Raw genomic sequence first — 144,179 nt, forward strand, 5'->3', positions numbered from 1 at the left:
ATAAATTAGTTGTTGTTGTTGTTGTTGTTGTTTTTACCATTTTTTTCTCTTTTGGTTTTAACTGTGCTTTAACCCGTGTTGCTCGATTTTTACTGAGAAGACTAATGGAAATAAACTTAAAAATGTGTTTTTACACATGACAATTTCATTGTAGGTCAAACCTATAGGTCTTTACACTGTATTATAATAATGACAGTGTAGTTTTGCATAAATAATAATGATATTGCAGCAAAAAAATATAGTGCAGGAGAATTAATGCCTTAGGAAGGATTATTATCACATTTCCTCTACAATGTCAGTCTTTAGTCCTCCTGTACACCTGAACACCTCTCTGTAAGCTCACCTGGCCTGCCCTGAAAAGGGAGAGGTTCGAACAAATTGTACTGTCTATCCCGGGCAAACACAAAGTGTGCGCAGCAACCTCATCCATGTTTACTGTAACTGGGAGCTTTGTTGCCTCTGTTGACTCAGTCTTTCACATCTTTCACACTTAACCACACATAAACCTGATGCAAACCTGTTCATTGTCCTGAGAAGACCTGCCTATAGAAAGACATTATTTCCTGTTTTCTATTCAACCTTACGCTTTTTTTTCTCTCCCCCTTTTTTTTATTTTTTTTATTTAATCTCTCACAAATAAATCGCGGGGAACCAGGAAAGGAACCAGAGTCAAAAACTACATTTTCAGTCCATTGATTTTGATCAAGTTTTTGTTACACAAATCTCCTCCAATCAGATTCCACGCTAAAATGATGTCACTGTGGCAGCGCTTCTAGGATTATTCACCTTCCCATATGACAAGTGAAGATAAATGGCAGTGTAACCTTGCCAACAAGTCCAACACCTGGCTGTCAGATTGAAGACCTGATATAGACAGATATGTAAGTACACCACACTGCTCATATTCTTAACCTTCCCACATTTGGCAATTTCATTGAATTGCAGACAGAATTATTAAACCCTGTCATGAGTTTGTCATTAGAAATCTATTGAGTCATAGTAACATGGCACATCATGAATTCTGATTTGCATACTCACGTTACTACGCAGTGGTGGAAGCTTGCCAGGCCACATTGAGTAGCTGTCAGGGAGATGAAGGAGCACCCAGATGGTACTTTCAAAAAACCGCCCGACAAGCCCCGAGGTTATAGGTGGGGCTGCGTTCGCTAGCTCGTGCAGTTGTACTGGTATGTCACCTGAACTTTTTTCCACGACCTCTCCCTCACCATATGCACATGTTTTCGTCTCAGCGTTCTCATTCTCTTTCAGACGAGTCATACACTGGCACCGTGACAAGCCTCTGATTAGTTCACCTGTTGAAATCAAACAGGCCATATAGGTGAATCAGGCTGCGATTGGCCTGTACTGTACTCTGGCTAGGCTAAATGCTAACAGGGAGCGAGTGTGCCAACGCGCTCATGCAGACATTTCTAGAAAAATGAGGGACCATAGTGACTGAGATTGTGATGAAACCAGTCAAGAAGACTTCTAAAGCAGCTCATATCTGAAATGTCACCATGTGAATGATCACTGAATGGCATTTATTTAATGTTATCAGGAGAAAGACATTGTTTATTCATCAAACCAGTCAACTTTGGTCAATTAGCAACTTTAACATTTTGAGAATGCACATATGACAATGACAACAAAAGGTTTATGGTCTGTACGAAATAAATAGCAACATTGCTCATTTACAGCTTGGCTGAAGAAGAACGAACAAAAAAAAAACAAAAGAAACAAAAAAAGAACAACAACAAAAAAACAAAGGGTTAATCTTCATATTAAAAGGCATACAGATGAGTTGTGATACTCATGAACTCACTAATTGCTCAACAAAAAAATGCTCTCCTTTTTAAATAAAGCTTTTTCAGTTTTAATATGTACCTTCAAGAGCCTGTTATAGTTAAATAAATAGAATGCTTTCCATTTTTAACATGCACATCCAATTTGCCTGGGGAAAGTATTTACACTTCACTGATCCTACTTGTCCACCAAAATGCTCCACTTTTTTTTCTCCTCTAAACAATTCTTTCTCACCACAAACTCTCATACATACACAAATGTACAGCCACTCTTGCAGACATGCTGCACCTATTTACTATTAACACAATATCTAAACCTATTGAAAGTGATCAAAATGCTAACGGTGAACATGGAAATCCATGTAGTGTAAAGAAGAAACAGTCCAAACACCACATCTTAACCAGGGGGGAAACTTACAAAAAGTTTTAGTTTACAATTGATCATGCACTGTATAAATTCACTGTTATTTGGTTTTGAGGGTGTGTAATCAGTGGCTTCAATATCTACTTGTTTTTCTTTAAGTGAACAAAGAAAATAGGAATATCTCCTGTGACAGATAAGCAATCAGACCAAATAATCTCTAACAATTTTAAAGTCTTTTTTCCCCCCCAGGAATCTTCACACTGTCCTACAACAAGTGGTTTTTACTATGTTTCATAAGCTTCCGCACATAACCAGGAGCTACGGCAAAGGGAGGGTGTGTTTCTTCTGTCACGTCCGTGTTAGTGTGGAAACTCCTGGCCATCACGTTTCAGGTTGAGATGGGCAGTTTATTCTGTGCTGATGTTCCTGGCTCCTCTCTTTCATGACGCAAAGTAAGAGTTCTGCATGGAGTAGAGGCGGTCGATGGGGTTCCCCACGCGGGCCTGCATGGAGTTGACTTCTGACGACGCCATGAAGCAGTCACTGAGGCTGGTTAAAGACGTGTCACTGTCTATGTCATGGAATGCAGAATCATTACCTGCGGAGAGACAATCGTGGAGATAGCCGTCAAGATCGGGTGGCGGAGGCGTCATTTAAAAAAACATAACAACAACACAGCGCTCGACTCTGACTATGAAATCAGTGCAATCTCGTATTTGAGATTTATAGCAGCGCTGGGAAATTATAATTACTAATAGTCACTTTGAGAAATTGCTGTTGTGTGTCATCACAATTGTGAGAACTGTTTTGTTAGATATCATCAAAGCTCACTTTTTGCTGCCCTCGCTGGGACAATTGTGGTCTGTGAGGAAGCATGTAAACAAGGGGCATCCTCTGAAAAGATCTGGTTAATAGCAACTGTTTACGCCTTTCATAAAACCTCAACATGTTATTTCTCTAGAGGGAATAGTTAACTTTATTACACTCTGGATCTTAATGATAGTGTTGCACAAAATGGGGACAGTGTTTTGAGACATATCTTTTAATGCCTTGCCAATATTGTTCTTTTCCCCAAACCAAAGGAGAATGATGAGACTGGGGATTTGGGTTCTTACTAGCGAGAAGAGCTAAATGGAGGCAAATTATAAGGAAGTTATGAACTTCAGGAAATGGTCCCTCTGGGGCTTGTTGAGGACATCACTCTGAAATGTGTTATTCCAGTTACATCCTGTGGACTAACACTTGATTGACTGATTTTTTCTCCCCCTGCGTGTTTGCATTTTAATTCTTCCCTGTATCACACAGAAATCTGAGACTTGTTATTTTCACATTCTGATTCATTAGCTCACACAACCCTCAATCATTGTTGGGATTGCACTTTATCTCAAGCTGTCCACATCAACCACATGTTTTAACCAACACTGGAAAAACATCATTAGTAACGGGGCAGGTCTGAAAACTGGAGGCGGAGAGTTAAAACCATATTAAACAGATCTGAAAATGAACTTCAGAACCCAATAGCTTATGAGAATGCTTGTGTTATCTCATGTGGGAGGAGAAGCTGCTCGTACGTCTCTGTGAGCGGCTTAAATCAGGAGGGCTGTGGCCCCAACACATGTCCCACACTGGGGAGCTATGAGGTTGATCAAGGGACAGGGCATGTGTGTGTTTCCAGAGCAGGAGTGGGTGTATTTTAGGGGGGAGGGGCTGGTGGTGGTGGCTGGAGGGGGGTATGAGCTACTGGATGCTCACCATATGGGTTCATGTGGTCCCCGGGCATCTGTGGGGGGGTGAGCCCCTGTTGGAAGGGGTCTGTGCTGTAGCCATTCTGATCCATGGCGACCAGCTGCTGCTGCGGCGGAGCCAGCGGTGTGAAGGAGTTCATCATCCCCTCCATCCGATTGGACATCACCTCTGCAAAACCAAGAGAACCAAACGGGGAAAAAACCATTAGAGAAAAAAGTAATAAAGCAAAAAACCTCAGGATGAATCTGCAGAATGTAACTGCAGCCACACGCAGCGGGTACACACACAGAGAGGTGGGGAGGGGGCGGGGGGCTGAAACCACTGACGACCAGAGTGTGTTTTCTCCCTTTAACACCCGGGGATTTCACAAGCTCACCTGAATCTGAGTTACAGTTTTGCAGAACCAAAAGAAATGTGATAGTGATAAAAATAAATGCAGTCTGGTGCTTGTGAGATAGCTACAATAACCAGGATTGCTCGCCTGGTAGTATTTCCATGGAAACCCACAGTAGTCTTTCCCTGTGGCTTGTCCCACAATTCCCTGCACAAACACAGCTCTTGGCTAACCGACTGGGTGAGATGGACACAAAGCTCTTGTGGCTTCATCGTTGGAGCCACAAAATCAATGATGTCTGCCATTCATTTTGTTTGGCTGCCAAAGAGAATTCCCACCTTTCCTTTGATGTGAAATATTACTGTTCATACAATGACCCGTTTGTAATCTCTACACACAGGAGAGGAGGCTCATACTTTCTGATTCAGTGTTTACCATGGTATTGCAATCATGTTTACCAGACACCTCATGGACGCTTCCAACCAATTTGGTGTCAACATTTAAAACAATATAATGATATGAAGAAAAAAATTAAAGGGCCCCTGCACACATTAAAAACACATTTGAAAGTTCTCTGCTTTAACAAAAATATGTATCTGTTGTGTGTTTTAGTTGCAAAAAATATCTGATTCGCTTGGTAAATCTTTTTAAAACGACATCTACTCATTCTGCGCCATTGATAACTCCAGAATCTATTAATATGCCTTCATATCACAATTCTAAAGGCTGCACATTGACAATGATTGGCTGATTTGTAGCTGTGATACCAGTATATCCTGCTTGTACGTACATGAGCTCAGCTGAGCTTTTAGGCGAACACAGAACCAATTTGGTGTCAACATTTAAAACGATATCATACAATGATATGAAGAAAAATTTAAAGGGCCCCTGCACACATTAAAAACACAGTTGAAAGTTCTCTGTTTTAACAAAAATATGTATCTGTTGTATGTTTTCGTTGCAAAAAATATCTGATTTGCTTGGTAAATTTTTTTAAAACGGCATCTACTCATTCTACGTCATCGATAACTCCACAATCAATTAATATGCCTTCATATCACAATTCTAAAGGTTGCACATTTGACAATGATTGGCTGATTTGTAGCTGTGATACAAGTATATCCTGCCCGTATGTACATGTCTTCAGCTGAGCTTTTAGTGGAACACAGAGACCCCCCCACCCCCACCCCCCCTTCAGCAGATGAATGTGAAAACAGCCTCCTGGTGTCAAAGTCTACTCATACATCATTCTGTACAGTGAAACTTAAGACATCCAGGTGAGGGAGGAATAATCAAAACACATTTTTGAGAGGAAGTGGGGGGGAGGGGGCTTTAAAAATTCAGGATAATGTAAATGAGAAATTTGCCAAACGCAGTAAATACGCAGCTAAACACCTCCCAGAGAAAGAGCTGTGAGACAATGAGCCTCCATTGTGTCTGCAGGGTATGTACGACATCGTACCTTGGCCAAGTCTCTGAGAGTTCTGTTGTTCTTGTTGTTGCTGCTGTCTTCTTGCCAACTTCTTCATCTGAAACGAAGGAGTCAAAGTTGTGAGGAACTCCCAAAACTAACATGCACTCTTTAATTTAAAAAGGATGCTCCTCGCTGTTCACCCTCGAATGAACTGTGTAAAATCTGTATCGGAGTGCACTTCGTTGTCAAGTATCAAAGGTTTTCAGGAGATAATGATCAGAAAAGGGGAGGGCACAGACATTTAATGCAAGACTGAGCTAGAGTTGCAACTCCTCGCTGTTTTTTTTTTTTTTTTCTCTTTTGCATTTGTGAAAGGAATGTAGTGATAAATTTAACACACATAGTTGTGGTGATTTATTAGCTGGACTCTTCAGATGGAATACGGCTGTTGTGCGTGGACACGAAATCTAACGTATCCCGCGTTTCGCTGCTCTCACCTTAGCTCTCTGGTTCTGAAACCACACCTGAACCACCCGCACACTCAGTCCCGTCTCGGCGGCCAGCGTCTCCCTCACCTGAACACACACACACACACAAAAAAATCCAGCATTACACAACCAAACAAAATAAAAACGCCCCTCACCACCCCCAAACTGCTTTGTTCTCTCCTTATGAACTTATCTGCCACATTTCCCAACAGGCACATTGCCTCTTTGATTTTCAGTGAATGTTGAATGAATGCAGCGGTCTTTTTGGACGTCTTGGTTATTGCCTCTTCAAAGCTTTGGACCGTGTGCAGCGGCTGTTTTTAGGGCCAGGGCTATGGAGGCAGTCCTCCTATCTCAGTATGACATTTGGTGCAGGCGGACTGCGTTACAACAGCCTGCCTCGGTTAACACAGAACAGAATGCTCCTCGCCACTTCAAAGCTCCGCTCTGAGGTGGGGGAGATTTTTTTAATTTGAGAATTTTATTTGTGAAACTACTGTAGGGCTCGTGGTCGGCATCTAAAAAACCTCCATGTGTTCCTTACTCCAAATGCAGACCAGAGAATGTTGACCAAAGAATTTGCTACATTTTCTTCACTTTGTCACACATGGTTATTGGAGCTTTGACTTACCTTTCTGCAGGGTTTGGAGGAGACCTCAAAGGAGGCCTTGAAGGCGCGTCTCTGCTGAGTGGTCAGGATGGTTCGTGGCCTTTTGGGCCTCCTGGGATCCTTCCCATCATCCCCCTTCCCCTGGCCTCCGATGCCTTTCTCTGGCTTGATGTCCAACTCCTCATCGTCACTTTTCTCTGCAGAGAGAGAGAGAGAGAGTCATTTCTCTGTATCATCGGCACGAGCTTGAACTGACTACACCCTTTTAGTCAGTGACAGTCTTCTGATAAATATATTTTCGCTCTTCCCCATTCCAGGAGATTCACACACCACAAGTGCATAATCAAAGGAGACACATGTGTTTTTGATACTTTGTTATCAATTTATTACAAAAGGAAAGGGCCACATGTACGATTAGACTTACAGAAGTCTACGGCTCTTGCTTGGAGAGCACAATGAAATATGCACATTTGTCACTGAACTGGACACTGCGTCAATTGTAATTTATTGCTCTCAGCTTTGTCTGATTTACACTAAATCAATCTCTGATAAGAATACTCCATCAAGTACAACACGGAAAAGCCAACATCAGTAGGATGAGAAATGCATCTCCCATGACACAGCAAGAAGACGAAATTTTTGCTCACTTTTAGACCTTAAAATAATAACAAAATATATATGGATTGCTAGATTTTTACTAGCAGCAGCGGCAGCAGCAGCAGCAGCAGCAGGATATTACAGTTTTGGGTAGTAATATTGGTGCAATGTTTATGCTTCTAGCCTACAATGTGGCATTAAAACAAAATATTAACTTGGTTTTATTAGATTTCTGAGATATGTTTGTAGGTTTATTTCTTAGATTAAAATCAGCTAGCTGTTTGTGGTTATCACAAACAATAACTACACTCAATACTCTCAGAGCTATTCATTTCATTTAGAGGAATTCTCAGATTTTTTGTTCATATATGATCAATGATAAATAAGCTGAAATATTTTTGTATTGAAAAACACATGAAAACAATGTGTAATAGCAGTGAAATACAAACAAATTAATGGTAGATAAGTGAATTATAATTTGCCATTCCTTTATAGTTTTAATTGTTGTCCCTAAAGACACTGGCTAGAAAAAAGTGTCAGATGAAATATAGTGAACTATGTCACTTAATTCAATAAGAACAGTGGTTAAATTCATGCGTTTCACAATAGCTTGCCACAACAGCCTCAAAGCTGTTAGCATAACATAAACAATAAATGAATGAATGAAAAAACATCATTTATCACTTGATGTGAGGATGTCAAGTGTTTTCCAGATCAGAAGCAGCAGTGCTGTTAACGAACACTAATGATTTAGGGGTCTGGTGGCTGCAGGCAGAGACACACACACACACACACACATGATGACTCAGTGTCTTGTGTCATCTGGTTCTGATATGTATCTACATTTCTCCGGCGAAAAACCTACATTTCAGCTGCCACATGCCGAGGTTAACCTCTGTTCATGTCGACATTTTCTCCATCTTGAAATTTTGGAGAGCCGCACAAAAAGACATGCCTCGCGCGATACACTGGGACACACAACTGAATGAGGGAGACGCAGAGCAAATATTCCCACAAGTTGACAAAAGTTGACACAGGCACAGATGTATTTGACAAATTCCCCGCTTTTGTGCATGTCTAAATGTGAGCCAGATGGTAGTGAACAGTGAGGCTTGGCGAGATGCCTCATTGTGTGAGGAGGCTATAGGCGAGGAACACTAGAGCTGATAAGAGTGGAGGCGCAGGCTTTCTGTAGAAAGGCCCCAAATCCCTCTGTCACTCACCATGATACAGTGATTTAATTCTTTCCAGAACCAGATCCTGCCCACGCATGGAGAGCCATTAATACAGGGTGGCTTGGCTTCGTCCTGTTTCCACTTCCTACTGTATCATAAACCTCCGCTCACTGCTTGAATTAGAATGCTGCAAACTCAGCCATTGAAAAAGCTGCAGATGGAGCCGAGTTTGAACATTTTACTGCCTGAGCTGCATTGCAGGATCTCTGAATAAATCTCTAGCAACTCTTCTAAGGACACATTATTGCTGCTTGTTTCTTTTAATATTGATAACATAGTGCTACAACCAGCGAGAGTCACTTTAGATCCATCGTGGCGGATGTCTATATTGGCTGCTACCGTGATGGAGCGCAGCCTACAGAATACAACACCCCGGTGCCATACGATGATAGAACCACCGTGCTGTTCGCGCTCCGGTGTGAGAGGGTGCGAGAGGGGCTCACCTGAGTCTGAGTCATCGGGGCTGACCGAGCTGAGTAAGTCCTTCTCCCTCTCGTAGTCGATCTTGCACAGCAGCTGACCCTCCTTCAGGACAAACTCGTCGCCCTTCCTCAGCTGGCGGTCGCACACGCAGCAGCAGAAGCAGTTTAGGTGGTAGACGCACTCCAGGGCGCGCATCACGAACTCTGTGGGGGCGATTTTCTCCATGCAGCCGCTGCACTTGGTTGCAAACAACCTGCAAAATGAAGAAAGGTGGGAACAGTTAGTTTAAAGGAACACTGTGCAACACATCATTCATTTTAACCCTCATGTTGTCCCCCTGGGTCAAGGAAGGAAGGAAAGAAAAAAGGAAGGAAAGATAGAAGGAGGGAGGGAACAGATTGGGTCAATTGGTTCAAATTAATAGGGTCATAAAGGAAGGAAGGAAGGCAGGGGAAAAGGATTGTGGAAAGATGAAATGGAAAAAGGAAGGAAAGAAAGATGGAGGGAAGGAACAGATTCGTTCAAGGAAGGAAGGGAAAGAAGGGAGGAAAGAAGGAAGGGAAAGGGGAAGGAAAGAAAGATGGAGGGATAGGGAACAGATCAGGTCAATTGGATCAAAAGAGGAAGGAAGGAGAAGTAAGGAAGAAGGAAGGAAAGAAGGAAGGATGGATGAAGGGAACACATTGGGTCAATTTGACCCAAAAGGAGGGTTAAAACAGAAAATGTGTGCAGGGTTTTTAGTGATGAGGTCTTACTTGGTCTGGTTTGACCAGAAGCTTGTGGTTGCCAACGCTAATAAAAATATGTTTTAGCATTTTTATTACTCTAATTGCCACTTGTGGTGACAGTTGTCCGGCAAAAAGCTACATATCATATTTCTAAAATGAGACTATAAAAACTTTTTTTCTCCAGAGTTTCAGAGTTTTTTCTTACAGGGCTAAGTTAAACAGTGTCACTTTCAAGTGCTTTTCTCTTGGCGAGGTGTGTGGCTTCGTTTTGCCACGTCGCCTCACTTCAGCTGACCATCAGGGGTTTTTTGACTGAGAGTCAAGTTGGCGGGCTGATCCTGTGGGCAGCCAAGAGGTGACTCCTTTGGCAGCAGCTCATCTGTTAAAATGTCTAGGGTGGGCCCCCGTCCCATGTCATTCCCAGTGAGCTCAGTCATGGGCACCGAAACCCTCTCACAAATGTGAAAAAAAAGAGAGGGCCGGATCACGTGGTGGTGTGGTGACCACTGAACTCCGCTGATCTCAATCAAGCACCTTTCTGGCAATTTGCACATTTCTTTCATATCCACGGCTGTTCTATATGCATCAGATATCATATCTCAGACCATGATTCATTGGCTGTTCATATCTCATCTTACTGTCTAATATCATGCCTCCAGTGTGCAACACTGCCTCTATCACCATTTCCTAGACAACACCTCCATCTTCCTTTATATCCTTTCAGGAAGATGTTTGCATTGTTTTATTGGTGACTGAGAGGCATTTAATTCATCCACTGTTGTTCAGAAGGAGCCACATTAAATAGAGCAAGAAGGCGAAGTGAGTGTGGTTGTTCTTGTCCAGCCGTAAAGCTGGATTTATTAGTGGCCTCTTTGTTTGCCCTGGTCTGGAAGACAGCTGGCAGCCGCCTATCTATTTGTGGTGAACATCTATTTCATTGTGCGAGGCGGGGAGGCAGCGTGAGGAGCAGTTGACATCATCTGCTGGTTCGGGACAGGGATGAGCGATAGTGATGAATATAATGTGTAAATATGAGAGGAGGGAAACCAAAGGATGGTTTTGTTATGGTAATGTTGTTATAGGTGCTGATTGAGTAGTGATAGGGCTCGTGTCTCTCTCTCTCTGTGTTTGCGCGCATGAGTCTGTTTCACGCATGTAAGTGGATGCGTGTGAGCAGCTGTATGCGTGCTGGAAACAAGATAGTGTGGTTTTTTTTTGTTGCAGCGCAGCTTTCTAAAATAATTACTGTGATATTGCTCATCGGAGCAGCATCAAAGAAGGCTAAATTTTATGCTATCTTAATTACCTCACTGACAATTAATAGGTTATTTTACTAATTTCATTCATTATAATCAAAATCAGGACCTGTATCTGGATCTGAACACGGCAGCTCCAGCATCTTATTTCCAGTTTAACCATCATGAAGCAGCAAAACAACAGAGCTATCAGAACTAGCACTCTGAGGGTTCATAAAATCCTTTAATCTTTCATTTATTACAATAAGTTAAGAAGATTATTATTCAACTATGGAAAAACCTCCAGGATAATCCCTTCTAAAAGAAATTTTGGCATGTATCTCAAACAAGCAGGGCTCTCCTTTAAGTGACCTGCCAACCTGGATCTATCTTCTAAACAAACCTCCAAGTTTGGTCACTGAAAAATAAAAGACAAGAGCAACACTTTAAATTAAAGAAAAAAAAATGAAAGAAGGAAATCTCACACTGATTCAAGTCTGCAGAGATAAACTGAATATTCAGGGACTTGTTTCTAGTTTTTAGAGGGATTAGCATGTTACATGCTGGGATCAGGGAAAGGAGGTGATGAATCTGTCAAGACAAGTTCCCAGCTCTAACTCTAATGTTTAGCTAATGATTGCCGGCTTAAGCTAAGAAAGAGAGCAAAAGAAATTGAGGAAATTACTTGTTAGCACGGTTTTGATACGTCCAGGACTCTGCATTCACCTACGACCGCTCTCTCAAATCTTCTCATCTAGATGAAAACATTCTCATTCAGCCCTCTTTCCTTTCTTCTTTCTCCTGGCCGAGTCTAATCTTGTAAGCCATTATTTTTCTATTTCCCCTCTCTGTCACTTTGCATTATTTTTGCTGCTGTAATTCCTATTCGTCCCTTCTGGAATCTTCCTGTCCTGCTTTGTCCTCAGGTCTAATCCGGACTTTCTGCCTGTTTTCAGTCCCCGGTCCCCATTCTCAGCGGGGTTCAGATGGAATAGCCATGCATGACGCCCCTTCTATGGCAACCACACCTCCACAGGAAGGCAACGGCGACTTTTCGGATGGGCAGAGAAGGCCTTTGAGAAGCTGGCAGCAGAAGTAAATCCCTCTCTAAGGAACAAGGAGAATTAGCAGGGAGCAGTGGACTAGGGATTTAACCCTACCCCTCTCCTTTGAAAGGCACAGTCAGTCCCACTCCTGCGGCTAGCCACAATCAAACAGAGGAGGAGTGGGGAGGTGGCAGTGGGGAGAGGAGAACACAAACTCCCTGAATGACACAAGCAGTGGATTGTGGAGGAGCCTAATCCCACTTTAATACCTTTCCAAGTTCAGCTGCTAAAGAATGCTCTTTAAAACAACACCACTGTGTGAGCAGTGAAGGTTGACCAGGGGGAGGCACGCCATTCAACCTCCCCAACATTACCTGATTAGTGGTTTGAGGACCGGGCCAGTGGGCCAGCATGCCAACGGGAGACAGAGGAGAGGATGTAAATGATGATTTGATTTTATATATAGAAAAAACACGGCCAGACTGGGGGTTCTGCTGATAACATTAGCCGGAAAGGAGATTTCACAGCTTTCTGTCAAGCTCTGCTGGGATATTAAAGATATAAAAGAAGTTGTAGGTGCAACTGGAATCAGACTTAAAGTGATTTAGGTGATCATTTACCACTTTCAGCCTCTACTTGATCCCAGTGACCCATCACACAAAGACCTGTATCCACCTTTAAAATCCACTTTCTGGGCGTTCAAGCTGCTTGGGTAACATGACTCCCAGTGTCGCGGAGGCAGCACCTTTGAGCCGGTCTGTTTAGAAAAGACACCACAAAGAGGACCACCAGCAAGACCAGCCCCAGAGCGTCCCATAGCCCTCGCTCTCCCTCCTCCCACACCTGAGCGCACAGATCAAGCGATGAGACCCCTCCTGTGTGGATCAATGGCCGCATCCTAAACAAGAGAGAACTGTCAATATTTACCCAGGCCTCCCTAGAACTGGACTCATAAATGAAAAAAAAAGAGTCCATCTCAGCACATACACCTCCCTCCCACAGGATTCATTACGTCCCTCTTTTTAATCCTGTGTCCACATACCTGTAATCCCTCGTCTGTCCTTTCTTGTGTTATCTATGGTCGTCTCTGCCTCCCCGAGACAGATTATCACACTGTTGAGGCTTGTAACACTACGAGCTGTGTTTTTAGCAAATGCAAGACAAAAAAAAAAAGAGCACCACGAAGAGGACAAAAGCCAACAGGGACCGACAGTTATTTGTCTGATGAACACTTCAGCCGGGCCAAGTGCAGCTGAGAGACTTCGCCCTCTTTGCTGCTCTTCTTCTCCCCCCCCCCCCCCCCCCCTCCACAGCCTCTTCCCAGGCACTTTGCAGAACTGCACTCTCCCTTTGAACAGATTATAGCCAACTTAAAGTGTGACAACATCTTAAGCTCTCACCACATGTTGCCAATGATTTCCCTTCTACAGACATTACATTTAATGCTTCTGCAGCAGTGATAAGCATCAGGAGGACTGGGTGGGATAAAAGAAGCCCGAAGAATAAGAGAGAGAGAGAAGGGGTGGGGAGGGGGCTGGGGGCGAAGGGGCACGGAGCTGCTTATGGCTCTTGATAATCATGCTACATTTAGCAACACGTGCAACAGTCTCACCTACTCTCCTTTTGCTATTGAACAACGCTTGGAGAAATACCATAACAATTTAGGGAAGAATAGCCGGGGCTATTATGTCACCGCATCCCTTCAAAGACAAGAAGGGATGAGGATTATCCAGGCAGCAGCTGTAAGCTATTACTTTGAAGATAGGCCCTCGTGTTTGGGCAGGAAACGTGTGGCCATGCCAATCATAGCTGAGGTGAGAGATGAGGCCTGGGAGGCAGGTCAGAGGAGGGCCTCCGCTCCGCTCCGGACAGGATGAAGGCCATGTGGAGCCATCGATCAGCTGCGCACGCTCTGAGTTTCCTTTTTTTTTTTCACTGGCTCCATCTCGGATACGGCTACATCTGGGATCAAACAGGAATTTGGAAGGTTTCTTTGTGATCGGATGCAGGAGTTAAACAAACTGTTTGACATTCTGGCAAATAAACCGTCTCGCTGAGAGTTATATGAGAAGATCAATACCACTTCCACATATGTCAGCTAATGCTGCTTATCTTAGGAACCACATCTCTCTCATTTGTCTCTGGTAAATATTAATATTTTAAACAGGCGCTTGACACTTTTTTTTCTATCCTTGTTTTTAATTTGTTACCTTATGTGCAATAATGTTATCTGGTGATGAATGGTTATATGTTATTTTTGAGTTCCAACATAATTTTGTTGTAGCAATACAATGACAAATAGCTAAACATCCTATGTCCTATAGCTGGTTATCTTAGGTTATCAAGATTTAAAAAAAAAAAAAATGAAAACAGGTATGTTAAAAACTTCTATCCAATAGCTCCACTTTTTTCACATTTGTGTAGTAAACGCAAGAGCAGCTGGTTAGCTTAGCTTCACATAAAGACTGATGATGTGTAGACAGCTAGCCTGGCTCTGTCCTAGCAGCAGCAGCATTAAAACTACCTGCTAAACCAGAAATAGTCTGGCACAATAGTCTGGCTCAATTTGAAACCACAAGTTGTCATTTTTATAGCTTGATTTTTGTACACATAAAAACAAACATGCTGTAACATGTACGTTTTACAGAAGCTGACTGGCTGCTGAATGAGGTTTATCTTTGCCTAATATAATTTTATCATCTAACTCATGGTATAAAATCACAGTTCCTTAAGCGACAAAAAATCTTTCTTTTAAGTCCACATAGCTCAAAGAGCCATTTTCAACAAAAAGCCTGCATGCATTTAATGAACGGCTCATTTCTTGTCCAAATTTTCAGGTGGAATCTTGTTCTGTTTGTTGTCTGGAATGACAACAAACAGATCTGTCTCACACCAGAGGCACCAGAGGTCTCCTAACTGTTGGGCGCTCTCATGAGACACGCCTCAGTATGTGAAAATTGGTTCTTACCAACAGTATCAAGAGATTCAGTCAAAGAGGAAAACATTTGATGCCCAGATGTTTTGGATGAACGACGGCAAACCTTTTCAACTTTGTCTCAACATCAGGAAAATTACTTTGCTATGCACGGTCCTGTTGTCCTCTTCATGCAGCAGACACTACATGTTGACCACAATGGCCTAAAAATAGCAATCTGGATTCAGCCAGTGTGAGTGTTTGATTGCTTGCAGAGGGGCTGATGAGGAAAGTAGACCCCAAAAGAAAGTTGTGCTTTTAACAGGGGATATTTGCATATTTAAATAACTCCAGCTAAGGCACATCCTCGTCTATCATTCCTCTGTGAGGTTAAAACAAACTTTCAAGCCTGCCTGAATAGTAAAGTGCACAAAAAAGTAGTAGTGATAATACTGTCTTCATAAATGATCTCAGTAGCTGACCTTGTTTCATAGTATCAGCATTTCTCTTTGGAGCATAGATTCATGGAGAGTAATGAAGCCAAATAAAAAGTGCCATCCTTCCGCTCCCAAGGGCCAGCTCCAGTCAGCTCTAAAAGCTGCTTAATCACCATCTCGTGCTTACTACATTAGCATAATAATGGCCTTTAAATTGAGGCTCTTTGTTTTTTAATTAAACTCCCAGCAGGTAAAAGTAAAACACATTAACGGGAGATGTGTACACCGCTAATGGCCCAAAGGTGCCTTCTTCATCACACAGCTCTGGCCACAGGGTTCTGCGCGTTCCCCGCACTTGAGTGCAGCACCGGCTGCCTGCGAGCTCACAGGGGAGGAAGGAGACGAGCTGATTGCACTTGGCACGGTGAAGATAATAGCCAAGACGTTTTCGTATACGCGTTTAGTGTATATGCATGTGCACCTGCATCTCAGAGGGAGCACACTTAGTAATAGCTGCTGAACAGAGCTATAGTGAATCTATAAAAAGATGCTGGTTACAGTTAGTCTGCGGCCGAGTGTCTCCGGGATCATCTATCCCACACGTCCGCTATTGTGAAAATAAATACGGCCACTTCATTTCTACGGCAGCATGAGCTCCTATGTGCTGGAATGTGCAGCTCCTCTGACCAGTCCCCGGCCAGACACACATCCCAGTCATTTTTGTACATAACACTGTACTGCACAGCTGCACAAAGAAATCCAAACCCCTAAGTCGTTATTCAAATGATCTCATTCCAGGGGTTGTGTGTTTCACAGATTACTTGACACTGGAAATACAGTTCAGAAGGAATGCGGTGTTTATGTGTATTCTGAGTCTAAAACATGCAAATATATATACACACACACAAATATATATATATATATACACCGTAAAGCAAATGTTTCTGATGGTCAGCACTGTACTAATATGAGAAAAAACACATAATGCTAAATACAATCAATACTGCATCATCATACAAAGCTCTAAAAAAACAACAGCAGTATGCTGAGAATTATCTTGCAGCATCAAGCGCCCCAATGCTTCTCCTTTGCATGTATCTGCTAATGAGTCACTGGGGAAACAGCATGGAAATAATCCCCCCCGCCCTCCCTCAGCCACACAGGTAGAACAAAGCTCATGGAGTGAAAAGGACAGTGTATTGGGCAGCAGAGGAGGCTAAGTACACATCTAAATACAAGAGTAAGCAGGCAGGCACACATGATGCTGTTTGGACAGCTGGTGTTCCTGAGTATGTAAAATGAGTGCAACATCACATTTAGACTCAGTTTTTAGAGCTCAGAACAAATAGTGGTTGCATTCACTGTGCAATAACACCAGTGAGGAAATTATGATTGTAAAGATGTGCGTTTTTTTTATTATTTTTTTAATTTTGGCTGTTTTCCTGCATTTTTTTTTTTACCTGTTCTTAAAGCCGAGTTGATCCTTGAACAAATAAATTAGGAGGTTGTGAATTACAAGGCTGCTATAAAGTGCTTAGCTCGGCCTTTCGTTTCTCCAGTAAGCTGTTTGCGAGGCCCATCACCGCTGGAGATGTGACATGTTTACAACACGCTCCCTGTAAAAGCAAAGAACCAAAGCCTGGGATAGCTCCCATTAAAAATCTCATGCACCCATTTAATATATTTTAATAATAATTCTATGGGTGTCTGTTTGTCCAACCCTTCCAAGTTAATCTGTGTGAGGTGGAGCAGAGCCCACTATTAAGGGGCTTGGCCCGCTCGACGAGCCACCACAAGTGATTGCCGCTTCTGAAAGAGCTGGGAGAGCAAAAAGAGTGATGGCTACAATAAGTGTAATGGCTATCACATGTTATACAGCCATGGCTGGCTATAACTGCCCACAGATACACAGGTTTATTCTGTGTTTTTATTTTCAGTTTTTTTTTCAAAGGGTTGACTCAAGAGTTCACTACAAATCAGCGCGCATGTGTCACTTCTGGAGAAATAAAAACAGCAACGATCTCACGTCACAATCGAATCACAATGAGTGGGATTAAAATAAAAAGACTAGATTAAATCGTGACGTGGAAAAATGCGCAAAGCTTTGACCGGAGCTCAGATACTTTACTTTCTTTATTGTAAGAAAATAAATGGACTCATCTTACAGATCCAGCGCTGGAATGGTTAAAAAACAACATTTGGATTGGAGGGCTTTATAATTACTATTGACCCAGAGGTTCTGGGTCTAAGAAATAAAACAAACAGTAATATGAGGTGTTCTAAAGCACAAGTCTGCAAATATGCAAAGACAGGGTCTGGTGGAGAGCATCACGCTTTGGCTTCTTTTCTCCGTTCCTAATCTGTGGGCCTACACAATATTAAGACGGCTTTGGAGCCACTTGTGACCCAGCTGTGCACTAATGAAAAATTCCACAGCTCTGTGCAGAGGCCAATGGAGCTTGACCCCTTTCCACCCTGAACCAAGCAATGTCCATCTTGAGGAGTTTACCAGGCCTGAAAGATACTGGATTAATAGGCAGAAAAAGAGAAAGAGAGACAATCTGGGAAAGACGGAAAAAAAAAGGCACTTGTGTGTTTCCCCCCCTTTCTGCCCGTCCTCCAATCTTCAGTATATTGGTGAGAAGTAAAGTGTTTGCCCAGGTTTTAATGGACAGAGATGATCTGGAGGATCATTGTGATGGAGACAGGTTGCATGAGGGGTGAGGTGGGGTGGGTTGGGGAGGGGGGATCTGTTTACTTACCAGAGATTCAGTCTAAGCCCAAAATTAGTTTGGAGGGAGAGAATGTGAGGCAACCAGGAATTAGACGTTGTTCACATGATCCGGATTCATGTGTTTGTGATCCTGCTGCCATTGATTCTCTCTGCGCGTCTTCACCAAGACTAAAGTCAGCAGCTATAGAAGCTGCTATCAAAGGAGGAGGACGGTGAAGAGTCCACTCACTGGATGAGGATATACAGTTTGCAATTATAGAGTAATGTACACAGTGTTCACTGCCCTGATATGTCAATAAGCAAGGGTAGTTTTTATTAGGATGTATATGTTTAGGTCTGGCCTGTCTTTCATTATCATTATATACTTTTTTTTTGGCATTTATTTATCCAAACCTCCCAGATCAGCCACCCACTTATCTCCTGTAGTTCAGCCACACGGATATACATAGCCACGCAGATAACATCCAGGAAAATAGACAAGGAGTGGAATGAAAATGGGGCAGAGAAAAGTTTTTAAAAATGACTGTATGTATGTATGTATGTATGAATGAATGTATGCTCTATTTCCGTTTTCATCACAAATAAACTCACAATATTCTTCCTGATTTTTTCAACCATTATTTTTACAGAAAATACCAAAACATTGAAAATATAGTACGGCCGAAAATCTGAGGATAGTAGCATCTGAGAGACTGCAGCAGGAGGATACGTCATATACATTTCACCCTGCAACCTTAACTATCAACTTAAATCCTTTATCAGAACAAAACGATAATATATTGCATCCCTCTAGGATGGCAACATATCTAAATCATCGATGCTCTCAATTTGCCAGACACTTTAAAGATGGCTCCACCTATATTATCCTTGAGGGAATAGATTACGGATCTAAATAAGGGCGGAAGGGGAAGGGGGTTAGAGAAAATGTAGAAAGGAAAGCAAATGAAAAATAAACATTGTTATTGAAAGACAGGATGCTTTAAGACCCGGGGGCCAGGGATTAACATTCAGATTAGCATTCAAATAATATATTTGAATTTCTGATCAGCAATCCTCTTCAAAGAGCTAAATCCCAAGATTAGCAGGTGTTATGCTAAAAAGCTGTGTTTTTTTGTCGGGAACGTAGCTACACTAGCCAAACAAATATGTCTTTGAGTGTGAAGGGCTGGCATGGATGTATGGCTGTAACCATGGCGACTGGCTGGTAGTTAGGAGCCTTGGAGAGGGGTGCAGTGTTGGAATGTGTCAAACAGACAGAGGGGCGCACATACACCGCAGAGCAAACCAAAAACCTGCTGTTTCACTAAAGACCATCAGCTACATTATTGAGACCACCTACAAATTCCAGGGGGCTGAGGGTCGACAGGGAGAGGAAAGTCATTTTGAATCGTCATTATTATTATTTTTTAATACACTCTCTCCCAATTGGTTTGATTTAAGAGTGTCTGGCTGAGAGAGTCAAACATAAAAGTGATGAATTTATATTAGAAGAATAAAAAAGTGATCTGCAGCCCCACTGAAGATTCACACTGTGTTCACCAAAATGCCAAATGCTCCATTTTACCCGCCACAGGTCTCCCTTTAGTTACCTTGGACACAATGAAATAAGATTGAAATATTTGTAATATACAACTCTGCCAGGACACGGAGCAGTGATAGAAGAAGTCATCCAGTCATGCACACACTTCTCTGCAGTCATATCTATTTCTATTTTACATTCAATCTTGGCACTTGGAGTTTTTTGTTCAGTTCCTGCATAAAAGCACTTTCCGTTTTTATATTCGCACATATTCACAGACGCAGGACCAATAATTGTTTTGTTTGACGTACATTGTAAAACCGCATATTAACCCTTAATACTGTCTACAAACAGGGAGTGGTGGAACTACATTTATTTGTTGAAGTCATTTCCATTTGACGACACTTTTGCACCTGTTTTATCCCACTACAACTTTAGTTCATCTTTATTTGATCAGATTTGAAACATTTTTTTCATTATCTGAACTACTCAACAGCATATTATTTAAGTAATTAAACATTTGATATTTTAGTTAAAATATGTATACATTTTCAAATGGCATTTTCTTTGCAGGAGATTTTTTTTACCACTCACTTCGGTAATGGTTGTAAATATTTACAGTTTATAAAAGTTCAAATTTGAAATCATAGATAACAATGATAACAATGTTATATATATATATATAGTATATGGTTCTGTCGGTTGGTCCTATATCTAAAATATGTAAAATAAAATTGTTGTTTCACTTTTTAGTTTTTAAAAAACACCTGCGGCTCCAAACAGTTCTGTGGATGATTTCATCATTGTTATCTATGATGTACATTCCACACCAGGTACAAATAACTCAAAAAGAACAATAAATGAATTGTCTGGACTTGCTGCAACCTGTGTTGTGTACGTGCATGTTTGTGTCTTTAATCTTGAAAGGGAAATTCTCTCTCCATTGTAGCAGCTAAAGTTACTGTGAAACTATTTTGTTCATGTCTAAGTCTAAGTATTCAAGCATGCATTTTGCCCCAGGAGGTCTGGCAGAGGAGTTTGTCTGATGCCTTCTCTGCTCCTTTTCTCTACTTTTCTCTGCGTTTCCCACACACACACACATACACAAACACACACTGAGCATTTCTCTGTCATGTGTTTGGCGGAGTGTAAAATCTCATCTCTCCAGCTGGAAGAGAACAGGTTCGACAAAATTCCCTTTTCTCCACGTGGAGCCTTAAAGGCAGAATGGAATGGTGAAGCATGGCACGGCACGTCTGGTCTCTCCACACACACACACACACCAACCGACAGTGTATCTGCATGGCCCCGCGGCGCCTACCTGGAGACAGCTCGCTGGTGGTGCCGCAGCGCTTCAGTGACTGCATTATGACCCTTAGAAGAGCACTGACATGGTTTGTTTTCCCTTTGCTTTAGCTCAGGACTCAATAAATTGACACTGCATTGTAATGGAGTGCAGGGAGATACAGGTGCCTCCACTCCGACCACTCCGACATGCGAGGCCTGCTCAGACCGCCTCATATGTATTCTCCAGGGAGCGTGATGCGGCAGCAGCTGTAGTTATGCATATTTGGCTGTGAACAAGGCCGATGGCACCGGTGCCCCTGCCACTCATTGTACACATGACTGGGCCGATATGGATCCTTATTTGTCTTCAGCTGCAATGACAATGTCTGCCGCCACGGTGACACCCGTGGTCAGCCCTCTCAGCGAGCAAAAAGGTTTGTATTCACCCACCAATTTTACACTCTCTTTAGGGCCAGGAGTGTCTTTGTGTGGCGGGGAGCAGCCCCATTCTCTCTGGATGTCTGAAAAAAGCAGCTGTTTCTATAATGCTGTGGCAGCACTTTATGCTGCAGAATGATAAATGAAGGGGAAGAGGCAGAGCTGAGGTGCAGCTGAAACACAGCACACACGCAGAAACAATGGCAGAGGAGGGTCCATGCACTACATGGATATGCTCTCTACGCCTCTCTCTTTCAGCTCTGCTGCCCTACAACGGAAGAAAGGGGGAACTCCTCAGACTGCAGTTCTGAGAAAAATGAGTATTTTTGTTGTCCGGTCAACTGTATTGAAAATGTATTCTGAAAACTGTTCAAATCCTTGCTTTTGCAAGTAGTAGTCCAGCTGTGTCAAAATATTTAACACAATCTTAACATTGTGCCCTTATTTCAGAGTTACCTCTGTCTGTGCATTGAGGCAAAAAATAACAATGCACAACGCAAGAAGGGGGAAACTCCCATTGGTTCTAAAATGGTGGTAGCCTGTTGTACAGTAGTGTTGAGCATTCTAGACACAGATAGAAAAGGGTAACTCATGTTACGGTGTTCTCGCGTTGTTGAGTAGTTCTATCCACCTTTTTCCGAAAGTCAAAAACGTAAGCTGGTTTTGCTCTTCCGGTGGAATTTTATGTTTATGTTTCCATGGTTTCAGTAGTCACGGTAAATGCATGGATTTTAATTTTTTTTTTTCAATGAAAATCTGTAAAACACATGGATCATCACACCAGCTTTTAACAATGGATATCACACAAATTGACATCCGTGTTAAAAGCCAGCGTTAATAGATCCATGCGTTTACCGCAACTATGACAGCGACTGAAAACCATGGAAACGTAAACGTACAATTCCACCGGAAATGCAAAACCATCTTCTGAGTTTTGACCATAGATAACGTTCAGAAACTTGCGGATACACAGACAGAATAAGGTAACTCATGTTACTGTGTTCTCTTGTTGTTTCACCGCCGTTTTTGGGAGTTACTGTGAAAACCACCCACAAATATAAATAAATAAACCAAATAAGATAATGTTGGTCATGATCAAGATATTTATCCACATGATGTAGCAGACCTAAAAATGACAAAATCTCATTTTTGACAAAAAAATGAGTTACCCCCTTCTTGCATTGTAGGGCAGTCTGCCTCCCTGTTGCTTACATACACACACACACACACACACACACACACACACATACACTCTCTCTGTGCAGGTTAGCCTCCTGCAGCTCAGCCATAGCCAGAGGTGATGTGAGCGTGTTGCAGCAGGAGGGGCTAACAGACCGACACGTCCCACCAGTCCCGCTGCAGACCCAGGGGGACTGAGAGGCTGCTGTGTCCCCGTCCCACCGGGACCTGTCGCTCCTCTGTCCTCGGGGCAGTCATCTTCCTTTCCACCACCGACCTAATGACAGAGCCCCGAGGCCTCATCACTCCACCCCCCACCAACCTCCAACCCCCCCCTCCTCTCCTCCTCCTCCCAGCTCCACGCTTTCTCTCTCCCTGTTGTCCTACCCAGGTGCCTGTCAGAGGGGTGTCAGCTCCGCGACTGGTGTAGCTGTCCACATAAAGGCCTCCCCCCCTCGCCTCCCCCCTCCCCATGGCCCCGGGCTCAGTCTTTCATTTTGAAGTGGCGCAGGCCAGCTCTGCACCAGCCTGGGCCCTCGGCCTGCAGCCTGCTCCATTGTTGTGCCTCAGAGAAAGACTATTATTTCAACTCAATTTACTGTGAGTAAACACTGAGTGATAAGGCCCCCTGTCCTATTCCTCACACACACACACACACACACACACACACACACACGCTCCTCTGATCTCTCCCTCCCTGACCGTGGGCTGTAATATACACTGCCAACAAATCACTGCTCTCAGCCCATTGCTATCACTGGCTTTAGAATGGAGCTTACTAATTCACTTTCCAACACAGATCAGAGGACAGGCCTCATGTGTTTCAGAATATGGCTCCAACACCGAGTGGCATTTAAGGGGCTTGTGGCCCTACGGTGGACTGTTATAAATTTAAAGCAACAGCACTGGAACATCTTTACCACGCTATACGCATGCTAAAACTGCAAATGATCAGATATACATATGCAAAGATCTAAACTGTGAAACACTGCTGCGACACTTTATTAAAACAGAGCATTTTAATCAGTTTCGGCATCAGTAATATCAAAGACGAGTCATATGATGAATGTGCTCGTCGCCTCGGATAGATCAGCTGGAGCTGGGAATAATCAGGACGGTAGCTTTTTGTGTTTCCCAGACAATGGGCGCTGCTGCAGAGTGACTCACGGTGTCAGGAAGCAGAGCCAGCGTGGCCAAGTGTATAGTTAGAGTACATGACCGAGGTGGAACTTTTCACAGACAAATGTGATGCGTTTCAGCCTGCAGAGCCTCACAAACAAAAGCCGTTCGCTTCTGTTTTTCATTGTTTCACCGCAGAAAAACCCCTCCATCCCTCTTCCGCGTGAGGAACTGTACTATGTCTTAATTACGCAGAATTATCAGCCGGCTTTAAATAGCAGTCGTTTGCACTGTCTCCGCCTTATGTGGCTAATATAATTATTCGGGAGCCTACTTTATCTTAGGCAGAAAGAGGCTGACACAGTAGCACAAACTAATGTGATAAAAGCTTAGCATATCACGGCTTGATTCGAGGATTTTAAAGGTAAGTGTTTATGACAAGGTAATAATGCCTCATGCAAACGGCTGGCCTGTAAATTGGTTAGTTAGGGCATGATGGATGAGGGGGAGCCTAACCTTATTTCCAATAGAGCCTCTTGATTTCTAGAGCTGAGGATAATGAATTTGATTTAATTAGACCATCCCTCATCTAATTAAGAGTGGGAGAAATCTGACCCTGTGTGTAGTCTTAAAACAGACAGCACTTTGAACCATATGGACATATCTAAACAATCACTGCAAATGAAGTGTTTTGGAAGAGAAGAGGGGAAAAAAAAGTTGTCACATTGGCCACAATTGCTCATTATCTGACCCATCCTTCATGAAATAAGTAACAAAAATGGTAATCAATTTAAAAAAAATGATTATTGTGTGGAATAAAAACAAACTATCAGCCCATTATGAATGGAGTTGAGAAAATGGGACTAGGGATTAGGTAACAGCCGTAAAGGTCCAATTAAAGTAGTGATTCATCATCAGATTATTAATGAAGCTTGTGAGGGTCCTCTGTAGTATTGGTAATGGGCTGCTTGGTCTACCCCCCCCCCCCCCAAACCCTCTGGGTAGACCTTCTCCTTACACTGCCAAGGTAATCTCTTTAAAGGCCAAGGAGACCCGGCCCTCCAGCTCCCCAAAGGCATCCTTTACGTTGCTCCCACCACCACCTGCTATACTCGCGCTTCACCTCACAGGCTTGACAACTCTCATTATGACTCCAACTTTTCTAGGCTTCACCTTAGAGAGAGAGAGAGAGAGAAAAAAAAACAACTCCCTCAACTTGATCATTCTGACAGCCCAGGGTGTTGTATTTGTCATCCTGCGACTAACTGGACGTGCTTGCGAGGTGCCGGGGATCTGAGGAGAAATGATGTAAAGTTGGTCTTGTCCAGAGACGGATCTTTGAAGCTGCTTTTGATGAGGACGAGGAGCGTGGGTGTGGGTCAGATCGGCCATTATAACTGCATATGCTAGAAAGCCCTCACAATACTTATCATTGACAGTCCATCTCCTAATGCCCCTGGTATAAGCTCACAATACACATCCCCATAGATGCTTAGGTAGCCAACACACCGCAGATCCAATTACCTGTAATACACACTTCAGTTTATCTCACTCCCAGTCATTATCTAAATTGCCGACATATTATTAGGATACCTGCTTGAGAAGTGTGTGTGTTTCTCTTTGTCTCCTAATAGGGCCCGAAGGGAGTGTTGTTTTGTATGTAACCCTCTGTAGGCTGTAAAGGAATGGGCTTTAGAACCATTTTCCAAAACAGAGGCATGCGGGGAAGCACAGAACACTTCACCATTATGCACCAAACACAAACGCATCTGTCATGACACGGTGAGTGGTAGAATCAGGAGATTAATTATGTGATTGTAGAGAGAGAGAGGAGCCCGGGCCCTCAGTCAGATCGCTCCCTCATTACATTACCCCCCCCCCCGGCCTCCAGAGGAAGCCAATTGACTTCAGAGGCTCATGGCTCCTCCACAGAAGATCTAGTCTGATTGAGAAGTGTGACAACTATTAACAGTTGAATCCTCTCGGCCCCAGTGGTGGAGTTACTCTTGTGTGACTCAGGCAGGTCACAATTAAACCGCCAAGCTTAACGGTTTCATGGTGATTTGGGAGTCACTTTCACACTCCTGCATCCCGGCGAATGAAGAAGATGTGTATGTAAATGTTGGCTTTTAATTGACACTTGTCTCCTGAATCCTCTTTCGTGGTAGCCGCTCGGCAGTTATACGGCTCCCTCCCTCCACTCGGAAATCTGGTTCCCCAGTGAAATCTGGAGTCAGGAGTGAACTCAGAGAAAGCAAATTCCTGAAAAACCATGGATAATCATGGAGCATTTTATTTGAAATGAAACTGCTTTTAAAAGCACTTGAGTACATTGCTTTTGACCGCCAAAATTCCTCTTAAGATCATAGATATTAGGAAAAAAAATAATACTTTAAGAGGGAAAGCTGAATGTCTTGCCATTGCATCTACAGTTTGTGGAAGGGCTCTCCTTCTATCTTTGCTTCAACAGTCACTATGTTTTGTTTGATGTTGGCACTTATTTAATGAGCAGACTGTCACACAAGCCCCACAAAGGGAGAACTGGAGGCCAATCACACCTCAGATCATTCAAATCATGTCCATGCAAGTGAGATGTATACTCTTGACACTGGCCGCTCCTCCGAGGGCCGTATACTATGCAATTGCTGAATAGCCGCGGCTGAAAATGTCTCATCCATAGGGACGCTCACAAGCAATAACACGCCATATGAGAGACAGACAGCTAGATTGAATAGAGAGACAGCTAGACAGGCAGAGATCAAGTCCAATCCCGCTCCCATCATCTGGCTGTACATTCGCAGGTCAGGCTTAGCTAATCTAATTCCTTGGGCTTTCCCACAAAAAGCCAAGTGCCACTCAGGAGAAGTGCCAGAAAGAGAGAGGAGAGAGGGGTTAGGGAGTGGGGTGGATGTGGAGAGGGCTGCTGGTGCTGCTGCTGCTGGTGGAGGAGGAGGAGGAGGTGGTGGTGGTGGGCTTGAATAATTATGAATCAGGGAGCTTAACCTTCTGGGGAGTTAATTTGAAGAGCACTGGGGACAGGGGAGTGGGACTCTTTATTTCCCTGGGGTGCCCCTAATGCCATTGTGAGGGAATGGAGAGATCAGGACACGCAGCAATATCGTGTCTGTTAGCCACCATATGACGAGCTGACCCCGGAGCCGCCGCACAATCACACCTGCCGTCATCAGGGCTAATTTGTTAAACATATCAATAGCGCTCTGCTGGTCCTTTCTCTGCCACACCGGACCATTGATTCAGCCGCCGCCGCGCTGACTGACAACACCCGACCCCCTTGACTTTGCACCCCCCATCCCCTCACTCTGCCGACAGACACATCAAATCACTTACAATTTACGAGCTGTACGTGTTTTTTTTGTTTTCAAAGAAATGTACAAGAAAGAAACTGATATGATGATGATTAAAGAGCAAATAAATCAATCAGTTTAATAACCGTTGGCAGCAATTATCTGTCAATCTGCACTTTTATTACACCTACTAAAAAGACTGTTTACACACATGCCAGCCCACATGCACACACACACACACACACACACACACACATAAAGGACGAGGGAAGACAAAGAGGGGATAGAGACACAAACCGAGGGTTAGATAAATCACAGCATGCAAAGAAATGATACTTTGCAGCCCTTGGCTCTGCGAGGGCCGCAAGCTGGAATTCTTTTATTTGGAGCGAGCGGGGCCCCTGTCCCAGGCTCTCACTATAGGAGACTCTCCTGTCATGTTTGCAACCATGGAGGTTTGAGAGACTGGCTGGCTAGCTGCTGGCTGGCTGGCTGGCAGAAAGAGCCTGTTGTGTGGCTGTGGCAGCGGCGGCGGCGGCGGCAGCAGCAGCAGCAGCAGCCTATGGCAGCGCAGACCTCCACATCTGGATCCAGTTTGCTGGGAGCACATTCAGACAGGCCCCGACTCTGCCAAGGGGAATCTCAGCCCTTTGATTCCTTCTCCCATGGTCTGCTCTAATTGTCATCCCTCATTACTTTAGTCAAAGGTGGAGGGATGAATCATAAACTATTACGGAGAAATGACATTTCCTGCTCCGAGAGAAATCCTCCTCAGCTCTCGCTCCCCCACTCATCTCCGCTGATAAGGACAATGAATTTTATACACGGCCGGACTGCAAACATCTCTCATCTCCGCTCATGTAATCAAGGTTTAACTGAGAGGGTCTGTGTTCTCCTGAAACCACAGATGATGCAATAGACGAAAGGGGGCGAGAGCTGCAGCTGATTTGATGACAGTCCTCACTTAGAGCGGGGATCTCTGCTGTCAGGAACGTCTTTGCAAAACAATAAGTCCATGCTGAAACCCGGCTTTACCAGTAGCAATTGAAGGAATTACCGCAAATAGGAGCAACATGTTTTTTTTTTGTTGTATAACTAGAGAAAAAGGAGTTATACAGGGAGTTTCCTAAAGAGCTTTTTCTGTGTGACTCATCAGATACAGTTCAAGTCTGAAATAAGAGTCTCATAATTAATTGCTTATTGAGAGAGAATTATAGTGGGGTTTAATGAGCACGCAGCATCTTCAGAGGCTTTTTAAACACTTTCTCGTTGTAAATAAATCTGATTTGCATAATGAGACAGCAACGCGTTGCATCTCCAGACCTTAAACTGGACAAACAGTTGTTGTGTCTAACCCTGTCAATCAAAACCGCCACAACCCATTAATCATCGCACCTCATGCGCCAATTATAAAAATTCCTACAGTTTTATTTGGACAAACATCAAAAGCACATCAAAAGATTGCGTCAACCGACTGAAGAGTAGTCAAGACAAGATTAGTAATGTCATTTAATTATCGTAAAAAAAAAAACTCTTTTAAAATATCTCTCTTAAAGATAGCAGTTAGATACCAGCTGAACAAAGCAGCATTAATGTGTCATAACAAATATATAATAGAGTAATTTGTGGTTTCTCTCCTCACAACAACAGTCGGGTCTAGTTGATAATCAGGCCAGTAATGACAGCTATGTGTCTGTGCACAGCGCGTGGCCCCGAGTGAGAACAGGTTTCGTTCCTCTTAAGTAGAACGTAGAGGCGGGGCCACCTTACCTACACTGCCTTTGATATATTCCTTGTTTGTTTTGGAAACTCAGTGATGTGAGAATATGTCCCGTCCCGTTTTAGTGCGTCTGAGTTGTGCGATGTGCCCTGTTCATTACCCCTGAAAGTGGAATGTAGCCTCCGCTGTGCTCTCTGACACATGACAGCGTCTGTCTGTCATTCAGTCATTGGACGGTCGGGAGGTGAGGTGTCGACAGATCGCTCAATCCTTTTTTAAAGGGGATACTTTTATTCCTATCTGAAACAGAGAGGAAGTAGTGTTGCGGAATAAAGCGCTTCCCTCAGTCAAAGCTTTTCTCATCCAGGATCAAGTTTCAGCATCGTGTACTACTCACTGTACATTTGCAGGAATACTGAATGGTTCAGAGAGATGTGTATCAGCCCCTTCTCTCTTACGCTGCTTTGTATCTTCTTTTTTATAGCGGTCATCATTCACTCACCACCAGCTAGATGAGCCATTTTTCCAACTGAATGCTAAAGCCTACCATCAGATTATGCAGTCTCTGATTACAGCACTAATTGTGCACGTCCACTTAAGAAGCTGACAGCATGGCGAATGAGGAGGCTTGCAGGCCTCTGCGGCACGACACTCATCCATCACGGCCTAACCGATTGCATCCCTCTGAAGGCTCAACACGCTAACACCATTAGCTCTACTGCTGGGCATCTAACTAGCACATCACTCACACGGCTACATGCTAACAGCATTACGGCTAATGCTGCCCCTCTAACTAACACATCCGTCATAGGGCTGGAAATCCTACGGCTCTCTCCGGGAACACAGGGAACCGCACTGTCTCTTGCAGACAATCACCCGCATTATTTTGCCTCTGTTACTTTGGTTGCTCTGCTGCTAATACCCTCATTTGTCTCCGAAGATGCCGAATGCCACTGAAAGAAAGTTGTTTTGATTCCGTTTGGCTCTGCCCACCACAACAGATCTGGGTGTATGGTTGAATATGCATGCCTCTGTGAAGGGAGCCATTCAAATCGGATTATGATTTCATATTTCACAAAGACAGTACACCACTAGGATGATTTTTAATTAGAACCAGAATCAGTAAAAAGAATGGGGCATAGAGACAATAAAATGAGGAATGCATTCATCCATGGGATGATTCTCTAGCTTTATTTAAGATCTGTGCCAATGTGCTAACAGCATTAATGAAGTTATAAAGAATTATGAGGGGAAATCAAATTTGCCTCGCCACTTGAGCGCCACTAAAATGCCAAACAATAAACTACCAGATTGCAAATTAGATCAGTAAAAATATCAAACACATTGCGGTGCAGGAAAATCCATAATTGCATTTAGTGCCTGGCCTCTCCTGGGGGAAGAGACACTAAAGATCATCAGCAGGCTACACGGGAGCCGCTATTGACAGAGCGGTAAAAATCGACAGGCTAACTAAATAAACACTCCAGGCTCCATTAAATATTCAACGACTGAGATTTGACAGTCTAGCGTGCCTGCCTCTCCCCATCCCCTCCATTGGCTTCTCTCTGCAGCACATCTTCTCCCTGTCTTCCCTCCTCCTGTACCCTCCTCCTCCTCCTCTCCCCTGTGACTCCTGACAGCAATAAATGATGCAGTGCCTGAGGGCGCTGCTCCAGTGGGAGACCTGGGAGGATAGAGCAGGAGAGCAAAAGAAATAAAGGGAGAGACAGCCTATGACCAATGGCCATTAACCAAGGACTGAGACAGGGCCCTATGACATCCACTGACACCCCACCCCCTCAACACACTCTCATTCTCTCAGGCAGACTCACACGTGCACAAACACTGTTACAAACCTGAAACGCCACAGCCTCCGCTCACAATTTTCTTGTTTATGTTCTAATACCACAAAGACAGCTGAGCCCAAAAAGCTCTGTGTATATATACGAGTGTAGAAAGCTGGTTTTCCGCTCTCATCCTGCCAACTTAATCACAATCAAACAGTTTATCCAGTGTGTTTGGAATAAAAGCGGTACTACCTAGAAGGAGGTGAAAAACCCCTCCACTCCATTCACACGCCATGTAAAGCTCCTGCAGCCCCCTGACAAGATCATATGCATTCATCTGCCGTGGCGAGCCGAGCAAGGTTATGCAAATGAGAGATGACAGTGTTATTGTGTGAGGAATATCAATGGAGTAATTACTGTTCCATGTCGGGCTATTGGCCCTCCGCTGCTGCGCCCAGCCAGCGCGCTTCATTTCTCAGCAGCCGTCTCAGGGGAGAGATGAGCGGCGTGCTCTGGAGAGCAGAGCTAATAATGGCAGCTCGGATACAGGCAAGGCTTAGACGAGCCCCGGGGTCCTGAGCTGCAGACTGCTAAACGTTGCAGGGGTCTCAGGAGAGCCCCCCAGCAAAGATGAAATGATTAAAAAACCACCCAACCTGACTGACAAGCTGACCAGCCACCTATAACTCTTCGTGCGGTGGGTCAAAATCACCGGCGCTCGCTTCAATCATAACAGCAGGCGACCTTTTCGGACATTAGCCGTCTGCCTGACAATGATTCTTATAGTCGAGATTGAGCAAAAGACGCAGAAAAAAGGGCAATATTGGGAGATGAGACGACACATACCGAGACAAACCACCCACAAGTTTAAAATGAATCTCACGAACTGACAGGATTTGTTAAGTTATCAAAAAATACAAAAGCAAAGATAGAAATAGATAAATACAAAATGATCCTGTAAGTACTTTGCTGCTCTGACACAGTTTGCAATCAAAATGATCTGCTCTGAATTCTTTTTTAGTGTCTTGGCAGGCGTCCAATGAGCAAACTCCTTTGGCATGTAAACTGTCATCAAATTTAAAGCTCAAATTTGTTGGGGTGTTTAACAAAGCGTTCTCCTTAACGTACAAAAGTGGCAGCTGCATGTAATGTGTCAACTTTATCATCTTTTACACGTGAGGGATTGTCTAATAAATAAAAATGCTGAGCGGCCACAAGTTCACTCGGTGGAGAGAAGGCAGGGCAAAGAGAAACTTCAAAGAGTCAAAGGCTGGTACAGAGCCTGGAGCTGTGAATTAACATACCAAGCAGGGAGGAATGTTTCTCCCACACACCTTAGTGAGGCAGCAACCTAATCTGGAAAAAAAAAAGAGTCCAATTCTGCGATTATGTATTTGTCCATAACTCAGACAAATAAATCATAGCTACGATACATGACCACTGAATTTTATCTGCATTCGTGGCAGCTAAGATACTAAATGTTCAGATATCACATTCTATAAAGTAAACTGATACAATATTTAGGGACTGTGTGAAAATTATTAGGGAGACAGCGGGGTTGTGGTATGCATTATTTGACTTTTTGCTAAAGGGAGAATTTTCTGACTCTTTTTCGGTAGAGGAGCAGAGGGCTTTTTATTTTTTTCATCATCGCATATTTATATTTTATTTCAATGTTCCCTCGCAGATTAATTATAAGAAAAAGAATTAAACGACAATAATGAAAATTATTATCCCATTAACATACTAAGGTTATTACATGGAGAGTATTCCAGGTTTTTTTTTCTAAGCCAAGGGGAGGATCCAGATAAAATATTAATAACACCTACAAGAGTACTTTCTTAAAGAAGTGAAATGTTTGAAGGAAATGTTCAAAACCCCCCCCGCCCACACACACTCTACACCACTAATTTGATAAAATGTTCCTCAAAGCTTTATAGCAACAATGTACAAAGTACAGATCTTTTTTTTTCTTCTTTTTTTTTCCAAAACACATAGAAATCACACAACTTTAAATACAACTATCTGCGTCTTGTAATATCTGTGTCATGATCTGGGGCGTTGAGCTCACAAGACAGGGGCCGGATGAAAAAGGAGCTTCATGCGTTGCACTTGTACCTTCACACCATTCATTTCCAGGTCAGGTGCACCTCTTGCACCGTTCAGACACCTCATACATCTTGCAGGCAAGCACCAGCTTATCTCCATACTTATCTCCCAAGTAATAATTCCCACTTAAAGCTGTAGCCTCAAGCAAATGACCGGACAGGACGGGAATGGCAGGCCCGGGCGGTGTGGGAGTGGGAGTGGGAGTGGTGTGTACCGCCTAGATTTGAACGTGAACTCAGGAGAAAACACAACAAAACAAATAAATCATTTAACTTCCCTTAAGTCAAAAAACTGGAATTGATTTATACTTTCTGCCCATGGAGAAATCTGGCGCTGAACTGCGGGTTGGGGTGGAGGGAATTTATGGGCATTTGTGAACATACCCAGGTAAAGCAGTCAACTCAATCAGCCCATTCCCGGCCGACGAGCACCAGAGAGCCCAGGCTGAGCCGTATACACAAGACTCTTGACTATGACGCTAACATACTTTTCCTCGAAAGACAGACAGAGGGGCTGCTGTGCAACCCCCAAACAGAAATTCTCTGAGAATGAAAGCGTCAAACACGATTTTCATCCGATCCGCGTCTTATTTCAGCCCTGGATCAGAAAGAAAATAAAACACAAGCAATATAAAGTGCCAAAAAAAGAGACCTAGAGTATATTTTTGGTGTGGAATATGAAATGCTCCTCTCCCTTCCTCACTGCTGTTGTTCTTTTGACTTAACAGGCCTGTGTTTTGGGGCTTGGTGGCTGTTTCTCACAGCAACAAAGAACAGAGACCTCTCTACCTCTCCCTGACATGGTTTCTTCATGTCATAAATACAATTGTATGACTAACTGGCTGCTTTTGTTTATTATTCCTGTTTCTTTGCTTAATGCCCTTTCAACAGAGCTTTGATCCTGCTAACCTTATGGATCCTCACCATAAACACTTACCTTCTCAAGACGTTTTTATCACCCCGAGGCTCGATGCCAGGCATCTGCACGGAAGTGAAGCAACAGATAAAGTTGCCAGTTACCAGCGGGAGGACAACAGACTCACTGAGTGAAATGTTTTAAAGCTCCTGCATCAACCTCTGGTTCTGGTTCTGGTTCTGGTTCTGGTTCTGGTCTGCTGTGGGCTGTATAGATCTGGCATGAAGACATCATGCGTGTCTTTTTTAATCTATTCTGCTGTTTTAACATGTGACCGTCTTAGTTTAGTTAATAAAATAACCACAAACCCTCATGTTTTGGATTGCAACACACAACACTGATGTCATCACTTCACCACGTGAACATCACGTTATTCCAGTCCAGACTGGGTGAAGCAAAACTGATGCCGATATTTTACCAAATAAAATCAAAATTCATGCTACTTTTGGTAAAATACTGACTGACGACTCAAGATTTAAGATTAGCCTTTAAACACAAACCCTGCAAGCCTGTGTCTTCATACGAACACACAAACCACCCGCAAACACTCAGTTGCTGCCAGTGATGTCTCTGTGAGCAGGAGACCACAGGAATTGTTTATCACTGCAGATCAGAGTGACTAATCAGAAGCAGGCTGTTTCTTCTTGAACCTGAGGTCGAGATGTTTCCTCATCCACACCGAGACACGAACGTGCTGCAGCATGATCTACGCCTCTCCTCCTCCTCTTCCTCCTCCTCCTCCACCTCACCAATCCAGACCTCAGCTCCAAAACCAAAAAGGACAATCTGTGATGTTCTGCGATCGAGAGCGAGACGACAAAAAAAAATCCCTGCTGAGGGGTAGCAGAACGCGGGGAACCGTGTCTTACTCAAGACAAATGTTCCCTTTCGTTCTGGTTTATTTATCCCACCCTTAATCTTAATAATTAGCAGATAATGCATATTCTTTCCACTCTCCTCTGTCAGCCATGAGTTCATACTTAAGTGTATCAAAGTCACAAACAAATAATTATGGTAAGTAAAACTAAGGATAACCAGAAAGAAGGAACTTAATGTGATTGCTGGGCAAACTAAGAGTTTCCATTGGGATTTGCCAAAGTACCATTAAATGTTATGGGAACATCAAGGCCCAGAGAGCATGTTGGTCAGCACAGTGGGAGTATGACATCTTACACTGTGCAGGGCCTCATTCTGGACCATGCAGACAGCTTCAAAAGAACTTAATCGTCAGGAAAAACAGTCTGTAGGCCGAAAACCACACGGCAAAAGCACCACTCGCAACGAGATAAATGTTTAACTGACTCACCCTTGGAGAGAGCGTAACGCTTCAGGTATTACAGTTAGTTATGCAACATTTCTTTGATATAAACAACAACAGGCTGATCATAATATCCAGACAGACGAGGCAAAATGTTGTTAGCAGAGAGAAACAGGCGGACTCCTACAGAAATAATGATGCAGAGCCGAGGCACTGTGATAGAAGTGATGGAGCTCTGTTGCCCATGAGGGATGTTTCAAAGCCACTCGAATGCTTGTCAGTGCAGTTTATTACTTCCTTGAAATATCTGTAAAAGAGGAGCCATTGAGCAAAAGAAAACTGTTTAAGAGCTGAGGGTGTAAATCTCTTTTAATGCTGCTGATCCCTGTGTTAGTGCCGCTTCCAGAAACCGCTCGCTGTTTCTCCTTCCCTATGGTTCCCTCATTACGCATCGTCTAGGAGAAATGGCTACCTTTTCACTTCGCCTTCTCAAATATTGCAAACTATAAGCGGTTTTTCGAAGTTATAACTGCAGGGGCTGCGTCTGCCAAGAGTCTGTCGCTTGTACTTAGTTTTCCTCCCCCCTCCTTTATTCCTGTGGCTGTTGATTAAGAGAGACCAGGTCACAGAGCCAAGGCAGTGACATACGGAGGCATGCTGTCGGAGTGTAAACCTGACAGAGATATTTGTGATAAGGAATCTGGCAGTGGAATCAGATGGCTACTATATGATTGATGTTCCGGGTCAACATTGCCGATTGTTGCTCATGTTGGTGAAGAAATGAATGTTTTTCTTTTTCCTGTGTGTATTTTCTTCCAGAAAGGATAGATTCTGACAAGAGTCCTGAAGCCATCCGTCTCTCCCCCAGGTTAGGTTAGTTCCTGGTGGGATGTTTTTGTGCGAAGAGGCCACCGCTCTTTCTTATCTTCCTGTCATCTCTGTGGGACGGCAGGGCACGACTCCTTCTCTGGCTCCAGAACCACAGGCTTCCCCTGGACACCAAACCGCCGCTCCGCACTCGATGTGCTCTCTGAGAGGCTGCTTGTTTAGGGTGTGTCAGAGCTTATTAGTGCCAGAATGTGTGAAATAAAAAAAATAGAGCTGGGTGAAACTGTATTTGTGAAAAAATATGTTTTTTATGGTTTGCCTCAGTCGTCTGAAGTGCCAGCAGCGCTGGGTTTACCGCATGAGGCAGAGTAGGCTGACAGAAAATTAGGACGATTACAAGGAAATGCATGAAGGTTAATTTGCTTTCTTTGTGATCGACAGTTTATCTAACACTATCTGAATTTTCTTATTTGGTAAACCACATCCATTTGGAGGAGGAGAAAATGAATGACACTAAACTAAATCCAAACAACCATTCTTCTGCCATTATTTATGGGAGGAAGTTGGTACATAAATATCATATTTCTGCCTTGTAAATCAGGGGTTTCAAGCCTTTTTTGTCTGACACTCTCACACAGCTGTGGCAAATGTTCTCACGTACCCCACTGCCACTCACGTACTAAACGTGCTCATTTAGATTATTTGACACTGGATGTTATTTGACTGTAAAAAAAAGTTCATTCATCAGTCTTTTCTTGTGAAGTTTTTTTTTTCACACAGTTAAACTATTCCTGTTTTTGAGTCTGTGGCTGTAAAATCTGCAAAAAAGATAGATCGTTTTCATTATCTACCGTGATGATTTCAGTCCTTTATCCAATTTATCCGGTTTAAACTATATCCTTTACTTAGCTTTATGTTTCCGCTGCTTTTCTTTCAGTTTCTATCAGTGTGCTTTCAGTACAGTAGGCTCCTTTCAACTTTCTATCCAGATCCACAGGCTGGATACACAGCTACAGATATTCCAACTTCTCTGCTCCTAGTTTTCGGCCACTCTGAGTAGCAGACCTTTCCTGGTGTTGTAGCTGATCCAATAAGTGGGTACATTTTGTCAAATGAATTTCTATTTTTAAACAAATTACTTGATCTAACTAATCTCTTAGACAACATTAGAGAGTGGTTCTTGAACTAGTGCCCCCTAGAGGTGGCAGACATATGTCACAGATAAACTGTTAACAATCTCTGCTAAGAAAGACTTTAATCATGTAACACTTCATGTGAACAACATGATGATGTTGAGGGAGAGATCATGGATTGGGTTGTAATGAGTAGCAGGCATTGAGGTGAAAGGGCGTTTGTTGCCAAGGTGACAGTAATAAACATGTGGTTAAGCTAATAGAACAATTGATATCATGCATCTGTTGGAAATGAACACAGGTCCCCTGTGTTAAAGTCCAACATGATGTTGTCCCTCCTTCCAACTGCAACCTCGTCCCTGCACGGACATTTGTGTTTTAATAGCGCCTGCCAGTAGATGGCTTTAAAAAAAAAAAAATGTTGTGATATCTCACATGACCAGCAGTGGTCGCCTTGCAATAAAATGTAACGATTCCCCTCAAAGCTGCTTATGCAAAAACAAACAAACAGGGCTCTCTCATCTTTCCGTGTGCTGCCCTTGGCTGGGAATCACTGCCCTACAGCACCATGACACCACCCTTACTGTAACATTGTCTCAAACCAGTAATGACGATTCTTAGACAAAGGCCTGGTGATCATTAAGATGCATGCAAACACAAGTCAAACTAATTGATGTACGATTACGCCATTTGTAAAGGAGAAAAGCAGACAGCGAAAATTAGTCATGCCTATGTTAAAGTTGTGGTGAGGCTAAAACCTATAATAACATCATGAATGGCAGCGTGTGTTGATAGTCCCTCACATAGACATACTTGTGGGCAATAAGAAAAACATACACAGCACACTGAGGCGCTGAACCTGCATGCAGCTAGGAGAATGTTAATAAGGATTATGGTTAATGTACTTATAACATTCATTGCGGAGGCCAAGCGTGTTTTTGCCACCGTCTTTGAAGGGGCCGACGCTTCTGCCAAGCAACACTAACGTCCATGTTGACGTTGCGGAGGGAAAAAGTTCCTCTGTGTCAAATCGAACTAAAAGAAAAGTGCAGCTTAAATAAGTCGGAACTCTCCGGAGGAGCGCATAGAAATTCCTCCTCTGTCAGACAGAACAAGGCTGTAAGTGCTGTAATAATTTTTCTAACATGTAAGCCATAAAGAGATGCTATTGCCAGAGAGCATGCTGTGACCCGGGCGACCTTGCGCCTGCTGCCTGGCTTCTGGTTAGTGTAAGCAGCATCCAGCTGAAAGCTACCAGAGGCCTTCATGTGTATATGTGATGTTTCCAAGGAGAGATGGACCAATTAATCTGATTATAGTCGCAAATCCTCCAACATGTGTAGGCCTGTCCACGGACATGTGCACTGCAGATGTGTGTCCATGTGTAAGCATGTATGTACCTGTGTGTATCAGATAATGTGATCCATAGACAGAGTGAAGATACGGCTTGGTGAACATGCACAAAATCAGAATCTTGGCAGAAAATATATGACCCATAAGGTTTATAAAATATGTTGAGTGACATTTTGCGAACATTTATCAATGTGAAAAATGGGAATGGAGTTTTCCTGAAAAAAAAAAAAAAAAAAAAAGGTTGCAAGGGAGTTGAAACTGTATGCAAATACATGCTGTGAGTGAGTAGTCGTTCCTTTGGAAGTCAAAAAGCGACAGTTAAAAGTACCTGAAATGAAATACTGGGTGAAATAGTAAACCATCTGTCAAAGCTTTCGCGGTCTGTTTAAAAACACAACACCCGAGCACTTAAGGGTTTTAAACAGCCCCTTTTCATTGGCATGGCTATGAATATGGCTATTCGGATGGCGATCCTTTCATTTCCAAAGGCAGAGATCCGAGTCAGTCACAGTTTGTGTGTTTGTGCCACTGACTGCAGCCTCCTCCACCGAGGGGCGGGAGGAAGTGGAACGAGGAGCTGACAGACAGGGCCTGATACTGCACTTCCACCACAGGCCAATCCCCAGCTAACCCCTGTGCTGACAGCCAGGATGTAGCACTCATCCACAGGCCACAGCCCCGGCTCTGAGGCCCAGGGAAAGGAGAGTAAGGAGAGCAGGGAGCGGGCCGCTCGGCTGATGATAGAGAGGGGGGGGGTGGGTGGTGGTGGTGGGTGAGTTTGGGTGTGGGGGGGGGGGGTGGGCGGGGGTTGGTGGCTGGTGGTTTGGGTGGCACGCACCACTTTCTGCCTCCAGAGCAGCACGACCAAGAGGAGAATCCACAGACTGGTGTCGCCTGCCAACAGCATGTCCAATGCTTGGCCTAGTGACAGACCCACTACACGCACGCACGCACAAGTGGGCACGCTACACACACACACACACACACATACAGCTACACACATTCACAAAGGAATGTGAAAAAAACCTGAATAAATGCAAAGTAAAGCTGGAACCTATAAGATGCCATGAGATAAACACACTGTATTAAGAAACTGCAAAAACACAGACATGAAGACACGTTCACACCACAAACACTCAGAGTGGCATTTTTCCTTAGCCCAGATTTTATGGTTACTTTACAGATTAAAGTTGAAGAGTGGAACTCTCCAACATAGACATAACAGATGACGGCCTGGTTGTATTGTCTCTGGCAGAGTGATGTTCCTGACAGTACAGCTCATGTGAAACATTCATCCAGAAAATTGTGCAGACTATAGAACTAACATTTTGGGAAGTTTAACCTCTCAAGCCAGATGTAATTGATAACATGACCTCATCAAAACTTCACTTCTCCGATATTTGTTGTGAGACAGAGTCTTAGAAGAACCCCCAAAGTCTGTGCGGGTCAATAAATAACGCAGTCCTCGGCGTCGGTGCTGTGCAGAAGCAGAGGCGAGTGATGAGGGTTGAAGAGGCCAGCGGTGACCCCGGCAACACGCTGCGACGGGGCTCCGCTCAGAGCCAGAGCTGTCTCTCCAGCTGGGATCACAACACAGAGTTGGAAGCTCTGGTTTCAGCGCGCAACTCCGGCCCCGGGGCTGGGATGGCGCTCCCCCTGCGAGTGCTGGGCCTGCAGGGCTAACGTTAAGGCAGACACACACCCAGGGGGGTCAGTCAACCCACCCACTTCTCAGGAGGAGGCAGCGACATGCATAGAGGCCAAAAAACTGATTGAGGCTGCCTCAGACCACAGCTTTGCTTTTTTAACTGCTGAGTTTGGGTTTTGCATTAAGCCTCAGCCTACTACAGCTATTTCTGTTCAATGGGGTTTCCACTGAGCTGGCACCAGAGGCAGATTCTGTGCATAAATAATGTGCTATGAGGCCATGAGGTTGAATCAAACAATACTATAGGCTAGAGGGGGGAATTTAGATGAATAGCGCAAACAACTCAGCCTTCACCTGAAGCAACACATTTTTCTTATCAAGGCAACAAAATAGAAATCTCCACCCAGAGAGCACTATACCAAATCACATTTGCACAAAAAACACTTTGAAAAATCTTTATGTTTTATCCCCCTATCCATCCCTTTCATAGACACCAGATCATTTTGCAGCATTCAGGAGTCGCGGAATTTCCCAAGAAGACGTATTGTAGCAGCTTTCTGGGAAATATTAATATCCAGCCTGCAGAGGAAAGGTAAAGGGAGAGGAGAAGGGGATCAGAGAGGAGGGGGGTGGGGTGGGGGAGTGTACAGCAGGGGGGTGGGGTACAGACGATCAGTATCATGGCATGGTACCTGATGATAAAATGCCTCTTCTATTGCAACTCTTCCCAACCCCCTGTGCACAGTTTGCTCCGCTGTTTGCCACCTTTTAATGCCGAGCATAGCGTCGGTCTCCTAAGTGACACCGGCGGAGGTGGTGCTGGTGTTGGTGGGCGTCTGGAATTGGTTGTCGGTGGGTGGGGGTCAGGGGGGGGGGGTGGCTGAGAGTCCAGGATGGGCAGTCATCTTCTCTGCACACACTCCCCTGTCATCGCGGCTGCACTTCAGACTCTCCACATCTGCCTTGCCTTACACCGCTCAGCCCTGCTCTTACCAAGCCCCCATCCCCTCTCTGCCTCCCTCCCTCCCACGTCTCCACTCCCCCATCAGGATCATCCAAATATTTCCCCTCGCTGCTTTTTGAAGCTTCCATGGGTCACAGGACCTCATGCACAAATCATGCTGGCTTGCCGTGGGGGGGCCGGTCAGAGAGGACGGCGGTGAGTCAGACCTGTAGAAACCCAATCTGCACTGTTTTCATACGGGGGTTCTTTTCCCTGCCAAGACAGCCATCACCAATCAGCGGCCGGTTCTAAACAGCGAGTTTAGGGAGATGCCGGTCCTGGCAGCCCATCGCAGCCATATTCCCTCAGCCACACCAGGGGGAAGAGATGGAGAGTAAATTCAGAGAGCCTGACAGCCTGCAGTGGTTTAACATGGGGGTTAGCCCCAAATACATAGCTCTGGGTTTATGTTGATGGATGGATAACCAAATCCATCTCTTTGTTTGCAATAAAACATAGATGTTAGTTTTTACACGGTGACACCACACTTGCCGTTGGAGCTGAATTATGATCTACCGAGGAAGAGACCTGACAAATGCAAAAAAAAAAAAAACTGGAACTTGTATTCTTGAGATGCAAGGAGAGGAAAAAAAACACAAACTCAAATACACAGGGATAATAAAAGGATCAAGGCGGCTCTACAGTGTGTGGGCACAGGAGGTTTCAGTACCTAATGCAGAATTTTCATAACAGAGAATATTGGACAGGCCCCTCAGACCGGGCTGGTAAACAGGACAGACAGAGACAGAGAGGGATGAGTCGGTGTGTGGAGTGGAGTGGACCCTCCCCTCCCCACCTGCAGAGCACAACAGCTCAGGGTGAGAGGAGAAGCTGGGCAGGAATCTGCAAGTGCTGGTTAAAGTAATCACATTGGTCTCACTGCATCTGATCTGCAGTCTAACAGACTTCCAAACAGTTGAATGAGTAAATAAAGTGCCCCAGGGGACTCCCGCTGGAGATGGATTACCACGAGGGTGCACACACAAAAGGAGCTGAAACCCCACAACCCGATGTGAGCCGCAGACAAAAGGCCCTGGTGCTGGACCTCGACCAGGGAACCGGCAAACTTTATTAATCTCATCCTAGACTGAACCTCCCGCTATTGCAGTCCATGAACTCATAGATGGGGACGCATGCTCTGCTGTGACTGTCACACAGGTACACACACTGGAAAAATCACAGTGCATGCGTCTCTGTGTTTGTGTCTCCATCTCAACACTGCGTGCATTAGCAGACGATCGTATGCATGGCGCGTTTACGAATGCGCGGCATGCATTTGTGCAAACATCTGAGCAATACTGTACTGTAGAAGCACAAAATGTGTGTGAGTGTGTGTGTGTGCCTACGCCAGTGTGTGTCTATGCGCCCGCTGGAGTGCATAGACCACATAAGATGAGTCTCATGCTCACTTGGCTGTGGAGGCCGGGTCTGGAGGGGGACTAAGGGCCGTGGCATTCTGCAGCCCCATCCCACCCCGGCCCCATTCTTCCCTCTTTCTGGGCCTGACACAAATAAAAGGATTAGGAGCCCCCGTTTCCGTCAGACCCTCCATTCAAGACAAAGCTCTGACCAGCTTAGTGTCACACTTAATGATAAAAGTGCAAATCTCTGTCAGTCACTTTGGGCAGGAATACCGGTATTTGGGGGCTAATCTCATTTGATGAAGATTAAAAGGAGTTAAAAAAAAAAAAAAAAAAAAGACAAAGAAATGTGTTTTGCGGTATCTGTACAAAATATATACGGCTGATGGTCACGTTTTGACGAGCAGCAGCTATAGGAGGAGGAGCTGAAATGCATCTTTAACCCTCAGATCCTGTTAAAATGACTAACGTCCTCCTGTTAGGGACATTTTTTATACCCTGTTTTCAAACACGCACCATGATAAAGTAAAAGTAGGTATTACAATTATTATTTTTTTGTTGCTTAGGGTTAGGTGTCTTCTAATGAATGACGTGTAATTTAATCAATATTTTTTTTATAATTTAACCCTTTCATGGCCTGTTTTAGTGAGGGACCACTGATGTCCGTCATAAAAAATGTTGAAAAACTGCAATAAAATCAAAATTTTTTAAATAATTTTATTTCCTCCAGTCATTATGAGAACAGTCATATGTCTGCCTTTGAACAGGGCCAACATTGATTTGTTTGCTTAGTTTGCTGGAGCATTTTTTTCATTTTATATGGCCATGTACCGTACAGTTTTTTGTGACATGTCGGCTAAAAGGCATGGTCACGTGACTTTCTGTGTAAAAAACATGACATCATAATACACATATGGCTAGAGGAGAGTTAAAAGACCATCATACTTAAAAAAAAAAAAAAGAAAATTCTGGGACAAAATAACCCCCAGGTGAAAACGTGTGGTTTTTTGCGATTTTCAATGGATCTCTGTGGAACTCTACATTTTTTGTCCCTATCAGGAGATGAGGTTCCAAACAGAGAATTATAAGGTGCAGACAGGAGATCTTTTAGGAGCATGGTGTACCTTGCAAAAGCCACCTCTCTGCAACCTATGAACATTATAGCATGATCACAGCCAAAATGACAGCCAAATTAAAAATCAGATGGTCCATAAAATGTGCCAACAGGATCTGAGGGTTAAAACAAAGAGGGTGAATGTGAGGCTGTGGAAATAGTGTAGATTAGAGACAAAGAAAGAAAGGGGGAGAGAGAGAGAGGAAGCAAGTGTATATTATACACACACACACACACACATACACACACACACATGCGCCCACACCCTCACCAAAACCTTGGGTGTATTTAGACAAACACACTGCTCTACCCATTCCCATGTAGAGCTAGAATGTGTGACGTGAGTGTGAGAGTAAGCCTTGGGCACACAACAGTCTGAATGCAGCACTTGCCACTATGATGCCAGTCCTCTCTAGTGTATCTGTGAAAAAGCCTACGTGTTGGAAAAACATTCCAGAGTGGGATCACATATACACAGTTGGGGCCAGCAGCGATACTGCGAGCCAGCAGCAGAGGCCATGTCTCAATTTCTCATGCACGTTTGACCAGGCTGCCTGAAGAAACAAGTGTGGGCCATTTCCAAGCTACAGAGGCAGAAGGAGACAAAACACACTGACTCTGGGCGAGAATTAGAAATACTGCAAATGTGCAGAAATAAATGAGTGCATGTTACACTTTCAGCGACACGTTGTTAATGCTGTTTGAAATGAATCGTTTCAGAGCAACAGAGGAAAAGAAAAATCCAGGGACTGAAAATGTTCACTCCCCTGATTTAAACATGTAATCTCGCAAATTGAAGTTGAAAACATTTGCTGAGTGTTTGTATTCCTCTGCTGGCTACTTGAAGAAGCCGATTGCAGTATTTCATAGATTTAGCCAAAATCTAATTTGTAAATTGCATTTAATGGTTTGTGGTCGCCTTCCTTTTTGTTATGAAGAGTTGTCATGCTGTGAAAATAAACCTGAAGGCCCGAGGACTTGGAGCCAGTAATGAAAATCACTGCGTTACAGAGCCGTGGGCTTTCTCTCTACCGTCACTGATTAGCATTCCCGATTGACTGACATGTCCCACTGGCTGCCTAACAGCCGGCTTTAGGAGATGAGGTTAAATTGTGGCTACCAACAAATTGCATGCTTGAGTTCCTCTGCACCCCTCCGCTATCATCCAGTGTAATGTGAGCACACCAGGCAGATCCCTCTGCAGATCCTTCTCCTCCTCCTGCACTACAGCTCCCCCATACAAAGCCACAGAGACCTCTTTCCACATCCCCAGCCACCAGTCTGCCTTCTAAAGTGGTGATGGGCATTATGGTGGCTGAGCCTCTGTGGCTTCCCATAGTGTCCTGCAAAGTGCTTTGTGCTGCACACACACACACACACACACACACACACACACACACACACACACACACACACACACACACACATAGACATACACACACCCCAAACCTGACCCCTAACCCTTTTAATAAAACACAGAGCGGAAATGCCTTTACAAAAATAAACCTTCATGAAAATCACCTGATTTCATAATGTTACCACGTTCTCTTTAGATTTACTCACAGCGTCGCAGCAACACCGGTGTGAATACAAACAGCCGACTACTGAAGCTTTTATGGATGTAACGTTGTAAAATTTATAACTGCACTATTCACATATACAAGAGGACATGTAAAACGATATGTTTGAATCAAATATTTATCACTCGGTGAGCTATTTGTGGGAACCGGAGGAGGAGGAAAAAAAAAAAAAACAGACACCCAAGATGTTGCAGCTAGTGATGCAAACAAATAGCACTGCAACAGGTATTTCTAATGGGTCTAAATGTATTTGAGGAGGGGGGCAGGGGGCAGGGGGGGGGGGTTGAACAGTTAGCAAACCATGAGATGACAGATGATGCATCCTAGTATGCTGCTGGGACAGGCCAAGCCATGTTGACATAAAACCCAATACTTCCTTACTGAGGAACGGGGCCAGCTTCAGCTAGCGCCTTGCCGAGCACTAAAAATCCCAGCAAGCTGAAGCAACATTATCTGGCTTAGTGTTTCTAACATTAGATTTGTCTCTCTGTAGAGGTATTCTTTTATTTACCCAAAGAGCAGTGGCTAAAGACACATTTTTATCCTTTTTAGGGAGAATCAAAAAAACAAAAACAAATGAACGCACAAAAAAAAAGAAAGAAGAAAGTCGCTGAAAGTTAGAAAGTTTTCCACAAAGGAACAACGTATACACCCACACGTCAGCCTACAGAGCTGCTGCTGAAACGCCGAGCAGGACCGAGGACAGTGTTTAATTAACTGCAAAACTACGTGGCTGGGTTGACAACACCAAGTACATCCCAGTTTTTTTTTTTTTCCCTTTCCTTTTCTTCTCTTTGTTTTTGCGCGTATGAAGCGTTCACAAAGTGCCAGGCCATGCGGGAGTGTCCTAGAGTGAGTAAAACACACATACACACACAGACATACGCGCGTGTGCACACAACACACTCTGTGAGCTAACACAGAAACCCAGCCGTCAGCACCTATCCCACACACACACACACACACACACACACTGCTGCAGCGTCCCAAACACAGCTAATTAAAAAACAACAATTTCACAGGAGGGCACTCCAAACAGTTCTAAAAAGCAGCTCTCAGCACACCGGGGGATCGTCCAGCGTACATGAGGAGGTGAGACAGGTTCTGCTTTTTATGGCCCCCCCATCACTGCTCTGTTTTTCTACTGCTCACACCGCCGTGACCTGAATCTCATTTTGCTTATGGCACGTGAATTTGAAAATTTGGAAAAATCTGCATGCTGGTGTGTTTGGATAAGTTACAAATGAAACATTCTAAAATAACATTTTGCTGAACAGTAAAACTTTATAGGGCATGGAGAGAAAAAGAAAAAAATCCACTGTGGATGGAAGTTTTATTTTTATGCATCAGCAGGACCCAAAAGCAGGCAGCATGGTGTATAATATAGTTAGTTAATGTTATGTTTTGTAGATGGAGCCCATGGCAGTTTCTAACAAGGCAGTCCATTACAGGGGTGTTGTCCAACACTTGAGTAGAGTGATAGGCCTTATTACATGGCTGCTTTCAAAGCATCTGCTTGGTTAGAGGAAAGGTCCCTCTGGGGAAAAGATCTCCCACTTTCTAATGATGTATAATTGACCTCCAAACACCAGGGCACAACAAACTCTCTCGGGGTGGTGTAATTCCACTCTACCTTTTACATACCACCCGTCTCGTTCAAGCTTGTTCCTCCTCTACGGCTACGGCTCCCGTCCAACTGACAGCTCTGCCTGTTTGGCTTCAATTGTTATCAGACTTGCTCTGAAAATATTGTCAAAGAGAAAAAAAAGAAAAAAAAGAAGCTTCGCCACTTTCCTGTACTTCTCCTCTTCTAAAATATATTTTTATTTGATTCTTCGCTCTGACAAATGTATCATTTATGACATGTCTGAGATTTTTTTTTTAGCTGTCAAAAATATTCCTCCCTCACAAAAAAACATATTTCATATCAAAACGTATGATAAACACACGTCAGCTGCATGACATAAAAAAAAAGAGGCAAACGTGGGATAAAAACGAATACAATCCAATCTTGTTACTATATAATTGCACTATATGGACCAAGATGTGTTGAACCGTGTGGGAGTTTTAATAACACAGTACACAATTGTTTTCCCCTGTCTGCACTTAAACCTGTTCCAAAGGTGTGAAAAAAGACTGCTTGCCAATTCCTTGATTTATTATAGCTAGTGAGAGCTGATTACGGGGCATGAATCAGTTGCTGTAGGAATGTAATTAGGCACATAGACCTCTGTAAGGCTGAGGGCTCTCTTCACAGCCCTAAGCAGTTTGTGGGCTGACAAATGCATCTTAAATGGGTGTCATAAAAGTCAAAAAGGTGCCAATTACATCTTTAAGTATCCCATCAATGCAATTGGAATAAACAACAAAGAAAAGGTGAATACTTGTGTCTGTGTTGATGGAGGGAGTCTCCGGCTAGCTTTTAACCTGGGAGGTTTTCTTTAAAAAAAACACAGTGGCAGAAGGAGGGTGAAGAATTAAAAGATGTGATGGATAATAGTGTGTGAGAGCAGCAGGTTGTTGTGTTTGGCTGGAGTGAACGGACTTGCCACACAAGCTCACAGCATTCACCAATTTAGCAGAGAGGAGAGGGAAATGGTTGGATTCCAAATATGGCTCTTCAAAAGCAAGTGAGAAACAAAATGCCAGGAAAAGAGTATGATCTGGAAGGCAAAGCAGATCCTGTCTGTCTCTGTGTGTTTATCTCTGTCTGCTCGTCTCAAATTTATATAAAAAAAAAAAGAAAGAAAGAAAGAGAGAGAGAAAACTACAAATGGACAGTGCTAAGTGAGGCATGAGAAGGAGATCCCTTCTCTCCCTGCCGGACTGTCTCAGCTTCCAGCCACCTCTGAGCCGTGACGCCGTGACTCTGGTATCCCCTAGTTACTGCTATGAATTTTCCATTGTTATCAGCCGACTACGCTGCTGTCACAAAGCTGGATGAATGGCACGCATGGCAATAGATGTAACTCTTTGTGGCTTGCAAGGTATCTAGCAGAGAGCCATAATGTCCCGGTAATCGAAGTAGAATTGTTAAAAAGGCCGGACACAAAAAGCTGAAAATTTACTGACAAGCATGAAAAGCGCTCATGCGATGAGAAACACAGGGCACCCCAGGGTCCTGCAGGCCAAACAGCAACCTTCAGCATTCTAACACTTCAGCCTCAACATTAGCTTCACTATATCTGCCATCTCTGCTGCTTTTATGTGATAATTTACTAATTCAATTTACTAATTTTTCTCACCCCATGGAAAAATGGCTGCCATGCCAAAAAGATTTTCATGGGAAAACTGAACCACTGACACTGGATTTATTTATTTATAATTCTTGTCATATCCTGTCTTATTTAGAATATTTTAATTCACTATAATAAACAAACATTAGTGGACATAATTCACATTCATCTATAAATTATAAATGCATTAGTTCAGTGGTAGTCAAATTAATAGATGTGTTGTTTATTTATTTAGTGTGCTGTGAATTTAACAAAGCTATGATTCACAAAAAAAAAAAAAAAAAAAAATCATTATTTACAATCTGTTAATAATCCCATTAATCTGCTGTTGTCATCACTGCAACTTTTTGACTCAGAAAAAGGTAAAAAAAAAAAAAATTCAGGATGTTTGCAGTAAATTGTGAATGCATTTAAAACTCAAAGTGTGTGTTTTAATTTATTTATTCGTGTGTGTGTGTGTGTGTGTGTGTGTGTGTGTGTGTGTGTGTGTGTGTGTGTGTGTGTGTGTGTGTGTGTATGTGTAAATCACGCGCGCAAATTGCTGAACTTTAAATGATTTTTCCTTTCTAAATACATGTCAGCAGCGTTGAAGCCTGCAGGTAGACAGGAGTCCTATGGAGTGAAAAGCGCCGATTGTTTTCCATTAAAGCGTTAAATAGATGCCATGACTCATGTATTAAAACACATCATATCCAATAAAATAAAACGGCCTGAAAATAAAATGAATTAAAATATAATAAAACATTCCTTCAAATAATACATTTTCAAAAAGCCAAAAATACTATAAAACAGTGAGAATCAAATAAAGCAAACAAATAAAATGTGACGTTAAAGGTAAAAATGTAGGCGGGTGATTTACAGGATGTGTGAATATTTTCTGATCGGGAAAAATGAATTTAACTCCGCTGTGGGCTCAGAGTTGATGAGGAAAATGATGTTTTACATATTTTGGAATGAATGTGATGCTACAGCAGGGAGAGGGGTTGGAGTGGGGGGGCACATAGAGACACAGCCGGGACACAGAGGGACACAGGGCGGAATAAAAAGCGACAGTGCAGCCTGTACATTCTCGGGCCTGTGTGGGATCACATTTTTCTTTTGTTAGACCCGCTCTCTCTCCTTCCGCAGAGACAAAGGTGGAAATATCGAGGGCCACTGTGACAATAATAAAAGCCGAGCAGATGACACGAGCGTTATGAGCGCTGGAGCACGCGCCCTGCAGCCAGTGTGAGCGTCTTTGACATTCACTTATTCAAATTCACTGTTTTTTTTTTGTTTTTTTTTTAAACCCAACGAGAAAAATGACAGCTGATTCCTGTTCCTGTTGCTCTGTTCATTGATTTGAATAGATTTGCAGGAAACGTCAGGTCAGCAATAAACTATACGGCTCAATGAGCAACAACGTCAGGTTCGTTTATATCATATCTCCAAGCTGGTGTGAATTGTTGTTTTTTCTCGCTTGATTAAATTTTGTAAAAAATAAATAAATAAATAAAAAATAAGACATCACACTAGCTGAAAGGCTGTGAAGGAGCCAACACAAGGCCTTGAGGCCAGACACAGCCACCACACCATCACACCATCACATCACGTCTCAGTTTTTGTTTTGTTTTGTTTTGTATAAGGGGGTTGGGGTGAGGGGGGGGATCACCACACACCAACCAAAGCAATGCGAAGAAATGCAAAAAAAAGAAAAGAAAAAAAGGAGAAAGCAGGAGATTCCCTCCCAGAGAGATGAGCTTACTGTTGGTAGTCGTGTTTGCAGTAAAGTTTCCTTTCTCTGAAGTAACAGCTGGTGGTGAGAGGCTGTTGACACACGGTGCACTGCAAACACTCCTCGTGCCATGAGGAGTCGTTGACTCTCATCAAGAAGCGGTCGGAGATGGGTCGCTGGCATCCTTCACACACCGAGGGATGATGACATTCAGTCCCTGCAGAAGAAAAAAAAACGGAGGAAGGAGTTTGAGGCCCGTCAGGAAACTAAGAGAAGGCCTGAATCATGATCTGAACGGTGTGTGGTTTAAAAACATTACAAAGCTGCACAGCGCCATGACAGAAATCAATGAGGCGTTTAGTGTTTAATCACATTATTATTAATAATAATTAAAAAAAAAACAAGTTTGTAAATGCGTGGATTTGATATTTGCTCTCATCCTGCCTTTACATGTCTGGCCCGTGCAGGATGCGTCTGCTGCTGTGCCGTGAAAATAAAAAATGTCATCTATGCTCTTTTATTCCTTTACACGCATGATGTGACATTCTGTCAGTTTTGCATGGCAGGATTTAAAAAAAGAAACACAACAGGAAACCAAGCAAGCAGTGCCCATGCATGCAAAAATAATGGCATCCAGTGTAGTGTTTGACCTGTGTCCACACACACACACACAGCAGACTGATTTACACATGTCTGTGCAGTAAATAAGAGAAGGAGACTCACCGAGCATGACTCCCAGCGTGGCCTGTCCCGATCGAAGGGGGTGATCTTCTATTTTTATGCCGTCCAGCATGATGCAAGCCTCGGACTGTTCTCCCGCGGAGAGGCGCTCCAGTGACACCAGACCTGTTGCAATATCCATAAGAATACGGTCAGACTGGACAAGAAAAATCCTCGGCACACAAAGCGGTCTGAGGGCGACCTGTTGAAACCGTCTGAGAGCTCCGTGTCACACACACATACAAGGCTGCAGAAGAGCCTTACTCAACTATAAGCTGGAATGCAAAAAAAGAAAAAAAGAAGAAAAAAGTCGACTCTGATGCTCGCACTTGGGTAGTAGGTAAAGGGCAGTCTGCGCGGAGCCCCGGTGTGTCTGGACACAGAAAAAGCAAAGAATAAAAAGGTGGAGAGCTGTCTGGAGCAGTCAGTCACCTGTTAGGATCAGAGCAGCGAGGAACGCGTTATCTTCTTCGTCCTCGAGCCGGTGGCAGGCAGGGGGAAGCTGCAGGGAAACGTCTTCACGGAATAACACTCGGCTAAGAGGAAGGAAGGGAAGGAGGGGGTGGGGGGGGGGGCAAAAAAATGGAAAGAAAAAGTTGACAGCAAATCCAAAGATAGGGGTTTGTTATGTGTGTGTAGATGTCCCGGCAGTAACTCTTTGGAAGTAACAGAGACGGTTGGTTGGTTGTTGCTCCTGTCGCTGCAAAAAGTCTGAGATCGAGATTGAGGCGAGTGGATCCTCCCACTCCTGCTGCATGCATGGCTAGGCTTTTTTTCATTTCCCCATTCACCGCCATTGGGATGCTATTGGAGCAGAGTACAGTCCAATAACAACACACATGGAGTCAACCGAGAAGAGGAGACTACAAAAAGAAATATGATATTTAACAGAGGCCTGGCCTGACACATAATAATAACAACAACAATAATAATAATAATAATAATAATAATAACAATAACAACAAGTATAATAATAATAATAAAAAATAGGCGATTACATTTAGGCTTATGCCTTTTATATCATACGCTTTCTGGTAAAATACAAAACGCTTTCTGGTGCATTCTGTGGTGATTGTTTGGCTCTATATATTAAAGCTGAGGAAATAAATGAGTTTAAAAAACCTTGTATGGGCTATTCATCATGAAATGTTGTATGTCCCTCAGTAAGATGAAATTCAGATATCTGTGTGTGTCCTCTGGAGCATCACATGCTTTCCTCCCTGCTCTTTTGTGTATTGTTTCTGCTGGAAGCTGCTGATGCACCTGGCGATCAGTGGTGATAACAGCGCTCTGTCCAGCACCAAGGTGGCCACCATCACCAGCCCAGTCTGTCCAGCTCACAGATAAATAGCTCTGATAATAATAATAATAATAATAATAATAATAATAATAATAATAATAATAATAATAATATAGTAGTAGTAGTAGTAGAAGGAGGAGGATAATAGTCTTGGCCCGTGTTTATTTCACAGACAGCAGCTGTAGATTAGCTCTTATTATCGGCGGATCAGCAGCTGATCAGTTAATTCTTTGATCTGTGGAATGAGCCTTCGTGCAGGATAAAATAATTCCAGACTGACAACTTAAATAATAAAAAAAAAGCCTTACAAAGACACGTCATTTAAAAGCATAAACACACAGTCGACGGGCAAGTTAATAAAACTCAGGGATGATCGGATCCTGTCTTTGTCAAGATGTGATCAAGACGTTTGGAAAGGTGCGGAGGAATATTGTGCACTGAGGCCGGCCTGTGTGAAATAACAGGGCTGCTAATGGGATTGTGCGCTGCTTCCCGTGTCACGCTGCATGAGAGGCTGATTGTTATCAAAGTCTTTAAAAAAAAAAGAAAAAAAAAAGCTATAGGGCTCCAGCCCCAGACAAGACTAAATAAGACGACTGGACACATGCAGCACGACTGTTGGAAGGAAACGTGAGGCAGAGGTGTTTCATGTTGAGTTCAGCTCTAGCCAACCTTTATATGGAGCATGTGTGAATTTTAACCAAAACCAAAAAAATAATGCAACATGTAGCTAAATAAAGATAAAACACATGCCTATACCAGATCCAACACAGAGAGATGGCTGACTGCAAGCCAGGGTTTGATTTAATAATAATAGCCTATAATATTATTAATAATAATAACAAGATTAATAATAATAGTAATAATAAAAATTATGATTAGTAGCCTACCTACAATAATTAAAAAGGTAGAAAAAGAAAAAACAAACATTTCTCATAAATGCTATCGAAAAATAGTTTATGTAGGGCTTAAATTGTGAATAATGTAGCATGTGTGCTTGCAGCTACCTTCAGTCCTGAGCGGCCGCTGCGCTGCGTGTTGTTTTTGATGTCCTTTGTGAAGCATCAAGGCGATGACCTGTAGCCCAGTTTGGAAAACAGAGAGCAGATTGTTGGCGTTGCCCTCTGCCGGCCAGAGAGAGAACAGCAGCAGTTATCTGGAGGAGGATATTTCACTTACACTCACTTTTTCTTTTACATTCACATCACCATCAGACTTTTAAAAACTCTATGTGAATATTTTAATAATTGTGTCTTTCCTTGGACACTTGCTCTGTTGATATGAGTCCATACCTGTCAGTCATGAAGTCATCCAGCATCGACTTAGCTTTTTTTTTCTTTTTTCTTGTCTCTCCAGCGCCTCTATCAGCATGAGGTCAATTACCTCCGCCTCACACTAATATTGAATTATCTCAGCACTAAGCAGCATTATGAGCTGAGCACTATCAATACAATATGATCAATACATGGTCAAAAACATATAAAGCCTGTCCACCCCCCCCACCCCCACCCCCCTCCCTCCCCCACTCATTCAGCAGTTATTGGCCAGGTCACTTGTGTGAATGAGGACATCAAACATTCATTCAATAAATCAATCCGCCAACTTTTAGCCCGCGGTGTTTTTAATGAGCCTCCACATGACAAGCACCCCCCCCCCACCCTCCTCCCTCCTCCTCCTCGCCCTGCACGAGGCAGGAGAGACGTTGCAGCAGGTGTGCAGCACAGAAAGCAAAGCACCCACTCCTTGTAATGTTAAACAATTGACTTTAAAGTCAGCAGAACTGTTGCATCCATCGGAAAGGTAAGAGACTATAATGCGCCGTTATACAGCAGCAGCAACAGCAGCAGCAGCAGCAGCAGCAGCACACATTCCTGCAGGGCGGATCACTGTGAGTCTGCTGTGATTTCGATTAGAGTTTTCACAGTGAGTGTAGTGACTGACTATTTAAGAAAGAAAAGAAAAAATAATAATAATGATGTGAAATAGAAAAAGACGAAAAAATGTTTCATAAAAAGATCATTTTTAAACTTAACTGATGGGACAGAGGCAGAGGTGAAACAGCCACAATTTGTGCACAGTGTGGGGGAACAAAGTTCAGAGCCAAAATGCGTTAAGAAAATGAAGATTTCTGCTGCCAGTGATCCTTGTTTAATTATAGCAACGCGTCTATTTAAATAAATGCGTCATTTGGGAATAATGTCAAGCTCGAAAAATAATAATAGCTAAAAAAAAAAAAAGTTTCAGAGAAATAAACACAACTTGGGCCTGTTCTAAATGAATACAATAAATACATCAAATAGGTTAATGATTTCAATGAAGTCAAATCTCACTGAAACGAAGAAGCGTCTTCATCATCAAAACATATTGAACATTTGTGTTTTAATTACAGTTGCGTCACGCAGTGTATTAATCCACGCATGGGTCCATTCATTTTCCATCCCAGAGAAGAACTCTCAGATGAGGCCACAAGCAGCGCACCGCAAAATAAATAAATAAAAAGAACAGAAAACGTAAAATCACAGCGTATCAAATTGAACAACGTGGACAGTGATGATCACTGTGACAGAGGCTAATTGTTTTTTTTCTTGTAGATGTTTTTTTTCTTTTAAATATCGGCAGGAGCGTGTGAAATGTGAGCATTTTCAACTGTGCCTCAAACAGAGCGCAGCGATAAGCATTTTAAAAATAAAAAACCTTAGTGAAAATGAGGAGAACACTTCACATCCTCAAAGGAGAAGCTCAGCAAACCAAACACATAATGGCTCCCTAAATAACAGGGCCAGAGGACTTTGATAGTTAACTCACTTTGATCTTTTAATGAGTGTTTCTAAGCTCTCCATGATGCTTTTTTTTTTTGTTAAAAGCTCGAATGAACAAAAAAAAAAAAAAAAAAAACGCATCCAGGCCCTTCATTTGTTTGCTGGCAAGTTGCACTGGAGCATCTCACAAACAGAGAGCTGACTGGAGCAGAGAATCATTTCACTTTCAAAGAAATAGAGACAAATTTGTGGGTTGATATTGTTCTTTTTTTGTGTGTGTGTGTAGCCCGCACGCGGCTCTCTCCTCCGTGGATGTTTGTGTGAAGTGACGCGCGTGTCTGTGGAGGGGGTCTCCAGGTCTCCAGGTCTCCAGAGCTCCCGTGTCGCCGCTGACAGTCGCGGATCAGCAGTGAAGCTTATTGAAGGTTTGGACCTCGGACGTTTGCGATGAATCAACTGTAATTGAATCTGTCTTTGCCGACTCTTAATGTTTCCCACTATTTTCAGCCTAAGCTGCTTTACCTTAAAAAGAATGAATATTGTTAAGAGCGTGATTTCACACAGCAAGCGGACGGGAAGTGCACTGCTGTAGAAAACAAATCGGCTGTGAGATTGCCTATAGGGCCCCACAGGCCTCTGGGCCCCTGAATACTCGTTTAGACTTTTTATTTGTCACAAAAAGGGTCCATCTGATATTGTATTATTTTTTTCCCTTGAAAATTCTTCCAAGCATTATTTACATGGTATAATGTTATTTGAGTTTATTTAAATTCACAGATACGCACAAAATAAACAGTGGAGATATTTACGTCACATCCCCCCTCTTCCCACTCACTGGCATATTTCTGCTTTTATTCGGCCTGAACCACATGGTCCCTCTTACCTTACTGAGACAGCCAAAAAATATGATACTGCAGGATAATCCCAACTCCCCGAGGATTAAGCCCAAGTATAATACAGCACTGTCAACCCACGGCTAGATTTGTTTATGGTATGATTTATTGGATTCAGCTTTTTTTTTTTTTTTTCTTCACTGACAAATTTATTGAGTTCTTGACAGATGGCCTGACAGAGCTCTGTGTGACAGCGAGCTGACATACAAGTTTGAAATGTGAGTCTGAAAACTGTTTACCTACATTTGCAGGCTCAAGTTTGTTAACACATGGAGCTGTAATTTAATACACATAAGACCTAATAATATAGTCCTACTTCCAAGTGTGGTGATAATAAACCTCACTAATGCAAATACAATACAAATACAATTATACCTGTAGTGTCACTACTGAAATAATCAGTCATTTATGACAGAACAATAATTTAAAGTTGAAAACTATAATGAAGCAACTGTTCAAATGATAAATGGATAGACAGACAACCTAAAACAATCTTAAAATAATTTAATGATGCAAAAGTAGCCTAAATATTGATTGTTTCATTGCTGAAACAGGAAACTAAATAATGAACACATATTAATCTCAAAAGTTCTATGTCCTGTTAAACTGTTTACATCCATTTAAGATGATGTTTTAATTCGCATAAAATTCCTCCCAAAATTTGGGACTTTAATCATCTACAAGGATAAAATCCAACAAAGCCCATTCAATGAAAACTAAACTGACAAAAGTAAAACACATTTTTGTGAAATGTGTTCCAATTTCTGGCCATTTTGACAGAAATCGCCGACACAGATCTTCATTCTAAAGTTCATCATCCCTTCCTGTGAAGGACCAGCTCATCTAATGACAGTGATCCATGATGCAGTCAGATTTATGCATCTGCTCCCCTGACTCCAGCACACACTAACTCCACAGCTGTATACAGTCCATGATGCTGATATTACCCCAAGCCCGTAAAGCACTCCATCTGAATTACAACAGCGCCCCCTGCTGGACAAAACCAGGCAGTACAACGTAGTCTGCTCCACCACATCCAAACTTCTATTAGCTCTGTCTAAAGAACACATACTCAATACTGTAAAATCAGATTGATAAAATAGAATTATGTTCTGTACATTAACTAAATGTAATATATTCTTTTAGAGATCATATGCATACAACAATATTACTCCTGTCAGACTTTCATCAAAGTAAACTGGATTTGTTTTGAGTAGGCTACTTTGAATCAAATTCAAGTCGACTTCTTCAAATCTCTTAAACTTTCAGTTAATTAGCTTTTTTTAAATTTTATTTTGATAAACACATGTCGTATCAATTAGGGCCTATTGCACTAATTTAAATACTAGTAACACATTGATACACATGCTTTTGTCTGTTATAGTTAAATCATCCTGTTTAATTCTACTCTAACAGCTAATAGAACAATAGAATTTGTACTATTCATATGTAAACACTGTTTACTGTTTACAAATTTTAAAAATGTGTCACCCTCTAGGTTAAAAAAAACATTTGTTATTGGTTAAAATATATATATATACTGTATACCAGTATATATTTAAAGTATTTCTAAAGAAAAAAAAAAAGTCAACTCCTTTAGGAATAAAAGGAGTTTTTCCTCTAACCTAATTTTCTGACAGTGGGAGAAGCTGTTACTTATATAATATTAAATATTATATTACTTGAATGTGTGTTCATTGTAGCATTTTCATTTTGACTTGCATTCATCTCAATTCTCTCAATTTAATATGTTTTGTTATACTCTGTCCTGCATGTGTTGAACTTCCTTTTTTGTTCTTGAATAATGCTAATAAATAAGTAGAATACTAAAGTTTATTACAACCACAGCATGAGATGTATAGGAAAATGTGTTATTGTGTTGGTGTGTTCTTTTTCTTTTGAAAAATTTGTAGATGGAACGTTTATTTTTAATGCACCTTCAGCCTCACTTTGTACCCTAAGCAAAAGTAAATTAAATGTTTAAAATTGGTAAAGCAGCAATGACAATTGCTTCAGAGAATTACATGCTGTAAAATTGAAGTAAATTCAAATTATTATTGAATATAGAAATGCAAACCATATGTTTTTCATTCATTCTTGTACAAATTATAAAATATAACTTGAAAATATCATTGTTATTTTAATGTTGTATTATTGTACAGCCGGCTTGTTTAATATTTTTATTCTTTGTACATATGAGAAACATAACATGTGTTTCATCTTTTTTTAATAATGTACTATTGAATAAGATTATTTTTATGGTCAAATCAGAAAAACTAAAATGTGTATTGAACGAGGTCTCCACTGCATAGTGTCATACAGATGTAATGACAATAAAAAAAACAAAAATATATCAAATGATTTGTGAAAGCCAGATGATTAGGTTTCTTTCTCCAAAGAATTATCTTCAAAACATTTTAAAAAGCTGTTCAAAGTTGGATCAAAGATGGTAACACATGATATATTATGAAACCCAGCAATAATAAATGCTTTTATTCTGTGATGTGGGAATCTCCCGTTCCGTTCTGTTTTACTTCACACAGGCCGTGGACAAACAAGTCTTCAAGTGAGCCTAAGCTGTTCAGACACATGAGGAACAACTTACTGTGTGGTGATTTTAAACTAAATTAAACCATAGTCTCTAAAGGTCTCCACGAGACACACACCCACATGTATATGTGGCTTTGTCGAACTGATGACCGCCTTAAGAATCCTAAATCTTCCTCCAACAAGGACCATTCAATCTTCCGCACGGAGGTGCTGAGTGGAGAAGTTACACAAACAAAACAAGGCTTTGTCCTTTGAGAAGAGGCTTTCACAAACTTAGAAAAACCTTTGGCCCGTGTGCACAGAACTGATATTAGAGCGTCACGTCACAGTGGGATACAGGTCATTTGTTGTTACATGACCGTTTCCATCATTAGCAAAAGTGTCACAGCTCAGGCAGAGATTTGCAGCACCTTTCATCAGATGATCATGTTATTCAGTGGATTTGTCTCCGCAAAAATAATGTTTCCTCTGACGAAAAAAAAAAAAAAGTCAGAGCTGCGGGAGACCAGGAGCATGATTTTAGGATGTGTGCCATTAACAACAAGCGTAGGCCTTCGCTACCCGCTCCTCATGTGGAATGTATAAATTCTGTGTCTGCTGAATAAATTGCATGTGCTCGCAAGACTCTGTGGCTGAAGTATTGAAAGATAGTCTAAATACTTCTACATAGATACTGGCTGTGATACAGAGCTGGAATTGAATGGCTTTGTTTTCATGGCAAACAAACATCTGGACAATCGGTTGAACCTGGTACCGGGGGTAACAGTCGTTGCATGTGCTGCACAAACAATAACAGAGTTTTTAAAAGAAACAAAAATGAGAAATTAATCAGTGCAATAAAAATAAAAAATAAAAAAAGACAAAAATCTGGCTTCCGGGCCCGGCGGCAATAAAACAATCCTTCTAATCAACCATCTGCATATGTGTGATTTTTTTCTCTCTGCCTCAATCAAAGACGCTGAACGTGTTTCGTGTGCACTGACTGTGAGTGTATGTGCACATGTACGAGTGTGTCATTAATAGGCCGCACTTCAGAGAAAAAGGTAGAAATCCACCAGATGTTTTGCAGCTGGGTGGATCTGGTAGTGAAGATCTAGACAGCATCTGTCACAGGCGAACATTTCTAATCTGTCCTGAACATTAGGCAGAGAGCACTAAAAACCCATCACCGGCTGCATGTGCTGCTCAGTTCACAATGTGCTCACCGCAGGCTCTGCAGTTTGGCCCCGAGAAAGTTCAAAATTAAATGAGAACGAAAAACGAAAAGCAATATTCATCAAGCTGAGCAATACGGACGCAACTTTAACTACACTATTCCTCAATAGTGACTTCTAAACTCCTTTCCTTTGAGCAGAGCACGGCTGATAAACATTTAGGAAGCAAAACAAAGGCTAACCGGCTAACTGAAGTTATTAGGGCAGAGAGCCTGAGGCTAAAGACCAAGGCTTTGAACTAGAGGTCCAGCAGAGCTTAGTGAGGTCAAGATCTGTCAAGCAGCATGAAGGACTAACATCACAATGAACAACTTCAGTTGTGCATTTAGGAGAATGAAACGGCCCTGTGCATAAGATAAAGTATACACTGCAGTTTATACTTTAGCTTCATAAAATCAATCTTCAAGTATCAACCTGAAGTATAAAGACTCTTGTTCAAAGGATTTTTCTGAAAACAAACTGATGGATGAATCACTGAAACCTACTTTCTATATTTTCACAAAAGCTGCTGCTTCCAAAAGATACTTCCTGGAAATCTACAAAACTAACTTCCTACAGTGGCTACGCTGCTCCGTGCTGCAGTCAACTAGTCTGTTTACATTCTAAACAGCTTTAGCCGGGGTGTGTTTTATGTAACTGTGGGAATCACTCCAGGCTGACCTTGATGGTTTTGAGATATTTTCCTTTCCTGGGTTCATGTGCCTAGTTACCAGTTGGTCAACCTTGTGCCCTGTGAACTGACCCTGTCCTCCCTCTGAGGTTTGAAAGGAAAAGAAAACCAATCCTCCGGGGAGCGCTCCGACTAACAAGAAAACTGCTGGCCCGAATCTCTAAGAAGTGCTGTGTTTTCCCACTGGACCACTTTCAGCTTAATAAACATCTTAACTAGCCAGAGGTCCCCCGGGAGCTGCTGGGAAATCCTCTGGGCAGCCAGAGCTCAGGAGCTGGCCCTTTATTGCATCCAGGTGGCTGTTAAAAAATGCTGGCCGGCCATAAATGTCCAATAAAATGCAAGTGGCACCTTCAGGGGTGGACAGGGTCAGTGCACCTGTCTGTGGACGAAAGCTCCAGTCTCTCCCCTCTGTCCGTTCAGTTTGATGTGGCACTCCTATGTTGTGCTACCAACATGTCCATAAGGATTATTGAACAGGCCATCTGTGGGCACAGGCCCAGAGGCCCAGCACTCAGGCAGCCCCCGGCCAAGAAAAAAAAGAAAGACACATACCTCTGCCCTACAAAGGCAAAGTGCAGTATCTGCATTTTTTCAATTTAACCAATCAAAAGTGTAGCATATTCTCTTCAATCTGGTAGAATTTGATATTGGTACTGCTAAAATTTCCAGAGTTATTGGGCTTTTTATTTTGCTGTCCATCCAAAAAAGCACTGTGAAACCAAGGCAAAGTGCAGTATCTGTAAAGAGTACTGTACTCCCTACATTCTAGAATTTACTCTATAATTCCATTGGAGTAAAACCAAGGCAAAGTGTCGTATCTGCAGCTAATACCAAGCCAAGGTGCAGTATCTGCACCAAAACCAAGACAAAAGTGCAGTATCTGCCATACAACGGCCAAAATTGGTCAGAAAGACAAACTACAAAATACATGTAATTCAGTCCACCTTTATCTAATCAATTATAGACTTGGTAGTTATTCATAATTTGATGCTTAAACCTGACAATGAAAAACACAAAAAGCTGTTTTTCTCAGTTTGGCATTTTTACAGATACTGCACTTTGCCTTTGTAGGGCAGAACTGCAAAGAAACGTCTAACAAGATACACAAAGCTACCGCAGAGACTCAATATGACCGCAAAAGACCTACAAAGAGATGCAAACAAAAGACAAGAGAAAACAAGAGACAAAAAGTGACTAGTCTGTAGTCAGATTTAGTCATCAAGTCTTGCTCCCACAAAAGAGAGGTGGGTGTCCATATAACCACCGCCTAAAACACACAGAAAGATCAGAGTCCATGTTCTGTTTATCATGACATCCTCCACACACGGATCAAAACCCACCACCCTGCTGTAGCAAATGCACGACTACCTGGTAAATTAATGGGGGATGCTCGTTGAAATTCCACCCAATCACTTCCCGTTGTTTACGACTGCTTCACACGTATGTGAACAGTGGCAGCAGCCTCCCTTCATCTGTCCAGTCTGGTCGCTGTCCAAAGGGAGAGTTAATTGTCCTGCAGGTTGTGCAGAGACCAGGATGGTGTATTGGGCCTTTGATCTGACTTGAAAGGAGTTAATTGATTTCTGTGTTACAGGCAGTGTTGGAGGGAAGAAAAAAAAAAGAAAAGAAAGATGCTTGCCGGTCATTTCACAACATGTGCAGAAATATCTGAGAGGGGGGGAAGAGAAAGGGAGAGAGAGTGGGGGTGGGAGAGAGGGAGAGAGAGAGAGGGAAGGAGGGGATGAAGAGAGAGATCACCTCACACCCGACTCCATCCCTGCTCAATTACAATAATTTGACTCACATGGGCTGGCCGCTGTGGCTGAGAGAGGGGAGGAGAGCCGCTGTGTGGAGGAGGGAGGGGGCGATCCCTGCTCTGGGAGATCACTCATCCTACCTCTAGCTGAGGTACGGAAAGACAGATTTGATGTGCAGCTCCCCTCGGATTGCAGCCCGGGGGCTTGTTAAGGTGGCGGTACTGAGGAGACCACACGTCTAACCTCTTGCTTTAAGTCTCAGTGGGGCACTCCAACTTTTGATGACGTCAACATGGAATGAGGAGACGAGAGGCTGTTGGAGGTAAGCTGCAAATGGCAGAGAGAGTGTTTCACTGCCTACAATATGAGTCTTAGAAAAATAGCACTTACTTATTCATTCAATTTTTCTTACAACTTTTTTCCCCCTTTAAAACCCTCCTGTTGTCCTCCTGGGTCAAGGAAGGAAGGACGAAGGAAGGAAGGAAGGAAGGAAGGAAGGAAGGAAGGAAGGAAGGAAGGAAGGACAAAAGGAAAGATTGGAGGAAAGAAGGAAGGGAAAAAGGAAGGAAAGATAGAAGGAGGTGAACAGATTGGGCCAATTGGGTAAAAAAGGAAGGAAGAAAGAGGAAGGAAGGAAGGACAAAGGGAAAGATTGGAGGAAAGAAGGAAGGGAAAAGGAAGGAAAGAAAGATGGAGGGAAGGAACAGATTCATTCAAGGAAGGAAGAAGGGAAATAAGGAAGGGAAAAAGGAAGGAAAGAAAGATGGAGGGAGGGAACAGATCAGGTCAGTTGGATCAAAAGAGGAAGGAAGAAGAAGTAAGGACGAAGGAAGGAAGGAAAAAAGGATTGTGGAAAGAAGGAAGGATGGAGGAAGGGAATATATTGGGTCAATTTGACCCAGAAGAACAACAGGTCATGGAAGTATGAACCTATCCCAGCATGCACTAGCCTGGTGGAATCACAGCAGGAATCACCACAACAACATCTATACTATTTGTTATGAAATTACAAATCAAGTGGGTAGTAAATGTAGCTTTACGTGTTGTGTTCATGTGATTTGCTGCATCACCTGCCTGAGAGTCTGTTCACCATGGGTCCAGCTCTGGTCTGGAGCTGCTTTGACAGGCCTCCTGCCTTCACTCCTTCACCTCTCTGTGTCTCTGGTCACCCCAGCTCAGGGGGAAACAGGGCTGTCAGAGGGAGAGTGGCAGGCTAAGCCCGTCTTAACACAGCACCTCAAACCACCTCATAAATACAGGCTTCCTTTTCCAATTTCCAAGCGGCCCATCCACCTCTGTCTACATGCTTACACACTGCTCCATGTCATGGGCCGGGGTGTGAGTTTAAAAATGACCATGGGACATCTGGCAGACTCGCAGAGGGTGGGGCTTTGATGTGCTGCTCTGCAGTTCAGCTCAACTGCAGCAGAGCCAAATCCAAAATCCGAGAAACGCAGCGGCTGTGACCGAGGAGCCTATAACGTGGGCCTGGTCAGTTAGAGATAGGAGAGTTTAAGAGATGCCTCAAAACAGATTCCCCATATGTGAAAAGCTTAGAGACAACAGCCCGCAGCTACTCCACCCTCATTTAAACTACTGCAGATCAAAAAAAGTTGTATCCATTTTAATTTTAAAACGTGGTCTTTGGAAATCATCATTTTCCATATCATAAAGTGGAGTGAAAGGAAAACTGAAACCATGTGAGGCAGCTTTTTGATGGGTGATGCTGGGCAGGGCTCATGAGGGAGTTGTGGTTCTGAGAGAGAGATTGCTCTGTGCCCATCTGGAGAGTTTGGCTACGCTGCCGCTTCACTTGCCATCAACACAAAAGTCCACACTAATGATCGGTTTCACTCTAAACACTTACATCTGACCTGCAGACCTGAAGTCAGACTCAACCTGCTGTCCAGCTATGATAACAGCAATGCAATGAACACTGCTAACAGGGAACATGCAACCCTGTGTGGGTAAAGATTTGTACTAATTTGTAGGGATAAGACTGCTGATAGTGTGTATTTCTGCAATTGCAAACACATTGAAGGCCTAGACCAACAAAGTACCAAAAATAGTCCACATCTTAATACGTTTCAGCTCCCTAACTTCTCTGCAGCACTCAGACCCAATCACATTTGTGCCTAGCAAAGAAATATATGATTTAAAACCAGCCAGGAATAGACACTTATAATTTTCTAAAAAGAATGAATAAATTCTTGTTTTTTGCTAACATTACTCAAACATCAGTAAACAGTACATTTGCAGAGGACTATTTTCAGCCTTGGTGCTTTACGGAATATCCACAGCAGCAGGAGTTCTATGTGGGGCCAATTCAAAATAAACTATTTCATTGTAATGAAGGAGCATGTCACTCAGTTTAACAGCCCTTTTGCTTTTTAACAATCATTTCTGGAGTCTATATTTAACTTGAATTAAATGGTCAGTACTTGTTAGTAAGATCTCCACTGTTGGTTTGGTCTTTTCATTGAGAGGTAAAGGGTATCATCAAATATACCTGAAAGCATAATGAGGAAACTTGATCTAAAATAAAAAAAAACTTTATAAAATAAATAATAACACAAATACTAAGAAAAGATTGTTTCAAAGTTCTTACATAAGTCAAAAAAAGTAATGATGGAAAAAGGAAAATTATCAGAGCTGCACCTTTTGCTGCAACAAACTATATACGGTTCTGGATACATATGGCTGTGTATATGCACTTAAAGCACAAGAGGGAGGAGGGCTGTTGGAGCCTGTCACTGTGCTCTAGGGCATCACTGACATGAGTGTCACCTTCATGAAGGAGCATGAAAGCTGTTCCCTCTGCAGAGGATTCCTCAGACCGTCGCTCTGATTTCCGCAGCAGAACAGAGGAGTTAACGCAAATGCTGGTAGAGACTTGTCATCTGCTGTACGCTTCATTAAACACCTGTGAATACCAAAAGCTATTAGGAATTTTGGTCAGGAAAAAAAACAAACAAAGTACCTGCACTGCTAGAACAATGCATAAATTCACAAACTTAGCAGGAGAGTCTAATTAACAAGAGGGACATTAATCCATTAATGAGTTTCTAATACTAATTACACCTGTTAAAAGTGTGCAAATGGATTCTGACAATTTAATTAGTTGCAAATGACATGTGAGCAGGAGTGAGAAGACGTGATGTTTAGGTATGAAAGTGTAAATTCTGCTTCTGTGTGTGGCAGTGAAGTGGCAGCCAGGTGTTGTTAGTTTGTTCAAGAGAGAGAAGAATACGCTTGTGTTGTTTTCGATAATCACAAAATTAGGGCTGAGGAACATCACACCACACCAAACTAAACAACATATTGCTGGAGCTGAAACTTACTGATGTTGTTCTATTCTCAGAGATCTGACTCAGTAAAGGAGCTGAGGCTGACGTGGGTGGGCATCTGGGGGTAAAAGGCAGCCGTGTCTCAAAGCTCTGCTCGCTCTTGCTGCACGCTGCTCATGATAAACTCTGTGATGGAAAGGGAGCATCAGAGCGGCCTGTCTGTGTGCGTGATGGGGCTGCTCCTCTGTTCCTGTTGTCCTCTGGTTGTGACTCACTGCCAGCACAGCCCTGCTACTCTGATGAGTAAAATGTGAGTCACAGCTAACATACTTTTATCATTTAATCTGTTTGTTTTCAGCACTGTAACCATTTGTCTAGGTTAGACAGGAGACACCACACAAATTAAGAAAAGTCACTTTCTAGATATATAAGTTAAAGCATTTTTTTAAATTTAATGTTTAAACTTGAATATTATCAAAATATATTCCAAGACCTAAATCATTTACATAAAATTTGAATAAAAATACATTTCAGTCTAAAATTACATATATACATCTGCCCTATATCCCAAATCTTTTTCATTTAAGTGATCCCTTTTATCCATTGGTACTTTTCCGGTCCATGTGGCTCTGTCAGCTTCAGGCGGCTGGAAGTCAAGTTACACAGCAATGCTTCGCTCTGTGCTGAAGTTGTATTGAAACTGTAGGAAGAAGAACAAGAAGAACAATGAGAAGAGGAAGAGTGAGAATTCAAGTTGTATTGCTGAAGCAGAATAAAAACAGCAAAAGTGTACCGAACTGTTTTAATGAAATGATTCATCCCAAAGCACTAGGAAGCATACACTCTTTAGCTTAAGAAATACTAAAGTAAAGTAAAATCCAGATTCACACATTTAGTGCCATTATCTACCTCATGTAACAGATTGATAGCAGTTGAGCCATAGATTTTGAACTTATTGGTTTAATTTTGTTTGCCCTTTTGGAGGCCAGAGGCATAAAATGAGCCCTGCAGCATTGAGCTTAGGGGGTCATCCAGGCGGAATATGAAGAAACACTGCCCTCCTCCGGGAGATCAAGGATATGACAAACAGTCTTGACTTATGAGGCATTAAAAGACAGACAGGAAAGTGCAAAACTGACAGTATAAATGATTCATTTAACTTCTCTCTGTAAGTGTCTTTAGAAAATACCAGCATTTGCTACCACTCCCCCCTCCCCCCCAGACATTTAGAGGTTGTTTGTTAGTTCAAATATAAGAAATAGAAGTCACATTATTTAAGGTCAAATGTATCATGGCCTACAAGAAAAGTGACACAGATCTAAAATCAATTATCAATTCAATCAGTTATTTCAGTTTCAGTCCAGTCATTTTTAGGTCCACAGGAACCTCTTAACTCTCTTGAGGTAACATAAAAATGTTGTGATTAACGGCATCCCACACAGTGATGTATAGGGACAAGTTACAACTGGAGGAAATAGAGCGTTGGAGTGGTATTTAAGTAAATCTGTTGAAGTGAAGATGGTGAAAAAGTTTGATCAAGTGTCCTCTAAAACATTAGCAATTACAAAGAGTGCTACAACTCAATCCAAGATGGATATTTTAGTCAAAATGATTAAGAAAGGATCATTAAAATCGAGAATTACCATTAAGGTAATTAAATATACAAACACCAATTTCTGATTAGTTGATGGTCAAACTTAATAAAAAAAGAAGAAAAAAAAGGCCCTTATTTATATTGTGGGTGTACAGTAGTTCCACAAACTTGAAGAATTAAGTTTTGGGAGATGAAGTTCTGCTCAATTCACCAAGTTCCACAGTTGTACTACTGCAACAGAGCACTAGGTGATGCTGTATGATCACTGATATAAGTTTCCAAATCTCCAGCGGAAGCCACGGAGCCACAATGGCTGAAACCGGGTTCTCTCCTTCAAAAACACCACCTTCCCCGATTTTCATCTACTTGAGGGGAAAGCAGCAAGTTACCCAAAACCTGTCACATATCACAAGCCCGTTAGTTGTGAAGAAATCCAGCACCCCCCCACCACCTCCCACCTCCCACCTCCCCCCCACAACACACTAAAATTCAGACTCAACATCTGGCACAGTAAATAAATAATCCTAGTGTGTACGTGTATATGTGTGCGTGCGCGCCCGGGTGTGTGTGTATGTGTGTGGATGATGGATGGGGGAATGGGGTGTTATCAGGGAGAGCATGTATCAATGTCTGCCAGTTTTACACACAGGCTGACAGGACAGTGACACACTGGAACATGGGCGGCAGTCACCCAGACGAGCCCAGCTTCATTTCCTGTCCCTGCTCCACTGCCAAAAATATGTGACATGTTGTCTTCATTAATTCCACCTCTATTTGGAGCTCTCCCTCTAACACCTCTCACATACCCCTCTACACCACTGTCCCTCCATACGTTCACAGGGAAACACATACATACCTACACACCCCTGTGCAAGCATATGCAGGCGCAGCGACACACACACACACACACACACACACACACACACACACACAAACTACCAACAAACACTGAAAACCAATCATACATAGGTGCTAATGAAAATCTTGTCATGTGTGCATACAGTCTTCTTTCCACCCTAGCATACTCCCTCTGCAAATCATTAGCCAGCCGCCAACAACATTTTTCAGCAGAGCAAACTACATAAAGATGTCACTTTAAATCGCTTACTAATTAACACTTAAAAAGGCACAAATTAGATATGCGTGGCTAAAAGCAATTATAATATCCGCAAGTTTTGCGAGTCATTTGGGAAATGAAAAGAATGCCTAATTGCTGGAACCAACATCATCCGAGACATGGCTTAAGTGATGCCTGTTAGGAAATGGTCTTATCTACAACTGTGGCTGTGATTACAACAGTTTTCCTCAATTACATGTGCATATGTATAACTGTGGAAAGTACAGCACTCTTATGAATCTATATATTTCAATGGATTTAGATAGGAAGCAATTAGATCCTGTGCCGAAAGCGCCACTACTTTCTGAAGGGGGCCAACACAGTGAAGCATGGACAGTGACCTCTTCTGGACAACAGAGGGACAAATTCACCCATCAGCATTTAGAAAACTGGGAAAGACTTTCATACTAGAAAACAAACCAAAAAAAACAGCCTTTTTCTCAACCTCAATATATTGACTTGTTTGGTTTATGAGCCACTTCAGCAGACAGAAAACATAATGGACGTTAAATTTATAGTGTAACGCTGACAGAGAAAAACAAGCACAACTAGACAAAGAAAGGAAAACATTAAGTGCTACAGATGTGTTTGCAAGAACATTACCAACTGGATTTCCAGCCCTTGTTCTGCAGATATCAACGCGGGATAATAATAAGAGGAGAGAAGTAAAAATAACACAATGGTGAGGGATGTTTCCACTTGGAAACTAATTATCAAGCTAAGCTGTGACTTCATCCTCATCAGCCTGGCCCCACCATTAATCTTGTGCTGTCGTCCACTTCACTAAATCCTGTGTGTTACACTATCTCACATTTACTTCATCAGCTCCAGCGCGGCTGTAATTAATGATTTCTCATGCCCTTCCCTTCCCTTCCCCAGCTCAGCTCACCATGTGTCCTCCTGCTAATCACACTCTCTGAGAAGAAAGGAAGGAGGAGAGGGAGAGGAGTGGAGAGGAGAGGAGAGGAGAGAAGAGCAGAGGAAGGAGGAGAAAAGACAAGAGCATATAGAATGAGCAGCCAGCCTGTCTCCACCCTGGACACACATACAGACACGTACACACCATTAATACCTGCGCTGACAATGATCTTCATTCAGATGACCATATGACAAGATGGCGACTGTGTGATTTGGATAGTATGTGACAGAAGACAGAGGCAGAGTGCAGAACAGACACCCAGTTTGATGAGGGAGTGTTTGCTCTGTAACACATCTCAAACCCAACAGCACCTGTTCTTTTACAGTGGTCTGTCACTTCCTGGCAGTTCTGATACCAAGATACCGTGCTAATGAGAGAGAAGGGGGGTTGTCACTCTCTTTAAAGCGCACACACACAGACACACACACACACACACACACAGATACACACACAGACTTTTTTTTTTCTTTTTGCTCTCAAACAAACACATGGGCCCTAAAGAAGAAGCTTCACATAGATGATTTTCTTCCGACTAATGCCCGCAGGCTGCAGTGTTTCATGGTCTCTATATTTTTCTCTACAGAAGATGAAGCTGATTGGAAACTTAAAAAAGAAAAACGAAGAAAAAAAGAAAAAAACTTAAACGTGCAGGATCTAACCAGAAAAGCTTCTCAACATCTCCGGCACTGTGTGAGATGCTAGATTGAGCTGTTTGAGGGAAGAATGAGGGGATAAAAGTCAAGTGTTTTGGAACAGGAGACGAAGCTTTTAAGAGAGAATGGCTGCCTAGCCTGGCCATGCTTTTATTCAATTGGGGCTTAGTGGAGCCAACAGGGCCTCGCTGTCTCAGACACTTAATTACAACCCCAAGACCGTTTGCTTTGCATTCTGGGCCAGCAGCGTCAGCGGCAGCCGAGCGTTGCAGCCTCTACTCACTTCCTCCTCGATCTCTGCCAGGGATTTGATCGTAATGCCCATTAAATTGACTTGCTGCATCTGAAATCAAAAGCAGGGAGAGGAGGAGGGAAAAGAAGAAGGAGAAAAAAAACACACACAAGAAACATGGCGGTTAGGCTCATGGCTAAGTAAGCATGCTTAAAATCTTTAATCCTCTCCCTCTCTGTGTCAATACAAACGGGGCTATAGTGACAACCGCCGCCAGCCAGCCAAATGGACTACATTGAGCCAGCTCTGCCTGACTGCACGCATTCATCACTCAGTCTGGGGGAAAGGAAAAGGGAAGGAAAGGGAAAGGGAAAGAGGAAAGGAAAGGGAAAGGGAAAAAGAAAGGAATGGGAAAGGGGAAAGAAAGCAAAAAGAAAAGCAAAGCAAAGGAAAGGAAAGGAAAGGATGTTGCAAGACAAGGAACTATCATTCAGACTATTCATACAATAATAAATAAGTACTTCTGCATGTTGTCACTTGTTTGTCATGGATTTTTTACCTGTTTGGGTTTGTCAAAAAACTTGTCAGAGACCACAAAGGGCACATCATCCAGAGCTGCAAAAACAAGAAAAACAAAGTTTAAGGTTGACTTTTAAACAAACAAAAAAATGTATTACCCCCTATTTGTGATCCTGAGTATTTCCACAAGAGTAAATGTAGGATTATAGAACAGTAAAGCTATCAGCATCCCCAGTCATCCCCCCCAGACACCTCCCCTCCTTGCGTCTATGGAGAGAAGATGAAAGCCTTTTTTATTCTCCACTGTATTTGAGCACCTCCACTCTCTCCTCCAACCCAGCCCTTTTCCAACCCTCTTCCAGTTTAATTACTCTTGATTATTCCCGATTCCGTCTTGTCTGAGAGATGTTCACCTCCGAAACAAAGACACACTCACACTAGGCACAGAAAAGTGGAAAGAAGAGAGACAAAACATTCACCAGATATCAAATTTGCATGAAAATAAGCCACACTGTTCAGCCGGCAAAAAGTGGATTGAAATGAGGACTTGCCAAGAGCGTGGTGGTATAATTAGCATTTGACCAAACAAACGAGCTTCAACAGAGCTATAATTAAGCAGGCCTGTAATTAAGTGTATGCCCTTTATCATAATGATCGTGGTTAAAATGGTGTGATGGCTGCCAGTTGATTATTAATGGTGTAACCCCGTACTGCTTGCATCCTGCACTGGAATCAAGGTGTCATGACTGTCAGGCTAGAGAGCAGCCCTTTGTTTATAAAATACATTAGGGCCCAAATTAACACAGGGTGACAAGGGACACAAAGCCTCTCGTTACCAGACTGAAGGGAACACTGCAGCTGCTCAGCTTCATTATAAAACTCCCAAATCTGGAGGCACAAAACTTCTGCTGCCGTTGGCTTCAACAGGAGCCCCAAATATCAAGAGGCCAAGCTTCCAACTGGTGTTCTTTTACCCACAGTCCATCAGGCCGCTGGCACAGGAAAAGGAACTCATAAATGTAAGCCGAAGCTGTTCATGAGTCATCGTTTTGGAGCTGACACTCCTTTTGGTCTTTCCTGTTCACAGCAATATTTAAAAAGTACGAAATTCTAAAATATCCCTCACTCTGACACTTATGTGACTTTGCTTTCCTCTCTTGGATATTACACACATCTACGGTTTGGCACTTTCCACACAAGTGTAGTACAATGTGATCTTTGTAATCAAAGCATGACCCTCACCCTCATGTCTACAGTAGAGCTCACTTAGGTTTCTTGGCTTCCACTCATCTCCCACAGTAAGAAATGTAGTGAGAACAAGGGTCCTTAGTGGTCCACTTTGCCTTGAACTTAACGCTAACATCCTTACAATAACAGTCCTATGACAACGTTGACAGGTTGATGTTTGTTTATCATGGTCAGTTTGCCATTTTAGCATTTGCTAATCACTGCTAAACGCATTACAGCTAAGGCAAAGGGGAAACAAGGGATCACCAAAGTTCTAACAGTTCAGTGCCTGTTATGTTCTGTAGGAATCAATCAGATGGTTGAGATATTTCACTCAAAACCACAAATGTCAACGTCAACGTGGCGCTTGAGGAAAGGTCAGGTCATCGTCAAAGTCATTAGGATTCATCATCTGGGAACCATGAATGTCTGTACCACAGTTTATGCTAATCCATTTAACCTTCCTCTTGTGTTCGGGTCACCAGTGACCCGTTTTCAGGTTTTAAATGCATACAAATACCACATAAATTTGTTTATAGCATCAAGGCTTTTTGACTTTGTCAGGAACCTCTATTTAAACTTTTTTTTTCACAAATTATTAAAATGCTCTGGTTAAAATGATGACATTTGTGGTGTTATGTGGGGTTATTACGATAAGAACAATAATTAGAGTTAAAACTGAAATCATAAGTGCAAAACCAACCTTTTCATGGATAAGGAAGCATAACAATGTAACCAAGAGATGAGAAACAAATGGGATGATAAATAATTGTTTTAGTGTGTTTTACAGCTGATTTAAGACTCAGGTCAAAACTGACCCGAACACCATGGATGGTAGCAGAAAGCTAACACAAGACGAAGAATAATAGTTATAGAGATATTTCAGTCTGGGTCCGTGGTGGACCAAGGACTGGATGGGCCTGAAGACTGACTTTGTTTAAACAGAGTTGCAAGGAGTGAAAGATTCAGCCACAGCTCTTGTGTAAAGCTGCTGTGTGACACCAACCTCGGTGTATAGCAGCTTTGGATGTGTGGCTATTTGGAGCAGCGAGGAAGCCACGGTGATCGGCTGAGCACGATGGCTTGTTTAAGCTCATAAAAGCGAGTGAATAAACCAGCGCTACTGTGTCGCTGGGAGCACCAACTAACAGAATGGGTCGGCAGGAAGAATACATTTTAATCTAACAGCCGGCTACGGAGAAGCTGAGATTGTAGCTGCTGATGGATCTGCGTGGCATGGACAGATGAATGCACAGAGTTGAAGGCCAGAGAGTTTCTTTATTGCTCAAGGATTACATTTAAAACCAGATCTCACTTTGTATTCCTCCACCATCTATACTAGAGAAGCTATCTTACACCCAGACAAATGGAGAGGCGCTGGAGATGACTTGGTGGTAAGGAATGAACGCTGTACCACGGGAGAAATCTGAAGGTGCAAAGGGCAAAAATAATGTAAATCCAATCTTCTGACCGGGAATCCCACTTTGAAGCATGTTCCAGCCTCTCAAATGGCCAGGCTACAGTCCATTAACTCATGAGTGCACTGCAGTGTGGGGAATTGGGTAGTAACTTGGCATTGGGAGTGTATGAGAGCAGTCAATATGAAAACATCTGGCAGGAATTTGGTACGATGACTACGCTGATAATGATGATGATGATGATGGCGGCGGCGACGGTGGTGATGATGATGCTGGCGGTGAGTACAGAGGTGGCGTTAAGTAAGGAGGACCCTGTGGCTTGAGTGATTGTAGTGTAAAGAACGGAGTCAGCACAGGCCCCGTGTGGATCATTGCCTTATTAATGGCTCCGTCAGGTGCGATGAGCAATGGCTGCATTGTCATCTCCAGCCCCTGGGCACAGATGAATGGCTGTTTCAGGGCGGGAAGGGCTCCCTCGTACGCTGGGCTGAGCACTAATCCCTCACTCTTCCATTGTTGGATGCACTGTCACCCAGGACTTCAGCCGCGCCATACATTGCATTTCCAGGGCTCCAACAGACATGGCCATGCACACAGGCGTACGTATACACACACACGTACACACACACACACACACACATAAACCACACCGAGTTGTGCTCCGACACTGACTGATGGAAAAATATGCGTGGGTGATCGAGCATACCCCATATTACCTGAACCACAACTCAAGAGTAACACTTTAGGAATGTTGATGAACTTTTATTTTACACTTCACTAATTCAGCAGAATTGCATTGATCTCTGTCTAGTGTGATTACTTGGGTGAATCTGTCTCACACCTGAATTAAGTGAGAAAGTCACAGCTAGGGCAATAATCTCTGAGCGCGAGCGAGCATCTATTACGACGTTTTAACTCCCGATTGAGCCGGCTTCTATTGTTTAGTGCCATAAAATAATGAGAAATAATAGGCAAAGCTGCTCAGAAATTGGTTGGAGCTTTTCCTGAAACTTGCTATGTTTCATATTCCAAACAACTGGGGTGTTGACTTTTCTCCATGTGTACCCCCCCAAGCTTAGACATTGCAATACCTTTCCTGTCGGTTGTGACTCTCAATTTGAGGTGGATTCTTTATGCAGACCATGGAGATGCTATTCTAGTTGCAGACCCCCGCTCTCTGTCACCTCTGCAGATAATGGTGAGTAGATGAACAGAGAGCTGGAGGAGGACCCCCTATGCCCACTCACAGCCCTTAGCCCCACTCTGACATGAGAAATAGTGCCCAGGCCTGACAGCATCTCGGAGACATATTGTAGTTTATTTTGTCGTCCGGGCATGCCATCTGTGCCATTCCAATAGAGGGTGTGTGTTCAGGCTGCTGCAAGAGAGAGGGCGCGAGGCTCTGGGTCCCTCAGTAGCTCTGCAGCCACGGCAGGTCATTAGTCAAATTGCCTAATGAGAGAGAATACAAATGGCCCCCTACCCTGACAGGAGGAATTTTGGAGGTGTCAGAGCTCCTGACCCGTGCTATGAGAACAGATGATAGCGAGTTGCTATTTTCAGATTCTTTTAATGACTATGGCTCTATGAAACCCATTCTTTTTCTTTTATCTTTTTCCCGCTTTTTCAAACCCTCTAGACAGACGAGAGAGAAAAAAAAAAAAGAGGAAAAAAAAAAAACTTTTCAATATATTAAAAATCTCTCTTGCAAAAGTGAAAGCGTAACTTTTGAATTATTTAAATGTTTACTGGGGAGTCAATTAACATTCCAAAATGCGAATAACATTTATACTAAAATAGATCATGTGCTGAAATGATGCTGAGTGTTTCTGATAATCTATTTTTATTTTTTCCTGCCGGCTGTTTGCAACTTGTTTTCCACGTCTCGCTGTAGTGCGCGCAAGCTTCAGCTGCAATTCTCCTGACAGCAACTCAGTTATTTTATACTAAAATATTAATTATTCTTCAGCCAAATGTTTAAAATGTAAACAAATTTAAGTGATTCTTAATGGTAAGAGTAGTATACAAGTCATGCAGTGCACGCATGTGATTCTAGTTCCATACAGGCTGGGCTAAGACTTATGGAAAGAAAGTGTGGAGGCAAAAGAGGGGAGAAGAAGAGAGTGAAAAGAAGTTCAATCATTTCACATAAGCTTGCTGTTTGCCCTCCATGAAAATTATTTTACAAAACACTCATTTTACCATTTTATCAGGAAAATGTGTCTTGTAATCATAGGATAGGTTTATTCTATAGTGTGTAAGAAAAATAAGTAGTAAATGTATTAAATACATTAAATATTTTACTTTAATAAGCAGTAGTTATCCTGCATAAACTTTAGTCAGACGTTATCTATACAAGTACCTGTTACAAAGTGCTGAACATTTATTTTAATGGCAAAATGTATAAAAACAAAAAAAGTGGAATATTTAAAGATACTGATATTCAACATCTTCTTTTTTTTGTTTGTGGAGAGATGCAAAACAGCAAGCTTATGTACAATGACCCACTTACTTTTCCATCTGTGACAAGCAGTCCTTGAAATCTGGTTGTGGGTAGGGAGCCAGGCGGCAGTCCCAGTCGGGCACTGGTCCATCAGTCTTCCAGAAAGTGGGCAGAGCCAGCAACACCTACAGTGAGTTGGCCACAAACACCTCTGCATAACACCAAATACTCTGAGGAGGTGTGTACATGTGTGATAACGCCTCCAAAAATGCATATATATGCAAGTTAGATCATATTGAGGCTATATGTAGAATAGGCAATTTAATGTAATCTACTAAAATTGTTAAGTCATTTGATGTACATATAAATCCTTTTTTATAGTTGGGTTTTTTTTGAAGCACGCAATTTATGAGAAATACTGCGAGAGCCCTTTCTGCTGGCTGACTATTGAGCGCTCTCATGAAATTAAATGGACAATCAGACTTTAATCAGCAGCACAGTGTCTTTTAAGACATTGCCATGGCACTGGCATTGATCCCCAGCTGTGGCTGCTGGTAAATGTGCAGCAGAATGTGTGTATAAATGGGGTACGCCTCTCTGGACAAGTGTAAAAGCTGGCAGAGGGCTGACAGTAAATTGCATGTGCCGGATGGGACACAGCAGAAGGCACAATTACACAAATCCCCTCTTAATTAGCGGTTCTGTGGGCAAACTAACCCGTAATGATGCAAGGGATGTGGCGAGCCCCAGAAATCCTAACAAGAAACACTCACCAGCATGGGAGACTGGGTCATATGGCCCCGGTTCCCCTGAAGTAGGGACTGACGTGTGATCTGTTTTGATCAGTGCAGCTGCAGGAGATGATTCCCATGTTGCCCCTGCTCCCCACAACCCCTAGCCCTCGCTGAGCTACTTGCCCTCTGGACTGTGGGTAAAGCAGCAGGCCCTGTGTGGTTGTGGGTGGCATTATTAAGTTCTCCATGCTCACAGTACCAGGCAATGTAAAGTGGCATCTCACACGGTGAGTAATGAACTGTGCCAGAGCGGAAGCAGGAGGGATGACAGCCAAAGAGGCCTCCTTGGCAGCCACTAACCTGGGCATCCACCAATTTATCATCCCCTAGAACCAATCCACCAATGCTGCACTGCCATTTGTCATTAATTATGCTAATAAGGACACCATTACTCTCCTGATGAAACAGGCAACTGTTATTAGTATAATGCACTTACAATTTCATACGTGTGCATTTGCTTATTAGTTCTACTGTGTGAGGATGAGTGTACTTTAAAAAGAGAGATTTCCCATTGCTTAAATAAAACTGTTCAACAGTGTATAGCTGTACCCACTACACCCACAGCGGAGTACTTTTCTGTACACACTAATTGACTATTATGAAATGACAAAGCAACAACTTCACATTCACGCGCTGCTCCTTGCACCCTAACATAAAAATGGCCACATCTACATTAAGACGCTGATGGGTTTGAACTTTTTCACAGCAGACTTTATGGCTCTAAGCAAACCAGTCTGAGAAGAACTATTTAATATAGCTTCTGGGAGCCCCAGATGCCCTTTTCCAGAACGACTTCATTCCCAGAATCTCATTGTGCTTTCTAAATCACACCACAGTATGTATTAGAAGATCATTAATTACAAACTTAACAAGTCAGCAGAGCCATTAAAAGATCTTTAAGGCATATTTGACCATAAATCTCCTTAAACTATATTTAATGACTGGATTTTTGTGAAATATTTTTTATCAAGTTCTAATTAGATGTGTGATAACAAACCCTGCTGTACATGGGGCAAATGAGGGAGCCGTGACAGGCCCATCCATTGAGGCTGTCCACGTCTGGACACTGAAACTAATGGAGCACTGCTTCTATCTCAGGGATGGATAGAAAGCAATGAGGGATGAGACTCCAGAGTCCAGTCTGGCCTGCAAATGCAAAGCCTTGTAAAGTCTCTTATTTGACTGTAATAAAAGGTCCAAAAATGCCTGGGGGCCTCAAGGCTCCAGTCAAAAATTCCATTAGGATTTATACAGGATTAATTCCCAAATACTTAATGGCACCATCACACTGGGATCGATCATGTTTTGCTATACCAAACCTGTGAAGTCAAATAGAATTTCTGACAGGATGAAATCCAGCAGGATTTTCTAGGTAAGGAGTTTTACCTGTTACAACCAATAAGAGCTTTGTGACTGGGGAGATATACAGAGACTATACAGAAAGATGTGCTTCAGACACGTATCCATTGAGATCAGCAACTCCAAAGCTAAGGAGATCTAAAAAATGTTGTTTTTCGGAAAATCTACACTCATAATTTCAGGAATCCAAAAATAAAAACGATAGAAAATATAAGGTATTCTCTCTATGTGTATTTCACTTTATGATACAGATGGTCATTTTCTGTCACTTGTTATTTTTCCACAGTTTCCTATAACTAAAACTATTTCTTCACAGTGTGCTGGTGTGATTTCTTTAAATTCACTTCTGCAGTATTCACCCCAAACACTGAAAGTATATGCTTCTATGTCCATATGGAAAATATACACAAATAGCCAAAACGTAAACCTGAATTCAAGCTCATTTAATCACTCAATAGGCTATCAAATTATACAACCTAATTCAGCCCACCTTTATATCATTAGTTGCATTAGTTGCTGGTGGTATAGTAAACAGTTTTAGGACATAAATGCACATGTGTGGGTGCGTGTGTGTGCATTAGGTGTAAATACTATTCTTCTGTTGAACCTCTCTCTCACTCTCTTTTGCCTTTTGCTGACCAGGGGAATTAAGAAGCAAAACGTGGGTTTTAAGAGCGTTCCTTTCATGTCTTGATGTAAGCTTTGGCATTACTTCAGACATTAAGATCGGTTTCATAGAAATCCCATTCCATCCAAACTAAAAGCTCGGCAGTAAATCTGCCCATACCTCCCCCATAACACTTCCATAAATGATTCATTCAGCTCAGTTTAGCTGATGCAAAACAGAATGTTAGTGAGTTGTGGATGGAGCCCGAGCTGCGAGTGCAGGACCAACCCTGCTGCTTAGTAATTTCATCAATCTCTGGAAGAGAAAGAGAGGAGAAAAGAGAAAGAAGAGAACAGCGTACACTAATAATAACTTTTGTGTCACTATCCAGAGGTCGTGTTTTTTAATCCCTCAGCCTAAAGAATTGTGTTATTCTAAAATATAACCCCAGCGGTGCAGAAGCAGTTGAGATCCATCACGGTTTGAGATAAGAGCCGGCTGATCTCCTCCCTCTGTACAGCCTCGCCCAGAACTACACAGGGAGATAAGATGGAACTTTTGTTTGAAACCTGATGAGAACCCTCTTAATGAAAGTGCTGCGCCAAAAATAATCTTTTTTCTCCATGTTAGTCAATCAAGAAATGGTGTAGTTGGGGGAAAAAGAGGAGAAAGAAAGTAATTTTGCATAATCAGTGAGCACCATCTGGAACAATTAACCAAATTCCACAGAACTCAGAGGATCAGTCATATTGGCTTATTAAAGATCCAGAATTATACAAGTAATAAATCCTTGGAAAAACGAAGCGTACCCCTGCCTGTCATGACTATTTTAACTTCAAATACAGTGGAATACTTGATAAGGCTGAAAAGAGGAGATTAATATATGCAAATTATGTCGAGCATTTAAAAGCCCCCCAACAACTGTCTCGTTTTTTTTTTTTTTCTTTTTTTTCTGTCTCTTATTACAGGGCTTTATGTTTTATTCATACACCAACTCACCTGTCATTTCATAAGCTATAATATTATGAGGGTATTATTAAACAGCATAAAGTGGAGCTTTAATTGGAAAGCTCCATTGCATTTTCCAATTATTTGCAGCAAATTAAAAGCAGATGCACATAGTTTAATAAGAATTCTAATATTGTTTCCTGAAAATCAAAAATCACTGTCATCCTGCCAAGATATTTTGCAAACCCAAGTTAATTTTGAGGCTCTTATTTTTTTCCTCCTCCTCCTCTGAAGGATGAACTGTCTGGTGTCTGTTAATTGAAGTTCCTCTAATGGATAGGGAAATAATTGCTCTCCATATTACGTTAGATCAGGGCCAATGTCAGGATTTATTTTTGATTAATGCGATAGATATGTAAATGTATTACTTTTTATTACGTTTACCTTTTTATCAGGTGGATGTCTGCTGAATACTATATGTTGCTCTGTAGGTAATGAGGAGAGACGGCACTGCAACAGACTCAACGTCACATAGGTTTATCTTCCAGTCTTAGACTTTTTTTCCCCCCAGCACTGTTACATTTATTTTTTTTATCAAACATATGCTTTTTTAGACACATTTCATAAATGCAACTTTAATTACCTTTAAAATACCCTGCTTTCCTGTCAGTGTGTGAATAATACACCTAATTGGCAAAGGGACTTTGCATGGATCAAAGCAACGCTGGTAAAGAAAAGCAAAAGGTTGGAGCAGCTATGAAAACTTGATAACTTTTCAAATGAGCTTGAACTGTCAAGTCAGAGAGGGCTGCAAAATAAATGTGAATTAGTTTTTAATATTCTGGTAATAAATGTCAAAGTGCCTGCACATCACATCTGTACATGATGTGACTGCAGATGACAGATTTCCCAGACATGTTACCTCTCCTCCCCTCAACTCGCTCTCTTTTTTGTGTTGGGGTTTTTGTTTTGTTGGGAAGTGACGGAGGGTTTAATCAAGAAAGCAGGCAATTCATCAATCCTAAAGAAGGCGCCTGTACAACCCTGACAGAGCGCACATGGTTTTAGACCAACTCGAACCTGGCCAGCTGTCAGCCCACACACACACACCCAGGCACCCACACACACAAGCATGCACACACACACACACACACACACACCAGAGCTACCACCACGCTAACAATTAACACAAATAGGCTGTCGGCTACGACCTCACACTTGGTCTGCAGGCTATCACATTGTTAATGAAGGGAAGTTGCGTTCTCTCACATTCGCAGTGTGATGCTGGAAGGCTGACGAGTACACAGTCTCAAGCAATAAAGCCAGAAACGTCTCAGGCTAACTGCATTATCCTCCTCTCTTTACAATCTCACCGTCTCATGAAGGGACACATAAAGGTAGAAGAAAGGGGGGGTGGGGTGTGTGCACCTGCAAAGGACAGCTTTCTGGGGATAAATGATGACTGCTGGCAGCGCACTGTACAGTATGTGCATGTTCTTCCCTGTCACTCAAAGCCCGTCCCAATGGAGGAATCGCACACCAAATGCCACAAACCATTCAGCTGTGTGTTAATGTCTGCTCCTTCAGGGCCACACTTTGCACACTTGTCTTGACTAACTTATAATATGACTGTCAGACCAACACAATGATGTATTAATCTTTTTTTTTGTCAATTATGAACAGTTTTTGTCTCTTTTTTGACATTTGGCAGTGTTAAATTTGGATTAAGAGACTTAAACATTCTAATTTAATTCATGTATATAAACCTTCCATATGAATCTGTACATTTTAACACTAAGACTTGTATTAAAGAGGCTGGGTGTAATATGGCCATAGCCTGGGTGTGCCTCTGCTGGAGCAGCAGGAGGAATCCTCACCACATGGTGTCTCTCTCCAGCTGGATAAAAACCTGCCTGCCTCATTCACCTCGTGCGGATCACACGCTCTTTAAGGCTGGAGCGTCTCAGCCGGCTCTGACTCTGTGGCTCTGAGGCTGTCATTTGCTAAGCTCTGCATCCAGACGAATTAGCCTTTCTGCTGTTTTAGTCATGGGGCATTCTACTGTTAGTGGAGTCTCTCCTTGAGAAAGAGAAGGGAATTCATCCAGTGCATGCTCGTTTACAAATGTAAGTATGGCATGTGATGGATCATCTTTGACAGCTGTTAAATGTTCTCTTGAGTGTAATGCAGAGCTCTTCTGGGAAGTCACGTTCGCTCAGATAAGCAAAGCTCTGTACAGTGTCCATCAGTGAGGAGATCTAGACACAGAGCGTTTGTAGATCAAGTTCCAGAGAGGCTTCTTTTATGCTCAGGTAGAGAGGAATCTATTTGTAGAGAAGCATTCACCAATCAGCTGTAACATTAAAACAGGTGACTGGGTTCAATGTTGTGCTTGATCTTTATATTTTATTTTTAGAAAAAATATAAAATTAAAACTCCAAAATAAGTTGCAAATCAAATTCAGAATGAACTCTTTAATAAACACCAATCAACAGTTACCAGTTTTAATGTTATGGCTGATCGTCACAAGCACTCAACCTTTTCTCCAAAATCAAAGCCTCTCTTTAAAATAAGATCTAATTCAGCTGGGGTGAACTATTCAATTCCTCTGATTGTCTGTAGTGTCTGTCATAAGTGGAGCTGATGTGCATATACAGTGTGACACCTCTTACCTGACATGGTGTAGATCCCACTGCTCTGTTGCTCATACCCCGGCCTGCTCGTGGTCCTCCTCCTGCCAGGAAACAAGTGACATGTTCAGTCACCGGATCAATACTATACTTTATTGACAAGCATGTTAAAAAGTATCCAAAATGCAAATGTAGACTTTGCATTTGACAAGAACACTTGTGATCCAAGGCACCATGTCTCAGATTTACATTTAAAAACACAATACAGGAGGAGTTATTTTGCATTGAAGCATTGGGAAGGCTTTGTAATCTGTCTACAGGCAAAACACAGTAGTGAAATAACAGGCTGAATGTGAAGAGGAGAAATATGGTAAAAGTTAAACCATGCCTCAGCTGCCCAGGGGCTCGGGCAGACCTTTAACGGTGGGTTTGGAGCAGGATCTTGCTAATTCTGGAGGAACTGAGAGATTCCATTATTCAAGGGAAATCTTTTTTTTTTTTTTGCACCATTTCATGGCCTTGTATTACAGAAAACAGCACAGAATGCACTTTGTGGGCAGTTGAAGTTAACAAACCATATAAGATTGAAATCCTCATCAATCAAGCTATCATGAATTACACCCTGTGACTCACCCCTACGGATCGATAAATCCACAGCAAGCAGGAAAAAAAAAATCACAGCTTCAAGAGAGAGCTGCATAACATGACATGCTCTGATGGGAATGGTCTGGGATGGCATTATAAAACAAATGATCTTATAATGATAATGCAAAGCAGTTGGCAATGTCATTAAAAAGTGAATTGCTATGATTGGAAGACACACGGGCGTACTGTTAGAGTTTGTTGTTATGGAGGATGAACAAGGTGGACAAGTGGGAGAGAGGAGGCAGGAAAACATGATAACAAAGACAGGACTAATCTTGGAAGTGAGCAGGTGTGAAGTTACAAATAATGAAGTGTGCATCATGTTCTGTATTTGGTCTGTTTATGAATAACATGATCAATCTTCTTGCAGGGGGGTGTAAAATCCAAATTTTTTTAAATTTAAGACAGATCATATATTCAGAGGGGGCTGCATGTGAGTTGTGGCTTCCAAAGCCTTATCTCTTTGGATGAGATAAATAAATGCAATAATTTCCATCAAGAGCAATAAAACAAGACTTCTGACAGGCTGTGGTATTTATGAGCTGAAGCCTGCAACTCAGATTTATTTGCAATGAAAGGGTCGACTTTTCCCCTCCTCATTTACATCAGCATTTGGCCATGTTAAATCCAGGCCAATGGTGAATTTTTAAAAGGTTGGCATCAATCTTGCGGGGAACGATTGCCATATTCAACGCAGACTTCTTTTACCTTGCAAAGGTTGATTCCACTGCTGAGGAAGAAAGGTACACATCTTTCAAAGCACGGAGACATCCTGCGGACTGATAACGTGGGGGGGAAATGGTTTAAATGTCTTTTTAGGGGCGCCCGTGTTTGTGTTGTTAAATTGTGTGAAGAAACAAAGAGAACGGGCAGGAAAAATATTCATCTATTTATGTATTTAAAGGGTGAATGTGGTGCTTTAAAATCCTAAACGCTCTGTGTGAAACCTGGGAAAATGTGCTCGAGAAACGCTTTTCTATTGGCAACCTCCAGGGTCGTTTCTCCCATCTGTCTCAAACACAAACTGTCTCAATCCAAACTGGTGATTTCTAAATACAATTTTAGGTGCAGTGGAGAGGGTAACATATGGCAAATCAATTAGACAACTAATTCTTAAAACAAAAACATAGCAAGTGCATTTGCTAATCAACAGCAGTGTTGGGGCTCATATTATGTTGGCCACTGGAGTTTTGACAACAATTAATCCTCATTCCAGGCAAGGAGAGCCATATTGACACATATTCCTAATTTGAATATTCAATTACAGTGTAGTTCCTCATCAAATTATAGTAAATCTGGGAACACGGCCTGAAAGATTTACGTAATTACAACGCAGATCAAGAGTCTTATGTTCCCTTGAAATCTGCCACAGTTAAAATCATATTAGTGCCGTAAAGCGAACCACGACACTAAGGATTACTTGACAACATGAATTACAGTTCAACAGATTTTTTTTTGTGTGTGGCGTTCTTTATGTTGTTCCTCATGGAATAAGGAAAAGAGTTGTCTGCACAGAAAAGGGAGAATGAGAAGAGAAAGTGGGAGAGACAGTGGGGACAGACAAGTGGTAGTCAGTGGAGAGGTAAGATGAGGATGAGAGTAATATCAGTGAAGAGCCAGAGCTGCGATACAGAGAGCTGGAAGCGCTTGTTTTGACACACATCCAGCCTTCCCCTTGACAACATCTCCACACCTTCCTCTATGTGCCGACAGTGCTGCTTTGTGGGAGCTGCTTTCTCACCCATCATTATCCTCCTTTAAGTTTGGTGTCAGGTGTTGAAAAGAGGATCTCTCTGAATTTGGTGGCAAATCACCGAACAGTCTGAGCCCATCAGATCTTGGCTGATCATTCGATCATTCCTGGCATCCCTCTGCTTGATCTCCACTACTTTTTGCAACTTTTCTGAGCACAACAAAGTAATGAGTGAGATTGAGCTGGGAATGATTGTTCTTCAAGCCTTCAGATGGGGAAGATCTGTCAGGCGACACACTGACAGTCACAGTGTCTCTTTCTCTCGCGAGTCGTGTGCAGTGGGAAGTCTTGGTTAACCAGCGTGCAATGAAAGCTGATACAATACTCCTGCAGAGCTGCAGCAATGTGTGGTGTGTCACAGGTAGAAGACAGAGCAATCCAAAGCGTATTGATATGCATGCCAATTCTGACACTGATGACTCTCTAGACTTCACGTGTTACAGAAAAAGCCCGCGCTACCAAGGAGAGGAGGAAAAAAAAAAAAAAAGAAGATACTTGGCCTTGACATTTTTATCGCTGTACAGTTTGATTTAAAAAGTGTCCATGTGTACAATAGCCTATTATTCTAAGAGAAATGTCACAAACCTTGATTCTGAGTGAAGCGAAAGAAATTGCAATATTAGGACAAGGCTAATTTATGCTAGCAGTCACTGTAGAGGTCAGATATCAGCCTCAGCAATGACAGTTTTATCAGGAGAACAAATGGCAGCGTTGGCCAGGAGAAGGAAGGAGGGGGATACTTTACTGGACACATTAAAAGGCTGACCGGATGGTGCAGGTTTTTCACATTATAAAGTCAGGGAGTGGCTGATACGGTCTGTCTTGACAGATAACAAGCCAAAGTGGTTGACATCAGGCTGCAGCTATGAATCAAAACAGAACACTGTCGCTGGTTGAAGCGCCTCAGACAAACTTGATAAAGAGACATTAAACGCACATGGTTCATATGCATTTACATGGCAGACCGCTCAACAGGGCCCTACACATAGTGTTTTAATGGCCCAGTGCAGTGCAGCAGCCTGGGCCAATAAGACAGAAGTATAATATTTCAGTTTTAGACTTAGTGTTTATCCTTGATTTTACACCATTAATTCCTACGATTCACTCTTCAGGGTTTCTGCAGGCAAGTTAAGTTTCAGACTTTTAAACACCACACCAAATGCAAATCAGTTAACCCGATTCACGATTATACCAACCACAGCACAAACATGTGACGGAAAAAACATGGAGGGATGATACGACCTAGAATTCTTAATCATTATTATCATTAGCACAGGATATAACAATGCATCCTCCATTATATAATTAGATTAATTAGAGAGGCCCGGACTTGGATTAGTTGCAGAAAATGGATGGATGGATTAAAAAAAATGATCAAGCTGTTAATCAATGCTTTGAGTGAGAGAAAATCAGTTATTTTGATATTCAGTTAAGCACCTCAATTACGTTTGGAGCAAAAAATGCCAGAGAATGTCTGGTTTTAGTTACTAAAACGTGAGGATTCGGCACTTTTCCTTCTTATATGCCACTAAATCAAATATCTTGAGATTTACACTGCTGAACAGACAAAAGAAACATTGTAAAAACAGCTTTCATCATCTCATTACACTAATTGATTAATTAAGATTATTCAAAAAGGCATCATTATTTTAAATTCATTTAAGTTTTTTGTTAGCTCAACTTCTGCCTAGTCAAACATAATGAGCCTCTACATCTGCAGTTACTGTAGCCTTGCTGCAGGTTTAATGTGCTGACTGAAGCTCCAACCCTCAGAAGATGATGGAACAGCCTTCTACGTGCACTGTTGCAACAATAACAAATTTAGTTTGTAAGTGTGCAACATCTGCTGATAGTCCACAATTGGATAGAAAAACATTTCACAGCTAACGTTTCAGCTGGCACGAGAAAGAATTCATGACTTTTGTAAATTAAGTTTCAAACTCTGAAATATGTTCTCAGGCCTGTTTTTGACGAAACAGAATTCAAAGCTTTTTTAAACTTTGCAAGACCTGCAGACATCCTGCTTATAGCTGAAAAGACAATAAAAAAAACAATTCAAATACAACACCTTAGCCTCGATTCAATAAGTATGTGCATCCCATAATGATGCAACACCCTGCAGTAAGTGGTGTACCGCGGCTCTGCGCCGCTGAAAAAAAGAGGGGGAAAAAAAAACCTGATTTGCAGTTTACGTTTGTACACAACTCTAACAAGCTCTCACTGCCTGAGGCAACGTAACATTTGAGAGGGATCACTGAAGCTTTCAAAATTATAAGGGTCATTAAAAATTTACACATTATTGACTGTATTTAAAACATCTTTTCCACTGACTGTAAAGAGCACTTAAATTTAAGAGGTGCTATTCTCCAAAGGCCATAAAGTTGTTATAGATAGCCCGAAGGAGGCATGGAGGAGAGAATTTTCTCTGAATATGAATAAAGTATAGTGGGTGATACTGCACAGACAGTTACACTGTAGTACTGTACTTACTTAAGCAATCAGGGGGCTTGAGGAGCTGTTTATAAATGACTGTGTCAAACCATCTAATCTGTGACTGTGAAATAACTACAGAAATATTTATAGCTGTATGTATGGCTGTCTAAAGTGCATGTAACTACACAGAAAGGATGCCAGATAAACAGTCAAAAGAACTGCCACTGTCTAAATTGCCCACAGTCCCGTCCTTATGTGTCAGTGCATTATGGATGGAAATACTCTAAAAGGAAGACTCTTTGACTGTGGAATGAATTTTAATGTTAATACAAAAACAGCAGCCTGTGATCTCAGCAGGCATCAGGAGGGGGTGTGAGTCGCTTCGAGGTGCAATTTATTCCAGCCTCTGAGCCTCACCAACTTGAAAGTGGGCTTCAAAAGAATTGAGGATTACCGGTAAGAGTTCCGAAGGCACACACATGGGCCTGAGCTCTCGCCATCACTTCAATACATCAAAGATTATTGACCATTGACTTCCAAAAATATGGATGATTCACAAAACTCTACGCAGTTTGAACTTGGGTTTTTGAATTCACGGCTGTCCACTTTACTGTTCTCATCCCACTGCGTGACCATGTGAACAAAAGCCCTGTTTTGAATGTGCCTGCTGGCATCCACCGCTCTGGCCTGTTGTGGCTTTTAAGTGGCTTTTACTCAGCCCAGCACAGGATGGCAAAGCATAGCAATTCAAGTTGGCAAAGCCGTCAGCGCCCCGTGCCAAGCTCCCCTTTTCCTCAGCACCGCCACACCGAAGGAGTCTCAATTGTTTATTTACAATTTGCTGTGGAAATCCCCAAGTTCTCCATTGCAATAAATAATTGAGCTGTTTGATCTGGACACAGTACAAAGGGTTGCTCCATTCTCTGTGAGGCCTGAGGCAGAGGAAGCCTGAGCAGCATGAGCAGAGGAGGCGACACACACACACACACACACACTCACACTCACACAGACACACACTCCGGCATGGCGGAGATCTTGGAGCTCTCCTCCCTTCCTCTGCAGCTGTCGCTCCCTCTCCGGGCTACATCTCCTCCTCTTTGTCTGCACAGAACAACACTCCTGTCAACACAGTCAGAGGAGCGACCTGCCTCTGCCTCCTGGGACAAACCACAAATAGCAGGAGTTTAGCCCTCATTGAACTCATGTTCTTGTTCAGGGGATCCTGTCTAGTTAGCCTGTCTCTCCGGTTCACCCTCGCTACCTCGTTGTCCAGCCACAACCTTTACGGCAGATTGCCGGGAGTGATCAATTGCTTGTGTCTTCATTGTCGTACATATGGTACGGAAGCGAAGCAGCAACAGCTCAAGAGTACGCTGAGCGTGAAATAAAAAGGAAAAGGAAGGTAGAAAGCTGAACTTCAAGAGGCGCTGCTGAATATTGTAATATGACATTACCTTGTTGTGCTGGGTGGGGCGTCAGTGCTGGCTGCTGTGATGGATGTTTCCTGGGGAGGCTGACGCTGAGGAACATCTCCTGTTCGATACCATATTCCCATATTGTTAATCTCACTGTGTAAAGATGAAAAAGAGACACACACACACACACACACACACACACACACACACACACACACACACACACAGTTAGTTATGATGCATGCAAATTACACTGATTTAGTATATGTGCAAATTAAAAAGTTTTATCTTTGATGGGTACACAATGACACCCAGTACAGTGACTGATAGAAGATACAAAACGTCATGAATGCAGCCATTTCCGGTGCCACACAGCTCACCCTAGGCAGGTGTAGTTAACAAGATGGTACTTGGACTTGGCCACGATCTGGATGTCATACACCGCCGTCTCAGCAGCTGCACGAGGGCTGATTTTCACACAGAGCCTCCTCTTCCTCATGGCAGTTTCCTCTGATGAGTCAGGTACACATGAGGGTGTCAGACAGGGATACGCGGTCGCATATTCAGTCCCGTCTTCTCTGAGTTTCGAGCTAAAAAAAAAAAAAATCTATGGACATTTTGAAACCTCTAGGAGAAATATATATCCATAAATCCCACTTATACTTTGCTATTTAGTCTTCACCAGCCTCAGAATAAGAGATGAGCCAATATCAGTTTCTGGGTGACTTGCTATGCTCAAAGGGAAATAACTGGACAGCGGAAAGCCACAAAATCCACATGCATTATTATCATTTTTATCATTTTAGTAGGTAAAATGACAGAAGCAAGTGAATCCTCCATCAGCTTTAGTGCACAACAGGGATTTAAAGTGGAGATTCTGGATAGCAACTCATACATAATGCCACATGTATACATTAAACATGGATTCGCATGAAGTAATAAAACATTAAATTACACCATACCCAAACAAAACATAATCTCTTTTCTTCATTCTGGCAAAAAGAAATAAATAAATAAAAAAGCACTGCCATGCTTCCCTATATTGCATCTGTGCCCCGCTCATTTATTTCCCCAGCAACACTAGAAAGTGCAGTGTAAATGCAATGATAATAAAAATAATAAACAAGCTGTCCTCACTCCCCACACCAAAATATTATTACATTTCTAAGGCATGGATAGTGAGGGGGAAATACATAGCACTCAAAAAGCACTAAAGCATTGGGGAATGCATTTCATTAATATTAGATAACCCCCATCCACTCGTCCTCTCCCCAAATAAATACATAAATAAATAAGCCCCTCATAAAGAAAAGCACAGCTCCAGCTGAGATAAACAATGACTCATGATTCTCTTCTCTTGTACCTCCAGGGCAAAATGTTTATTTTATTCCCACAGTCTGCCATAAATTAAGCTAACCTGCACCCATAAAACATTCACTATCTCAAGCAAAGCTGCCCCTGAGGACCTCTGCGTAAGCTGGTCGGAGAGTGAAAAAAACAACAAGAGGAGGGGAGTGAGCCTGTGTTTGGTACTGACTGTTTACTTACTTGTGTCCATTGTTTCTTGCACAGGTGTGAAGCCCTCTGGCAACGTGTCCTTTATGTCAGTCAGCTTCATGTCCACAACAACGTCTGGTCCCTGGAAGACAGAGTACATGCAGGAAATGTAATGTCATCTATGCAAATTCAACTTTTTAAAAAAGGACAGAGATCAAGAAAAAGAAAAAGGTTAGACATTTTTTGGAGGCGCTGAGAAAAGAAAATGTAGAGATAATAGAGTCAATGATTTACTAAAAGCTTGGCAACTCTCTAAAGAGAAGGGTTGACAAAATAGCTGAAGTAATTACTCTCTAATAGCCTTTTTTTTTGCAATAAGAGAATGCATCTGTGAACTTGTAATCATTCTCAACCTTTTGGCGAGAAGCTGTGGGATGATGGGAGACAGAGCAGGCAGTCTGATCAACAGAATAGGACTGGTTAAAAACAATCAGGGACTGTGTAGTTGACATTTTCAAGCATGACTCTTCCCTGCCTCCCATTACATTTTCATTTTTTGCCATAATAAATTGCAATAATACACAGCGGCACTAGAGAGTGGGGCGAGCCAGGCGTGACTTGATGCGTCCGAAAAGGCTGGATTCCACTGCTACTGTTGCCCGACAGTCATTACCATTAGAGACATTTTTTATTCATAGTTTTTATACTGACTTAAGGAGAAATATGGATGAATGTTATTACTATGCATGGAACCTTTTTTAGTGTTTCCCCTTTTACTGGAGAGATTTTTTCCATCAGGGCCTGACAAAAGGGGCTATCTACCTCCAACCTAGAGTATGATAAATCACAAACTATTTATTTCCCCCCACATAATTCAGGGGCTAATTTTACAGAATCTGTTTTTGTCATAGACAATTACAGTGGGAGCTCCATTGACTGGCAGACAAAATAGCCTTTGTTGATGGCTCTGTCATGTTTTATTTGTGTCAAAGTCTTTAAAACAATGTGGACACACATTTTAAGATAATATACAGGAACTAGGGGGAGGCTATTTGTATGCTATATACTAAACTGAGGAGCAGATTGAGCTTAGGCACAAGGCAGCCGCTGCCAAGTTGCTCAGCTTTTAGAGGACATATTGTACCAAAAAAAAAAAAATCTTGATTAAGTCCTAAAATTGAGCTGATGCAAAATAATAACAAAGATGCAGGTTTTGTTTACAATGGTGTCTGGATTATCTACCTGCAACCCAGGGAAACAAATTAATGGACAGCCAATACCCAGCTGCATGAGCTGAAGTTAGACAGGCTGATAATACAGGAGATGTTTGGAGGTGTATTTATGGACAGAGAGCCACTGTCAGGCGTGCAACAGCACCTCGGCTGCAGATGAGTCCAAAAAGACCCAACAGGCTCATGGAAAACATTCAAAGATCATTATAGACACATACATATATATATATTTATATGTGTGTGTGTGTGTGTAAAGAATGTGTGTAAAGCTCTCGCTCTCTCTCTATATATATATATATTTATATACACATACACGCGCACACACACGCACACGCACGCACACACACACACACACACACACACACACACACACACACACACACACACACACACACACACACACACACACACACACACACACACACACACACACACACACACACACACACACACACACACACACACACACAGTGCTTTTGTATGGAGTAATTCCTTATATAAAAGAAGCAGTGTTATTATATTCACAGTAATATGTACATCAGCTTTCAAGAATCACTGGTTTTCTCTACAGGGACACTGTTGATTGAATAAATTGGAATAGTTAAAATACAGCTCATTGTTATTTCATGAATAAACATAAATAATATCCTCAGGAGGGCCTACAACATGAAAAATATCTCACAGAGGTATTATTCATCTGGAATATGCATGCAAATCCATTATATGTAAAAGTTCAAAACTGCACTGCCAACGATGGCCTTTTTAAATGGGACTTTCACTGATCAAAGTGCAAAGTGCATAAAGATATTCTGGCAGCAGCAAACTGAGATAATAACCACTGGCAGACAAGAAAAGTGCTGCGGGTGATGTGTTGGTGCAGAATGCATAGGGAAACTGAGAAGTTTACATTCCACTTACAGTTTTTCTGGTGAAACAGAGGTAGCGAGTGACCTTGGATTTGAATAAGCCGTCCTTCCACAGGTCGGCGTCACAGCCATCTGTTGTTTGTGCAACCTACATGGAAAAAAACAGAGAGAGAAAAAAAACAAGGAGTGAAAAAAAAACATGCAGGAGGTGGGATAAAGTTAATGTATGTATGCCACAAGCGTGTTGCTTTTGCCTCTTCCCTTGCATACTAGCCTTAATTAACGCTTGCCTACACTAGCGCTCCATCTCATTAGTGCTCTGCGTGGGTAAAGGAGTCTTAGCCTCCAAAAAGGTGGCTAAAAATATCATCCCTTGGGACCAGGCTGATTAAAGATGCCCTGACAAGGATCTGCTCTAATAAGGAAACCAAACTTCACTGTGCTTCTGTGGGAAAGCAAGGATTATATTTGGGGTAAATGCACAATGTATCTTTAACAGAAATAAAAATGCTGTTTATCCCAAGACACAGGTAAACTCAAAATACTGGACATGTACTTTAAATACTAAAAGCTAATCTAAATACATCTATATCCAGACACCTCAGCAGCTTGTCCTTGTACAATAAGCTCATTCATAGTTGTAAATGATCAGTGGAGTCAGTAAAAAAAAATAGACTGCATCATATTGACAGCATGTGGGCACCACAAGTCAAGCTCAAGGTCCTAAACTACATTGCTATGTAAATGCAGATGTGGAGGGCAGAACGATGAGGCAAAATGTAACCTGCAGACTGCATCACCGGGACTCCTCCATCGTTCCAGCAAATATGCTTGGCTGAAACGTCATGTTCCATTGGCTATCATGTGAGAATCACCTAAATAACTGCCAGAGTTGTTTTCTAAAGGGATCCTTTACAAAGAAGAGTCAATCTAATGAGGTTCATTCAAATGAAGAAGTCATAGATCTCTGCACCCACCCACACACATTACCCCCTTGACAATAATGATGAATGACCCCCAGCGACTGGGTGGGGGGAAACATGGCATGGGGAGATTCATGCAAAACCACCACTGACTAGATGGGATGAGAATGGGAGACTATAGCGTGGGGGAACAGAGATAGATAGTGGGATGAGAGAGAGAGAAAGAGCACAAGATGAGCAGAGAGAGAGGGATTGCGGGGCGTCTCCAACAGCAGTTCCATGAAAGGTCCCAGAAGGAGCCTATACATCACCAGCCTCCCTCTTCTTTACAAGACAACCCGTCTTGGCCACTTTTTCCAGGTCAGTAGCCAGCGCATCCTGTCAGCGTAAACAAAGGGCTCGCTTTGTGAAACCCAAAGTCAAGTTGAGGAGTAACGAGGGCACGGTCCTCCTAGGAGGCACCTCAGGCATCATCCTGCCACAGCCGCCGGCAGCAAGGATGCTACGCAGCTTGAATGCGAAACGCCAACTGCTGAGCCACGGCAGGAGAGGCATGTGTAAAGTTGCGGTGGCTCTTCTCTAACACTTTCAAGCCCTGCCACTGTCTGGCTCCATCATTAGAGGCTTCAATGAGGAGAAAGCCATATGTCTAATAAGAGACGTCGTGGCTATGATATTGAAATATGGCTGCATTATTTGATGTAAAATGCAGTGACAGATTCAACTGCCACTTCCTAAAATCTTACTCATACAGTGATCTGAAAGCCCACCTATGAAGGAAGTCTTTAGGGGGTGCTGAATATTCCTATGAAGCATCTCTGGAGACCGACATCACCAGCAAGTTGCTGTGAAGCACTGAGAAGCGCAGCTGTGAATACAAAATATAAAAGGCATACAATCAAAAATCTCTAGAGAGTGAAACCAGATGGAAAAGACATAAGATAGGTACAAGGGGGAAAAAGCAGTTCTTTTAAAGAAGAACAGAAAAACTGAAAAGAAAAAAACATGTTTTGGATCCTGTCTCTCAACTTAAAATAGGTAAATGGACCTCTGACAATATATTGAAGGACTACAGCTGCAGTTACTTTGAAAAGTTCTTACATTTTCAGTTATAGTTGGGCATTTCCTAAAATGTGGATATGGCCTTAGATACAAAGAATTTAATGAAAATTCGAAAGATCTCCCAAATGCAGTAAAACGAGTAAAGGTTTGACATGATGGGATTTAGCACATTAGTTATTTATAGTAGAAATGCCATGATCACAGTTACCAATCATCTTTGAGTGAAAATGTGTGATCCATATCCAATACAGATCATTTTTTGGAATGTGTTACATAACATCAGTCCTACACACATACAAAGTGGCCCGTCTCACAGCGAGCAAGGTGGGAGGTTTGAATGGACAACAAAGCATCCAGTGCTTCTGTCAGCCACAGACACCACAGGCAACTGGTTTTAAGGTGATCAGTGACTAGAGGCGTTAATTCCTATCTACCAATCACATACTTTTAATGGAAATCTGACAATAGTTATCAGCATCCACAGAAATCAGGCATCCTAATAGTGTAAATGCACAATACCTGCCTACATTCAGAGCAATGCACTCCTAGTTTGAAGAAGCAAACAGGAGCACTGGGACAGAAGCTGAGCAATGTGCTGCTATGGATGGAAGGTTCACAAAAACATGTTTAAGACACTTAGAAACAAGCCCATGGAACAAAAATTAGCAGTATTTTCTAATCTTGTCACCCAACCACACATCAAATAACCTGAACTATAAGTAAGACACTAACATTAGGAGAGGGAGCAATTAGCTTAGCTAAAGAGGGGAAGCAGGGGTAACAGCTCGCTTTATCTACACATTATCTTCATTTAATCCATATGAAAAAAATAATAATAAGAAGAATATGATTTGAGTGGGACTTTCATGTTGTAATTTGTAATTTGTGTACAGATGAAACGATTAAGATACTACAGTGCATGTGTATTTTTTAGTTTTTATAGGCTAGGTTCTTTCTCTGTAAGATAAGCACCCTCTGGCCCCTTGCTCACAGATTCAGCACTCAGGTATGAAAATGGTTTCCATCTTCTCCTGGCAAGAAAATGAATAGGCTCACCAAAAATGTCGACCTACGCCTTAAAAGTGCTGGCACTTCCTGAAGCGACTATTGGGCATAAATCCTAATCAATGCTAGTACTGTATGCACGAGATGTAATAAACTTACATCTCATCAATGAGTTTATGAGCATAACATGTCAAACACTGAGGCAAAATACACATATATCCCCTTTGCAACCTGTGAACAGAGTGCGGATATGCATGAGTCTTCTCATGGTGTTTGATGTTGGGTGGCTGCTGGTGCTTCAGCAAAGCTCCTGATCCCGGTGGAACAGTGTTTGATCTGGGCCTGTGCTCTCTTGTGTTGGAACAACCTGCTCAAGTTCAGAGATGTGAGCGCACCGTATCAGAGAGCAAAAGAGTTAATCAACCCTTTGATCAGCCGTATAAAAAGTATGGTAAGTATGGTACGCAGTCAGTATTAAGGAGGAATTTGAAAAGAAGTCTGGTATGAAAGGAAAAACAAATCAATACAGTGTAATATCCTGAGACTTCCCCTTTCTCACTACTGCATTAGTATCACTGATACGAGTGTTGATATTTTTGTTTGTATTTCAAGTCTGCAGATGAAAGACCACAGCAGTGCTCAGAAGATGCGGTTGAAGATGGGACAAATGCTTCTGAAATAGTGCTTCAGAGTATGAAAAGCCTTGAATTCTATCTTGTAGGGGGACTCGCACTTGACTTTTTATTCATAGGTAAACCACTGATATTTTATCACCTTGAACCATTTGTTGTTGTTTTTTTAATTTCTTTTTACAAAGGGAGCTGGCATAGATTGATATTACTGGAAATGATACTATTAAATAGACGGTTTGAGCTGTCTGTATGCAACTCTATTCTCATGTTTAACCTAAAAAAATATATATCAGTTTTTCCTAACAATCATGGCCATAGCTCAGTTATAAAATTCTCCAGCACTGCAGAGTGTCTCTCCTGCTGGGAAGACACTGGAGCAGCCAACAGAAACAAGTCCAGTGCTGTGCTGTCCTCTGTTTTCATCGCCCGTCACTACTTCCATTATAGTTTTTGTGGTTTGGTCAATTTAAGGCAAGGCTCCATGTATAAAGTTTACAGTCGGCTCTCCACTGTTGCCTCGGCATCGCTCGCTTTATGAGGCAGATTAAATAAGTGCAGTAAGTGCTCAAAACGTGGGTTGACTCACAGGGCTCTCAACTAATTCATCAGCTAATTCATTTGTAGGGAAGAACAAAAGCTTACATGACAGCCTATTTGTTTTTGTTTTGTGGAAGTATGGATTTATGATCCAAATGATCATGATCCAAAAAGATAAACAACCTGTTGTTTTTGGTAACAGGGGTTCCTTGCACTTAAATGCCGTAATAGTTTCCTATGTTTTTAATATGTCTATAGTTTCATAGTTTTCCTGAGTGATGTAAGTCCACACTATTTCGAGTGCTACTGGTTCACAAAAAAGTACTTAGAATTTATTGCGCATATATACTATAGGAGTAAATCAGTGCCACGTTCAGCTTTTGGCCCCTCAGAACATGCACAAGTATTTGCATGTCAGCTGAAATGTATTGGCGCACTGGAGCAGCAGAGGAGGAAGTCTGATGGGGTTTCTCTCTGTTTGTCACTACTGTGTGGTGTGTACACAGTTCCCCTGCCAGTGGCTCCATTCTGATGCCAACCCACCATCATCTGCCAGAGATTACAACAAGCTGGGTGTGCAGGGTGGAGCAGGAAGAGATAAAAACTGGGGGGGGGGGGGGGGTTGGGAGTGTAGGGTGAAAGCAAGAAGAAGTCTGAATAGGAAAAGAGAAGAGAAGAGAGAGGAGGAGAGATCTGCCCTTGAGCTTGTTTTGTGCATTGTTAAACTTAGGCACTCTTCATTTTTGAATCATTCCAGCTTTTTCACAACCAGGGGAGGTTCATATAAAGACCAGCCCATCCTGTGTGCTGCATTACATCCTGACGCATTCCTATTAATGGTGTAGTTGTTGTCGCACTTGTGTATAGGTTGAACGCCTGGTGGGCATCAACCAAACATCATTAAACTTTTGCCTCTGGTGTGTCTGTAATACTGGTGGCAACCGATAACAATGTCAGGAAGGGAATCCTCCTAATCATCAAAGTAAACTTAATGAATAAGTCATCTAACAGCTCTAACAAAAACACCTTGGAAAGCTGCCAACATCCTGGCTGCGCGTTGTTTCATACAATCACTTTATAGCAATTACATGTACAACCAACATCAGGGAGCACAGACAAAACCTCTAATTGCACTTGTGACTTTTAAAGAAGATAGAAATATAACTTCTAAGCTTAATTCAAGCGCATTAAACCAACCAATATCCTCAGAACATGAAGTCCTCAATGTTTAAAATGATCACTCACAACATAGTAGTCATCAGGAGCCTTGCTGAGTGAAGCAACAACTCCAACTGCAGAGATGGGGTGTGCAGGCAGCTGGATGTTTGCTTCAGACATGTTGGAGATCTGTCTGAAAAGCAGAAGAGCCTCATCATGCATTTGTTTTCAACAGTATTGAACACACCTGTTCAATAGAAGAAAAGGCTTTGAATAAATACACACAAAATGCAGATAGCTAAACAAAATGGGAATTGCATCCTTCTGGGTCAATACATGGAGAACGGACAAGGTTTTTCTTGGCTAAAATGACCGCATTATTGACTTCTTGATGAGGCTTATTAGAATCTACAAGAAAAAGTGGCCGCCTAATCCAGAATCAAATGACAAGTGAGACCAGTGACGAAACAGCATTTGGAGACCACCCAATGACTTCGCCAAATCACAAATTAGGCAGAGTGATCACATATTTTCAAGGAAGTCCTAATCAATTGCTATCTATTCCTGTCTAAGGGAATTTTTGCCTAATGGGTATGCAAGCCTTTTACAGGGTAAGTGGCTTTGCAAAGGTTCCCTTATGCAATTTTATTAGATTACGTTTAAAGCATACTTGTACTAACTGACAAAGTTGCTGCATTCAATCTTGATGTTTACGAAATCTATTGCAATTAAGCTGATCAAATTAGGGGATTTACTCCAGAAACAGCTGTCTCTTTAACAAATGTTAGATCGCTGTACTTATTCCAACCCAGTCTCATAGGAAAATGTATCCTGACTACGTTGGTCCACAGTGCAAAACGTAGAATGGCTACAATATGGGCCCTTTTATTGTGGAACTGTTACATTTTCCCTTTCTATTGCTTTGCGCCCAAGTCACGTGACTTTCAAGGCTCCGGCTGGGAGAAGAAAAAACATGGCGGACATTCCTTATTTTTTAGTGGAAAAATCAATATTTTGAGTTATTTTCTGCATTAAAATTCGTTTTGATTGCATTTCTAGTGAGAAATATATATTTTATTTTCGTGATATATACTCAGTTAATGTACATAATCACTCGCTTGCTCGTTTTTTGCAAAGATTTTTCAGATCTCGCCAGGAAAATGTAAAACTGTAACGTTTTCATAAAAACATGGCCGACATTGCTCTAATTTTTAGTGGAAAAAATTATATTTTGGGTTAGTTTTTGCATTAAAATTGGTTTTGATTGCATTTCTAGTGAGAAATATGTATTTTATTTTTGTAATATTTACTCAGTGAATGTGCAAAATCACTCGCTTGCTCGTCTTTGCAAAGATTTTTCAGATCCCGTCAGGAAAATGTAAAACTGTAACGTTTTCATAAAAACATGGCTGACATTTCTCTAATTTTCAGTGGAAAAATCTATATTTTGAGTTAGTTTTTGCATTAAAATTGGTTTTGATTACATTTCCAGTGAGAAATATGTATTTTATTTTCGTAATATGTATACAGTGAATGTGCAAAATCACTCGCTTGCTCGATTGATCAGATCTCGCCAGGATAATGTGAAACTGTAACGTTTTAAACATGTCTGATATTTCTCTCATTTGTAGTGGAAAAATCAATATTTTTAGTTTCTGCATCAACGTGAGTTTTGATTACATTTCTAACGAGAAGTGTACGGTTTATTTTTACAATATTTACTCAGCGAATGTAGATAATCACTGGCTTTTTCGGATCTCGTAATGTGAAATTGCAACGTATGGCTGCTATGGAGGCTGCTATCGTCTGGACACCCGATTTGACTGTTGTCGTACCATTGAATAGACGTAATCTCGATACCATCATCCCACAAATATGGGCCAGTAGGGCCCTATACTCTACCTACTAGTAGGTGCAGGAGGCTGTTATCACCCATTAATCTGGTTGACCCAATGTTATTAATGCCCAGTAGGCACAGAAGGTTGATCACGGAAAATCGTGTTAGGCTATTGTTTATTTCCTCGTTTTGTTTTCGTGCTACTCAGAACGAATTTCAAACTATAGAGGGGTTTGATTTTATTTAATATCTGAACCTTGACATCAACTGAATACAAGATTTTAATCATCAGAGATTCCATATCGGACCCCCCCCCTTTTTTTAATGTTACGTCAAGCCTGTACATAAGTGATAATCAGCATCGTCCTATTATGTTCTATATATATATATATATATATATATATTTTTTTTTTTTTAAAGCATAGCCTATCGTCCTATATGATCTGATGCTTTTATTATTCCTTTTTGTTGCAGGATTCAGGCATTTTGTGATTAGAAAACTATTTTATGGTTATTTTTAATATCTGATTCCTGCTTTTTCCACTAGGCTACAATATAGCTAGAATGTCCGCATTTATTTTTCATATTGCGAGGTAAACTTTTTTTTAATATTGTATCAAACTGTTTTTTCCGGGTTTTTTATGTTACGTCAAGCCTGTACATTTAAGAATGCAGGGATACTCGGCATCATAACGCCCATATTTATGATCTAATGCTTGTATTCCTCTTATTTGCTGCAGGGTTTATTTCATGATTAGAAAACTCTTTTGGTTATTTTATTTTGTAGGAGAAAACAGGAAACAGATAACTGTTTCCTGCCTTTCCTAGCTAGAATGTCCGCATTACTTTTTCAACTACGGACTACGTTTTTTTTGTAAGGTACCACTACGTTGGCAATGTCATCTTATATTATTTTAATGTCGTTTTTTTTCGTATTATTATTGTGGAAGTGTCCTGTATTTCTCTAGTCCCTCTCCCTATGCTGTCCGGCGGAAACAGATGCTCCCCTTTTCCCGCTAACCCTTCACCAGGTAAGATGCGTGTCTGCTTGATGTTCACATTAACGTTTGTTTCATTATTAAACGCAAGACTATGAAAACCATCTTCTAACTTGTGAGGGAAAAAATAGCCATATCTTGTAACTTTGTCCAGCTAGATGACCGATAAGTCAACTACCGTATGTGCAGTTTGTGATATGCAGTAACTTAGGCTAACATGAGAAGAAGTCTCATTAGGCACCCTTAAAACCTGTGTTGATTTAGAAAAAACGCGACTTTTTGTATAGCCTACATTCAGAAGATGGGGAAAAGCTAGACTAATAGCTAGCCTGTAGTACTGAATATTTGTCTCTGTTCTCCTTGTAGTTTCTGTCACCCCATCCCGAACACCGACCCAGCACCTTTATAGACACAAAGGCACTTTTAAGAGCCATCTATCTATCTATCTATCTATCTATCTATCTATCTATCTATCTATCTATCTATCTATCTATCTATCTATCTATCTATCTATCTATCTATCTATCTATCTGTCTGTCTGTCTGTCTGTTTCTCTGTCTATCTATCTATCTATCTGTCTGTCTGTCTGTCTGTCTGTCTGTCTGTCTATCTGTCTATCTATCTATCTATCTATCTATCTATCTATCTATCTATCTATCTATCTATCTATCTATCTATCTATCTATCTATCTATCTATCTGTCTGTCTGTCTGTCTGTCTGTCTGTTTCTCTATCTATCTGTCTATCTATCTATCTATCTATCTGTCTGTCTGTCTGTCTGTCTGTCTGTCTGTCTGTCTCTCTGTCTGTCTGTCTGTCTGTTTCTCTATCTATCTATCTATCTATCTATCTATCTATCTATCTATCTATCTGTCTGTTTCTCTATCTATCTATCAGCTATCTGTGTAACTGTTTATTAGTCAGCCTGTTTGTCTGTATTGGTTTGTTTGTTTATTTGTTTGTCTGTATTGCAATGGACAGATACCGTTGACCCCCAGAATCCCAAATACAAAGAGGGGAGACGCATGGCTGTTGAACTGAAGCATGATCAGATTCTTGCTGAAGCCAGGGTTAGTGTTTACATCATTCTTTACTTGACCATACAAATTATATCCCTTACTGAATGTGTGTAGAAATATGAGTGCAGAAGATTTTTTTTTTTACTGTTTTATTAAACAATGCAGTTGAGTATTTAACATCCAAGCATGCTCTGTGGCGTTTAGAAATGATGAAAAAGGCCCAGACGATGCTGACTCTGTATCAGTAGTGAATAATATCTGCTCTTAGAGCTATGGATTCAGTAAACAGATGAATAAATTGAGGCCACAGGCAGACTGTTCATGACTGTAGTGCATTAGTGAAATATGTAATGCAAAGCATTGGAGAGCAAGTTTTACAATGTCCTTAACTACAGATGGCGACATTATGGTAACGGTGGGATAGTGGATAAATCGCTTGATTCAGTAGATGTTGGGGTTTGCTTTGATTTGTCATCTGTTTTTGCTTAGGTACCTTTAACCACATCAGTTTGACAAGACTTTTATCAACTCATAGGAAGCAGCTCAGATGAGGAAACGGACATGCTCTGGAAGGGACTCTCCATCAAAGTCTAAGAGGACAAGGCAAGGACAAGGCAAGCCCAGGGGAAGGCGTGGTGGGCGACGCAGCGCCTCAGCTACAGGTTGTTTGTGTAAATTGTTGTTGTATCGAAAAGTAGATAACAATTTTTTCAGTGGCATTGCAGTTAATTACATAACCAAGTATTTCATGTGAATATACGTAGTTTGTCTGATTATATCAATTGTTAATTAGTATGTAGGTAGAAAAAACACGATTGCAGTCCTAAGCCTACCCTAATCCATTCTTACTCTTCTATGTGCTTATTTACAGGTGCACAGCCTCCACCTGACTGCTCCCTGTCATCCAGTGTGGGAGATCTGCCCACTTTCCCCTCAGCAAGTCCTCTGGCAAAATTTGGTAAATCACAGTTATGAATGAATTTAACTTTAAATGTTATCTTCAAATCTCCATGTATAATTGAATTTAAGATAGACATTGAAACAAACCTTACGCTGTAAAGACAATGTATTACATAGATAAAGAACACTAATGATTATAGCCAGTTCCATGGTGATGAAAATATGTGTATGCTATCTGTTGATTAATTGTTGTAATGGTTGTTATCTAAATCATCTTTTATAACTCAAGTTTATTTAGTCAGTTGCGTACATGAACTGATGAAGCCTCTTGGATGAGAGGTGAAACGTCTTCCTAGACAAATAACTAAGTCCAGTTGCTTTCGATTTAACCTCCTTTGAAATGCTATGACCTGGACAAATGAGAATATGCACCGGCTTACTCAAGTTTATATTTTCTTTACAGAAAAAAATATGGAGAGGCTCTCTGCTATTTTGGCATCATGTCATTCTGATGAGACTCAAAGAAGCTCAGCATCATCCTGGTCTTTCCGTCAGCAGAAAGCCTCGGAGCGCTGGAAAGAGTCAAGACCATACAACCTCCAGTGCCTCATAGAGAAGGAGGCTGTTGGTTATCCTTTGTGTTACCTCTGCAATGAGCCTGCTGTCATTCGGTTGGTATTCTCAAATACTAAACTTATTCCATGATCGGCTTTTAGAATTAGTGGTCAGTGTGTAATTATGTTTTCTTTTGTGTTGGTAGAAAACTTTCAGAAGCTTCCCACAGGAATGTGGAAAAAATATTTAGGACCTCCTGTGCCCAACTGCAAGGGGCTAAACCCTGAGACACATATCCCAAATAAATTAAATTCAATTTTGTATCTCACCTAATTCAGAATATCCTAACTTCAATTAATAGTACCTATCACTATTCCCATAAAATAATTTTGCCTTTCCCTTCTATGTGCAGAGATTGTCTTCCCGACGAGTGGTTCTGTGGCGACTGTGATGTACTGCATCACAAAAAGCAGCCACTCCACAACAGGGAATCCATTATTGATGTTTTTTTTTAAAGCTATTCCTCCAACTACACACACCATGAAACAGGAGGATGGATATTGCACCCATGAGCAAGGTATGTCTCAATCTAAACCTAATTGTTTCCATATGTATTTTTAACTTGTTACAAATAATGTAATGCATTGGTTGCTTGTTTTTGTCAGCATGCATTTTGCCAGCTGTGAAGGCACCATGCTGTTCTTGTGAGGACACAAACATCATCATATCACCAGGGAAACCAGTGATTTTATTTACCATCAATGGTAAGAACACTTCACTACACTACACAGATCATGTGTATTAAGTATGTGGTTGGTGTGTATTCCTGATGTTGTTTATTTGCATTATGTTCCAAGGGCGTTATGACTTGCATCAGCCACTGTATTTGTGTGGAACATGCCAGAGGCAGTGGACTCCTGAATTAAAGGACCTCATTAGGAGCGGATATTGGCCGGCCTCTCTTAATGTGTCTACTTTGTATACATTGGACCTTTTGAGCTCCTTCCAGGAACTGAAGGTCATTTCTCCTGGTTTTGCCAGACAGGCCTTCGCAAAGTTGCTGGAGCACCGCACAAAGTGTGGAGGAAGAGTACGTAAAAAACTGTATTTACATAAGCAGACAACATCACAAAAATGTGTAATTCTCTGTATCTTCTCGTCTGGACATATCAATGGAGATGCACTGCAGTGCAGTTTCTTAGAGTTTTCGTACTCTTCATTTGAGGAAAACCAACTCTGCTGTGGTGCTGAATTCACCTGCCCAGCCTGCACACCTGAAATGTTGGCTGTTTCTGCAGATGGAAACAGGAAGTTGTATCGCTTTGGCCAAAGTGGAAGGTGCTCTTTTTTCCAGTGTTTTTATTGATTCATTTATATTGCTGTGTGACTAATGCATCTATCTATTTGTCTTTCTTCTTCAGGAGTGAGGACCCTGCCTTTTTTGAGGGGCTCTCTGTGGCAAAAGACAGTGAAGTCAAGTTAACAGCTACCTATCTCGTTGTGCCCTGACGAAAAAATAAATGTCGAAAGCAGATGATTAATCTGTTTACCATATTCTTGCACCCTTTTTTAGATGCATTTCATAAACTCATTATTTGTTTTCAACAGCACGTGTGGACATGCTTACACTGCATGCATTGGGGTGGAACCACAAAAAAAGGGCCTCGCTACACCAAGCACTTTCCACTAGATATGTAAAGGTAAGTCTGTATTTGTTGGTCACTTGGCTTGTTAATCCTTAAGGGCTTTAACCTGATTATTGTATAACACTATTTATCAGACATGTCAAAGACTACTGGACGAGACTGCAAGGCTAGCTGAGGTAAAACAGAGCTACATTGCTCGGATGATGAAACATCACAGTGGATCTCTGAGGTGATTGAATGGGCAGCTGGAGGTAAGCAAGACCAGATAACAGAAATCAGTGCAGAGAGTGCACATCGCATGTTTTACAACCAAGTTGTATTAAAATGGATTTTATATGTAGACCAAAACAAGCTCTTATATTGAATTTACTGTAACTTTTATTTCTATAGAGACACCAAACGCACCTCATAACACTGAAGGCACCACACAGAGTGAACTTCAGCAGTCCATTTTGGGGCTATACCTTAGTGTCAGGCAATGGAAACAAACCCTCTACCGTCAGAATGGTATAACAATAAAACAAGTTGATAAAATCAATCTACTGTAGTGTTAACATTCCAACAAATGCATGTACTTGCAATTCATGAATTCTAACTGTCCATTATTTAAACTGCCATTAGATTATGATAATCTAGATAGTGTTCTTGCTCTTAATGTCTTTTCAGACAGCAGCAAGTTTCGCCACCGCCTTCGGAGGAAGCTGGGAGAGGACAAAAAACTGCTTCTTCAGGAGATGCAGAGGTACAATGGACTAGTACCGGACTCTGCAGCAATCGATGTGGCTGCTGTGGAAAACACATTCACTGGAGAGAGCACTGTGTCCCCTTTGTGGCCATGGGAGGTTCATGGCAGTGGTATGTCAGTTTTGTAAAGCTTCATAAGAATTATTTTGAGTTCTTGTACTTAGAGTATACTGAACTAAATCATAACATATTAAGCGTTTTAATATCCATTAGGTTTGTGGGTGTATTTTAATTTTACTGTTATTGTGTACAGAAAACATCACAATCAAGAAGGCATTGTTTGACCAAGTGATGTTAACAAAGCGCCTGGAGGAGGAGAAGAGCATTTTGCTTTTGGAGATGGAGCAACATTGCACATGGTTGCAGAAGCAGGCAGAGGAGCTGAAGAACAAGGTGGCTGAGAATGGTAAGATGGAACAAACATGTATTCATTGAAATAATTACTTTCAAGATTAAAAGAAGTAAGCTGTGTCAGTCACAGAAGACAGACATCTTGCTGTGGAGTGCGTCTATAATGTGTCTTGTGTCCTTGGAAATGTAGACCAGGGCAACGAAGGACTTTGCTGTCTCTTGAAAAAACAACTGTCTGAGCTGTTGGAGCAGTTGCAAGTGGTCCTCCGACAGTACAAGACTGCTTTAGGTCCTGAGGCCTCTGTCCATCTGCACATTGAGGAGGAGGATCAAAGTGACCTCAGCAGTCCAGACAGCAGTGAAGACGAAGAGGATGTCACAATTTAGGTAATTTACTCAAGTATGTACTGTATACTAGTGTTTGTTTTGCAAACCCATACCTGTAAATGATTTATACAGCTTGTTCATTCTAGATTTCACCTTCTCTTACCATGTTTTTTTTTCACAGATTGATGCTGCATGACGGACTGGACTCGTTGCTGCCAAACCCATCAGCCACATACCCATGTACACATAAAAACACGATAGAAAGCACACAATAAGAGTTACAAAAAACACAATAAGATCATAAAAGTTGTAGTGATATTTTAAACTCCAATGCAGAACAGATAGGCTTGTTTTAATTTGTATGGCCATGCTGCAACAAAGGCTTTTTAAATGACTCTCCTACTCCGAGTGCCTCAGTTCCCGCTACCACCTAGTATTTGGATCCTTACACTGCAGAGGACCAGAGGTAGAGACTAAAAGACAAAGAGACCTGTTTCAGTACACACCTTTCAGAGACTACAGATTGTAATGATCTTTAAGGCCAATCATTTTCATGGCTGTTTGAACCAGGTGCAGTAGCTTTGATTTAGCTCAAACAGGGAGGTTTCCAAACCAAACAGGCATACCGTATCTGATAACGCTTTCCAACACAGCCTGATAAAATAAAACATAATTCTCTGCTCAACTCTGTATAGTCGCAGACTCCTTAGAAAGTACAATCTTTGGAGGAGTCTAGAGAACACACGCAGTCTACATGGGTGGTCCATGTTTAAGTTCGGTGTATGTGTAAACTAAGGTACTTGTAGGACTGGACTTGGACAATTGGTTGGTTGTGGATGACAATTTTGCTGTGATCACAGACTCCTTTGGGATCGAAAATAATCTCCTCTGTCTTTTTAACGTTTATTGTGAGATCACACCACTCAACAAACCTTTCCACTTCAGAATGATAAATGTTAGTGTTGTCATGCACCTGGAGTTAGTATCAGAGTATTTGAAAATATAATTCTGTGTGTGACTTGCTGAGCACTCATTTGTGAACCATGTGAACAGAACTGGTCAGCTGGCACCCCTGTGGAGATCCTGTGCTTATGCTTTTTACCTGAGAAACACTATTACTGACCTTAAGTAGCTGAGTTCTGTTTGTTAAAAAGGAGTGATACTGAGGGGCTGACAGCCAGTTGTTTCAGTTTCTGAATTAAAAGATGTGGCTGAAGCGTGTTAAAAGCAGAGCTAAATCAATGAAAAGCAGTCCCCCCACTATCCTCAAGATGTTGGCCTCTGCATTTTACTATATTGCTGAGTTATACCATGTCCAAGGCAGTGTCTGTAGTGTTCAGAAATAAAAACCACTGTGTACACATGAATGGAGGTCATGCATTGTTTCTGTGTGTGTTATTTTGACACTTATTTAATATCATGTGTCTTAAAATGTATCATGGGACATTTAACTTATATACATGTATTCAGTATTATACCATTCAATACAACATTAGATAAAAAATGTTTTGCATCCACTGACAGCTGTTCAATTAAAAATTAATACAGACACTAAAACATGACACTATGAGACCAAATAATTAACACAACTATCACTGAAACTCTTTCTGTCATCCCCCACTTTGAACAAAGGGCAACTTTGAAACCGCCCCCTTGGAAGGGGGGAAACTGGCGATTGCACCGGACTGGGCAGCTGACAGATTTAAGACGTTAGGTTATGGTTTAATAATCATTATGAATGAGGGTGAGTATATGGTGCTTAGTGTTTACACAATCAACATCTAATAGGCTACGTCCTTAAACATTAAAGTTGGTGATGTGTCTGGAGCAGCTGCTGACTCATCACTAAACGGTCACAATCATAGATCCTCAATCACTCACGTCGTGAGGACGGGACAGTCTCTAAGACATATAAGGCATAGGCCTTTCTGTGATTTTTTTCTCTCTTAATCAGTCTCGTTTTAGTTTTTGGCGCACCCGGTGTTTCGACCGACCGAGACATGTTTTGAAATCCTCCCGCCCCTGAACGCATCTCCGTCAGTCAAGCATATCACGTCTGGGAGACGTCTACTACACCCGTAATAAATGTATATGTTTATGTTTTTCAAACATACATTTTCAAATTACACGACCATATATCTTAAGTTTACATTTTTTGTATTAAAAAGTAACCAGAAATATGTTTTCGCAACCCTAAATCCTCCCGCCACTGAACGCATCTCCGTCAGTCAAGCATATCTAAAGTTACGTCTGAGAGACGTCTACTACACCGTAATAAATGTATATGTTTATGTTTTTGAGACATACGTTTTCAAATTACATGACCATATATCTTAAATTCAATTTTTTTGTATTAAAAAGTAACCAGAAATATGTTTTCGCGACCCTAATCTATCAACCAACCCTAACATCAACTAAAACTACAAAGATGGGGAAATGTCCGGAAGTTGCAATACACAGTGCTATACTCCGCCATATTTTTTTGTAGTTCCATTGTGTTTTCTCTTATTTCTCCTATTATGTGAACTCATAACCAAGAATATTGTTGGCTTATTTATAGTTTTTAAGGACAGGGAACACATTTATTAGGTCAAATTCTATGCATCTGATTGACAACATGGTGAAATCATGTTTTTTTTAGATTTGGGCCCTCATCAGTGGCGCCCCCTATTGACACTGATTCGGTTATAGTAGTATAGATCAAGAGCTTTCCAAAACTGTTGATCCCATATCTCTAGCACTTTCTGTTGCTGATTTATGAGTCTTCAAAAACACCCCAATTTCAAGGTTCAAAGGTCATTCCTGGGGAGAAGGAAACACCCATATGTCCCATTCTGAAATATATTACTCCCTAGGTCAAGACCTTTCCAATGATGTCTTCATTGTCCACCTACGACAAAATTTCATTTTCAGCTCTGTCCCAGCCAAGCCACTTTCAGGTGTACTTTCTCAGATGCCTTAGGGTCCCAGCTAGATAAAATAAATCCAACATTTTTTAAGGCCTATTTAATGGCCAAATATGTTCAAGATATTGATGTTTGCCTTCCACACAATCATATTTTTCAATTTGGATCAGTTAAGACCCAATCTTCCCCATACAAATACATATTCTTGCAAATAAGCATATTTCCCCATTCCCTTAATATGGCCATAAACATAGCCTAGGCAGCTACTGCACCCTTTCCCACCCTGACAGGATAGATCAGAGGTTCCCAAACTTTCTGTACTGGGCCCCGCTTTGGTTCATTAGAATTTTCTTTCGGCAATGTCCAGCTTTGATGTACTTTTGTAGCCTATTGATTGAGGCCACAGCAGAAACAACCTACCTTACAGGATGTGGGGAAAGAGTAGCCTATGGCCTGTGCCTCATTCCTTGCATTGTGCTGAAAAAATCTGGCATTTGACAGGTCATGTTTTGATATAGTTGTCTGTGGTGAGCATTCAGGAACACTCTCATCATTGATTAAAACCATTTATTGCAACAAAGTTATTAGACTTGGCACTGAAGGCTCCACTCTAGATTGAAAGTGATTGGGTAAAGACTAATCAGCCAGTCAGATGACAACAGCTGGGGGCCCCTTATGACTTCAATGTCCTGCATGAATTTGTGGATCTGCAGGTGCGCATTGGTCCTGCACCCAGGGAAGACTGTTTGCAGAGTTAAGTTGCAGACCTAAGTGTATTCACGCTATAACTGATTATGTCATGTGTTACTGTCTGACTTCTTCGGGTGGAGGCTGGAACAGTGTGACACAAGTTGGGCCAGCAGGACTGCTCGGAGCAGGGCCACTTGGACCAACAGGTTCCGGTCAAGGACGTTGATGTCAGCACGGGCTGTGGACAGAGCTGAACTGAGACGGGTGGAGTGTATGTGTGTGTTGTGAGAGAGGAGCAAGGTTGAAACCCGCCTGTCACAGAGGAGATGAGAAAAATGCAATGAAACTATAGCAACTTCTGGCGTTGGCGTCTCCATAGCAACAGTGCCTCAGGTACTGCAGCATTTGCCTTACCAAAAATGACAAAACTGTGAGAAATATAGGCTAATATAAATGCTTTACTATGACATCAGCGAGGGTCAAACAAATAATAGCCTCACATCATCCTTTTCCCATTTGTTAATTATCTTTATTTCTTTATGTACAGCCATGACCTTTTGTCAGCAATAAAGTTAACAACTTGTGTTTTTCCATACTGTGAGAGTAACCAACTTTAAAAAGCAATAAAATGTCAAGAACATGAAATCAAGTCATACGTCAGCTTTGATATAATAGAAGTGAAGTTTATGTGGAGTTCTCCATCTTATCTCAATTTGAAATAAACATTACCAACAAAAATACAAAATATAAACTTGATGACATATATGCTCCAACCAAAATATTCACACATTGAAACAAAAACATTCACATTACACATTTTTATTTTTAAACAATTTGAAGAGAATCCTTTGGCTGCCAGGAATGGGCCCACTCCTTGCCACTGAAAACAGATGAGAAATGTTCTTTTTGTTACTGGTGCTTGCTGAGTATTTCTAATAAGCTTAATCTTCTAACATGTGTCAAGGACAGACCCTACAGAATATTCTAGGGGTCACCTCAAATAGTCGACTATTCAGGCCTGGACTACACGTATGTGGATATTTTTTTAAGCTGATATTTTCGTCTTCGTTTAAAAAAAAAAAACTCTGTCCACACCACAGAAATATCTCTGTCCATACGAAGAGGCAAAACTGAAAACGATCGCCTCTGAAGCCTGAAATGCCATGCCCAGCCGGTGGTGGCGATCAGCAACATGTAAAATACCACAGAAGAAGAATGTTATGGGAGAGATTAAGCTAAACTGCAGAATTACATACCAAACTGGACAGGGCTCCCACTCCACCAACATCTCTGCTTTGCCCTGTAAAGACAGTAAAGAACAACAAAAAAGGAAGACATCTATCATTATTCTAAAAGGCATCAATCTCAATCTTACGAATCAGCTATTATCTGTGGTTGCAGTCACTGAGTTTTGTTGGTGCATTGGGACTTTCCTGATATTTACATTGTTTCATAATGATATGTTCAGTATAAACTGTGTTTTGATCTGTGATTCAAAAAGACCCTACAGATGATACACACAAGGATGTTTCTAAAACTGACAGTGCATTTGCGTGGAATTTCAACAAATAAGTATTGTTTGTTTTTGCAAGGGCAGTACATGATTACAATTAATTGCAACAGAATTAGCTAATTTTACATGGGTGTCTGTCTACCCTGTCTAACCTTTCTCACTTTTTTTTTTTTTAGATTATGAGCAACAAGAAAAATACAACTGTGAAGACTTCAGTGGTATGCAGGCCAGAATGGTTATAGAACACTAATACCCTAACTACAAAAGTTATGTGGTAAAATTAAAAACATTAAGCCTGATGGATTTCCTGTGTTTTCTGTTAAAAATCATCTCTCATAAAACCGTACAATTGGCAAATAAGGTGGGGGAAATTATCAAAGCATCAACCCCTGTAAATACATGTATTTCAGCCAGGACCACTTCAGTCAAAGAAACTTAATTACAATTGCAAAATTTAATTTTGACGGCGTGGCTTTTTTCTGGGACCTCCCTGCTCTCACTGACCTATGTGGAAGGCATGAGGCAGGGAGAGCAGAGTCAGCAAGACCCCCAGAACAGAGCAAGCACCAATGACCCAATTATGACATTGGTAAGTCAGAACAAAATGAGAAGGAGGAGCTGGGTTGTAAAGCAGCAAGCTGAGAAAGCAGCAGAAGCAGATGGCTGACTGATGCAGTTTAAATAGAGCGCCCAATTGAATGAGAAGGAGGAGATATGGTCCGCTGATAAGGAGCTGGCCTATCACAGCCAGCCAGCTGATATGAGCTTGTCCAACATGGCCTGCCCACATCAGCTGATGAGGTGAGCAGCACAGCTTGACTATGTGGCCTGCCTGAACTAACGCTACACTCAATTTTTGCAACTATATGTGCAGTGGCACACAGTGTATGTTTTCTGAGTAAGTCAACCAGTAAAGATTTCTTGTGAGCAAAATTATTAAATGATTGGTTTGTGCTGTAAGGATAACAAACAGGAATAATTTAATCTTACGTTTTTGTAGCTTCTTTCTCTCTGGCATATGCCTTCTTGCCACTGCAATATAAGATTATAGTTCACTCATATATCCTTTAAAAGATGACACTATCCCTTCTTAATTTTATGTATTGTATTAATAAACAGTGATAATGAGATATCGCTAATCAATAGAGACATGAGATTACCAAGGTAATTAATTGAGAACACCCTACAAACATTAGTACATACCTGACTTTTTACCCATGTCGGTCTGCTCCGCCTTTCCCTCCGTGTTGGTCTGCTCAGCGTTGGTCTGCTCTGCTTGTCCCTCTGCGTCGGTCTGCTGCTCCACGTACCACTCCATGTTGGTCTGCTCTGCGGTTTACCCTCCATGTTCGCCTTGCTTGGCCCTTCCAGTGGGTCACAGGGTGTGAGGTGCAGTGTGATTAGCGCCTCCTCATTTACATCTGGGTCCTAGTTCCAACCTGCAGTTAAACAAATTGTCAAATCTCAACCAGATTTGTGTTCACTTTAGATTACAGGAAACTTTTGAGTCTCCTGGATCTATTCAATTTCTACAAATCTATACTGTATTTAATTCTTTGTGACTGTAACTATAACTCAGAATATTATCATATGGTTCGATTAATTAAAATATTATTTTATTTCTCTGCAACAGACCATTATTATCACTGCTGTTCTTGGTGTATAATGGACCATGTATCCAGCCACTTCGTGTCAAGGTCTTGCATCACCCTGTCAGGGTTCTTTCCTAAACAATGACCAGGTCCCTGCACACTATCCCTTCCATACTTTATGCCACATATGCACATTACTTTAACTACTATTAGCATTTACTCCATTCACACTATAATAAACCAATAATCTGGCATGAAAATGTCCTTTAGGATTTAAAAAAAGTTCTATCTCATCTTATTTTATCTATAATATTGTTTATACAGGACAATGACAGAGTACTCATAAGATTGACTTAAAAATGACATCAAACTAAACTAAACTATTTACACTAACATGTGTGCGGTGAAGGAGCACTGCTATTTTGTCACTTTATATTTTGACATGGACAAAGGAGACAGCGACGCCAGACAGCCAAACATTTTACAGAAGGAAACTGATGTTTTGATCCGGGAGGTCCAAGCTCACAGTGGCCGAATATATGGTAACACGGACAGACCTCCACGGACTGATGAAGCAGAAATAGTCTGGGAGGAGGTTATTGTTAATCAGATTTGCCCTGATACACTAAGAACTGTTGCCCAGTGTGGAAAAAATAAAAAAAACTGAAAAACGCACCCCTTTCCACTAATAAACGGTCTGTTATAGTTAACAACGGAAATACAAGACCGTAACTGGGCGTTCACACCAAGAGCGACCGGAGTGGCCGCGGCGACCAGCTGCCATTCATTTTCAATGTACACTGGCGACGAGGAGCGACCGGCGGCGGGAGCGACGCGATGGGAGCGACGCGAGCGATGAAAGTTGGGAGAGATTGAACTTTATGCAAATGAGCAGCGGCGCGACCGCGGCGACAGCCAATAGCGGACTGGGATTCTCACAGCCGGAGAAATTGAGAGAGCCTGAATGGACACATCTGCAGCACGGCTTGAAAGTCCCGCCCCTTTGGTCGCTTGGTGCAAGGGCCTGCTAGAGCTGACAAGCGACGCGATAGGAGCGGCCAGGGCGACTACAGGCGATTGAATCGCTTTCAGTGTGAACGCACAGTAAGATGTAGAATCAAGAGTGTAATTCATTAGTGTGATCGAAATGCAGCATTCAAAAGAGCCCTGTCATAAAAAAAAGGTTAATCCACTCCTTTTGTGAGAATTGCTGTCACAGCCCACGAGATGACAGATAGACGGCCTGTTGTAAGTCAGTACTCAAGATGGCGCTGCGACCGCTGTGTGACGTCACATGATATCTATGAATATTTTAAACCGTTTAACAAAGATGAGTAGTGTGCACAGATCACAACATAAACAAATACAATGCGTAACGGGGATGAAATCAGAAGCACCTGTGCATAAAGGATGCATCACCAAGCCCCGTGGCCTGGCCCTTGTCGGCGAGCATCTCTATTTTTCTCTTTTCTTTTGAATTTTCTGAGATGGGAGATGCCGAATATATACTCAATATCTGATGCCGAGGCTGTTTGTGGTTGTCTGAGAGACATGTGAACTTGTTAGTTTGCATCATGTTTTAATCTGTGACACTTCCCCCTGCTGCGCCGCCACACCCATCTCAGCGCACCTCTGTCTACCAAATTACCAAACTGACCGTGCGCTGTGTTGCGCTGCATGAAACTTACACTGCGCCGCTGCCACCCTGTGCCGTGCCACGAAACTAGAAGGCCATAATTCCTTTCCAATACAATAATTTATGTAATTCATACATTAATAATACCATTTGTTAAGCATGCATTGCATCATGCATCTTACCTTCACAAAGGTACTCATAAAATGAGCCAATCTTTTGGAGGTAGTCTTTGGCAAAATCAGTAAGTCTGCAACGAGGGGTGAGGACCTCACACTTGGTTTGCTCCTTCTTTGTCTTCTTACCAAGAAGAAGTACTGGTTTGTAGCCAATAGCATGGAGTTTCTCAAGCTGCAATGACATAAGTTTGTATTATCAGTTGAAAAAAATGGAATAGCAACTAAAACTAAACACATTGATTAATGACACAAATATGACATTACTGAGGACAGAATCCATACTAATGCCATTTAGGATGATCTAATTTCGTGATGAGTTTCACTTTTGTATAAAAATGTATGTGCAAACAGGAACAGTTCATGAAGTATAAGCAAAAAACTAAACTTTAAGACAAATAGCAACAGTAAGGGTATCACATCTGTAACACTTGTTTTTCATTTAGATAACTAGAAACTGAAGCATCAACAATGATAATTTCTAAATGTATCAAAAATAGAGAGAAACATTTGTGTTTCTGTGACTGAATAGGTGAATGCTGCAAATGCATTCATAGTTGGCAGTGTATACATTTTACAAGCTGTAGTGGTATAATTGCAGTCCATTTCTTCTTTTCAACTATTTTGTTATGAACACAGAAATACCTGAGGATCACAGGATTTTCCATGTATACCACATAACTTATTTCCAATATTATCTGAGCAGTTCAATGTCATTTTAAAATCTGCACAAACCATGATGGTGGCTTCATCCTTAATGGATGCCACGTTGTGGTTCTTCTTACGGCCAACCACCCATTCTTCTCTCTTATTATCAAACTTATGAAGCTTCTTTTTAAGGCGCTGCTTCAGAGGCTGCTCTGTCTTGCAGTCTGTCTGCGCACAAAACAAAACTCCCTTGCAAAAGGGACAGGTCTTTTTTGTAGACCCTCCTGGCATGACAGAAAACCAGACAGACAGACAGACACAGACAAACAAATAAACAAACAAACAGGCTGACTAACAACACGAGATAGATAGAGAAACAGAGAGCTAGACAGACAGATAGATAGACAGACAGAGAGACAGATAGATAGATAGATAGATAGATAGACAGACAGACAGACAGACAGACAGACAGACAGACAGACAGACAGACAGACAGACAGACAGACAGACAGACAGACAGACAGACAGACAGACAGATAGATAGATAGATAGATAGATAGACAGAGAAACAGACAGACAGATAGATAGATAGATAGATAGATAGATAGATAGATAGATAGATAGATAGATAGATAGATAGATAGATAGATAGATAGATAGATGGCTCTTAAAAGTGCCTTTGTGTCTATAAAGGTGCTGGGTCGGTGTTCGGGATGGGGTGACAGAAACTACAAGGAGAACAGAGACAAATATTCAGTACTACAGGCTAGCTATTAGTCTAGCTTTTCCCCATCTTCTGAATGTAGGCTATACAAAAAGTCGCGTTTTTTCTAAATCAACACAGGTTTTAAGGGTGCCTAATGAGACTTCTTCTCATGTTAGCCTAAGTTACTGCATATCACAAACTGCACATACGGTAGTTGACTTATCGGTCATCTAGCTGGACAAAGTTACAAGATATGGCTATTTTTTCCCTCACAAGTTAGAAGATGGTTTTCATAGTCTTGCGTTTAATAATGAAACAAACGTTAATGTGAACATCAAGCAGACACGCATCTTACCTGGTGAAGGGTTAGCGGGAAAAGGGGAGCATCTGTTTCCGCCGGACAGCATAGGGAGAGGGACTAGAGAAATACAGGACACTTCCACAATAATAATACGAAAAAAAAACGACATTAAAATAATATAAGATGACATTGCCAACGTAGTGGTACCTTACAAAAAAAACGTAGTCCGTAGTTGAAAAAGTAATGCGGACATTCTAGCTAGGAAAGGCAGGAAACAGTTATCTGTTTCCTGTTTTCTCCTACAAAATAAAATAACCAAAAGAGTTTTCTAATCATGAAATAAACCCTGCAGCAAATAAGAGGAATACAAGCATTAGATCATAAATATGGGCGTTATGATGCCGAGTATCCCTGCATTCTTAAATGTACAGGCTTGACGTAACATAAAAAACCCGGAAAAAACAGTTTGATACAATATTAAAAAAAAGTTTACCTCGCAATATGAAAAATAAATGCGGACATTCTAGCTATATTGTAGCCTAGTGGAAAAAGCAGGAATCAGATATTAAAAATAACCATAAAATAGTTTTCTAATCACAAAATGCCTGAATCCTGCAACAAAAAGGAATAATAAAAGCATCAGATCATATAGGACGATAGGCTATGCTTTAAAAAAAAAAAAATATATATACTATAGGACATAATAGGACGATGCTGATTATCACTTAATGTACAGGCTTGACGTAACATTAAAAAAAGGGGGGGGGATATGGAATCTCTGATGATTAAAATCTTGTATTCAGTTGATGTCAAGGTTCAGATATTAAATAAAATCAAACCCCTCTATAGTTTGAAATTCGTTCTGAGTAGCACGAAAAAAAAACGAGGAAATAAACAATAGCCTAACACGATTTTCCGTGATCAACCTTCTGTGCCTACTGGGCATTAATAACATTGGGTCAACCAGATTAATGGGTGATAACAGCCTCCTGCACCTATTAGGTAGAGTATAGGGCCCTACTGGCCCATATTTGTGGGATGATGGTATCGAGATTACGTCTATTCAATGGTACGACAACAGTCAAATCGGGTGTCCAGACGATAGCAGCCTCCATAGCAGCCATACGTTGCAATTTCACATTACGAGATCCGAAAAAGCCAGTGATTATCTACATTCGCTGAGTAAATATTGTAAAAATAAACCGTACACTTCTCGTTAGAAATGTAATCAAAACTCACGTTGATGCAGAAACTAAAAATATTGATTTTTCCACTACAAATGAGAGAAATATCAGACATGTTTAAAACGTTACAGTTTCACATTATCCTGGCGAGATCTGATCAATCGAGCAAGCGAGTGATTTTGCACATTCACTGTATACATATTACGAAAATAAAATACATATTTCTCACTGGAAATGTAATCAAAACCAATTTTAATGCAAAAACTAACTCAAAATATAGATTTTTCCACTGAAAATTAGAGAAATGTCAGCCATGTTTTTATGAAAACGTTACAGTTTTACATTTTCCTGACGGGATCTGAAAAATCTTTGCAAAGACGAGCAAGCGAGTGATTTTGCACATTCACTGAGTAAATATTACAAAAATAAAATACATATTTCTCACTAGAAATGCAATCAAAACCAATTTTAATGCAAAAACTAACCCAAAATATAATTTTTTCCACTAAAAATTAGAGCAATGTCGGCCATGTTTTTATGAAAACGTTACAGTTTTACATTTTCCTGGCGAGATCTGAAAAATCTTTGCAAAAAACGAGCAAGCGAGTGATTATGTACATTAACTGAGTATATATCACGAAAATAAAATATATATTTCTCACTAGAAATGCAATCAAAACGAATTTTAATGCAGAAAATAACTCAAAATATTGATTTTTCCACTAAAAAATAAGGAATGTCCGCCATGTTTTTTCTTCTCCCAGCCGGAGCCTTGAAAGTCACGTGACTTGGGCGCAAAGCAATAGAAAGGGAAAATGTAACAGTTCCACAATAAAAGGGCCCATATTGTAGCCATTCTACGTTTTGCACTGTGGACCAACGTAGTCAGGATACATTTTCCTATGAGACTGGGTTGCTTATTCAAATGAAACAGGATAGCAAATTAGCTAATAGGATGAAGGATCTCTTTGTAACATTAATTTGTTCAAAATGAGCTTTGTTTTCCAGCACAACATGAAGGCTTAGACTCATCCAGGCAGACCACAGAAAAATCCATCCCAACTTACTTCTGTCTTGCATGAAAAACACCACTGTGTAGCCTACTCACAGACGGTATTCAAACGTTCATAGTGTCTGTGATATCCTGCTCTAGCTAACAAGGATTGGAGCACACTGTCTGTCTGCCAACATAAATAGTAGCAGTACAGACATTTTAACCTAAATTGAATGTTAGTGACATGTTGCAGTATTTGTTGAGCAACTCTGTATCTTGCATTTCCTATGATATTTAATGTGGGATTTGTTGTAGCCTATTACTAAATGCAAATAAATTAAATGCAATAAAACTCATGTAAGTTAGTGAGAGGAGCAGTTTCCCAGTCTGCTAGCCAACATGTACTGTAGCCATATAATACACATAACTAAATTCATATCCATATGCTGAAACACTAAGCACCAAGCAACTGATTTAGAGCTAAACAGCAACTGTTCTGGTCATAAAACTGACAAATACCTAAAAACAAATGTGATTCCCACTGTATATCTGACAGTCTGTTGTCTTTATTCTGATATTTTTTACTGGCAATTACTCATAGGTCCCAACAGCTCCTGTGGACCTTGAAGATAAATCGATGCCAAGTTAGTTTTTTTTAGCTTAGTTTGGTTTTAATTGTGGACAAACTTTGTTGTAAACTCCTTTACTGTTCGTGCCCGTGTCGTTACGGCTGCTCCACAGATGTAAACATGGTGACGTCACTGGAGCTAACGTTAGAAAAAGCTAATGTAGCAACTGTAAGCTAATTACTGCTCCTACAACACGGACTGTCTGCGCCGTTCGACACAGAAAGTCAAGAAGTCTTGGACATGTTGTTTGTTTTGTTTTGTTTGTTTGTTTTTACCTGTTTTTCAATGTGTCGTCCTGCAGAGGCTGGCTGCCACCTTATGGACTCTGGACTTCACCCCGCCAAACTGGGCAGGTAACACTTCCGGGTATTATGGGTAATGATCTATGGTAATGATTAGCCAAACTAGACGGCAAGGCAAGGCATCTTTATTTATACATTTCAAGGCAACTCAGTGTGCTTTACATAAAGACAAAACATGTATTTAAAAAAAGAACAACATAAAACAGCATAAAAGCAAAAACACAGAGAAAAGAAGAATAAAAAAAAGTAAAAGAAAAGAAAATAGATCAAGTTTAAAGTTCTTAAAGAGCTCAGCCTAGCACATGAAAAGAGAAATGTTTTTAACCTGGATTTAAAAGTGCTTACGGTTGGGGCTGATTTCAGTTCTGCTGGTAGTTTGTTCCAGTTGTGTGCAGTATAACAGCTAAATTCACCTGCCTGCATAAAGACACGAGAAGAAAAAAAGAAAAAAAAACAGCAAAGAAAAGAAAAGACACATTTATTCAGTTTATTTGGGCTATAAATGAAAGAAGTTCCTATAACTGTTTTTTTTTTGTTTTTTTTTAATTATGTGTACCGTTTGTTTCCCTTTGGGGGCCTGATTTGAATTTATCTAAGGGATCACTCATGAAATTTACTCATTGTGTTTGCTTTTTACAATTTCATTGTTTATGCTTACAGCTATCATGAGTTGTTGATAAACACTCCTTTTCATACTGAGTCAATGAGTGCAGCACAGATTTTTAATTCAACAAATGAGGACATCATATGAAGGCACAGATGAGTGGTAAACATGCCAATTTACTTTGTCAGAGTGAATAGTGTAGGCTACACAGAGAATAAAGGCCTGGACCCACAATGCCACAGTGACTGGTGGGAGCATTTCTTTGCAATAACTTTTGAAAGCCAATTTGGCTATGGTAACTAAATTAAGGTTGTGCTTCACTAAATGACGATCATTACATGGATGTATCTACAGGTCACGCCTTCTGACAGCTGGTTGTCTCTCTAATCATCACATGTCATTACTGTAATCAGATAAAAGTAAGATAAAGAGCAATGTATTAGCTTAGCTGTAACATTAGGATGTAGCCTACATCTCTCAGTACAAAACTTGAAAGCCACTTTGTAGACTGTCCAAAACACCAGCGGGCGACAGATGCTTTCCCATCACCAAGTTTATTATTTCTACCACCATCATACCAATCACATAACTTATTTCACTGCACAGCTATTATCCTAATTTATTCAAATCAAAGACGTGTTGCTTTGCATGGTGACATGGTGGCGTACAGGGTGTCTTCACTGGAACAGCATAAAAAGAAATGTATTTATTGTCTTAGATGATGTGATCAGGTTTCTTCCTCTTTTTTTACAATTTATAATGTTAATATAATCAGACATTCAGATGAAAACTGACACCTCATGCAACCAGCAGCTTTCACCTCATTACTGTTAATGTTAACTGACAAGGCAGTAGCCCCTCTTCAAAACTACTTAACCAATAGGCCTTCATGGAACAAGGTGTTAGCTGGCTGCTGGATTATAATAAAACTGGGCCAGCAACAAAACAAAGACTAAAACCTCAAATGTACAAGGTACCTGTTCTCACATTAGGGAAACTTCAACCATGTTTTTATTTGCTTTAAAATGAACCTAAATGATTACAATCCTTTATTAAAAATAATTGCCAATGTAGTTTCTCTTGATCGACAGCTTTAATGATGGTGCTTCACCTGTATTGTAGTAATTTACTGTAAGTCAGCATTGCATTTTTTGATATGGTTGACAGAAGTAGGCTACTACCTTAGCCTGCTATGCTCTTCAGCCTATACTTTTACTGCATCATATGCCTATTGATGTCAATATCAATTACAAAATTAGAGCAAAGTAATTTCCATGGTAAAAGAAGCTTTCTTTTTGCAATAGTCTTACTTCACCATCTTCTCCAACACCCTCCTCCCCTCCCCCCATCACCACTACCACCCACCTCAATCCCACCAACACATGCTATCACTTCAAGGTGCTGACAAGCCTCTGAAACAGGCATGCTCATTTCGTGTAGACTTTGTTGATAAGATAAAATCTCAGGTGTCAGCGGGGGGAAAAAAAGAAAGAAACATAACACATGCTCCAGCTGAGAAGAGCTACACCTGCTAAAGTAATGGTCTAATTATGGAATAGGTGACGAAACACTCGTTGAGAGTCTGGAGATATCAGCAACACATGCTAACTGTGAAAGCCATCAGCTATTACAGTGTTTTAATGTGCGGCGCATCACACGCTGAGGTCTGTGGGGTAAGATGAATGATGGCTGTGGCAGATTTCTGTGGGGGAGCAGCCAGTGTAGGATGCATAGCATTACAGCTGGCATTTTGAAAAGGTTCATTAAAACTGTGATTTCTTTGTTCACGCTTTGTTTCACGTATTCTTTATGACACATCTCAGTTCAAGTCAACCCCATAAACACCGGATCATCCCATAATGTGCAAAATATCCTACACATATTTTGCTAAGTCTTAACAATGTTGTAGTCTTGAGTGGTAATCAGTGGATGACAGAAGAGCCCCTGAACCAAAATTATACCTCTGTGAATGACTTTGCACCCAAATGATAAAAAAACAGCACAGGTTTTCTTTTCATGTGTAAAGGTCATTCACTGTGTTTTGTAATTTGCTGACACCAGTCTAGGGACCGAAGATGGAGATTTCTGTGTTGCCACCCTGAGAGTAATAATATCCCTATCTCAACTTGGGAAATCTACTGCGCCCCAATGTCCCCGTCACCCGCATGAACCCATTATGGTCTGTGTAGAAATCTGCAGGTCTCATTTCGTATATGACCCCCCACCACCACCACCCTCACCCACCACAATACACACACACACAAACACACCCTCCCCACTCTCCTTTTCTGTCTACACATAAAAAAAATCCCCGTGTCTCCTGAATAGCTTATAATAACTAGCTTTAAGAAGCCTACCCTTAGTGGCCCCATAGGACACAGCCTTGCAAGGCTCTATAATATCATGCTTTTTTTCTAATTAAAGGTCAGTTTGGTATTGTCTCATTGTTGCCTTGGCTGAAAAATCTCTTGAAACATGATGGCTTCGCCAAATGTGCTTTAATTCCCCATTTATGCCATCTGTGTTCTTGGCTTAAGTACTGAATTACAAGTTGAAAGTTGAAGATGTCTGAGTAATTTTGTAATTCTTCACATTTGTAGTTTAAAATTAATCAAAAAAATAAAAGAAAGTAAAAGAACAAGATGAAGAATAAGAAAAGGAGACAGCTTTCTTACAATAACAGGGAGTTTTTATTTGACTTACATGGGGCTTTGTGTATACCATGCTCTCAGAGATGGTCAGTCTGGCTTAAGCACTGTCTCTGGTAGTATTTTACAGTCATCCCTACCAGCTTACACTTCATTGCTCAACTTATCATCAAACACACAACCAGACACTCACATCACCCGCCACACACACACACACACACACACATGCATGCATACACACATATACTTTCCTCCGTCTGGTGGGGAGTCTGGACTGCTCCGACTGACTGCGCCTCACTGCCCTTGTGCAGTGGTGTGCCAGTTGTGCCTTCCCCCATCGCTGTGAATGCCACCATCTGGTGTGCCACGTGGACATCATAATCTCCCCTTAATTACATTAGCAGTGCAATCAGTTACTGCATTACAAGGCCGGGCGAAGAGCTTTTAAATCTTGGAGGAAATCATAAATAATTGCACTAAGTACCCAGCGCCAGATGTGCGTGCCAACTTGGCTGGCATGAGATAAATAGTAACCTCAACAACGGTGTTCAGTATCGACTCTGCAAACATTTTTTGGGCAGTATGATCCCCTTGTCCTTTGCTCTGGTCCCTGTGCCCGTCCCTTTCCCTTTGGATTCTCTCACTTTGTGTGTTATATAGCACACAGAGAGGTTGGCTTCCATTGGCCGTACAGCAGTCAGCTACTTGTTGCTGGAGTATTTCCCTGCTGCATTTCTGACTGATGGCATTCAGGAAACAGGTCTTTCAGAGCGTCACCCTTCAGTCCATTACTATACCCTTCAGTCATTCTTCAGTTATGTAATTAGATATTTCTCAGGTATCTCATGTAGGAAATTGAAATTCTTTATGGATTCTGAATAGTTGGGTTGAGTGTATGAGTGGGTGTGCAGGGTAACAAGACATTACACATTATGAGACACTACCATGTCTTTCTCCTCGGAGGGGATGTTGCGTTGTGTTGCATGGTACTTTTCACTCATCTTCCTGTCATGTACTCAGTTCCCAGGGCTGCTCATACTGACACACATCTCACTCAGCGCACTGCCAGCACAGTAGCACTGCACTTCCTTATGCCCACCGGCTGGATAGGACTGCCATCCAGTGTCATTACACCAGTGGTCACCAAACTCCAAAATTATGAGCAGGAGGTATAATAGAGCCTTTTCACTGCAGACAGTTTGACTTGTCATATTAGGGGAAGCACAGATGTTACTAATAACATTAACGACGCAATTGAAAAAGCAGACACAATACAGGGGCCGTGGACCTGGCAAAACTACATGGGATGCAGCACTTTGTAATTGTATTATTTACACCTGACATGACCAAATATCTGCAAAAGACAATTTCTCAAAGCGAATGTGCAGCTATAAGTTGATGTTAAAGGGAGGTGGGGTAAAAAAAAAAGAAGTTGTATTCACAATGATATTTATGGAACACATAAAAATATTATTAACGAATACTAATATGAAGCTTGAAGTCCTCTCTGAAAGGGCAGGACAAGGTTTTACTGCTGCACCACTCATGTTTTTTGGGAGTCCTGCCAGGAGTCTCCAGATACTCCAGTATATTCAGAATAGTGCTGCTATTATCCTAATGACAGCGTAGAAACATCATCATATTACCTACAATCCTTCACAAACTTCACAGGCCACCGCTCTCCTTTGGGAGAGAGTTTAAAATTCTTCCCCTGAACTACTGATGTATCTCTGGTCAGCTGATGCAGAGGACTTCATGTGCGATATATACCTGGGAGTTTTTGTCTTTTCGTTGAACCATAAAATAAATGAGCAAAAGATGGACTTAATGAAATGAATGATGGCTGAATTCCATTTAGCTGCTCTGGTGTCAGTGTCCTGGTGTTGGGTGTGCTGGCTCATTATCACATTGTCATGGCTGGGATACTTGAGTGGAAACAGAGCCATTGCTGGAGGTATTATTATAGCACCTTTGCTACTAATAGCAGTAGCACATATGCTAGGTCAAAGTGACCAACTTTTGTACCAATTATTTAACATAATAAAGTTGGATGCCCACGCAAGACTGGGAGGTGCTTCATCTTAGATGTGACAGATGGAAAAAAGTGCAGAAAAAATATGGAAGCAGATCCATGACCCCTCTACAGTATTTACTCCAATGAAAAACATCACTGAGATCCTTATGGAGAGTTTTTTGTTTGTTTCTTTGTTTTTGTATACTGTATAATGTGTGTGTGTGTGTGTGTGTGTGTGTGTGTGTTTTCAATTGTGTCTTCTACTGTATTGCACATAAACATGCAATGATGTGCAATGCAGTAGTCCTTTCAACTGAACTCTGAGCTGGTCAAATAGAGGAGAAACTGCCCCACTGTGTCACTAGTCCAGAGTTACAGAAACACCAACAGTGCAGTTTTCCCTCAGAGTGTAAATAAGATATAAAGTCATAAAAAAGGCCCCCTGACAATCTATCTCCTGAATGGAGATATTGATATTAACATGTACGATGCCCATTTCAATTTGATCACAATCTGGCCTTCAAAGTGCAATTTAAATGAGTGGGTGTCTTTTCAACTTAACAACAAGAGGATAAAAACACAGCAAAGTGAAGAAAGGGAATTACAGATATTGACTAAATACGTCTTATCATTTATCATAATTTCTCCATCCACTTTGTCACGGCTTCAGCATTTAAGGAAGATAGATGATACAAGATGTTGTTCTCTCTTTCATACTTTCCGTGCTCTGGGAAGTGTGTCCAATATGGACTTACTATACCTCTTTGCAATTCAGCTTGCATGCGTTTGTCACTATCCAGACACACTGTGCATTTCTTGCATGTTTTTCCCCATGCTGTGCTGTGGGACATCTGGCATTTGGACCTCTAACCCGTATGATAAAGGATGCATTTCATGAGCCACAATATATCTTGGTAATAACAAATATTTAGAGGGCAGTATGTCAAATTACTACACGGGTGTTTTAGTCGACTAAGCGGTTGATATGTGTTTTTCAGGGACTTTTTGAAGGCACCACAATGTCAGTGTGGTGTCATTAAGAAGCAAAGGCTTTGAAAGGTATGGCATTTTGCTACTCCGCGTCCCAGTGGGCTTTATGCTGAGGTGGTCGGCTCGGCAAGGGCGACCATTAATATTTGAGAGGGAATATTCCCATGGTGAGGTGACTGGTTGGAGAAGGTCCTGCTCCAGCGCAGACACCTACAACATGAAAGTTCAAAAAAAAAGTGCTGACTTCCTTGTGAGCTGGGCTCGTGTATAGCAGCCATCTGCTCCCCTGCTAACTAATGCAAAAATATCCACTGTGACCAAATCTCCAGGAGGGACATGAAACCACCGTCCAATTTTTCTTACAAGTAGGAGCCTCCTGAATCTGAGATGAATCAGATCACATCAAAAAAAAAAAAAGAAGCGTGGGACACAATGAGTTATTCGTTTCATAAGATGTAGTGATAGGCCTTAGCTATCACAACACTTCCTTTTTATTTCTCATTCTCGACGCAGTGATCGTCACATCTATTACGCGTGCAGGATTTTGTCACTCAACTCTCTCATGTATTTGAATGTGTTGTTTGCCCGGTGTGGTGATTTAAGGGGAACATTTTATCAGAGCTAGCCAAGCAAGCCTGGTCCACCGGGGAGCCAGGCATTTTATAAGGGTATAAATAATCAATGACACTGCATCTGTAATGGCCTGTAATGCCGTTTGTTAACTCCCCCACTGCACCCCGCCCCCACCGGGAGAGGCGCGTTTGTTGCTCAAACAATAGAAACGCATTGCTACGGCTAATTGACAAAAGCAGAGGAATCTCTCCGTGGCTGTCTGTCTTGCTTGGTTTCTTTCACTGCCCATGACACCTCTTATATCATGCAGCTGTAGTATCTTTTGGACTTGTTTCAATCACCTTAAGCTGTGTGAGTGCTTATTATGTGCCATATATCCCCGCTGTCACAGTAGAAGTGAACATACAGTGGACAAGCACAAAGTAAAGGTAATAAAATCGTACTAAAATAAAAAATTTGCATGAATTACAGTCTGATTGTGCTCTCACCATTATTCTGATCGCTCTTTCAGCTGTGGCTTATTATAAGACTCAAGCTCAAATGAACTTTTATTGACCAACTAAATGCCAAAACCACAAGGGACTTACGTATACATTTGCCAAAAAAGTTCAGTTTTGTGACTTGAAACACCGTAAAACCAAAAATAAAAGAATAAAACATTTAAATCATTGAGGTTGGTGAAGTTCCTAATACGTGCACTATGATATTTGTCAATTCTGCTCATGTAAGACAAGTTTCAAAGATGTACACACCAAGCCATCACTTGTGTCTCATATTTCATACATTTCCACAGACGGGAAAATAAATAAATAAATCAAAACGCCAAGGATACCCACCACCTCCCACACGCGCGCGCATACCCACAGCGGAACATGATACATATTTTGAGTTTCACCCCTCCCCCCCATCTCACCCATGAGCCTCAGATTTCCATTATTATTAATATCTGCCTGTTTAATTTCCAGCTCTGTCATAATGTGTCGGCCTAAACTACAAGAGACAATCCCTTATTGATTACTTTCCCAGCAGCCCCGGCGCATGCCCCAGCTGATCATGCCTCTCATGCACAGACATCTCATGCATTTCAGATAATAAGCTGCTGCTCTGGAGTTGAAACAAATTGGATGTGCAGTCAGTCACTGTCCAAGTGAATCATGTTGCAGTCTGTCAGTGGACTAGGCTTGGATTATCATCTTACCCAAGCGAGTCAAAAAAGGAAAGAAAAAATGCCATGAGCACCTGCCATGATGGCAGGGTGGTATGTGTGAGCATGACTCCCACGTCGTTGCACGAGTCGTACATTGGCACTATCGATCCCCTCATGTGCTTTAACATCTCACACACCATATTCACAAAGTGATGCAGGAACATGAGAGGAGATCTCACTGAAGATTTTTGCCTCAAATATCATCAAACTATGATAAAAGAAGACACAATGTGACTCTCAGATAAAAGGATCACATTTGACATCTGTATCATTTGTGTTTTCAGTCTTCGTCAAATGCCACTGACACAGACCGAGAGAGATAGAAATCAATTTTTGAGTGATTAAAATGAAATGGAATTGCTCTTTTTCTTTATTTTGACATAGCTCGAAGCTTCAAAGAAAACCGTGATTTCCTTCAGCTTTTCCTGGTAGGTGTTTGCTTGAGGGCGTTGAGAGCAAAAGTAGCGGCTTTTAGCGTCGCAGCTGATGATAGCATCTAGAAAGGTTCCCATGGGAGGAATTTGACAAGATATGAATGAAACAAGTCATTAGTCAGTGAGGAGTTAAGATCTTATTAGGGTCAAACTTTTGTTTACATGACAATTTAATATAAAACTGGAAAATCTTCACTATTTATGCACCATAACTCCTGAGTGGTAACAGCTATCTCTATAGCATGACAGCACTTGTGAACTTACAACAGCAGATGCTAGAAACACCATGCTCCTGTACATGTTCTACGCTACATGGGCAAGACACAGACAGTGCCAAACAAACAGACAAAAAACAAAACAAAACAAAAATATATATATTTCCAAAAGCAAACAATGCAGCCATTGTATTTACTTGCTTTGGATTCTGTAACTGGAAGAAAATAAAGCATCCTGTCACCCTGGACCTGGCTCCATTGAAAATTCAGTGCACTTTGACGTTAAAAAAATCAAAAGGGGAAGTTTTTTGGAGTTGCATGGGAAGACATGATTAATAATACATCAGGATTATAGAGCACAGACTGTGCTGCACTGACTTTAATAAGTCCATAGAGGGAAAACAAACCCCGACTATGAAAACAACCACACTAGCTGCCTGAAAAACATCTGCATTTAAACACCAATAAATCTGCATTTTCTCCCCTTAGTGTGAAGTATTAGTTAGAGGTTGATGATTAAACTACACCTATATGTAAATGATAGCCATCATGTGCGCTTACTTGTCTCAGATTTTTCACAAACTGTACAAAATAATGGTTTTATTCTGGAAGTACACCTGAGCTTCTGTGGTTTGCTGCAAAACCCTGAGAAGTAGAATAATTGGCACCCTAGTGTAAGACTCCCTCTGTTTGGTGCCAGCTGTTTAAAATATGGATGATATTGTTTTCATTGCTGGGCTTTTATTGAGTTCTACTTGGGCCGTGCAGTATAATCCTCTGACTCTGACCTTTTCTGGCATGTGGAAAAAGTAAATAAACAAGGCACTGATGTATTCCCTCCTTTACCAGAGGAGCTGAGCAGCAGCTTTCCAGTTGATCATATTCAGGTGTCTGGATTCAGAGAGCTGTCTGTGGCTGTAGCTGCCTAAGCAAGAGTGGCGAGATGCCTTTTTTTTCTGTGGAACAGGCAGAGAATAATGGATGATGGGAAGGAAGAGAAAAATTTATTGACAACCGTGATCGTTGTGTAGCATCTGCTCTCTATTGGCAGATCTCCCCCTGCTAGCAAAACCGGAGGCTGCTGACCGTGAGATGTTTTAGTGTGAGCATTCTTTAAAAATGTAGCTCCTTGGAGGTCACAATAAAAAACAGAAAAACCAGAGTTGTAAGACAAGTGTAATTTTAAAAAACACACCTTTGATACATTGAAGTGAATTATAGTTATACATTTGTGAAGTGTAAAAAAGACATGTAGAAGAAGAAGAACAACAACAAAACAAGATGTTGTCAGAGATGAGCCCATTTCTGGCACAAGTTGTCTGGAGGCAGTAAATTCTCCTTCTGACTCAGATATGATGAACTCTGCACACGGGCTATTCAGCACGTGGATATCACACAAATCCCGGTCTCATTGCATTATTCCACTCATGGCCATCCATTGTTAACTCTTGCATAAATACATAGATAAGAAAATGATTAAATTTAAGTCAAGTCTTTCTCGTTATACACTGTCGCCTTAAATCATGCATAAATGTGATAATTACCCACACTAGGCCAAAAGGGCCCATCACTGCCACTTTAAATCCAATAAACGCCACGACCTGATCACTATAATTGACCATCTATCAGGGTCACTGAGGAGTCCAATGTTGTTAACCACCGCTTATAATTCCTCTTGATCATTGCTAATTACAGAAAGTGGGAGAAACCAATATTCCAGATACCCAGAGAGCAGCTGCCAGCCATTTCAGGGAGGTGGGACAGAACGCCTTAATATCAGTTAGTTTGAAAAATCACATGCAGCCTGATCTAAGCTTACAACTTCAAAGGCCCTGAAAACATTTCTTAATCACCCTCTTAATGTTGTTTAATAGCTGAGTTTGAGCAAAGTTTGAACAGTTTTGGTTATTACACATGCGAAATTTCTGTTTTATGTCGTTTTTTTTCTTCTGTTTTTGCTCTTCTCACTGGTCTGAGAGGCGGGCAGGGCTCAGTGATGTCACCATAAGCACCACTGTCCAACAAATCCAAACAAATCAAACCCACAAGGCCATTCACTGAGTTGAGTAATAATTGATTGAATAATTTGCTCACCTCAGTCAGAGCAGTCTGCGTGAAATATATTTGAATTTGATTGAATTTACTTAAGTTTTCTGTGTCAAATTAGAGAATTGGAGCAACAGATTTGTTATATTGTAACATAGTTAACTTGGTGTTATACATACATGCATATTAAACGAGAAAAGCTTTTGTATTACTCAGGGGAGCCTGGCCGTCTGGTCATGAATTCCATTTAGCCCTGTTACACTGAGGTGCACTTAGCAGGGAATTTTTACACACACGTCACATATGAAGTTGACCTCTGACGACATTTTGAATAAGCCTAAATATGCATACTATAAAGGCATAATGCTACTTTTTTACAGTAACTCCTAAAATTTTCAAAATTGCATTGCCACTGCCAGTGTTGGCACCCCATTCCATCTTCCAGACTACTATTCTTACTGTAGTGTTCACTGGGGCAACAAGTCATTGGGAAAATGCACAATTTATTGAAATTTTATGGAAAGACCCTTACCCCCTTTCACCACTGCACAATTACGTAAAAGCCATCTAGCCCTTGAGTAACCCTTTTTATAGTAATTCATTTACGACTCTGGTCACAGAGGGGATGCCTCTCCCGCCACAAACACCCTAAAACATGTGTGGATGGCATGAGGATGAAATCCACAACGCACTGAAGGGCACAGCTTTCATCAAGACATTTTATTTTTCTTCATAAGCACATCATAAAATATTTCATTCCTTGCTTTTACAATCGACTTGTTTCATTACAAAGTTGTACATGTTATTTCCACGACTGGGAGTGACAGAGCCAAGGCTCAGTTTTGGGGGATTTCTACAAATGCTTGATAGAGAACATGCCGTTCAGATGACTTGTTGAGAAACGCGAGGTGGACAAACTGAAAAGAAGCCGAAAATGATGCTACAGACAGAGGAGTAAAAGGAACGAGAGACAAAAAGATTGAGTGAGTAGTGGAGAGCTTGCTGTAGTCTCTCCTGAGATGAGTATGATGATTGCACCCACATTCCACCGCAAAGCTAAAACCCTTGGAGGCTTTTGGAATGTGAAAACCTACTTCTTCTCTCTTTATAGTACAACACTTAGGCAGCGGAGCCCTTTTTTTTTCACCCTGAACATTGCTCACATCGCTGTTCCCTGAAGCTTGAAAGCACAACATTTCTCAGCCAGCAACTCCCACTGGGACTAAAGCCCAGAGATGGAAATGCAAAGGATATGTTTTATTGGACAGTTGCAGACAAATAAATCTAAATATGTATTTTGGTCATGTTTGTTTGCCGACTGTATCCTGAGGGAGTTGAAATGATTATATGACATAAATAACAGTGCAGTAGCATGAGATTAGGTCACATGTTTACATACATGGACCTAAGGTCAGAGAAGAAAATAATTCAAACACTATTTCTCTTCCTTTGAAGCGAACATTGTTTTGGTAGCGTGCATGCACGGCGCTAGGAGCCATGCTTTCCAGTGTGTACAGACTATTAATGAGAGATGGACCCATACAGGCAGGTCAAATATACATACTTAAGTGGATAAAAGTCATAGCTGTGTTGAAGCCTGCCAGAGATGCACAAATCAACCTGTCCAGTGCAGGGGATGACGAGGGGGAGACGGTGGGTCACCCTGAATGAAATGGTTTAGGCGCACTGATCTGCGTGAAGGAAAGTCAATGGAAGGTGTCAATGAGAGGGCAGGCAGCAAGTCTTGCAATCACATGTCCTTTGATGGACACATGGCCCAATATGGGACAGGGAATGGGGAGGCGGTTTCTGTGTGAGATGTCAGCATAGTGTACCCCATACAGCCTCAAATAAAGTTGCCTCATAGGAGGGAGTGCAGCGAACTGCAGATAAAGACTATGGGCTACGTGCACATCTTTTACAATGTACTTATATAGATTCATTTAAATTGTGTTGGTTGGTTTGTCTTTAAATGTTACTTTACTTGGTATTTTGAAACTGTATTAAAATACATGGTTGCCCAAGTTTGATTTTTTTTTGTTTTGTTTCAATTTCTCATGAAATGATTGTGACAATGTGATTTATTCTTGATAGATAAAGTGTATATCTTCTCAAAACTTTATTGATCAATCTCTTCCAAATGTATCACTGTAAAAAAAAAAATTGAACCACAATTAACCTTTATAATAGGAATAAAAATGTGTCTGAAAAGAAAATTCTCCCAACTTTATGGGCAACCGTGTACTTTGGGGAGCCACAGTGCAAAAATATACCCTATGTGGTGACTTTGCTCCTGCTTGCTTTTAGATTACTACTCTTTCACCACAACCAGCATCAGTGCTAATTAGTGGTGACATAACCATTCTGACTGATGATCAACTTCCTACCACGTTTTGATGACATTGTTGGAAATCTCAGCCTGCATACAGACACATATCTATGCTCACCTAACATCTTATTTTGAAAAGGGAAGTTATGAGTATTATATTTTTGAAATATGCTAATGTAACATTATTTACGGCCTTAAAAATATCCTGCAATGTGTTATAACACATTTGGCTTACATTGTAATACATACTCAATAGTGTAAACTATCTGCTACATACCATCTCCCAATTTCACTTCATTATTTTATCAGATAAAATACTAATATTTGCCAAATATTTCCGCTCTCCTGCTTCCCAAGACTCCACTTCAATAACAAAGAAGAAAAACTCATGCGCTCTAACTTCCCAATCCCGCTCTGTCTTTGAAGGTAGAGCAAACTTGGGAAATAAAAGTGGCGGCCTATGGCAAACTGCACTTCAGAGAATTCAGCCCCTTTTTCTTCCTGCCACATGTGACAAGTGAGCCATGCAGCTTTGCAGAATTATATATCTGTGTGTCTAATTATTTCTTTTCAAGTCCATACAATAGAAGACTGCATGCTTTTCTCTTGCTGGGGCGAGGACAGCAGGAGGAGTGCCCTCCAAAATATTCCCTCTCATGCCTCTGACATGCACATCTGTCTGCACGTCAGCGTAGCAACTTTCTAGACGTCTTTGGTTTTAATGAAAGAGATCTGGGAGCTACAAATGCAGTCGGTGCTGTGATGACACATTTCAGTTTCTATTGTGCAAATAGAATCTCTCAGACTTTCTTTTAATCTTTATTCTTCACTGCTTCAGTCCAAACTGCAGTGAAGATGTCAGACAATTGCCCTTCAAAGCAAAGCATACCACACAGACTCTAATATTGTAATAAGGGTGTGTTACATGGAAATACTTGTGCAGAATCATGGACATTATTGTTGCAGCAACAATGCTGAAATTATGTGCATTATATACATTCTGTCTGATATTTCACTCAAGCTACATTTTTAAATCTGGACTGTCTTTTGTGTTATTGAAGTGGACCATTTCCACAGTATTTCTCTCTGTGCGAGACGGCTGTGAGGAAATGCTCCTGCTGCAGTGCGGTCACAAGGGGGTAGCATTGACACAGTTGTTTAAGCCCTTTAGCAGGCAGCCCAGCAGCAGGACAAACTGCCTTTGATGTAATTGAGGTCTTAGACCTCTTAGAAAAGCATATATTGGTTTGTATGTGGAAATGTTCAAGGAACAATGGATTTCCATAAGTGGATGTAAAATCGTATTTGGAGCATCTTCAGCATGCTAACCACTCTCTAAACAATAAGAAAAAGGACTCCTTCAGCATGGGACGGGTAATTCCAAGGCACTTACAGCCTGGAAATGTAATGGAATGTAGCATTAGGATTAAATGTGTGACTAAAAGATACAGACTTGACCAGTTTTGGGCTCTTTCCCCGGTGATTCATTCAAATAAATTTGTAGATATTCTCAGCTCTATCCAGCAGAGCTATACATCCTAATAGAAGTCAGCGGGCAGAATAAAAGCACATCTTCCAGAGGAATGATTAAAAGTAAATTTTGGGGGGTTTGTTTGTTTTGTTTTTTGTCATTGTTAAGATTTTTTTTTGAATTTTTTTGACAAGTAAATTATGACCTCCAACCTGTAGAAATTTATCTGTTAATTATCAATCATTCCACGGGCAAGTACTCCCCTAACTAACATCCATCTTATCATCCAAAGTAATGCTTAAGAGTATGAGTCTGGCAGGGGCTCATAAATAAAGGTTACCTATTTACATATTCAGTTTATCATGAATATTGCATACTCTGTACATGAAAATTCAAATGCAGTGTTTATGAAATATGATCATGCAGCAAATGTGAGAAGACACAGAGCACAGCCCATTCATACACAGAGGGGATTTAGAGCAACCCTCTGTGATTAATAAAGAATGAAATAGACATGAGACGTACCGAAATTAACTCCTGACTTTTAGTCTGAGTCTCACTGTGTGAGCTTCCTTTTTCCTTTTCCTTTTCCGTTTTTCTTTTAATCAAAGCTAAGACAAAATTGATATTTGACAGTCTTTACATGTTATAGATAAATTAATGTCCCATTATGTCAGTGACATATTCAAACCCTCACCTATCTGTAACTGACCCACCCAATAATTCAGCAGAAAGTAATGACAGCGATAAAACAGCTATGCTTTACTGACCTGTCTCTCACTGGTCATCCTCTCTGCCAGCTGTGATTTAACATGGACACTAGAATACCTAAAACAGATATCATGCATTTTTTGAGGTCAGAGTCTCTGAATATCCAAGACAATGCTTTGATATTATTTCAAGTAAACACATTTAAAGCATTTTTGTGTAATATATTTTGTTTCCCATTCCAGCTATTTAGGGAAGTTCAGCTATGTATATGGTCATAAACATATGTCTGAATGTAAAGGAGAAATGTCTTATAAAATTTCAACAACTTAATACATAGTAGTATGCATACATCACACTCATGTGAGCGCGAGTGTGAGAGAGAAAGAGACAAGCAGTTTGGTTTGTACTTAAAGGGACTGAGAGGAATAATGGTATAAAGAAGCAAACACTGTGCAGCAAGTGTCTCATCTCCCCTCATGAACTAGTTAACCTGAAAGAATACGATCTACAAATGTGTTTCAGCAAAAGCAAATTACCTGGGTTTTGTGGAGGGGAACTAATCTCTCCAAGCATGACACTGGACAGGAAAGGCCTCTTACTGTTATTATGATGTGTCGGCTTGTGTTAGATGGAGGGCCTTGATGGCCGCATCAGGAAGGAGCATCGAAGCCCCTCTACCATGACAGCGCTCTGATGGATGTACGGGTGGTGGAGGGGCAGGGAAGATGGAGGTTAGAAAGCTGGAGATGAGGAGAAGAAGGAGGGTGATATGAGGTGCATCACGGGTTATATACAATAGTAAATACCTACAAATGCAGCACATTAGTAGTAGATGCAGAACCTGAGATAACATTAGCATGCATGTTAAAGCGTTCCATTGGACAGGCCATCTCTGCAACAAAATAAAGGTCCTGTGTGATGAATTTTCAAAGCCTATTTCATATGACCTGTGATTATTTGTTCCTGTATGAAACAGACTGATGATAACAGCCCATTTGAAAGTCATTTAGAAAATCAAAATGACTGTCAGTCAAAAGATTGACACTTCCATATACACTTACAGGAAGTAGGTACACTTGTACAGTACAGTGCAAATCAATATACATATACGTATATGAAGCCTACATTTATAATGTTCAGTTTTTAGTGACATTGTCGGATAGGGACATATTTATTACTGAGGTCATAGTCAATGTTGTGCACTGGACTTTACTAGATCTAATCATTGTACTTTCTATTTACATATGATTATGAATATCTTTGATTGTAATTCAGTTCAGTACAAGGCATCATAAAAGTATTGATTGCATTAGATTGTATAATAAATTGGTCAGTGTGTGTAGATTCTCGATATTAGAAGAAGTTAAAAGTAATATTGATGTACAACTTTTAGTTGAAATGAAGTGGTTTGGATAATTGTAACAAGTGTCTTCACCATCTTTGATTTCGTCTGGAAGTCATGTGTGAAATGACTGTCAATCACATATTCTTCTAACAGAGCAGCCAATACCTTTTAACATCAGCCCCTGAGCAGGTTAAAAAGCAACTATTTTTTTTTTGAGCCAATGGATTTTAAAATGATCTATTTAAGTTTCTAAAAGTTAGTGTGAGATCTTCCCAAGTAATCATTCAGTTAACCCAAATAACCAGCTTTGGGAAGTCATGGTTTTCACAGGACAAGTAATGTTCTGTGTCACAATAGTTGTGGCATTTCATTCCAAAGCAACTACACAACATGTAACTTGGCTTCTGATTCCAAGTGAGCATCATTAGCCTGCTTATGTTTTCCTATCACATTCTGCAGTGGCTTTGTTAGACAAAGGCATTGTGGGAGAAGCTCTGTGGACAGGCACTTGTTGGTGTATCACAATGTTTTTTCTCACTTCATCTGAGAATGGCCACAGCGGGGGGTGTCTTACACATAGTACTCGCATTAAATTATTAATAGCACATTTTTTCCTCCATGTCAGCAGCTTGTAATTTGATTTCTGGTTAAGAAATGCAGTTTTGGGCGGCAGATCTCCCAGTGAACCCCATAGTCCCTTGGTTCCTCCTCATGTTGCTCCTCAGGGCTCCCTGGAGACAGTGGGTTGGGGAAATTGTTATGGAGAGAGATAGTGCTCCTCCTTGGCCTGGTAAAGATTGGGGGTGCCGACGCACAGCGGGACAGGTGTTCTGAGCTGCACAGGGGAGTCTCACCAGGCTGCAGTGCCTGGCCTACATCCATCTCTGTACCTGGGGGAGATAAATGGAAAAATGTGACCCAAACAGTCCAACATCATAGCCATGGCAGGAATGTATTCTAACAATGGGGAGTGGGGAGGGTTCCCCATATCATCACTAAAAATGAGACACACACTGCAATTAATTCCAGCCCTAAATGAATGTCTACTGCTTGCAGCATACCTCTCTGTGGCAATAGAAGTAGATTAATTGTGCAGCATAGAGAAAATAGTCTTTTTGGGTGCCATGGTGCACTGATATAAAATGGGCTTCAATGCTTGGCTCATTTCTTGATCAACATTTTTTGTCATCTTGCAAACCCTACTTTTTTCAGCCTTTATTGTATAAAATGGTGCGATCTTTCGATTGCCCTTTGTCTTGGAAGAAAAATTAATTCTCATTTGCATTACCACGTCTAAATGTCAGCCACCGATATTTTGTTAGACATTAGTAAAGCTGGCAGCGAGAGGCGCTGGATAATTGCACTCAGCCTAGCAGAGGGATTTACATAATTTCAGATAGCAATTAAAGAATCCTTGGGAATTTTTTTTTTTCCTGGTCTCTCTCTCCAGCTCACTTCTACAACAGTACAAAAGAAGCATTCGTTTACATTAAGCTCCATGCTCCTTGCTGTTCATTTGCATGAAATTAAAGGTTTTCATGATCTTGAACAGCAGGGTAACATTTAAAATGCTGTTTTAAAGGCCTCACCTTGGAATAATGAAACGCTTTTTTTTCCTTCCTTTTTTTAGAAGGCAGTGGGAGTTCATTGACTGCCTGTCCACAGCAAAACTTTCTCATTTCAATTCACACATACAATATAATATGATAGTGCTTTCAATTAATTAAAAAATATAACTTTTTCCCCTTCCAAGGTCTCTTTTCTCTTTGATCTGAGCATGCCCTCCATCGGCCCACCTCAACTCTCATCAAGGCCTTTAAATGTGATCTGATGAAAGAATAATTGCTTTGAAATAACACCAATGCATCAGTCCAAAAATTTGCTACCATACATGAAATGACAACTGAGCATAGCCTGAAATCCACTTCCTGCCTCTTTGCAAGGACAAACCGATGTGGAGACTTTAGCCAGGGCTGCAAAGATAAACCTCTCATGTACAGTATCTTTAATTAGGTCCCTGTGGGTCCCGCTGTTATCTGCCATGCTGATTAGAATGAACATTAACTTGCTTTAGCCCTGAGTTTGATAATACGCATCAGTGTGTTGTGACAAGAGTGCAAAATCCAATCAGATGTCTTTTTTCAGACAACATAGGCTACTCCACCATTTTTGAGCATATATATATATGCATATATATGTATATATAGAGAGAGGAAGAGATAGAGAGAGGGAGAGAGCAGAAGGCAAAGCCACATTGCTTTAAATCCTTCATTCCTCATTGGCGCTGCCTGGTTGACACATTTGATATGGGTATGGATCATCAGGATTAGTTAAACCAAACCCATCTCTGGGGAGGTCTGTGGCTCAGCAGTCCAATATGCATAATATTAGGCTACTGTGCTTAACAACAGTGTGAGATGCCAGCTATCACTTTTGTGTTTAATCATTATACCAACCAATAAAACAAAAATGCCGTCAGGATAAACAAAAAAACAACAATAAAAAAAAACAAAACAATCCTGATGAATAGTAGAGCTTTGTTAAGACAATAAAGCTTTGTCACAGAGTTCAGAAATAAATACAAAGCCTCATCAGAACAATACCCTTCACACTTCTTCCTTGATTCCCCTTCCATCCTTAAAGGCATCACAGAACATTTTCACACTAGTCGTCCCACTGCTGTGAAATAAATTGTGACAGTAACTCAATATGAAGTGAAATAGCTGAGAAAGCCTTGAGTTCACTTGCGCTGACAGTGCTGTTTAATTCCATCTTGTGCCAGCCTGACATTTCTGCTGCCACTAAATATTAAACATGTGTACCCGTTTCATTTGCATCTGGTAATGAGGTGGGAGACAGCGCCCAACTGGTCAAGCCTCTCTCTCATGGCGTATGTGCTACCTCCAACACAGTCACATGGACAGGGGTAAACCAACAGAAATATTTAGAGGAAGGGGGCTGAGACAGAATGGGGAAAAAAAGAGAGGAGGGGGATAGTGAAGGATGGAGCACCCTTGTGTGTGCATGTGTGCTCTCCAGAATTCAGAAACCAGTCTGAAATGACCTCAGCTCTCAAGCAGTGTCTGCTTTGGCTGACATTTCTCCCTGAATCTTTTAAGATGCATCCCTTGCTGCAAAATGCATTAGTGGAGAGAGGGGAAACAGAGGCACAAGAGGAGAGGGTTAAATGTGATTGCTCTAAATGTCATCACATCTTCATAATGCAATATATATTCATGATCTGGCAGTCCAGGAGGGCAGACATCACAGTTGTGTTCTGTAATTCAAATGTTTTATCCCAATTTTGATTCACCGTACAATTCTGGGCAGATGTCTCTCTTTTCTCTTTCAGCCATATATTTGGTTGGACTGGTGGAGTTTGAGGTGAATGCTGTATGTGGATGAGTGTTAGCACTGGGATACTCACAGAGAAACCTAACCTAGCTGTACTGCTAGACATAGCATCTCTGCTTTGCCTCAGAAATAAGCAGTGGAAAATACCAAACTGGTGATTTTATATTAACAGTTGTTCTCAGGATTAAAAATGTCTCCTTAAGCTTCAGAAAACAGTTTAGCATTTTTAGCTCACTGTTTTGGTTTTCCGGTCTGCTATGCCACATTTTTAAAAGCCTTGTTTTTGGCCACATCAAGCTATTGTTATTGGCAAAAAAAAAAGCTGGTAAAATGAAAGTAGTACAGTCTAACTTGAAGCTAACATTACACAGATGCATAACGATCATCTAGTAAAGAGTGGAACATTTATTAGCTATAGAGAATTATTTCCCTCAGTTGTTTGTGTCAAACGTAAAAGGGAAGTGAATGCTGAACTTAGTCAGAAACATTTGATCATTTGCTAACAAGCTATTTGACCAAGTGTGACCAAGAGATGTGGAACTTGAGGTGTAAATAGCAATATCAATACTGTTGAAATACCCAAATATTACATTTAAGAATTTACCTGAAAATATATTGTGCAATGCAGAAGCCTGTTGGATTCACTGATGTTTTAACATATCAGTATTTTTATGTAGCCTACATGTAGCTGGTTGTTTCTTTTAGAATTTTATTCTAAACTGTTGTTTTAATTTGTAAAATTTACATTTTATACCTCAGTATGTACCTATGAAATCCTTATCTTATGAAAACGAACAATAGCCTAATTCCACCTCCTCGTGAATATAGAAGAAGAATCATGAACACGATCACATTAGAATACTGTAAATAATTATCTAGTTTTGAACACACCATGAACAAAGCATATCAAAAATACTTCGGCAGCATATTTCAGCTTCATCCCACTCCTGTTTTGTTCATCAATAGGCTAATAAGAGCTTGGATGTGATAAACTACTGATTGTGCATTGAGCTGTTTTAATAGAAAATATTTTGAAAAAAAAATGTTTTTCTCATGTTCTTAAAAATGAAAGCACAATACTCCCTGTCAGACTCATGACAGTGTACAGCCATAACCACTTTGAAAAGAAGTCAACACCAGTGTGGGGAAACTTTATACATTCATTTCATTTGTATGACTTCTCACGAGAAGATTTATCTTTTTTTTTCCATCAGTGTAGAAAGAAGATGTACTTCTGTCATTGCCCTGTTCGGGATGCCGCTCTGCAACAGTTAAAGCTTAGAGGCACCCTGCCTTTCTATGAGGGCTTGTATTGCTTTCATAATATGTATCAGATATTCAGATATGTCACAAGAAATCAAGCCTTGATCAAAACCAAAGCTGACTGTCGACGAGAAACAGGGAAACATCAAAGAGCCTACAGTAGAAAGGCAGAGGTGGTTGAAGTTGTGTGTGTGTGTGTAGTGTATGTGGTGAATGTTGGTGGTGGTGGTGGTGGTGGCGGCTTCCACTTCTTGTTAATTCTCTTCATAAGAGCTGTTAAGCACATTCAGCAGTCATCGAGAATTGTGTCCACTCTGGAGCCTCCGGTGGGACTGCGTGTCCTGAGGTTTACTGTTGCTAGCTTGTCATGTCCACGTCAACAGCACTTATCGCCTTCTGTCTGAGCGCTGAGACATTTCCCAGGCATTTAGCTGCCTGTTTGTCTTCTCTTGATTTCCCCTCCAAATCTGTCACATATAGTCTTCACCTGACACCTCACAGAGTGTTCCTCTCTCAAACACTGTCAAAACAGGGAGATCCAACAGGAAGAGATAGCAGCAGGGAACCACAGATTGCCAAATGTTATACTCTGATCAGACACTGCAAATAATGACCTGTGTAGGCAAAACGGTCTGGGATCGTTTACTTCATGAACATGCTGACTGCCATCCAAATGAGAAAAAATGAACAGTTTGTGTTCACAGTTTTGGTTTTTGCAGTTCATTTGGACTCTGAATGATCAAATGCTGCTTTATAAAGCGTGCACATTACTGTATGTCAATACCACCGAGTCCGGAGCTTTCACATCACTGAGACTTTCCCTGTGCTTTTATTTCTTGGAGTAGAAGCACTGGCATGAAAACAATGCACTTCACAGTGAAGGCCTGGCATAGACTCAAACACTTCTCTTTGGTGCATTTTTCTTTCCTTGCCTTTCTTCCCCGGTGAAAACCCTTCTATTATTTCAATAAGCTCTTGGTTTTAATACATTATTGATCTTAAGGTTGAACTATGGGCCATTGCATTACCAGGATTCCAAAGCCCATCATGGCATGACACTCAAGTACTTGTGAAAAATTATACCAATTATGAAATCAACCAACAACTACCTCAAAAAACAATCAATTGTCACATTGGAAAGCATTTTGTCCCACAATGCTATTGGCTTTGTGGTTAAACAGAAGGGGTGGGCGTTGGATGTTTAATGACTTCCAAATACTGACTTCTCTTTTTTTTCCTGCACACTTATTCACTCTAAGGTGGATTTGCTCTAAAGCAAGCCTTCGATTATGTTTGATGCTCTGCGTTGAGCGACCCTGTGCCAATAAGACAATAGCGTTTGCCATTGATTAGCCTTTATGAGCACCGAAGGCTCAACAGCACCATGTGCACTTAAAAGCCTACATTAAGGCTATGAATTATGATTAGTATACTGCATACCAGTGCATTAGGAAGGGACATATTCATTTTAATTCTGCAAATGCCACAAAGCTAGCTGGGAGGAGAAAGCCATTTCTAGAGCCGCTAAAGTGGGTGGGGGCCAGGGGCTGAGTGCTTGTGGGGTCAAGTGCAAGCCGTGTCTTTGACAGTGGCTGCCTGCCTGTGTTTCCATATCACAACGTTCAATCATGCAGTGCCCTCATGCAGAAACCTTTAACTCTATGCTCATAAATGCAGGGAAGCAAAGCTTACTGTGTGCTCCAGCACCAGCAACCTCTGTGTTTATATTGTTGTGGTCAGTAGGAATTTTTCATTGTGTTCATTGTTTCTTTTTTCTTTTCTTTTTTTTATCTCTAAGGTGCACATTAAGAAAAATCAGCCAACCAATGCCACCTACAGAGAACTAGTGGAGGTATGAAAAGCTGCAATTAAGGTCACCTTTATTGTTTCCAATTTAAATCATGGGTGTGACATCTAAATGACATTTTAATGAAATTTTTAGACAGGTTATTTTGAATAGTTTCCTAAAAGATGCAGAAGGTTGAGCAGCACTGAATTGCAAGTGTCTTTGGGGGGACGGGTGGCTTGACGGGCGTACAGAATCTCAGCCAAATAAATGAAGTGGAGATGGTAATACAGTGTGTTATAGCGGAGAGTGACAAGCCCGTTCCTCCCATGAAGCAGCTGAGCTGGCATTAAACAGACAAGACATCCCGTTCAGTCAGTTATCAGCCCAGGAATAATGAAGGAACAGGCCGGCAGACCAGGACGAGTCACCCTAGTCAGCCAAGTGGAGAATTTAATTTCGTGCAGGTTTCTCTGCAGCCAAGCATTTCCCCATCGGAGGTCCACTGGTGCTTGGGTGAGCATGGACAACTCAGTGCACCCGACTCCAAGTCTCCCCGGCACTGACAGAGATGTGTGGTGATGGATTTTAGAGCAGAGGGGGAAAGAAGTGGACTTAAGTTTGGCTAGGGCTGTTAAAGAGGAGAGAGAGCGATGACAAGCTAACTTCAGAGAAAAGTAAGAAAGCGATCACTCGTGCTTCTCATTTTCCAGAGTATGGGTGCATTATTAAATCAAAGACAGTGAAATGAGAAATGGGTCCTGTCTGACTCAAAGATATGTAGGAAGGAAATAATATTGTCTGTGCTTAATGTTACCCCTGCTCCACCAACTGCTACTCTACCTACCATGGCCACTTGGCCACTAGATTTAAATATTATGACTGATTTCTCATCGCTCTCCTGAAAAGTCAAACATTATGATACTTGAGGACATCATTTCTTCATTTTTAAATTTTGATATGTATATAAATATCTTCTTTTCCCAGAGCCTTAAAATGAACTTAAGGTGAATGCACTGACAGAATTGTATTTTGGCTTTGTCTCTTTTTCTCAACATCATTTTTACCCCCAAGGTCTACATCTTGCACTGGCTTCTGTGGTCACATGATCCCATGTAGCTTCAAAAGCATAGCAGCTGAAAGTGGAAAAAAAAATAAAAATAAAGATGACAACTGATGCCCTGAGCCCCTGCCCGCCACCTTCAGAGTTCCATGCCCTCTAGCCACAGCACTATAGTGTATAGTCTTGCGCATGTGTAAGGTCTACACATCACAATGGCCTTGCAGGCATGTAGAATATAATGGCGATCTCTGGACACAGATGGCATTTCTACTTGCCTGTCCAGTGAAAACCTGAATTTCTGATGCATTTACATTAATGTCAGTATTGCACTTGGTACTGGTAAAGAAGAAATGCAAGCCTATTTGTTCACCAAAGTACTAAAATTTTATAGTGTGCTGTATGTGCATTGTATTATTAACTCTGAGGCCAGTTGTGAAAGTATTGGTTGTATGGTTCCAGGCAGGAAACAGCTTTTTGAATGTGAAGCCTATTTATTATCTTTACAGACTGATGTGTCTAATCAACCTTTGTTAGAGCCTGGCAGCACTCGTTGCTTGGTTTAGTGCAACCACTTTGATGTGATGTTGGGAAAAAAAAGTGAAATATGACTTATTTGGCTGTTGGAAATAACCGTTTGGCAATTTAGACTGTACATGCTGTCTCCTGGCAATACTTGCATTGTAATCCATGAGGCAGCCATTGTGTGTATATAAAAACTGTTTGGCAAATGACTTTTAATAGAGTTGTGAGCCACGTAAACCTCCAAGCTGTGGCCCACAGTTGGGGGCGTCTGAGAGTCTGGTTTAGTCCAAGATAACCAAATAACCAAAGCTATCAAAAACAGCCTAATGCAGAATGTTTGCCTGGCTATATTCGGGACTTCGAAGCCACATGGCTGAGGGACCAAAAGCTCCAATTTCTTAAAGGGATAGTTAAACATTTTGGCAAATTCACCTATTGTTACAATCTCTATAGTCATATGAGTAGGTTCATTACCTTTAAAGCAGAAGAAAGCGATATATTTGTGTTAATATAAGTCTTAAATAGTTATATCTTCCGACAGCAATCACTTACATAGAGTGTTTGGACCGAAACACGGGTCTGTCAGTCACTCTGCTCTGCTCTGAGCCGAGGAGAAAACTTTTCTCGTATCCTACAGTTTTTATCCAATGAGGAGAGAGAACGGCATGCAGGGCTGTGTGTGCAGCCACGGGATGCGCGTGAATGTGGTGACGTGGGGACGAGGACTGTTATGGTGCGTTCAAGGCAACTCGTAACTCGTGTTTTTCCGACCTGTGAAGTCATACCAGTTTGATCTGGTACGAGTTCACCGGTCGGAAGTTACGAGTGGCCGTTATAGTGACTTTCACAGGTAAAACAGTTCGGAAAAACACGAGTGGGTTGCCTGGAACGCTACAAAAGCGTAAGTTGTGACTTGAAGCTGTAATTTACGGTTTCAAAAGCCTGCCTGGAACGCAGCATTAGCCAAAACGACCGGATCGCTTACTTCTGCTTTAATTATCAGTGCATGTCGTTTTGAGATCCGCGGGGCAGAGACACAAGCATTCAGCGAACACAATGGAGGGGACAGTACATTGTCAACCGGTCCCTCATCAAACTCATCAAATACACAATCCAACAACTTCAAAATGTATAATTATGTAACATTACGACACGTGAAGCAAATACTCAGAACTACTTGCGCCTTTGAAATCACTCCGCCCAGCAGCCGTGTCTGGAATGTAGTTCCGGCTACATTTGCCTCAAAAACAACCCTGTCTCGTAATGTTACATTATTATTTCATAGCGTGGTGAATATGCAGGTAACAACTTCTCCACAATAGCGTTTTGGAGTTGTTGGATTGTGTATTTGATGTGTTTTGAGGGACAGGGGACCAGTACAGTTCACCTCCATTGTGTTAGCTGAGCAGCTCACATTTCTGCCCCACAGATCTCAATTCAACATGCACCGATAATTAATGGTAATGAAT

At 41.5% G+C, this 144,179-nt stretch overlaps 2 protein-coding genes, 2 long non-coding RNA genes and 1 pseudogene across 14 annotated transcripts; 3 read left to right on the forward strand and 2 right to left on the reverse strand.

Annotated features, from left to right (window-relative positions):
- Positions 1-1,540: 1,540 nt before the first annotated feature.
- On the reverse strand, positions 1,541-65,157 carry lmx1bb (LIM homeobox transcription factor 1, beta b). 5 transcript variants are annotated; one of them, XM_085787547.1, is made up of 14 exons: positions 64,921-65,157; positions 64,367-64,502; positions 61,627-61,906; positions 61,191-61,405; positions 52,741-52,810; positions 50,866-50,969; positions 50,437-50,559; positions 49,744-49,930; positions 9,034-9,266; positions 6,780-6,955; positions 6,158-6,235; positions 5,709-5,775; positions 3,919-4,080; positions 1,541-2,764 (listed from the first exon to the last, which is right to left on the reverse strand). In XM_085787547.1, exons 7-14 carry the CDS (start codon positions 50,504-50,506, stop codon positions 2,607-2,609), a joined length of 1,131 nt encoding a protein of 376 aa, XP_085643673.1. In that variant the 5' UTR covers positions 50,507-50,559; positions 50,866-50,969; positions 52,741-52,810; positions 61,191-61,405; positions 61,627-61,906; positions 64,367-64,502; positions 64,921-65,157; the 3' UTR covers positions 1,541-2,606. The 5 variants fall into 5 exon arrangements, with proteins under 5 accessions (XP_085643673.1, XP_085643674.1, XP_085643675.1 ...); XM_085787548.1 differs by having other exon boundaries at positions 61,191-61,383; positions 64,921-65,134; XM_085787549.1 differs by lacking the exons at positions 61,191-61,405; positions 61,627-61,906 and having other exon boundaries at positions 64,921-65,134.
- A 137-nt stretch (positions 65,158-65,294) lies between these two features.
- On the reverse strand, positions 65,295-118,200 carry mvb12bb (multivesicular body subunit 12Bb). Of its 7 annotated transcripts, XR_015036614.1 has the most exons (11): positions 118,109-118,200; positions 96,572-96,677; positions 91,220-91,315; positions 89,121-89,211; positions 87,953-88,082; positions 87,612-87,725; positions 81,369-81,430; positions 69,941-69,996; positions 69,633-69,717; positions 69,433-69,492; positions 65,295-65,566 (listed from the first exon to the last, which is right to left on the reverse strand). XR_015036614.1 is itself a non-coding variant. In XM_085787552.1 (10 exons), the coding sequence occupies exons 2-10, from the start codon at positions 96,662-96,664 to the stop codon at positions 65,525-65,527; spliced, it is 741 nt and encodes a 246-aa protein (XP_085643678.1). In that variant the 5' UTR covers positions 96,665-96,677; positions 118,109-118,200; the 3' UTR covers positions 65,295-65,524. The 7 variants fall into 7 exon arrangements, 6 of the variants coding, with proteins under 6 accessions (XP_085643678.1, XP_085643677.1, XP_085643679.1 ...); XM_085787552.1 differs by lacking the exon at positions 69,633-69,717 and having other exon boundaries at positions 81,369-81,427; XM_085787551.1 differs by lacking the exon at positions 69,633-69,717.
- Positions 100,279-101,902, forward strand: LOC146981916 (uncharacterized). The gene is made up of 4 exons (XR_015036658.1): positions 100,279-100,389; positions 100,874-101,000; positions 101,210-101,296; positions 101,702-101,902. It is a non-coding gene; the product is annotated as an uncharacterized LOC146981916 (long non-coding RNA).
- On the forward strand, positions 102,213-102,774 carry LOC146981917 (uncharacterized). The gene is made up of 3 exons (XR_015036659.1): positions 102,213-102,370; positions 102,459-102,557; positions 102,651-102,774. It is a non-coding gene; the product is annotated as an uncharacterized LOC146981917 (long non-coding RNA).
- LOC146981918 (uncharacterized) lies at positions 103,395-105,730 on the forward strand (annotated as a pseudogene).
- Positions 118,201-144,179: the final 25,979 nt, after the last annotated feature.

Source organism: Trachurus japonicus, chromosome 9, assembly GCF_045865225.1.
Source record: "Trachurus japonicus isolate A0001 chromosome 9, Traja_1.0".
Classification (NCBI taxonomy): Eukaryota; Metazoa; Chordata; class Actinopteri; order Carangiformes; family Carangidae; genus Trachurus; species Trachurus japonicus.

Excerpts from the sequence above, each read along its gene's own strand:
- lmx1bb (XM_085787546.1), bottom strand. The coding sequence starts at position 50,575 with ATGGATATTGCAACAGGTCTGGTGTCACTGGAGCGCCTCTCCGCGGGA. Across the intron at positions 49,931-50,436 it reads CACGCTGGGAGTCATGCTCG|GGACTGAATGTCATCATCCC; the intron begins GTGAGTCTCCTT and ends TTTCTTCTGCAG. Across the intron at positions 6,236-6,779 it reads CCTCCAAACCCTGCAGAAAG|GTGAGGGAGACGCTGGCCGC; the intron begins GTAAGTCAAAGC and ends GTGTGTGTTCAG.
- mvb12bb (XM_085787551.1), bottom strand. The coding sequence starts at position 96,664 with ATGTCTGAAGCAAACATCCAGCTGCCTGCACACCCCATCTCTGCAGTT. Across the intron at positions 91,316-96,571 it reads CTCCTGATGACTACTATGTT|GTTGCACAAACAACAGATGG; the intron begins GTGAGTGATCAT and ends TTTTCCATGTAG. Across the intron at positions 81,431-87,611 it reads GCCCCACCCAGCACAACAAG|GAGGAGGACCACGAGCAGGC; the intron begins GTAATGTCATAT and ends GTTTCCTGGCAG.